This window comes from Microcebus murinus, chromosome 2 (assembly GCF_040939455.1).
Source record: "Microcebus murinus isolate Inina chromosome 2, M.murinus_Inina_mat1.0, whole genome shotgun sequence".
Taxonomy (NCBI): Eukaryota; Metazoa; Chordata; class Mammalia; order Primates; family Cheirogaleidae; genus Microcebus; species Microcebus murinus.
Genome location: NC_134105.1, coordinates 46,457,208 through 46,601,386, shown reverse-complemented (window position 1 = coordinate 46,601,386; position 144,179 = coordinate 46,457,208). Strand labels below are relative to the sequence as shown.

At 39.5% G+C, this 144,179-nt stretch overlaps 1 protein-coding gene across 1 annotated transcript; it reads left to right on the top strand.

Annotated features, from left to right (window-relative positions):
* Nucleotides 1–38,143: 38,143 nt before the first annotated feature.
* C2H1orf87 (chromosome 2 C1orf87 homolog) lies at nt 38,144–110,047 on the top strand. The gene is made up of 12 exons (XM_012785150.2): nt 38,144–38,251; nt 39,242–39,374; nt 53,481–53,700; nt 64,526–64,654; nt 65,327–65,590; nt 67,575–67,696; nt 72,009–72,174; nt 78,870–78,967; nt 92,398–92,462; nt 99,219–99,298; nt 102,667–102,874; nt 109,641–110,047. Exons 2-12 carry the CDS (start codon nt 39,268–39,270, stop codon nt 109,799–109,801), a joined length of 1,620 nt encoding a protein of 539 aa, XP_012640604.2. The 5' UTR covers nt 38,144–38,251; nt 39,242–39,267; the 3' UTR covers nt 109,802–110,047.
* The last annotated feature ends 34,132 nt before the right edge of the window (nt 110,048–144,179 follow it).

Below are 144,179 nucleotides of genomic sequence, written 5' to 3'. Positions count from 1 at the left end.
GCTTTCTCAGAGGAAAAAATTTCCACATATTTCATTTTCTACATGATCCTCAAAGACATGTCAGTGGCCTTCTACATAAACATTTTATTATGAGGTTGAGCAAGCCACATTTTAAAGCCAGGGTTATTTTTTGTGTGCTCTGTTATTAATGCTCCCTCTTCCAGTTCCTCAAATATGAATTGCAACCAAATTCTTGCTTAAACAATGCAAACTCCATGCAAAGACAGGAATATTTGCTTCATTCATCATGACACTCTCAGAGCATAGTGCCTGGCACGTAATAGGCAATAAACATTTTTGAGATAATAAATGAATAACTGAGTACAACGTGCAGAATGGAATATCAGGGAATGATCTGGAGGAGATGAATTATAAGGATAAACTAAGAAAGCAAATACAGGAAATGTTTCATAACACACATCTACAACGGTTAAATATCTTGTGAGGGAGTGAGTTCTTCATGATTAGAGGTATTATGCTAAAGTAGAAACTGGTAAGCACTTATCAGGAGTTCTACAAAGAAGAATCTTGCATTGAATCAAATGTAGAAGTTGGTTACCTTTTATTTCAGTTCCAATGCTGAGAATATATGATTTCATAAATTCATCCTGCCTGTTAAGTAGTGGCTTGTGGCAGTGCGGGAACCTAATTGACCTTGGAGCCGATTCCAGTTCCACTACACTAGCTTTGGTACCTATACCACATTAACTTCTCTGAGCTGCAGCTTCTACATCTGTACAGTGAGCATAATCCTGATTTTACAGCATTATTGTGGATTAAATGAGATAATAAATTCAAGAGCCTTCAAGCACTGCTCTAAGTATTTATTAACTGTTCAACAAATATTAAATTTCTTCTCTAGCCCCACACCTCAAATTCACACTCCTATGGACAAAGCTAGAATATTTGAGAAATTCCCAAGAGTGGAATGTAAGAAAGAGGCTGGGACTGTAATTGGGAAGACCTGGCCTCTCAGTCTATCACTGGCCCTAACCACCTTGGTGACTTTTCAGCAAGTTGTATGCCATCTTTAGTCTCCTATTATTCAGCTATAATACAAAAGCCCTAGATTAAAAACTTCCTTAGATTTCCCCAGGTCTTGAAGATTTGATATTTCTTCAGAAGGCTCAATTCACTTACATTTTGGCACTCCTTAAATACTCCGAGTAGCATTAGATAGGAAAACCTGCATGTCCCTGTTGGGTTTTCTGACCACTCTAGGCAGGATCCTAGCATGTGGCTGAATCCGACTGGGTCTCATGAGTATATTATCGTGTGCCTTGGGCTCTGTGAAATGCAATAAGCTGCATGTAATTCATTAGCCATAATCAAGCTATCTTTGTAGATACCCTCTCAGAGGGAGATCTCTTCCACAATAACTTCATTTTTTCCTTGAATGAGACTAAAGAATTAACACACAGCAGCTATTAGGAAGATATTCAAATTTTTCAAAAGGGAATATTCTTACCATGGGCCTGGTATCCCTCCTGCTGCTACACAATGGGTCCCTCTACCCCCTTCCCTGAGCCCTCCCTCAAAAGCTCAGAAAACTCATTCTCTGCTAAACATGTACTTTCTTAACCATAGGGGAAAATAGGTCATTTCAGCCTCCTGCCCAGAAACCCTCCAGCTCATTGGTGTGTCTTCCTAAAATCTGATTCATTCTTCAAATAAAGAGCCTAATACCTTATCATTGTATTTCCTCCCCCTGGGAATAATTTTCAGTACTAATACTAATATGAATAATAAAGCATAACATTGAAATGGGGGTGAGCTATTCAGTGCAGATGAAGAACAAGGGTCAAGAAAAGACTCTTTTGCCTCTAACTGGGAAATTAAACTGCCCTCTCTGTTTTGGTTATGAAGGGAAGAAAAAGATTTCACTCAACTGTGAAGGCAAAAGATTTGATTGATAGAGCTGTTATCCTTGGTTAGCTTTATAATGACTTCATTTGGGTGGGTCGATCTTAAGAAAAATTGATTTCGAAAATATGCCTCTGCCTCCATGTCTGTATTTAAGCTGCAGCTTCCCTCCCTTCACCCCCATAGCACTTTTGCATCGTACTTTCATCACTAATGAGTAGTGTTCAGGTTCCGGATGGTTTCAGGCCTCAATCCACATATACACTGACAGATCCTGGTTGCATTAAGCTTTAAAATGTTCTTACCCAGAGGTTCCAATGAGAAACACATGTTTCTGCCACTTGCTTTAACTCTAGTAACTCAGAGGGTCTGCTCCACTGAGACTTTTCAGGAACTCTCTGCACACTCAAATGACCCCAGCCCTAAAGATCCCTTTGGATGCCACTGTAGCTTCAATCCGAAAGGCTCAGGGATACTGTGAACTAAAAGAAAGGACAGAGAAAGGACCAAAACAGGGACAGTACCCTTCACAATGGGCTCCTGAAAAACAGCCCCACACCAGAAATTAGAGTACTTGAGTTTTGGAATCAACAAACGCTGACTAAGCACCCACAGTAAGCTGGACCTGCTTCATCTTATTTCAAATCAAATCTATGTTTTAGGGAGGTCATTATTAACTCCATTTTACAATGAGGGGACTGACTCTTAGAAAGCTTACACGACTTTCTTAAGGTCCCAAAACTGTTTCCGAGTTGAAATTTGAATTATATCACCTGACTCAGGTTTCTGTCCTTTTTACCATATTATCGTGTTTCCCCAATAAGGCCAGAATCCTGGGTCTGGCACTCAGCAGCTGTGTGTCCTTGGTAAAGTCATTTACTCTCTCTCAGCCTTTTTCATAAAACAATGAGGGTAGACCAGAGAACCGCTCTAGTCTCACAATGCACCTAACAGGATGAACCCCCTGCCCATCTGGCATGAAAAGAATTGTTATTAATTGCCTCTCAGATGTAAAGAAACAGCATTAAAACTGCTCTTTGATCAAGACCAAAACCACTAATCATTAAGTGAAAAGTGCCTTGTGATCACTAAGATCCAATTTTTCCAATGATCATGGCTACCTATAGCTTTCAGGATAAAATTCAAACTTCTTACTTTAGCCCACAAGATCCTTCATCACTTACTTTCTTCCTACTTCTCTGCCTTCCCTTCTCCTTAATCCCCAGGAGTGTGTCTCTACGGCACTGAACCCCACCCCAGCCAATAACTGCCATTTCCAAGCACACCTACAGCTCGCCTGCCTAAAGGGCTGTCTCCCCTTTGTTCAGTCGGTTAATTCAAATGTGTCTGTAAAACTCAGCTCCATGGTCTCCTCTTATGGGAAGCCCACCTTGATTCCAGCTTAATCCTGATGCCTCTTCTTTGGGTCCCCACAAGCATCCTGGAGACCTTGCTCACAGCAATGCTTCATAATGGCTAATTGACTGACTTTGCCCTTTCACCAGATTCAGAACTCCCTAAGGACAGGACTACGTTGAATTTATCTTGTATCTTCAGCATCTATCATAGTAACCGTTACCACACCAACGGAGGGGTTTGTTAGCTTGGCAGACATCAAGTCAAGGGACACAGTCTAGTCCGTTACAGTAAGGGGCTTTTCATTACTTGGCACAAGTAAGGAACACACTGGGGATAGTTTCCAAAGAAACATATCCCTAAACAAACAAACAAAAAAGTGTGTGCCTGAACAAGGCAGTTGGGCTGGTTTTATAGTCAGAAGGTAATGATGCATTTTCTGATAGGATCTTGCAATGGGGTAATGCCAGGAAATGTACGCTGACTGGATGCTGCCAAGGGGTGACAGGTGTCAGGGCTCAATCTGGTTGGATACTGGATCTTGCCAGGGGACATCAGCTTCTTAATTCAGTCCCTGCTCCTCTATCAGAGCACTTAGGTTCTGCCCATGGTTGCATACTCGGTTCACCTGGGCGTGTTCAGGTGATGTGACCTTCAACCTGGGGGGTCCATGGCAACTGAAAAACAATTCACAACTTTGTTATGTAAAAGTTGAGCCAGAGTCAGACTGGGAATGGTGGCTCCTTGCTGTAATCCCAGCACTTTGGGAGGCCAAGGGAGAAAAATCACTTTAGGCCATAAGTTCAGGACCAGCCTGTGTAACATAGTGAGACCCCTTGTCTCTACTAAAAATAAAAACTACAAAAATTTTCTGGGCATGGTGGCATGTTCCTATAGTCCCAGCTACTTGGAAGTCTGAAGCAGGATCTAGGCATTGGAGGTTGCAGTGAGCTATGGCGCCACTGCACCTCAGCCTGAGAGACAGAGCAAGTCCTTGTCTCAAAAAAAAAAAAAAAAAAAAAAAGTTAAACTAGATTGGTCTGGTGCAGTTACATAATTGAAGCATAAAAAGAGATTAATCAATGATTCTGAGTGAGTAAATGATTAAGACAAGATCAAACAGGAAATGATCAGAACAAATGGGAAACAATTTCTATTTCTGAGAAGCCAAATTTTTTCAGCCACAGTAGGGTTTTACCCACGTGTACAATCTTGCATATTGCTTCCTGCTGCCCTTTCTCCCTCCTCTCATCTTATAATGGAAGGAATATTATCTAAATGCACTCCATGATTATTTTTGATACGTTAACGTTTAGCATTATGTTCCTAACTTTCACTGACAAATGCTATGAAAAATTACCCTAAAAACTCACTACTGTTTCTTATGAATTCCCACACTAGGAATTTCTTGTAGAGTTTAGCCCTAGGAAAGCTTTAATTCCTCCTAATAAATTGGTATCCTTTCTCCTCTTTGACAATGTAAGCTACATAACTGAGTATAATTCCATTTTCACTTTAGCTTCTAGGAGCTCCAGAGTCAATTTTCTTGTGTAACCATACAATTATATAAATGCTGTGATTTGCATATTTTAATTTTCTGGCCTACCCAATTCAGCCAACATTTATTGAGACCTTATTTTGCGTACAGAACACTTCTAGAGACTTGATGTACATCAATTAACAAAGCAGAATAAAATTCTACTCTCGTGGAACATAGTTTGGAGGTATCATTTTTATGTACATTGTACAAATCAATTTCAGAATTAATGCAGTACATATGATCTAAACTTGATGCTTATAGTCATTAAATACCTGGTTTCTTCTTTTATAATGCATTCATTATAAATATATATCTCATATAAATTATATAAATGCTGACTTTCACAGATTTGAAACTGATAAGAAAAACATAAAATGTTCGTGGAATTAGAATCAACTCATTTCTGACTTTCTTAAATAATGGTAATAGAAAGTTTATAGGCAGCTTCAGTAATCCCTAATCAGCATTTTGTAACACATTAGCAGTTGGTGTCTGGTGTTTGACATTCACTGTGAATGAGTGCCTGACAGCTTTTGTTGTGAGTTTGGGCTGCTTTTGCTTAGTAATCTGTTCCCTGCTGTCTGGGGGGAGGGAACTTTACTTTCTAAGATGCCCTACACAGTGTTGATGTCAATCTCCCAACCTGTCCCAGAGCCCACCCATTGGTAATCACCCTGAAGGTTTCCTAGTTTTCCTAGCCATAGGTCAGCTACGACATGCTGTGACTGTGACAGCTTCTCTTGAGATGTACTTTTCATTCTTCAAAAAGTTCTAGATTTATTTATTTATTTTTTTTTTTTTGAGACAGAGTCTCGCTTTGTTGTCCAGGCTAGAGTGAGTGCCGTGGCGTCAGCCTAGCTCACAGCAACCTCAAACTCCTGGGCTTGAGTGATCCTTCTGCCTCAGCCTCCCGAGTAGCTGGGACTACAGGCATGTGCCACCATGCCCGGCTAATTTTTTTATATATATATCAGTTGGCCAATTAATTTCTTTCTATTTATAGTAGAAACGGGGTCTTGCTCTTGCTCAGGCTGGTTTTGAACTCCTGACCTTGAGCAATCCGCCCGCCTCGGCCTCCCAAGAGCTAGGATTACAGGCGTGAGCCACAGCGCCCGGCCTAGATTTATTTTTTTACTCAGGATCTTATAAAGATAACAAAAGGGTAAGTTGACAGCTGAACTTGTCTCATGGCCCAACAGTTTGTGATATGGCTAACAAAAGCATAATATATATTCATTTGTATGTACCATACAATGGGAACCTGATATTCTTGTCCTTGTCAACTTCCCCAAAGGGTTAGCGGAAACCTTGAGAATGGAATGGCGAAGTGAATGAAATCAATTCTGTCTGTCCTCTTCTCTGTCATGGTCTAAATTCTTCTCTGTTCATCCAGGCCTTACCCTGCTCTTATCCCACACAGCCTGTTCTGTCAGAATATCTGATCAAGGGATGCCTGAACCAAAAACTGTCCCTTGCTGTGGAGAAAAGTGGAAATCCAATTCATTAAATCCCACACTACCTACCCCATCTCTGTTTAACCATCTCACTTTCATTACCATATAGGCTACACACACAACAATACCATCTAATCCAGCCTAATTTACTGAGCAAGAATTTAATGAATTACTACTGAGTTTGCAAAATAGATACAAAGCGAAGACACAGTATGGGCAGAAATAATGGCAAAGACTTGGATCTGGTACTAGGTCACCCCTGATTGTGTGATTGAAGGTCACATTTTAAACCAAAGAGCTCAGTTTGTTTTTGTTTTGTTTCTTACATATTGACGGGGAAAAATGTGGTTTTTACACTATAGCAAAGTAAGTAGTTGCCTCCCCACTTCATCCCTTACGTCTGGTTCCATTTTCTTTTGATAAATACACCACATTCCCAACAGCTTATTTTCTTTTCCTTTCAGGCAGCTGGTGGGAAAATGTGTTCCCAAGCTATCGATAAAAGATACAGCATCAACAAATCGCAAATGCATTTACAAGGTGAAAAGAAGCCAGTCTCAAAAGACTGTATACTGTGTGAATCCATATATAGAATATTTAGGAAAAGGCAAAACTGTAAGGATTGAGAACAAATCAATGGTTGCCAGGGTTGGAGAGGAGGAGTAGGCTTGTCTAAAAGGAACAGCATGAAGGAATTTTGGCAGGGGAAGGGATTATCATTCAGTATCATCATTTTAGGAGCGTTTGCATAGATCCATGTATTCATATTTATAAAAACCCACTGACTTGTACACAACCAGGAATGAATTTTATTTTATGTAAAATAACAAAAAATAAATATTAAAGCCTTGTGATTTGTTTGCATGGTATGATGAGAAAAACTTTGGTTAGGTATCTAATAATGATGGATTTGCTACACTACTTAAGACACCATTTTTAGTTATTAGCCTTTGGATTTACCAAAGGCTAGTGTTAAAGGCAATACTAGAATTTTGCTAAGATAGATTCAAGTATTTAAATAACATTCAGTTATAGAATCTAAGAGTTAAAAGAGATATTGAGAGTAATTTATCATATTAACATTAATAAGAAAAATCATATAAGGATATCAATAGATTCAGAAAAATTTTATATTTGAAATATCTAACATCTAACCTTGATTTTTAAAAAACTAGGTATAAAAGAGAATGTCCTTAGGTTCATGAAAGGCATCTACAAAAATCCTAAAGCTAATATCATATGTAATGGTAAAAGATTAAATGCTTACCTTTAAAATGCAGAACAAGGATGTCTATTTCTCACTACTTCTATTCAAATTCCTGCTGGAAGTTCTAGCCAGAGACACAGGGAAATTTTTAGGAGTGACAGATATTTCATTATCTAGATTCTTATGACTTTTTTAATGGGTGTGTACATACATCCAGACAGATCAGATTATACACTTCAATATGTGTAGTTTATTTATGTCAGTTATACATCAATAAAACTTTAAAAATATGCCATTTAAGCACCTCCACCTACTAGTAAGCAAAGCCTAACCAAGTTCTTGGGCTCTCCACAGTCTGATAATTCTTTTTCTTGGAAATAGCCAGGAAGTCATTGGGTAGAGATAGGCCTGGTGTTTGAGAGGCAGCTACACATTCCCTTCTGACAAATAGAGTGAAACAAATCAGACTTCCAGAAGGCCTGTTTACTGGGAGCAGAGACAAAATATGGGTTCCCACCTTACTGAAAAGTAGGAAAATATAACACAAAAGTCAAAGGTTTTAAAATCATACAAATGTGTCTTGTTTATGTAACTTAAATACATATATTACACTTTCTGAGATTCAGTTCCTGTCTGTCAAATGAGGGCAATAATACCTTTTTTTTCTAAAGGGTGCTATGAGGAACTAGTACTTACCTTATATATATTAAGCATCCAATAAATATTAGGCAAGTTCCCCTTCCCTTCTCCTAAGTCTTTTATGATTTCATTTTGTTTCCTAAAAGCCTTGCAAATAATTATTTATCCAATTACTTATCAAGTGTGTTGTCTATATCAACCCCAGGGTCAGGCAGTGGGTATTATAATAATAGAAGAATCAGGTATGCCTCTTATCTAGGAATAGCTTATCTAGTAGTGAAAAGCGAAACATAAACAAAAGCTCTATCACCATTCTGCGGTCAAAGTCTGTGCTAGAGAGAGTAGTAGAACCATACAGGTAGAGTGACTAATTTTGCTTAGCTGATTCAGGCAAGGCTTTTCAGGGAAGAAGCAAAAAGCAGGTCTTGAAAGATGGTTGAGAGTTAACTAGGTTTATGTGGCTTTGATTATGGGGAGGGACATTCCAAACTGAATAAACTAAAGCTATACATTGCATTCATAGCTATTCCTAACAAAGTACTTTTTATAGCTCATACTTCATGATGTAATTCTGAATGCACATTCATTGACACCAACTTCAGGGACTCCTAGAGCAAGAGTTTAACTCCATAGCAACATGTCCAGGAACTTTCTGGCCCATTCAAAGAGGGCTGATCATTCTAAATGGCATTTACAACACTTGATCTTGCCTAGGCTTTTGGAAAGGATGTAGAAGAGGCCCAGTCCCTCAATGATCTAACCCTAGAAAAGGATAGTCTCCTGTAAAAACAAGTTCCACACTGAGCTTGTGTTTATCACAACATTAACATCATTTAAAGGCATCATTAGAGAAGTTACAGGCTCTTTGGACATGTCAGATACGGAGATAAATTCTAAATCTTATCTTTTCCAAACAATTTTCAGAGTGAAAGAAATAAATCATCTGCCTCTAGGGAAATTGCTGAGCACCTTAGAGAAAGTGACCACATAATTATATCACAACCAGCAAATCTGAAACATATGGCACCAGATATTTTTGGAATATACATCCAAAGCTATATATTGAATTGATCAAGGGAGTATCCTTCTCCTAAGCTAAACAAGTGAATGTGATTTAGTGCCATAGACGTAAAACTGTTTCATTTCCATTCCTATCTCGTGCATCTTTTTCTTGAAGAATATTGTATTATAATATGCTGGTTTGATTTGAAGCTTCCTGGATGTGAGATGCATCTATAAAGTCCTACGAGTACCAGATTCTTCGTTTCAAGATTGTACTGTTTCATTGCAACACGCTGCTTCTGAGAGGATGAGGATGCCATTTTCCCCAACCCCACCATACCTTTTAGCAGGACCCAGAGTACACAGAAACCAGGATTGCCAAATTTTGATGGGAGAAGGGGAAAGTTTTAGAGATTAGGAGCATGAGTTCAATGATCAAACTTTCTACAAAGATGATATCTAATAATTCAGAGCTTTAAAAGAAGTAAAAGAAAAAGGGGATTTAATTATATGTTTGGTACTGTGCTAATTACTTAATCAAAGCTAGTGACAACTATTAATATCTCCATTATAAAGATAAAGAAACTGAAGCTTAAAATAGCGAAAGGTCTACTCAAAGGATACTATTAATATTAACAAGGGGCAGAGTAGAGATTGGAATTAAAATCAATCTGACTCCAAAGCAAATGCTCTTAACCACTCTTCTATACTGAATAAAAGCAGGAAACCAAATTGATCAGTATACAGTATACTTTATAGTATGAAATATGTGCTATACTCTATACAGAGACCAACCAGCCCACAGCTAAGAACAAGCTCCTGGACAGAGACCACCTTCCCTACAAAGTGATAAAATCACTCAAACCTGCTCCTCCAACCACCTGGGCAACCTGTTAAGTGTGGAGTGTAGGAGGCATTTTGAACATTTGGGCATTTAAACCAGTTGTGGTTGTGTAATGTGCTAGGCTCCATGCTGGCAGCAACTGATACATAGCAATGAGCCAGATTAAAGTGGAGTTTTCCTGCTAAGCCATCAGGGTGGTCCCTCCTTGGGAAGATCAGATCAATTACTTAAAACGTAGTAACTACATTTTCTTTTGTATCTGAATGTAGTGTGAGGACACAACTCCTCATTAAACATGACTGGCACTGGGATAGATCCAGTGAAGTTAACACACAGGGAAGCACACAGTCTCTTATGGAGAAACCCTAGCTAATTTGTGGGCTCAGGTGAGGCTGAGGAGGTGATGTATGAGCTGAAACCAAAAGGAGTAAGGGATAACTCAGGAACTGAGTTAGGGAGCACTTAGGCACCAGGCAAAATAGCAGCCCCTGTGCAACAGCCAGCAGAGGTAGGAAGAAGCAACAGGAAACCTGAGCAAGACCTTGTCACCATTTATAGCTACCTATCATAGCCAAAAGTGCTCTAAAGAAATTGGCTGAATAAAACTAAAATAAAATTGTCTCTGGACTTTTAATCAGCCAATTGGTTAAAAGCTCTCTGTCCAATTTTCTCTATATTCAGTCCTACAGAGTGACCTGACTTCAAGTCCCAACACTAACTCGTTATCCAGCAAAATCCGCTTAGCCGAATTTCCATCTAACCTTCATTCTGGTTATTTTTATGTTCCAACATAGCTAGGAGTTGCAAAGTTTCATTTGAGCTCTGTCTGTATGTCCTCCATTACTGCCGACATAAAAGGGCCATTTGGTAGGGCAACTACATGCTAAAAAGGCCATTGTGATACAGGAGCATAAGGCCATGGTGCTATAGGAGCTTATTACTAAGACATGTGACAAATTACTATTAATATCTTTAACCTGTTCATTCTTGCTTTTTGAGTTGCAGTCTTGTATCCTCTTTATTTATCTATTTTTCTTTTCTTTTTAGCATATTATGGGGGTACAAGTGTTAAGGTTACTTATATTGCCCCTCTCCCCTCGAGTAAGAGCTTCAAGCGTGTCCATCCCCCAAACGTTGCACATCTTACTCGTTGTGGTTGTATATACCCATCCCTTCGTTACTCCTATATGTCCACTTAGGTGTTGATCCGTTAATACCAATTTGCTGGTGAGTACATGCGGTGGTTGTTTTTCCATTCCTGGGATACTTCACTTAGTAGAATGGGTTCCAGCTCTATCCAGGAATATACAAGAGGTGCTATATCACCATTGTTTCTTAAAGCTGAGTAGTACTCCATGCTATACATATACCACATTTTATTAATCCACTCATGAATTGATGGGCACTTGGGTTGTTTCCACAGCTGTGCAATTGTGAATTGTGCTGCTATAAACATTCGAGTGCAGGTGTCTTTTTCATAAAGTGACTTTTGATCTTTTGGGTAGATGCCCAGTACTGGAATTGCTGGATCAAATGGTAGATCTACTTGTATCACTTTGAGGTATCTCCATATTGCTTTCCACAGAAGTTGAACTAGTTTGCAGTCCCACCAGCAATGTAGGAGTGTTCCTCTCTCTCCACATCCACACCAGAATTTGTTGTTTGGGGACTTTTTGATAAAGGCCATTCTCACTGGAGTTAAGTGATATCTCATTGTGGTTTTGATTTGCATTTCCCTGATGCTTGTATCCCCTGTAAAAGAAGGGCTTAAAGTCAAGTATGGTAGTGCATGCCTGTAGTCCCAGCTACACAAGAGGCTGAGGCAGGGGCATTGTTTGAGCTCATAAGTTTAAGCCCAGCCTGAGCAACATACACCCCATCTATTTAAAAAAAAGAAAAAGAAGAAGAAGGCTTATCACAAAGCAGAAGACTTTCTTATCACAAAGAAGAAGACTATCACAAAGCCATCAGCCTTTTTCAATTACAATTAACCTTATCTAAATCGCATCTGGTAATATACAATATGTTGCTAAATTCATTCTTTTGTTTGCTCCTCCCACTTTTAACTGTGTGAAAAGAATAGAACATATACTATTCTTAATTCTATTTCATACATGCTCATACTGGGGCTCAGAACTTTAAGTATTTTGTTTGATTTATTGCTAAAAATACTATCTCAAAACTTAGTCACTTAAAACAAAATCCATGTATTATATCTCATGACTTTGCAGTTCAGTATTTGAGCAGGGCTCAGCTGAATGATTCTTCAGTTCCATTTGTAGAATTATGATCTTCCAGTGGTATTCACCTGGCAGATGGGTTGGTTTGGACGATCGAGGATGGCTTCAGTCATACGTCTGGTGCCTTGGATGGGATAGCTAGAAGGCTGGACTCAGCTGAGACTTTTGACCAGAGCACTTTTGACCACCACATGGCCTCTTCAGAATGGTGGTGCCAGGTTAATTCCAAAAGTTAATGTTCTGGTGAACTGGACAGTGTTCCAGTTCATTCCAAAAGATAGTGTCCCAGCATGGCATTTATGATCTAATCTTGAAAGTCACATAGTAATTCTTCCATATTCTATTAGTCAAAGCAGTCACAAACTCACACAAATTCAAGGGGAGAAATAAAAAATTCCATCTTTAGATGGGTGGAAATGTCAAACAACCTGTGATTATGTTTTAAGATTGTCTTAGGTGCATAGGAAATGTTGAGACTGTGATTTAAACCCAGGACTTTGACTCCAAATTTTATTCCCTTAATCCACTATCTGAGAAGTCACCAATAGCCCATATGCCTGCAGGCCACACAGGGACATGAAGAGGCTGGCAGGGGACTATGGCAAACCAGAAAGCAAAGACTCAAGAATTGACCAAGAATCTATGATCAGTTGTGTCAACAACTTACCATGAAAATCTAGAAATCCAGATTTGTATGTTAAATCCCCCAATTTTTAATTATTTATTATAATTATTTAATTAAATAATTAATATTTAAATATTTTAAGTATTTAATTGGTAAATTATTTTAAAATTTAATACACAGTTTACAATCTCTACCCTATGTCACATAATTTGAACTTTTCTGTTTTGTTTTTGTGTCTGGAGGAAAATGAGACGATTACTTGTTCACTTTAAAGCATGAAGGATAGATTACAAGTTCAGGTTGAGAGTCAGGCAGCTCCAGATTCCAATCCTGGTTTTGCCACTTGCTAACTCTGTGCCTGATGCTAAGTCACTAATGCTCTCTGAACCTGCGTACTCACCTGTAAAATGGAGATAATAATAATAACCTTATAGGACTGCTGTGAAAACAAAATGAGGCAACATATGCAAGAAACCTAGCATAGTTTGTGGCACACAGTAGGTGCTCAGTTAGTGGTACTTATTATTATGAAGAGAAAAATATTCTACCATGCTATGACATGAAACAGTGTGAAGAATTTTCACCAGGAATCAAAACACCTGAGTTTTATTCTGGACCCCATCTCTGAATGACATTCTGATTTTATCATTTCAGAGTCTAATTATCTCATTTATAAAACTGGTATGGTAATATTGGCCCTAGTTGCCCCAACATGCTGGGGATCAACAAACTATATGTGTGGAAGAGCATCATAAATTGCTACCAATATTTAAGTCACAACTGAAATACCACCATGGGTCATTAGACATTCTGATCCCTAATCAGATGTCAGAATAGGAGAAGCAAAGAGCACACGGTTCAGGAATGAGTCTAGACTATGAATCAGCAATCAGGGAGGCTGGAAGCTAGCTTACAGTTCTAGAGGCTGAGATGTCCAAGTTTAAGACACTGCCATCTGGTGAGGACTGTCTTGCTGTGTCATTATATAACAGAAGGTAGAAGGGCAAATAGAGTGAGAGGGGACCAAACTCACCCCTTTATAAAAGCACCAATCCCACCCGTGAGTGGGATTAGTCCTCATAGCCTAATCACCTCTGAAAGGTCCCACCTCTTAATACTATTGAAATGGCAATTAAATTTCAGCATGAGTTGTGGAGGAGACATTCAAACCATAGCAATAACATACCTGAAACAGAAGTTATGATCTATACAGAAGCTGAAGAATCAGGTGAACAGCATGGTAAGTACTGGATTTGGAGTAGGTCATTGCTTGAATGACCTTGAGACTATCATTTAATATCTCTGAATCTTGCTTAATTCTTCATGGATAATATTAATAATGAAATCTCATCTTGAAAGGGTTAATGTGCAGATCAACTGATCAAGCTCATGTGAATTAGCAGACAATGTCTCTACATTCCTTAAATGAATGTTTATTGAATCTGACTCTGAGCCATTCTTAAGTCAGGCAGAAGACTGAATATTTTTCCCCTTCGAAATTCAAGAGAACACACACATATGCTCACACAAATGAATGCAGCAAAACTAATAGAACATGAATAAGCTTTGTGGATTATACCAATGGGAAAACTAGATGAAAGATATACAAGGGTCCTCTCTGTACTTTGTGTGTGTGTATGTGTGTGTGTGTGTGTGTGTGTGTGTGTGAGAGAGAGAGAGAGAGAGAGAGAGAGAGAGACTTCCTATGAAACTGTAATTCTTTCAAAATACAAAGGTTTTAAAAGTAAAGTAAACAGTGGAATGTGAACCAGAGAAAGAGAGAAATCAGCAAGACATTAATATCAGAGAACAATGCAAAGAAGAGAATCAAACAATCAGGAAGGTGGTGGGGGAAGAGGAAATTCACAGATATCAAAATAAAAAAAAAAAAAAAGAAAAAAGAGCTTGATAAAGCCTGCAGGGAGACGAATAGCTGTGGAGCACTAATCCTAAGGCCTCAAACCTAAGGCCATCTTCCTTTACAGCCTAAAAACTTCTTGTCTGATTACTGCTCTGTCACAAATAAATAAATAAATAATCTAAGGCCCAATCAGACCAATAGCTGCAGACAGAAATAGAGAAATGGGAACACACGACTAGAAAGAGAGGGTGCACTACTGAATGGGGGAGGAGAACAGTAGAGAATAGAGATTACCAGAAAAACTACCAAAAGTGGATCCTTCTTCACACCGTGTGTGGTTTGTTATGTGAGTCCTGGAGCTTGCTCGGAGGCATAGTCTTGAATGGTGCATTTGGCTTTCTTGCAGATTGGTGACCAGATCATTTTCTTGTTTATTCAATCCACAGAAAGGTTAATTATGCTAGTGACTGTGGTTAGAAAACAATTCTTGGAAAATGCTTTGGTAACAACAGGTTGACAGTGTATGGAAACCATCTGCTTCCTACAAATGTTAAGGTAAACTTTCAAATTTGTGGGGTTAGCAATTACAGATTGTATAATAGTTTAGTGGAGTGAAAATACATTCTGTGTTGATGTAGACTTTCTGGATCTTCTTGACACCCAGCCTAAAAGGAACACCACAATGTAAGAAAGATGGTCTTTGGGCATATCAAAACTTTGAGTAAGTCATCTTTGTTTGCATGTGTTAAGGCTCACAGAACAAGAACATCACACAAGGGAATATAGTATTTATACTGAATGTCTCCTAAGTAAATTAAGCCTCTCTGGTTTGCTCTTGCCTTGACCCACTAATGGGAACAGGATCATAGATGGAAGATTTCTTTCTTGTAAAAATATTCAGTTTATTCTACAAAGGAACATAAAATGCTGCTCCCCTGACCCTGTGGTGTGAGCTGCTCTCAAGGGCTGTGATTGTGGTGGTTCCAGCTGCTTTGTCATAGAGCTGCCCGTTCCCTGCTTCTCCTGACTGCAAAACTCCTTGGCTCCCCTCCTCCACTCTGGAGGAGAGAAATGGAAATGGCTAATATGCTCCCAGCTTAGCACACGCTGTCGGGGCTGCTAATCCATCACTCTAAGGGTACCTCTCAAAGAAACAGATTCTTGTTAAAATCATTCAGCTGAAGCTGAGAGGGAACATTTTAAGTAGAGTGGAATTCAAAATTATGAATGGCAGCGGGGAGTGGACACAAATCATATTTGCTAATGGAAGTGGAAAATCTAATTGGTCCTGTGTGGTTTCAGCTTGCACAGCAACACCTTATAATGCCTAGGCCCTAGGTGGCTTATGTCCATTACTTATTGAGGAATAGCCATAAAGATATATGAATTGAAGTTGTAGGCACCCTTAACTCTATAGGTGATTAACGCTCTCCCCACAGCATTCTCAGCCTGAATGACTATTCGTGTTGCCTCTGTTAAGGTCTATAAAGGCAGGGGAAAGAATGAATTGTCTACCTTAATTTGTATGTGTGAGCATCTTATAGATTTAAAAAAGGAAACTTACATCACAGTCAGAAGACTATAGGGAAAAAGTAAGAGCTCAAAATTCGGAATCAGAGAATATTTGTTTGAATGTTAATTCTGCCATTACATATTTAACCTTGTGCTGAGTATTCAAACTCTCCAAATCATCAAATCTTCATAATTAAAAGTAGATGGGGAACCATAATATGTCTCACAAAGGATAGCTGTATATGTGACAGACAGCTATCTCCCTTTGTGACAGATAGCTATTATTCCCTTCTTCTTTGTTAAGCAAGACCCAATTTTGCTTAGATATTCATATTTTCCCTGGCTATGCACTCAGAGAAAGGACCCCTCCTCAGACCAAAGTGGATTATTTTGACCAATCTAAGCCAAACATAGTCATTCCATTTCCCCTGACAGAATCTGGTTCAGGCATTGGTATGTGACAAAATCCCAGACAAAGAGACAGAGGAGAGGAAGGCTTTGGGGGAAGGAGGCCTCTAGATTATTCACTCTTCCGTGATGCCCTCATAAAGATAAACTTTACTTTCCTACCTCAGCATACTGTTAGATACATGTAACACCTTATAGCAGCCATATAAGGGCCATGAGAACGAAGCTAAGAAAATTTCAGAGAAGTCCAGTGACTCAGTGACAGGATGAGTCTATGAATTAACAGCCAAAGAACCACCCTATCTCTGAATGATAAATTTATTATGTTTAAGCTGCTTTTTGTTTTACTTGCAACAAAGGAATGCTATCTGATATGCTTTAAGAATCAAATGAATAATGCTCCTGGAGGGCTATACTCTATATATATTAAAGGAACCAGAGCAAACAGAATTTTATAACAGTTGCAACCCAGATTCAAGTCACCTCAGTCCTTGACTGTATTAAAGTGATCTGTCCTCTACTTATTATCTGAGGATATAGTAAACTCACTCTGGAGGAAAATTGCATCATTTAGAGATTCTATGGATTCCCATACACAATGTCTGGCATTCAATTAAACATACCAGACATATCAACAAGGAAGACTAAGATAATAAAAAAACAGATAATAGAAAAAGAACCAGAGATGACCTGGGTCAACAGACATGATTTTAAAATAACTGTGAGTAATATATTTTAAACAAGGAAATGACAATACAGATAATAATAATCAGAGAACAGGAACCTATAAAAATTAAATAAAAATTTTACAACTAAGAAATATAATAAAATGAATTAAGAATTCAATATGGACATAACAGTGATCTAGGAATTAGGTTAATAGAAACTATTCAAGCTAAAGAAAGTAAAGTAAAAAAGATGGAAAACTTAGAAAATATCATGAAAGGCAAAGAAATTATTAAATGGTCTTATACACACACACACACACACACACACACACACACACACACACACACTTGGAATCGCATAAAGGGAGGAGAGAGAGAAAGGGCCAAATGCAATACTTGAAAGTTAACAGCTGAAAATTGTTAAAAAATGACAAAAAAATTTCAAGCCAAAGATTATAGCAGGATATATACACCTAGGCATATGATAGTAAAACTACTAAAATCCAAACCAAAACATTTTAAAAGCAGCAAGAGGAAAGAACTCATCTACTATCAAAGGATTTATAAGACTAATGGCTGGCTTTTCAATAGAAACTACAAAAGCTATAGAACTATAGAAAAGCTGTCCTTAAAGTACTGAAAGGATATAGCTACCAATCCGCAAATCTAAATCCAATAAAAAATATTTGTGAATGATGAAAACTATCCTTGGTACCCAACAGAAATTATTACTTATATCCTACCCAAAAAAATGTACAAGATTTTTCATCACAGCTTTAATCTTAATAGCCAAAAATTGAAAAACAACCCATGTCTATCAATAATATCATGAATGTATAAATTATGGTATATTCATACAATGGGATACCTTATAGCAATAAAGAAAAATAAACTACTGCTACTCATAAAATATGGATAAATACAACAGATCTAATGTTGACTGAAAGAAGTCAGAAACAGAAGTACATATATTATATTCTTCCATTTATATGAATTCCAAGAACAGGCAAAAGTGACCCACGGTTGGAAACCACAGAGTACTAGCTACTTCTGTGGGAAGAATATTATCTGGTAGGAAGTATAGGGGAGCTTTTTGAGGTTCTGTGTATGTTCAAAACCTTGACCCAGGTAGTATACATGTAAAAATTCATCAAGGTGAATACTTAAGATTTGTGCTCTTGAAAGTAAAGTTATTTCTCAATATTACCTATATAAAGAAGAAAAAAATAAAACAAAAAGGAGAATAAATAAAAATATTTTTATACAAACAAACTTAGAAAATATGTTGTCAAAAGAACCACATTAAGAAATGCTAAAGGTAGTTCTGTAGACAACAGGAAAATCACCCCATACATTGAAATGAAAATGTAGGAAATAATTAACAACAATGGAAAAAGATACATAAGTAGATAAGCCTAAGTGAATATTGTCTGTTCAAAACAATGTTTTGTGTAATAATGTTCTGTGAAATCTCAAATGTATGTATTATATTGTTTCAGATTGATAAAAAAAATATAAGGAAGAGAGCAAACAGGCTATAAATGTGCTAAATGCTAACAATGTCTGGGAAATGGTAAAAGAGCTAATTTATATTAGATTGTAATTAGTTAAAGATGCTTGTAATTTTTTAGGATATCCACTAAAAATATGGTAAATAATGTATAACTAATTAGTTAATAGAGGCAAAATGATAGACATAGTAAACAGAACACACAAGATATACCAGTAAATATATTAAGTATAAGTGGACTAAATACTTTAATTAAAAACAAAGATTATCAGACTGGATAAAACAAAACACAACGTGCTCCTTGTAAGAGACACTCTTTAAGTATAAAGACAGAGATAGACAACAGGTCAAAGAATGGCTTCCTAGGCTGGATTTCCAGAGAAACAGACAATAACACAAGATTTTGACTGCAAATAATAAACTATTAGGTGATGCTAAGATCACATGAAGGAGAGTGGTAAAACATTAATAAGACAGGGAAAGGAAGGAATACAGGATGCATTAACGAACAGGTTAATTCTTGGGGCAACTGTAACTGAATCTTGCAATGGACCTCTGAGAGGTGGTATAAAATATATATCACAGTTATCTCAACTGAGGGGTGAGGAAGCTGGGGTATTTATCCCTAAACTCCCATGCTGCAGTGGTAGAAGGCTGCACCTGGAGGACTACTAACTCACCCACACTTCCTGCCTGCTCCACAAGTCAATAAAGTAAAACTACGAAAGGTGCCTTCATAGGAACTCAGTAGGATGCTCTGGTACTTCCTGAAAAAGTGAGTACAGAGTAGCTTCTGCCACAGTTAAAAATGTATATACTATTCAAACACTAATTAAAAAAAGAAAAAAATAATAATGTAGGTATGCTAATATCAGACAATGTAGGCTTTAAGGCAAGATAGACACATTGATAGAAATTTTAAAAAGCATGCTTTATAGGATAAAAGAAATATTTTGCACTTACCAATAAATACGAATACAATTACATTAGTTTCAAAATATATGAAATATAAATTGATATAAGAAAAATGGAGAAATCTGCAATCATAGTTGGAAATACTAACATACCTTTCTCAATAATTAATATGTTGACTGACAAAAATATCAAGAAGAAAAGAGAAGATTTGAATAATACAAATCACATACTGGAACTGACTGACAAATATAGAACACCCCAAGTAAAAGCAATAGTAACAGAACACACATTTTCTTCAAGTGTACATAGAACATATATCAAAACTGGCCATACAACAAATCTCAACAACTCACAAATGTTGAAATTCATATAGAACATGTATTCCGGCATCACTGGTTTACAGCTAGAAATCAGAAACAAAAAGACTACATAGGAAAATCTCTACAACTAGAGATTTGGCAAAATCTTTCTAATTGGCTCTTGAGTAAAAGAATAAATCACAATTGAAATCAGAAGATATTTTGCATTAAATTATAATAAAAACATAACATGCAAAACTTGCAGGCTACTGCCAAAGTAGGCTTAGAGGAAAATGTATAACCTTAAATGCATGTATTAGAAATTTTGAAAAGGCCCAAACTCAATATTCTAAGTAATAAACTCAAAAAGTAGAAGGAAGATTAAAAACTAGAGCAGAAAATAATGAAATAGAAAAAAACGATACAAAAAATAAAGCAAAAGTTATTATTAGATAACAAAATGGATAAACACCTAGCAAGATTGATTGGGGGAGTGAAGGCAGGATAATCAAGTATAAAAAAGAGCATATAACAACATATCCTACAGATTTTTAAAAAGAAAGATAATGAGAAGATATTATGAATAACTGTAAGCAAATAAATCAAAAAATTTAAATGAAATTGCCAAATTTCTAAAAAAAATAATTCTAAACTGACAAAAGAGTAGGTAGAAAATCTGAATGATCTATATCTATTTAAAAATTAAATTTCTAATTTAAAACATTCCACCAAAGAAGTCTCCAGGCTCAGGCAGCCTCACTGGTTAATTCTTTCACATATGTAAGGAAGAAACATCATTAATCTTCCACAAATTTTTCCAGATATCAAAAAGAGGAGCTAATATGATGAGGCCAAGTAGGGTTTATTCCAGTTCAATCCACCTGATTCATCACATCAACAAAATAAAGAATAAAATCATATGCTAATCTCAATAGATGAAAGCATTTGACAAAATTCAACACCTTTTATTATAAAATCTACCTACTTTCATGGACTTTACAATCTAGAGTGAAAGATAACCAATTAAATTAGCAACGTGATAAAGTCTATTATGACAGAGGAAATTATAAGCCAGGTCAAGTAGGAAAGTACAATCACGATTAGAGTTGTTTTTAAAAAGGCATGAAAGTGTAAAATACATTTTAGATTTACAAGATAATATTACAATAAGCATGGAAGTCTTATATGAATGTGCCTTGGTAACTTGAAAAATATTTGGTAAGAGATTATTCCAAATGATTGATGACTTACCTTCGTTTTACAGTGAAATCAAAGCTCATTAGCATGAGCTTTTAGGACTGATTGCACCTTCTGTATCTAGCAGGGTATTTTGTAAAAAGCAAGGTCTTTGGAGGCACAAACACTGAGTATGAATAAATATATCAAGTGTGTCCCTAGCTTTTCTAGTTATTTTATTTCTATTAGTAAAAACATTGATAAGAATATCGGGCACAAGATTATAAGAACTGAGGAACATCACATATACAACCATCCTTTGTCACATACTATATCAATCAGAAACTTTTGCTTGCAAGTACCAAAAACCTAACTCAAATTAGCTTTAAGAATGCTATTTACTGACTCCAATAACTGAGAAGTGTGGGGCAGATCCCACCTCACAAGTTGCTGGGGATTACAGGATGCAGTCTGAACGCTCTCCAGCTCTTGCCTTTGGTACTTTGCTGGCTTCTTTCTTTCCCACTGTAAACAGTCTTCTTGACAGTCTTGCTGTATCAGAGAGCAAGTCTCTCTCCACTTCTGTGTGTATATATATATCCCACAGATTCTGATTGGACAGGCTTCCATCATATACACACTCCTGAATCAATTAATGGGATTAGAATGAGAGAATTAATGAGACTGGCTAGGCCCGGTCACATTCCTACCCTGTGGGCACATGAAAGATACACGCAATCAGCAGCCCTATCAGAATACTGTGATGTATGCACTGGCAGAAGGGTGGTTTTCAAAAGAAGAGGGGATAGAGGAAAGCATTGTGGAGAGTCAACTTCATGACTACACAATCCTCTACACTCAATGTACATAAAGTTAAGAATTGTGGATTTCAACAGACGCCTCACTAAACTCTAGCTGTGTGGTTTGGCCTGGATATTTCACTGCTCTGAGCTTCATTTTCCTCATCTATGACATAAACCATTTCATAGAACCATTATAAGCATTAAATGATATAATAAACCAAAGATACTTTGTACCTTGGACGTAGATTTACTCTGCAAGTAGCCATTATTAATAATATCAATCTGGATCTCAAAGACGTGGGAACAAAGGCCCAGAGAGGTTGTAACTTGCTCTTGGCCACATCCACGAACTCCCCGGTGGAGAGATCATAACAAACGAAAGCGCCTGGAGCCCTGCAGTCATCCTTTACACTCTGGGAATTGCACAAATGATTTATCGATGGTGACGTTGGGTCCTGAGAGAGACAGAGGCTCACATTTAGCTGTGCTTAAGGACAATCGTATAATAATCATAATATCTTGTGCTGCATGGTGCTTTTATTTTTCTAAGTGTTTCCCATCAATTACATCATTTTACTCTTAAATACCCCTATGAGTCAGGGAAGACATTATCGCCATTAGTTGTTGTTCTTATTATTGATTTTTTTTAATGCTCTGCTTGTTACAGAGCAAATACAGCCATTCCCTTTTTTAAAACTGTTCCTAATATATTTTTTCAATGTATTCTGGGGCTTACCTTACTCTGACTTGAGTTGTTGTCTCCAAATCGAAAATGGCAAATTTCCTTGACAAATACGCTGCAAAATGGCTTAGGAAGAGAATTACTAAGGAGTGTGAGAGCAGGAAAATGCATTTTTATATGCAAACAAATGAATTACAAAATCTGTATTTCCCAACCCTGCACTTCTGCAGCAGCTCAAGTCAGGAGGACCCAAGGTTCTGTGAACTAGAGGACACCACAAGTTAGCAGCTGTTCACAGGGATCCCTGGCAGTTACCGAATAAATGTGTCTCTCAGTGTAAACAGAACCAATGGAAAGTCTGGGTCTCATGAAATCTTGAAATCTTTCAAATTACTCCATCTGCATGAAAATGAGTTCTGACCTTCTTTTCTCATTAGATAGAGTAGAAAGTATGCTACAGAAAGGGAAACCCCCACCTAGGTAAAAGCCAGAATTCCCAGACTCAACCTCTCAGCTCTGCCACTGCCCCACCCGAGCCTCATTCACTTCTCGAGAGCGGAAACACCATGAACTCCTGAGGAAGACAGGTCTGGGTGTGAATCCATCTTTTGTACATTCTCATTGCATGACAAGTTATTTAATTTCCTGAGCTCTAGTTATATCATTTGACCTGCTTATATTTGAAGATTAAATAACACCAATCTTTAAAAACACCTAATACATTGCCTGGCATATAGCAGGGGATCAAGAATTATTAGTAGAGCAAAATAAGCAACAGCGTCTACATATACTTGATAGGTACATATATGATATATAATAATACGTACATATATATAATTGCAGTGATATTTCTTAAAAATAAAAGCATTCAGTTATTTTAAATGGTTATCAACATATTATATAATGTAGAATATACAGTAAGCATTTTATATTCCGTATTATTTAGAATTCTTGAATAAATATTCACTCTTCGAAAAGAGTAGCATTGTGGGCCAGGCGCAGTAGCTCATGCCTATAATCCTAGCACTCTGGGAGGCCAAGGCGGGCCGATTACTTGAGGTCAGGAGTTCGAAACCAGCCTGAGCAAGAGTGAGATCCTGTCTCTACTATAAATAGAAAGAAATTAATTGGCCAACTAATATATATGCATGGTGGTGCATACCTGTAGTCCCAGCTACTCGGGAGGCTGAGGCAGCAGGATCACTTGAGCCCAGGAGTTTGAGGTTGCTGTGAGCTAAGCTAACGCCACCACACTCACTCTAGCCTGGGCAACAAAGAGAGACTCTGTCTCAAAAAAAAAAAAAAAAAAAAAGAGTAGCATTGTGTAAAAGGGAGAGGTAGAATCACTCTTTCATACAATAATTATTTAAGGAGCTGCTATGTGCCAGTTGCTTTTGTGCACACACTACTAACAAAGCAGATGTGGTCTCTGCCTTGTATGTAAAGGACATTCAGCCAATTATAAACAAAAGTCTGTTCCTCCCTGGGGGAAATACCTGGGGAGAGTATTTGGGGAACACATAAAAAGGCCACCAAACTCAGCCTCAGCAGAATTTATCCAGGTGAAAACAGAGGGCAGAGGACTCTGTTTTCTTGCTCTGAAGCAAGAGGCACAAATGTACCAGCTTCGAGCAAGAAGATGAAGGACATTTCCTAAGAAAGAAAAAATCCATGGGAACTGCTCAGCAAGAGATAAGATCTTTATCTAATAATATAAGAAGCCACCACATGATGAAGTCCAATCTTTTCAAGGAGGTTTGATCTAAAAGGATCAGCGTGCACATTTACATAGACAAAGCAGAGAGGAGCTTAAATGCTCAACATGCTTTGGTAGCGAAACATTCTTGAATGGGTCCCTAAAGGTAACCAATTCCACAATCCTGTGCCTTATGGAAAATCTGGTTACACAGTCGGTCTAGGCCTCTCACCAGTCATATGTTTTTGGGAAAGTCACTGAACACATAGGCCTCAGTTTCCTCATTGTTAAATATTGATGACCATTCACGCCTGTAATCCTAGAACTCCAGGAGGCCTAGAAAGGTGGATTGTTCAAGGTCAGGAGTTCGAGACCAGCCTGAGCAAGAGCGAGACCTCATCTCTATTAAAAATAGAAAGAAATTAGTGGGATAACTAAAAGTGTATATATCTATATCTATCTATCTATCTATCTATCTATCTATCTATCTATCTATCTATATATATATATATATAATTAGCCGGGCATGGTGGCACATGCCTGTAGTCCCAGCAACTTGGGAGGCTGAGGCAGGAGGATCCCTTGAGCCCAGGAGTTTGAGGTTGCTGTGAGCTAGGCTGGCATCACGGCACTCTAGCCAGGGCAACAGAGCAAGACTCTGTCTCCAAAAAAATATATATATATATAATGATGACCATAAGCCACTGCAGTCTTTTTTTCAACCAACCACATGAAACCAACATTTTGATAAAAGGTATGTTTTGATGTCCTCTCCTACTCTCAGATTTTATGCATTTATCATAAAGTCTGATTTTATCATTAGCCTATAAAAAAAATGGAAACTCTTGTGGGAATAGTAAGGGAATTGGAACCTACAAAAATCAAGTAGCAAAATGATTTAGCTGTTAGTTAACTCCAGCCTGAGCCATGCTTTGCATGAGAAATGAGCTCAGCTTTGCATGCAGCCGCTTCTGCTTGTTTGGGTAGTCCTTCTAATCGAGGCATACACGTATATTTTCCCTCAATCACAGGAAAACAAATTGGCAGTGGCATATTGCTTTGATATTTCAACCATTTGCTGGATTTCCATTCCTCCAAAATGCCTTAAACAGAAGCATGAAGCATGAATAGGCCAAACGAGGGAAACCAGTATTTATGAGCCTATTCGAACCTTGTAAAGATTTGATCAGCAAATATGCCAATTGATATACCATAATGTTTTATAACTGCAGTTGTCTTGGTCTATAAAACTTATTATAATTCTGAAGGGATTTCTGCTTTCTTTGCAGACATTTCTGTTTTACTGCCACCGAGTGGTCTAGATTAAAATTGGCGGTTTTGTTACCGGAGTTTCAAGAGGCAGAAGAAAGAAGGATGTTTTTATTCGTAAGTACAAGATGCAAATAAATGATCCTGAAAAAGGCATATTCCTCTCTTGCCTGATTCATGCTGCCTTCACCATCAAAAGACCTCCTCCAGTCCACACATGCACGCACAGACACACAGGCACAAACACACACACACACACAGTATTCCAGCCAACATCTGCAAGACCCTAGTACGAATTATGGCCTATAATATCAATGGGCCATTCTACCTGTGAGATCGTGAGTAATTCTTTCTTCTTTTCTGGGCTTCAGTTTTTTCATAGAAGGGATTTGCTGAAACACTGTAAGGATCCTTTTAACTCTGATGATTCTTCCCCATCAACTCCCTACGTGATATTTCTGATGTTTTAACATCATACCATTTGCCATGGGCTGAATAGTGCCCTACAAAAATTTATATATTGAAACCTTAATCCCTAGTACCTTAAACTGTGACTGTATTTGGAGAAATGGCCTTAAGAGAGATGATTAAGTTAACATGAGGCCATTAGGATGGGCCTGAATCCAATCTGGCAGGTTTCCCTACAAGAAGAGAAAAGTTGGACACGCAAACACACCAGAGATGCGAGCACACAAGAGAGATCATGTGAGGTTGCATGCAGCAAGATGGCAGCCATCTGTAAGACAAAGAAAGAGGCCTCAGGAGAAACCAAACCTGCTGACACCTTGATCTTGGACTTCTACCCTCCAGAACTATGAGAAAATAAATTTCTGTTGTTTAAACCACCCGGTCTGTAGTAAATTGTTATGGCAGCCCTAGAAAACTAATACACCATCTGAAGCAAAGTTATCAAAGAATACATAATGTATGTGCTTTGAAGCAAGCACGTGGTGTCTTATTAAAGCATCTACGGCATGAAACTGCCTGAATCCCAAATCTTAAGAGGCCTCAACTGAAGATGATTGAAAACTAGAAGTTCCATATGTGTAACTATATATACATACATAGACATGTATATTCATATATGTAAATATATTTACATATATAGATATATATTTATGTATGTGTATATATGTACATACACATGTATATAAGCTATATATACACACACACAGCTTTGAAAGTGAAGCAAACTTAGGTTCAAAGCAAGGCTCTATCACTTATTGGCTGAGTGACCTAGTCAAGATACTTATATTAATATTCTATGACTGTTTTATATTGATAAAATGGGAAAATAATAAGGTGGAATGGAATAATGAAGTAATACATAAAGTATTAAAGGGAATTATTCTTTTTCTCTTTAATCCATACTTTATACATCAGACCGTGGAAAAAATAATTTCCACTACTCTCTACCCCTTACTCAGCCCCCGCCCCAGGGGAGGTGCAGCTGATGCTAATCATGAAAGCTAACAGCCATCCAACAAGCCCCTGGCTGAGTATAGCTACTCAGAGTCTTCTCTGCAGATTCAACTGCATCCACAGGCAGGACCTGATGTTAATTTGGGGGAAGCATGATCTTTAATATCCACGGGATTATAAATAAAAATGACATTCTGACTCCCAGTTTGTCTTCTTGTTCTAAAACCTTTACTAGTTGGAATCAAATGAATAGAAGCTTCCAGTCTGCTGACAACAGGGACCAAGAAGTTGGTGGTATTGAGGTGCAAAGATTGATTTCTCTGGAGAATACTGAGTTGACCTTGGCAGAGACTCGTTGTTGACCTTGGACAAGCACACTGGGATGCCAAGTGGAGCTGCTTTCTAAGAGATTCCAAGAGCACTAAGCAAAGGAAACAGGAGGAAGCCCCAGTCACATTGTACTGAGCATATAGAGGAGGAAGAGTCCCATCTACAGAGGCTCTATCTGTTCCTATAGAAATACTACTGGTCCCAAGGCAAACAGCAATGTTGAATCCCATTAGAGCAATGATTTTCAACCCAAGAGAGTAGCATCCTCACAATGAATATTTGTGATGAGGGGATGTGTATCACCATTTGAGCACCATAGTTTGAATCAGTCAGTATCAATTTGATGGCGAGTAGATGTGGAGCCTGTTTTCTTGATCTTGTGTCACCTCACTTTGGATAACGGGTTTAAGCTTAATGCAGGATAGCATAAATGGTGCTAGCTCACTGTCATTTCTTAGAATTGAATAGTATGGCGAGCATAGTGGGGGCGGGGGGAGGGAATACCTCTAACCCTTCCAAGGGAAAGGCAAAAATATACAATGTAACCCAAAGGTCAAAAAAAAGGAAAAAAAAAAAAAAACAACAAACTTTTATCGGGTGTTGGGCAAATGGGAGCGGGGAGGAGGAGAAGAATTTATACTTATAAAATAGGTGTGATGCCCACCACCTGGGGGTAGGACACACTTGATGTTTTGGTAAGGCGGGGGTGGGGTGGGGTGGGGGAGGAATGGCAGGGGCAATATATATAACCCTAACAATATTTGTACCCCCATAATATGATAAAATAAAATTTAAAAAAATCCTTGCATACTTAAAAAAAAAAAAGAAAAAGAAATGAGGGGATGTGTTTTGATTGCCATGATGAATAGAGTGCACTCCTGGCATATAGCTCACAGGGGCTAGGATTGCTAAATGTCCTGCAATGATCTGGACAATCCTGCAAAATGGAGAACGCCCCATTGAGAATGCCAATACTGCCTCCTGTATTGGAAAAACACAGCCTTAACTTGAGCATTGGGACAATTATCCATTCTTTCTCTCATTCTTTAGCATAGCATTTTCTGAGCTCCTTAATATTAGGGCCTCAGTTAAAATCAATGGATCTGATAATGCAGCATCCCATAAATTTCAAAGCAACCCAGTGCATAGCGCATAGATTCTCACCAACACACCAATGCTGTACGTTTGTAGATTTTGTTCTTCCCTTGAGAATATCAAGGAAGCCGCTTGAGCATAGCGCTGTGAGGGCTTCTCCAGGAGGATATCAATTACTCACCAAGGATGCTGTGGTCCAGAGTGCTCAAAGCATGGAACCCTCAAGACACTACAGCAGAACTGTATTCCTTATGATCTCGTAATGTTGCGTCCTCACTGGGCTTCATGCCAAAGAATGGGAAATACACTTGCTTTCCCTTTTGTGTAACTCTTTGTCACCTGTTCGCCAAACAAGTGCTTCCTGTGTGCCTGTGTCTCCTGAGTCTCCCCACATCATCTCCTTTATCATCTACTGCTAGCTGAGTATAAACTTGGGTACATAAGCAGAATACCTGTATTTCAGAAAAACATTCAAATGCCCATCCTATTTCAGGCTCTGTCCTAGATATCCACATAAAACCACTTTACTCTTGTCTTTCAGCAACCCTTCTCTACCCCTGAAAAAAGCCTTTATACAAATCCACTCACTGAAGGCTTACCTACCAGTTCTGTTTATCAGATACCTCAAACTGAAATACCTCCTTCTTCTACATATGAACTAAATCAACTATACTTTCTTATACATGATGATTGATATAGATTAGATAGATAAGAGAAGGAAGGAAGGAAGGAAGGAAGGAAGGAAGGAAGGAAGGAAGGAAGGAAGGAAGGAAGGAAGGAAGGAAGGAAGGGAGGGAGGGAGGGAGGGAGGGAGGGAGGGAGGGAGGGAGGGAGGGAGGGAGGGAGGGAGGAAGGAAGGAAGGAAGGAAGGAAGGAAGGAAGGAAGGAAGGAAGGAAGGAAGGAAGGAAGGAAGGAAGGAAGGAAAGATGGATACTTGACACACACTAGGCTCTCAAATAATTTTAATTATTATCATTAATACATTTTGCAACAACTCTGTTGTTAACTATGTCGTTTTAAAAATGAAAAAACTGAGGCTCAAAGTCACCAGGCAATTAGATTATGGCTTAGGATTCTAGCTCATCTCATTCTGACTCCAAAGCTTAGGCACTTTTGATTAAACTATAGTAGCTCTACATTCCACCCTATGTAAAAGTGAGACATTTTAAAGTCATTAACAACATATCACATATAGAAGACTGTGCGTATACCCATATGTTAATGTGCTTCATTTTCTAAGCATGGGTTTCTCTCTCATCACAATCTGACAAGGAGGTTAGACTATCATGGCCAGACTGGAGCTTGCAGCTGAAGCCAAATGCAGTGTCAGCTGTGTGTCAGCAAAGCCTACATCACAAGCAATACACACCAATTTATTCTACGCTACAGATAATAACAGGAAGATTACACAAATAAGTAGGTATCTTTCTTTCATTATGTGCCGTGGGAGGATATACCATAAACAACATTTCCTTCATTTGAAAGTGGTAAATGCAACAGATGGGAAAATCTCTGTTAATAATATATTAGCAATCTTACAGATCTATATTTTGTTTGTAAACACAAACTTATTCTGAATCATAGTGGATTTTCTGCAAGTGTGGGTGTGGAAGACATTACTAGGGCTCATTATCCACTTCTCTCTTTCCAGGGACATGGAGACTGTACTTCCCAACCCCCTGTTTTACTAGATAGGGCTGAGTCACTCATTCAGGCCAGTGGGCTGTAAGCAGCAACAGTGTGTGTGTCGCTTCTAGGACAAAGAGCTTAGTTCCAGGTGGGTAATTTCCCGGCACTTTCTTCTCTTGCCACAGACATCATGAAAGCATGTGTTGAGAGGGAGGTGCTGTAGGGTCCACATACACCAGACTGTTGAGCCAACACGTGGAGGATAATTGTCCTGGAGAATTGCCCAAATCCACAGCGGGATTTGTGTGAATGAAAGCTAGACTTTTGTTTTCTTGCACCACTAAGATTTAGGTGTTGTCTGTTAACCCAGCATAACTTGGCCTTTTTTGACTAACACTGTGGGTGAATTAATTTCATTCATAGTGTAAAACATTAATAACACACACATCTCTCTGTCTTATTCAAAAATAATATATGCATTTCAATCTGATACTCAAAGTATTCTACAATCTGGCCCAAGCATACCTTCCCAATTTCATTTCCCAACATTCTCCAAAGGAAACTTGACCACATCTCACAACACCTTTATTTCTGTGTCTTTACTTAGGTTGTTCTCCTGCTTAGCATATTATCTCCTTTTTCCCCATATCAATTACAACCTATCCTTTAAAGAACTAGTGCACGTGCCAACTCTTCCATAAAATATTCCCTAATTCCACTATTCTGAAGTAATTTCCCTTTCTTTGCTTTGAATGTTCATATTTATTTTTTGTTACTCCTCCTTACTTTATATCCTGTACAGGGATTATTTATGAGCAGGTTTTATCTTTCCTGTGGGTAATCTTGAGAGGGGCATTTAAATCTGATTCATCATCGTATCCTCAACAACTCACCAAGCTGCCTTAAAATTATGCTCAATAAACATTTGACAGGTATAGATAGACCAGTGATATGAATTTAGTACGTTTATCATAAAATCCATTTAGGCCACTTGGATGCTATCAAGAAGCATTCCTTTTCTCAATCACTTTTTTACTTCCCCTGAAAAAAGGGGAGTATTATCCTAACCAGGCTATCTTTATTAGTGGATAGGGATGTTAACCATTAAAAAGTCCTGCATATACACAAGGCTCATCCTTTAGGCTGTGAAGCAGTATCAGGAAATAGAGCAGGCTTTTCTCTTGCCCCCCAAGTAACAGGGAAGTTTACGGCTCAATTGGAACCAAGAGGAGAGTAGCAGCAGCAGCATTAATATGTACTGGGAATGTAGGATGTGCCAGCACCTGTGCTCTATGTATGTTATGTCACTTGCTCTTCCCAAGAACAGCAGGGAGATGCTATCACGTGGTGGGTAACACATAGGCTCTGTAGCCAGGCCTCTTTGTTTAAATCTCAACCCTGTCACTAACTGCCATCCTGGACAAGGTATTTAATTTCTCTCTGCCTCAGTTTCCTTAAGTGAAAATAGTATTTCCTATTATGATAATGAAGTTCAAAAATACAAAACATTTAGAAAGTGCCTTTACATGATAAGTAAATAATAAATATTGCTTTTTCTAAAAACAACAACAACAACAAAAAAAAGAATGATACAGATGTTATTATCCTCCCTTTACAGATTAAGATACTAATGTATAAATGCTAAGCCCTTTGCCCAAGGACATGAATGTAATAAATGGTGGAGTTCAGATTTGAATCCAAACCTGCTGGCCTCAGAATTAGTGCTCTTAATTCCTCTACCATACAGCCCAACTCAGGATTTCAGAATCGCTGTGCCAGAATGTTACAAAAAATATCCATGTTCTACCTGCCTGGGAGGAGGAATGGTCAGACCAGATAACCTGTGAGGCTCCTTTTGAGCTTGAGGTTCTGTATGTCTTAGTTCACTCAGGCTATTATGAAAAAAAATACCATAGTTTGGGTGGTTTATAAATAACAGAAATTTATTTCTCACACTTATAGAGACTGGGAAGTCCAAGATTAAGGTACTAGCAGATTCAGTGTCCCGTGAGGGTCTGTTTGCTGGTTCGTAGACATCTAGTTGTGTTTTCACTGGATGGAAGGGGAGATTGAGCCTTCTGGAATATCTTTTACAAGGACACTAACCCCTTTTGTGAGGGATCAGCTGCTCTTATGACTTAACATCCTTCCAAAGGCCCTGCCTGACTCCTAATACCATCACCTTGGGGGTTAGGATTTCAACAAATGAATTTGGAGGGGGGTACATTCAGTGTACAGCACTGTGATTCTATTTATAGATGTTAAAACTTAAAAGCAGGTAAGGATCTTAACAATCCAGGGCATAGTAAGCTAAAGCAGAGGTGGTCAGCTGGTCCTTCTGCTCTGCAGTCATTCTCTCTCTATAACTTTTTATTACAACTACATTTTTCTAGCATCTATTATTGTGCTACAGAGTTTAAAAACATAATACTCCAAGGAGAAAATACAATGCTTTAGAGTCATACAAATGTAAATTTGAATCATCACTCTACCACTTCTTTGCTGCAAGACCTTGGGCAAGTTGTTCAGCCTCCTATCAGGTTAACTTCTAACAGGTTCCTGCACCTAATGACCTCTTGGGGGATGTCTTTTCCCACAGCTAAGGAGTCCTACTAACAACTCTGTGCACAATTATGCCACCACGCCACTTCTGCCAGTGCAACAACTGATTGGCTCAGATGTCTCCTGACCCAAGCTGAGCCAACCATAATTTCTTCCCTAGCAAATGCTACTAAAAAATTCTAGATTTTGCTGGTTCTTTGAGTAGAAATGAAACTCATGAACTGTGGTTGGTGACTTTCTGTCTCGTGGTCTGGGGGATCAGAAAATACCAATGTGTACCAGAGGGAAGAAGAAATGAGGCTAAAGCACAAAGGAGCAGAGACCAGAGTCAGAAAAAGAAAGTTCTGCTCATAGTCTCTGACTATTCCAGAAGTCTGAGTTAATTTTTACACTTGGGTTTCATGCAAAAATCCCTTTCACTATCATACTATTCCAAATCACCCATCATATGTATATTTTCTTTCATGTATGTAATATACATTTGTGATCACATACTATGGCCAGCACTGTGCTGAGGATGGGCAATGTGGTGAATAAGACATAGTATTTGCCATCAACAAAAGCAATTGAGAAGAGGAGAAAGTTATTCAACCAGTAATTACAATCAAAATAGCAAATTCAGTAAACAGCTGGTTTACTGATGATTTACTGAAAAGAGTGGACCATCAGACTGGGCACATTGAGAACAGATAGCTTCAGAGAGTTGCTAACATCGAGCTGATCTTAAAAGTTAGAAACTGAGCCACAAGGAAGACTTTCTAGTCAAGAAACAACAACCAAAAGACAGTGTGGAGGCATATCGGGATGAAATTCCCTGGAAGGTGTGAGGAACTGCAGGCGATAGTGGGTAACTGCAGCTGCAGTTAATTAGATGGGGTTAGAAAGAGTGGCGGGTGAGGTTGGAGCAGTGAGCAAGAGCCAGACCAGAGAGGCCATAATAAAGGATGTGTATTCTAGTGTCCTTAGCACTGTAGGCTGACTATAGTTAATAATTTATTCTGTATTTTCAAATAACTGGAAGAGAGGATTTTGAATGTTCCCAACACAAAGAAACAATAAATGTTTGAGGTGATGGATATGCTGATCACCCTGATTTCAGCATTATACATTGTAAACAAATATTGAGATATCACACCAAATCCCATAAATATGTACAATTATGTGTCAATTAAAAATAAAAAATTTTAAATCCACTCATTTTGTGGTACTTTGTTATGGCATCCCTAGAAAACTACCACAGGGCCCAAAGTCGGTCCATCTAATCAGTATGCTACACAGTCTTGTTTCTCCAGAGCCAGGAGAGCATTTTAAGGAGCAAAGAAACTTGATCACATTTGCATTCTGGTCTATAATAAAATCAGCCTGCTCTTGCCTGTCTGTTCACCGAAACGCCCCCATTAGTCATAAAGATCGGTGGCTTGGGTCTTATCTGTCTCTTGGAGAAAAAAACAAGTGTAATACCCCCATATTCTTTGTAATACAACTCCATTTGACATCAGTATTTGCCTCTTATCTATTGGGACAGGAACTTTCCTGCAAAATGCCTCATTTTTATAGATCTATGATTAAACTGTTCAAAAGAGCAGTTCTTTATTGCTTCCTGTTTATAAACTCATTCTACTTTGACTTATATCAGCAAAAACAAAACATTGGTGACCATTTTCTTTCTCCTCCTTACTCTGCTTGACAGTAAATGTAAAATCATGAAGTTTTAGGAGGGGGCATTCTTTGGTCCCCTTATTACAGCTATTCATCTTTCTTTGGGAGGAAAAGAGAGAGCACCGACTATTGGATGGAGATGTTTCTGTGGGATCTTTCTCTGGTGACTCATAATCTAAAGCTGTTGAATCTAAGGAAGGCAGCTTTAACCACAGTATTTAATCTTACAGAGGCATTTATTGCATAGCTTTTTGTTTTGCCTTGTTTAATATAAACCACTGGGGAGATGTTTCCTGGTTATGTCATTTCATAAAGCAGAGTGTGAAGTAAAAAAATCCCAGATAAGAAAAGGCCACATCTCCTTAAGAATTCTGTCACAGAATCTGCATTGTGTAAGGGACCTAGAGCCTCCAAACAACAGCAATGAAAACATTAACTTTAATAATAATTGTAATAACCATGGCTAACAGCCACAGAGGAAGTGTGTAGGACGGGCTATAGAGGCTAATTCTGGAGTCAGACACACCTGGAATTTTTTATTGCAGTTCTGACTCTTCCTAGCTACATTCCCTTGAGCAAGTTGTTTATCTTCTATAAGCCTCAAGTTCCTCATCTCTAATATGGGGATATTAATCGTCCTTATTTCATAAGGTTGTTATGAAGATTAAATGGGATGGTGAATGAAAAGCTTTTAGCTTAGCATCTTGCACATAATAAATATTCACTAAATGTTATCTGCTATTGTTATAAATAAGAATATAATTTATTGTGTGCCTATTACATATCAGGGGCCTCCAGGTACATTATCTCTAATCCTGATAACAATCTTACAGGGTAATTATTGCTGTCTCCACCTTACAACTAAAAGAGATAAATTACTTGTTCAAGGTCACTTGACTAGGAAGTAGCAAAGCAGAGGTTCCCCTGGATCTGAAAAAATATATCAAATTTCATCTGAATCTCATCAAACTCATGGAAGAGCTGCCCAACAGAAAGCCTCCCTCCAACGCCATTATATTTCAAGGTGGCTTTTGTAAGACCTATAAAGTCATGATAAGGTCAAAGTATAATCTTTAGTAGAATAACTGATTCAATCAAAATCCACTTACTCCTTCAAGTTTTACCACAAAATTTACAGGGAAACTCAAAATGCCATCTAATCAATTAACTGTTACCCATAAATAAACTTTAACATCCTTAAGTTTAAGAGCCTCTGTATTAGTCAGGATTCCTTGAGTAAAGATTAATGAAGCCCATCTCAAAACATCTTAAGCAAAAGGGAAATTTATTACTCCTGTGTTTGAGAATTCTGAAATCTAATTTCAGGCATAGCTGCATCCAGGTTCTTTGCTTTCCTCTCCTTCCCTACACTGGCTCTATTGTCAGCTCTGCTTTCCTGTCTTGGCTGGCTTCCCCCTCTTCCCTGAAAAATTGCAGTATATGTTGATATAGACATTTGCCAAAAGTCTCAACGCTTTGCCTTCATAGTCTAGTGACCCCAACAGAAAGAAGAACTTTTATTCCTCCAACATCTATATACAGTTGATCTTGGAACATTATGGGTTTGAAATGTGTGGGGCCACTTACATTCAGATTTTCTTCTACCTCTTCCACCCTTGGGACAGCAAGACCAACCCCTGCTTCTCCTCCTCCTCCTTCTCCTCCTCCTCCTCCTCTTCAGCCCACTCATCTTGAGGATAGACACCTTCATGGTGATCCTATGGCTGCTGTAATAAATTACCACACATTTGATGGCTTATAACAAACATAAAGTTATTATCTTATAGGTTTAAAACCAAAATGACCAAAATCAGTCTCACTGGGCTAAAATCAAGGGGTCAGCAGGGCCAGTTCTTTCGGAGGCTGGAGAGAAGAATTAGTTTCCTTGCCTTTTCTAACTTCTTCCTGGACTCATGGCCCCTTCCTCAAATCACTGAACCCTGTTGCTTCCTTTGTAACATCTTCCTCTTCTGCAGTCAAATCTCCCTCTGCTTCCCTCTTTTAAGGACACTTGTGATTACATTTAGGGCCCACATGAATAATCCGGATAATCTCTCCCTCTCAAGATCTCAAGATCCTTAATCACATCTACAATGTTCCTTTTGCTATGGAAGGTGGCAAGTACAGATTATGGGGATTAGAACACAGATATCTTGGTGGGGAATTATTCAGCCTTCCACAAGCCTAGTCCAGGAGGGCATGACAGACAACCAAAGCAAACAAACAGCCATACTCTCAGGCAAAGAAAGGCATATTTTCCAAAAGATAAACCACAAGTTATACATACGATGAAGAAAATACTTACAGCTTCTGAGATCTAGTTTGGCTTCTTGACAAATAATGGCAAACATTTATATTGCTTATCATATATCAGATATTGCTCTGAATATCTTTCTTATATAACTCACTTATCTTCACAAAAAGTCATCTTCATTGTATAGAAGAAGAAATTAAGGCACAGAGGTATTAAGTGACTTGCCCAAGACCACATTGAACTAGCAGGGCTAGGGTTTGCACCCAAGGTGTCTTGATTCTTGACCATTCGAGATGGAACTTCAAGAATGGATAAGCAGGCAAACCCAGTGAGAAATGGAAGAGTATCATAGACAGAGGAACAGAATGAACAAATGCACAGAGACAAAGAAATGAAAGACAGATTCAGGCCAGTGAGTAGACTGGGTTGGGTAAAGCATAGCAAGCCTAGAAGTAGTAGGAGATCAACCTAGAGATCTAGCTCAAGGTAAGAGCAAGGAAGACCTTGAAACCACGGACATCTCCCATAGCTGATGAGATCTTTCAGACAGTTGAGTACAGGGAGCTTGTAAGAGCTGGGCCTTAGGAAGACCAATCTGGCAGCAATGTGAAGGCCAGGCTGTAAGAGTGAGAAGGGAGCTGTCCCTTCTCCTTGGCTCCCTTGGCACTTTGTACATCATAGAATGTGTCTCGCCCACCAGAGAGTGAACCTCTGGAGGGCAGCTGAGCCTGTCAGCCACCTCTGGCTGCAGGTGTTAGTAGATGCTACGGTTAACTACAAAACAGTACAGCTTGAGGGCAGGAGGAGGATGCATGAGGGTGCTGTTACTGCTGAAGCAACAGCAAATTACCTTCTTGAAGTCAACTTAAAATGTCTTACCCACATTTGCTTACGTTTGTTAGCATAATACAAAGTGTCTGGAAATCCAGGATATGCAGATCTATAGTCTCATCTTAGCTCTGCCACTTGGCCTTTGTGAGATTTTGGGTAATTTCTCAACACCCCTAAGCCTTGTTTTCTTTCTCTTTAATAGAAATAAAATTACTTCATTGGCCATTGTTAACTTGTAATAGTTATTCAGCTCAAATAAGGGATCTAACATATGAATGGCACTCAAAATTATTGTTATGATTATATTATATTCATACTTAATTCCGTCACCAACTCATGGTTACGTCTGTGTAACTATTTTGCCCCATTTTACAGACCAGAAAACAGAATCTCAGGGAGAAGAAAGGATTTATCCAAAGCCATACAGTAAAGAAGTCTGGATTTGAACCTACTGTGTTGGAATCCCAACTACGTACGAATCTCACGAAGGGAAATGAAGCCTAAGGGAAAGGGGAGGACAAGTATGACCACACAGGTGGCGAGATGGGCTTCTAGAAAGACGCCCCGCAGATCTTTGAGGAAGAGGGAGGGCAGAGATTTGGAAATCAGCCAGTGTCTTCACGGTCGCCAGCCACACCCTGGGCCCCGAGGAGGAGGGCGCACCGCCTCCGGAGCTGCTTGAAAACTTGGTCCCGCCCGGCAACAGCCTTCTGCGTCCTTAGCGACCAGGGCGGGAGCAGCCTCAGACTGAGAGCCTGGCCCTGCCACTGCCAGATTCCTGAGCCCCGATCCCCACGACCCCCGTCCCCGCCCCCTGGTCTCCGCGCGGCGGCTTCCCGGGAAGACACGCACGGAGCGCGCACCTCTGGGCTGCCAGGGTGGGAAACTCCCCCCCAGCGGTAAGGCCGTCCCCTCTGTTCTTTCCTGGGAGAGGTCTCAGGGCTAAGGTGCAGCTGCTGGACAGGGAGGAGACTGGACAGTCACAAATTCTGGGCCTTGAACTTTCCAGACAGGTTCAAAGAGATTGCAGGTCCCCGTTGGATGGGTGGCTGCCCACTTTAGCGCTGTCCACACACTAAGTGAAGCTGGGGTCTTGGGAAGAATCCTGGTCTAGCTATCAGTCTGGCGGACTGGAAACAGCTCTGCCCCTCATTCTCTCTCTGACCATGGTCAAATAACACAGCCTCCCTGGGCCTGGGTTTTCCAGTCTGGAAAGGAGCACATTTACCTGTGGCCAGGTTTACTGAACTTCTGAGCTTCCTTTGGCATGAGACCGGTTTAAACACCCAGTGCTTATCTCATGCAAGATCTCAATTTCAGATTCATTGGATTGTTGCAGAGACAGATCAGTCAGGGATAGCAAAAAGCCGTCTTTCCTGTGTATAGTCTTTCTTCGGCCACATTTTCTCATGGGATCCACTGCAAGTCCCTGAGAGCAGGACTGGAATTATGCCGATTTCATAAGTGGAGACGCTGAGCATGAAAGCTGAGTATGGATTCTTCCAATATCCCACTAAAGCCCTGGTTTCCTCTCTGATGTCATAAGAATCCCATCTGATGTCTGGTAGTACAGGAAGGTAGAGTCACCTAATATCTCAGTAGATCTGCTTTGCAGACCTCTTTGAGTGAGATCCCCAACTCTGCTCATTACTGGCTAAGTGATGTTGAGTAAGTTACCTAGCTACATGATGTCGTTCCCTCAACTGTAAATCAAGAATGATAATAGTAATTAAAAGTATCTCACTTATGCCTTTATTAGGAGTATTAAGTAAGGCAATATAGGTAAAGCACTTCTTCCTGGTATTATTATCGCTGTTGTTATTGACAAGGATGCTGCAGTTCCCTAGCGGAAAATCAAGAGGAATGATTTATTTATTTTTGCCCCCAAGGGTTTGAAGGGATTTTAAGAAGGATCATGTCTGCAGTTTGGAAGACTCCCCATGGCTCAGATGCCATGCCTGAGATCATGGTGAAAATCGTTGGAAGTAAACACTTTCGGTACCTTGTGGAAAAGCCAAAGACGTAAGACTTCTTTTTGAAAAATATCTGTGTTGCTTGGATAATAATGAAGTTTTATTGTTTTTTTTTTAAACCCAGGAATTTAAATTTAAAAATGCCATCCATGGAAAATTAAGTCATTAAGATGTAACAGTGGAAGTACAATAGTGTTGATAACTCCCATGCACACTGTTTTCCTGATATTTTTCATCTTTATAATTCTCCATAATCCTTAATTACTCAGGCTGATTTTCCACATAGATGGGAAATATGAGCATTGCAACATTTATAAACATTAATAGAGTATTGCTGTTTTTCCTCATCGGGTTGGTAATCTACCACATGTAGTAATTTTTTTTCAGGTGGGGGTCGTTGGAGAGGTTTGTTAGTCAATTTATTGTGAATTAAAGGAGTGGGATTAATAACAAATCATAAATTATACGATCTTCACTTACTCTTGTTTGCATTTGATACTCTTCTAATCAGGGGCTTCTCAGAGCATAGCTGAGATGTCTTTCTTCCCTTCCAAGCTCATCACAGTCACATTTGAGAGAAGACACTCATATATCTTGAAAATTCACTAGCTGTTTGATACAGAAGGGTATGACTAGCTCTTTTTTACAGAGTAAGTGGCTCAGAAAATAAAAGAAGGTACTAGACCTGCCTTTCTTATAATAGGCATTCTGTAAATAGTATCCTTTCTCTTCTAAGATTATTTCCTTAGCTTGCTCTTCTATTTCAGAAACTCACAGACTGAACAAATAAGCAAACAAAAAAGACATGGCATCATTGAATATAGGTGCAAAAAGTGATGCCATCATCAGAATCACCTGGAGAGTCCTTAAAAATAAAGATTCAGGATCCAGCTGAAGACCTATTGAGTCAGAATCTCTGAATGCAGGTCACCAGCACCACTGTTACGAAGTACAGGCTTTATAAACGCTTTAGAAAGGCAAATTGATTTTTTTCTTCCCACCTTCATTATTGTTAGTTCCAGAGAGATTCCAAAGTGAGTGCTATAATCAGTTAGTGATGTCTGCCATGGAGCAGGAAGTAAGCTTTGCAGCACATTATTAATACGTCTGGGAGTGAGTTTGAAGCCTACCTCTGTTTCTCCCTTGCCTTTTAACATTGAGAAAGTGAATTAACATCTCTGGCCTCAGATTCTACATCTATAGAGTGAAAATAAAACAACACCTGTTTATTAGTAGAGTTGTGAGGATTAAATGAGAATAAGTATGAAAAGCACCTTTTCAAATTACTTTCGAAGCATGTGTTTCATAGATAGAAAACATTTAAGGGAAAATCAAACTCATTTCTATGAAATGCTTGCCATCTCTTTTATATGCTATGCCTAGGAGGCAGGTTAACATGCTTTACTAAAATATTATTGTATGGCTCAAAAATAAATAATTCTCAAAAGGCTTCTTGTTACTCAGGTAAGAAAAGCCCTACCACTATCATGTCATCTATAGCCTAGAATCTGTGTTCCCTAAAGTTTTTACACCCATAAGCCAAGCCTCAAGAGGGTGTTTCCTTTGAGTTGAATCAGTCGAACCTATTAGTAAGGATCCACATAAGAAGTACAAATAAATATCGGGAAAAAAAGTCATCTCCAAAAGGAAAATATGAATTAAAAGAAAATCATGAATTAATAATCGATGGAAAATCAGAAATCTTCTATTATAACCCCATTTAGTTCAGATATCCTATAGAACATGTGTTGAAAATGTCATAGTGTATCAACCCTGAAAGTGACTTTTAACATATAGACTTGCTAGGGCTGCTGTAATAATCTACCACAACCTGGGTGGCTTAGAACAGAAGTTTATTGCCTCACAGTTTTGGAGGCTAAAGATTCAAGGTCAAGGTGTCCATAGAACTGTGATCTCCCTGAAGGTGCTAGGAAAAAAAATCTATCTGTCTCAGGCTTCTCCCCATGCTTCTGGTATTTCCTTGGTTTGTGGCAGCACAACTCTAAGCTTTACATGGCTTTCTTCATGCACCTGCATCTCTGTCCACATTTCCCCTTTTTATAAGGACACCACTCAGTTGGATTAGGGACCCACCCAACCCCAATATGACCTCATCTTAACTCATTACACCTACAATAACCCTATTTTCAAATAATGTCATCTTCTAAGGTATAGAGATTAGGACTTCTACATAGGAATCTCAGCAGGGATGCAATTCAACCCATAACAACCAGCCTCCATCTATGAGATTGAGATAATTAAGGCCTTGGTGATCTTAAAGCAAGCTCTTGAAGTTCTAGGGCCAGTTATCAAGAACTAAGACTGAAATGGGGCTCCACTTCCCTCGTTCCTTAATTTAACCTGGACAATTGTTCATAGATGAAAGGGAAATACTCAACACATATTTAGTATCATAGTTTTCATAAAGAAGATCAATCTACAGGCTTCAAAGAATGAAACAAATGTCACCTAGTTTGTGCTATCATCATTTTCCTCCTAGACCACTATGACAGCCTTCTAATCCAGCTCCCTGTTTCTACCCTTCTAGTTCTCTTACCTGCTTTCTAAAGCATTGTGCCTCAATGTGTAGTCCCTAGACCACCAGCATCAACCTCACCTTGGACTTTGTTCAAAATAGAAGCTCAGCCCCTTCTCTGAAGTACTGAGTCAGAGTCTGGCTTTAAGGCAGATTCCCAGATGACCCCTATGCACATTCCAGTTTGGGAAGCCCCATTCTCAAGTATGCCCAGCATGATCTCTCTAAAGTGTAAATCTGATCCCATGCTGCCACCACCAGCCCCAGATTTGCCTGCCCCACTTAGGGGTTCCTTTTACACACTTACGAATTATTACACGCTGACTGCCTGTGCATTTCTGTCTTCCCCACTTCAGTATAAAGTGTATGTGCACAACTGTATCTTCAGCACAGAGGATAAAGTCTTGTACGTGGTGAAAGCCTATTAAATATATTAGAGCAACGTGGTTACCAAGAAAAATAAAGATCTAGAAAGACAATACTTAGTTGCTTCAAATAAATCCAAGTCTAAAGGCCCATGCTTTTAAAATAGCATGCAGATATTTCTATGGAACCCTGATGAGTAATGTGCCAGGTGACAGGAGACAAATATTCTCATTTTCAAAAAGGAGATAAGAGTGGGCAATAAAACACAGAGCCCGAGACCTGTAGACAATCGCTGGCAAAATTGTTGTTCAAATAACTAAATATATTAGTTATGAAAACAAAACACGGAAGTGATGATCACCAAGGGTTGGTATGTGTCAACTAAAAACAGCTTATGCCAAACTGATCCCATTCCTTTTATCAACAACATCACTGTAGCCCAAATGAAGGCAATATAAAGACACAGTATTTGTTGATTTCAGTGTGTCATTAGATGCATGTTTCTCACAAAGTCCTGAAATAAGGCAGAGAATTCTAGACTTAAATTCTAGGTGATGTACCTAGGTGAAGACAGATGATATACCACCATGGTGATGACTGAATAATTAATATAAATGCAACCTGCTGGAGGTGTAGAGGATTTGTGTGTGACCTTGTTCTTATGCAACATTTTCTAATCCACAATCAAAGGAAGATAGACAAATCATTTCAGTAAACATGTAGGTTGCAGAATGCTGGAAAGGCTTGGCAGGGAAATGGGCTAAAACTAACAAGATCAAATCAGCAGAAAAATATGCAAAGTCTATCTTTAGATAAGTGTACATATAAATGGTTATGCGGAATAAATGTTTGGGTTTTGTCTGTGCTTGAGCTTAGCAGGAGGCAAGGGTATTGAGACAGAGGGATGTGGAGGCCCCCTGGACGCAGTGCTCAGTGCAGTACTGTACTTCATTCTAGAGGCCACATTTTAGGAGAGACCTGCACACTAAAGGTGGGGGCAGCAAAGGACATTAAGGGAGATGCACGGCATGAAATGTGTCCTAGGGGAATATTCAGAGAATCTGGGGATTGAATTGTTAAATAGATGAGGCATTGGGTCCATTTCAAGAAACTCCTGTGAGTAGAAAGGCTTCCCATGAATAAAGTTGACCATGATAGTTTCTTCCAACGTCAAGAGTCAGTGACCCAAAGCACTTCCTCATCCCACAGATACGACACTGTGAGTATAGCATTGTTAGGCACAGGGGAAGCTGACTGCAAGTTTTTATGAGTAAGGGTAGTAAATATTTGCAATACGGGCATGCCTTGTTTTTTTGTGCTTCATTTCATTGCTCTTCCCAGATAATTGCATTTTTTACAAATTGAAGGGTTGTTTGTAGCAACCTTGCAACAAGCAAGTCTATGTATGTGCACCATTTTTTCAACAGCGTGTGCTCACTTCATATCTCTATGTCACATTTTGATAATTCCCACAACATTTCAAACTTTTTCCTTATTATTATATCTGTTATGGCCATCTGTGATCAGTGATCTTTCATGTTACTATTGTAATTATTTTGGGGTGCCACAAACTGTGCCCATGTAAGATGCTGAATTTAATCAATAAATGTTATGAGTGACCTGACTGCTCCACCAACCATCCATTCCCCCATTTCTTTCCTTCTCTTTGGTCCTCTCTATTCCCTGAGACACAATATTGAAACTAAGCCAATTAATAACCCTACAATGACCTCTAAGTGTTCAAGTGAAAGGGAGAGTTGTGTATCTCTCACTTTAACTCAAATGCTAGAAATGATTAAGCTTATTGAGGAAGGCATGTCAAAAGCTAAGATGGGCTAAAAGGTAAGCCTCTTGTTCTAGACAGTTAGACAAGTTGCTAATGCAAAGGAAAAGTTCTTGAAGGAAATTAAAAGTGCTACTCCAGTGAACACATGAATAGGAAAAAAAAAAAACTAAATAGCCTTACTGTAGATATGGAGAAAGTTTTATCGATAAAACTTTATCGATAAAAGATCTGACCAATCTTTTATCGGTCTGGATAAAAGATCAAACCAGTCACAACATTCCTTTAAGCCAAAGACTAATTCAGAGCAAGACCCTAACTTTTTTAATTCTGTGAAGGCTAAGGGAGGTGAGGAAGCTTCCAAAGAAACATTCGATGCTAGCAGAGGTTGGTTCATAAGATTTAAGGAAATACACCAACTCAACAACATAAACATGCAAGGTGAAGCAGCAGTGCTGATGTAGAAGCTACAGCAAGTTATCCAGAAAATCTAGCTAAAATCAGTACTGAGGTGGCTACACTAAACAACAGATTTTCAATGTAGATGAAACAGCCTTCTATTGGAAGAAGATGCCATGTGGGACTTTCATAGCTAGAGAGGAGAAGTCAATGCCTGGCTTTAAAGCTTCAAAGGATAGTCTGCTTCTCGTGTTAGGGACTAATGCAGCTGGTGACTTTAAGTTGAAGGCAATGGTCACTTACCATTCCAAAAGTCCCGGGGCCCTTAAGAATTATGCTAAATCTGCTCTGCCTGTGCTTTAGAAATGAAACAACAAAGCCTGGATGACAGCACATGTGTTTACAGCATGGTTTACTGACTATTTTAAGCCTACTGTTGAGACCAAATGCTAAAAAAAATTCCTTTAAAAATTTTGCTGCTCATTGACAAGGTACCTATGCAGTCCATGGACCAAGGAGTAATTTAGACTTTCAAGTCTTACTATTTAAGAAATCATTTCATTCTTCTGATGGATCTAGGCAAAGTAAATTGAAAACTTGGAAAAGATTCACCATTCTATATGTCATTAAGAATTTTCATGATTCATGGGAGGAGGTCAAAACAATAATAATAACAGGAGTTTGGAAGAAGTTGATTCCAACCCTCATGCTTGACTTTAAGAGATTTAAGAATTCACTGGAATAAAGAGCTGAAGATGTGGTGGAAATAGCAAGAGAACTAGAATTAGAAGTGGAGCCTGAAGATGGGACTGAATTGCTGCAATCTCATGATAAAACTAGAATGAATGAGGAATTGCTTCTTATGGGTGAGCAAAGAAAGTGGTTTCTTGAGATGTAATACACTTCTGATGAAGATGCCATAAACATTGTTGCAATTGTAACAAATGATTTAGACTATTATATAAACTAAGTTGATAAAGCAATGACAGAGTCTGAGCGGACTGGCTCCAATTTTGAAAGTTCTACTGTGTACAAAATGCTATCAAACAGAATCACATGCTACAGAGACCTTTTTCATGAAAGAAACAGTCAATTGATGCAGCAAACTTCACTGTTGTCTTATGATATTTCTTTTTATTGTGGTGGTCTGGAATCAAACCCACAGTATGTCTAAGGTATGCCTATGATTTACACTGATATTTATAGCCAAGAAATGCAAAGCTCTGTTGTTTTCCCATGTGACTCTCTTGGAGCCCATATTCTGTCATTTGTGAATCCTCCAAAGCCCTTCATAATAATACATTCTTCGTGATTTGTCTTAATTATTTTAAGTGTTAATAGTAACAGTTTTAGAAATTAATGTATATGTGGAATTACAGCAATATACTTTTCAGAAATATTAATTGAGCCAAACCTTGGTTATATGTCAGGGTATCTAGTGACAGAATATACACAACAGACAGGTAAACAATGACCATTCAAGAGGGGACAGTGCAATGAAGAAAATAGAAGACCATAAGGGTATATCAAGTCATAAAGAGTGTTCCCAGAAGTTCTCTCTGGGCAAGTGACATTGGAACTGAGACAGGCAGCCAGAATTATCCAAAAAGAATTATCCCAGTTCAGCTAGTAGCGAGCTGGTGAAGACAGGCCCAGCCTTCATCCCAGTGAGCATGACTCTACCAGATTCCAACTATCCATAAACCTAATAGCTTCTTCTTCCCTCCCCTGCCCCAGAAGAAGAGTGTGCAACTTTCCACAGGGCCCAAGTTCTCCAGATATTGGATATCTGGCTTTCCCAGAAACTGTTACAAACAGATGGCACCTAGGTTGAATACCTAAAGCTCAAGCACACTTATTTTTTATACATGGTTGCCTTACACTTGCCTCATAGAAAGTAGAACAGCCTCCCTTACTGGGAGTACAGTGTACAGCATCAGGAAACCCAGGTAGCTGCCACTTTATTGCCCCTGAAGTCCAGCCTGACCCAAGGTACACCAGAGCTGTTCACCTCCATCCTCATGACTCCACAGATATACAGAGAAAGCAAATCATGCAAATATCTGAAAGAGCATTCTGGGCAGATGGAATCCCCAAAATAAGGCCTCTTATTGTATTTAAGGGAGAGCAGGAAAGCCAATGTTTGTGGAGCATAGTGTAGAAAGGGGAGAGAGGCAGGAAATGAGGTCAGAGAGGCCAGGAGGGTTCAGATCATAGCTTGTGTGGGTCATGGTAGAACTCTGAGCTTTATTCTATGTAGCATGGGAAACCATTGGAAAATTGAGAGCAGTGGAGCACATATTGTATTTATATTTTCCAAAGGATGGTTCTGGCTGCTGAGTGGTAGATAAACTGGAAGAGACACAAGTGCAAAGAGAGACCATTTAGGGTGTCATTATGGTAATCCAGGCAAGAGATGGTAACAGTGACCAATTATAGTTCCTACATAAACCCTGGATAAATTGTGTGATTTAAAAATTCAAAGTACTCTACATAATTTTTATAAACAACTGATTTAAAAAACCATATTTTTGTTTATTGCTTTTTCTACTATATGATCTATGTAAATAACTTAATATCCATGAATTCACTCTCTCCTTAAAAGTGAGCAATAATATCACAGAAGACACTATTTCTCCATTTTCACAAGTTCAAAATGAAGTAATATATTAAAATCGTACTTCTCTTAAGCCCTTTCCACTGCATGAAATTGCTTCTTTATTAATCTCTTACAATGGTTTTTGTTTGCTTGCTTTTTGTTTATTTTTTATTTTTCTTTTTGTTTACGTATTTATTCTAGGCACTGTGAGAAGTATAAAGAAGCATGGTGTACTGTTGTTCTGGACATATTCCTATAGCATAAGACATAGGCATGACTGTTTAAGTAAGAAAGAGTACATGGCATTATGAGACTGAATGTCAAATAAATGTTTTGGAAAATAGGTGCCCATTGATCCCAAATATTCAAACTTTGATGTAATGGTTATTATTTTACCACTTGAAATTCTATATTTCAAAAAATATAATAAAAAGCCACAGGCAAAAACAAAACACTATTTATAACAAATATGACAGCAAAAAGTTTAACCCTCTTACTGTATAAAAAGCTCTTACAAATCAACAGGAAAAAGATGAGCAGCCTAATCTCAATGATTGGCAATAGACATAGACAAGCAATTCAAAACGAAGAAATCAAAATGAACAATACATATGTGAGGAAAAAATTCAACCCACATGATAATGATAATAAAAGAAATTTAAACAGCAATGAGATATTATTTACAAACCAAATTAGAAATGTTTTTATAACGGTAATCCTCAGGGTTGACAAGGGTTTAGAGAAAAACAATACTGACGTGCTATTGGTTTATTTAAAGTATAGTCATCAAAGGCCCTAAAAATGTGTATACTTTGGCGTAAAATCTGTCTCCATGTATCAATTCTATAAAAACAATTATGGGTGGGCATAATGGTTTAGTTTCAAGATTTACATAAGAAAGTATAAGTCTGGGTCCCAGTAGGAAACAGATTACACACTCAAATTAGGATGATTCAAAGAAGATTTAGCTACAAAGGGACTAATTACAAAGACGCAGACTGAGATGAAGAGAACTGCATGGTATAGTGCAGGCCTCCTGGGCTAGCAGCTGTGAGGTTGGTACAAGCACTAGCTCTGAAGGGAAGAGGAGAAGAGAATATTACTAAAACTTAATGCAGGAAGCATTGAGCTTCCTGTAGCTCAGGCCATCTTGAGAAAAGTACTGTCCTTTGGTCAAGAGATACAAGTAGCCTAAATCAAACTTGCAGGGAGGCAACCACTTCTGCTGAAGCTGCACATTGGACAAAACCAACCAGAACCGGGGGACATGGGAGCTGTAGATAGAGTCCACCCAGGCCAGCTTCCTGGGGTGGAGAAGGATAGTGAGAATCAATGGGCAAAAAGAACATCTCTAGCAAAGCAGCAATATTTAGACTGATAAAAATATGGAAGCCAAGGTAACATTCGACAACACAGGACAAGTTAAATTAACTCTTGTATATCCATATAACAAATACTATTTAGATGTTTAAATGTTGTTGCAGAGTCACAAGTGTTAACCAGTAAATACATCCACATTACATTGTTAACTGGAAAATTTTGTTAAAGATTACAAAGCTCTATAATCTGCCTTTGGTTTCAAAGAAAAAACAAAAGTTCATGTGTATGTATATGGAAACTTTATGTAAAGAGATAATATACTACCTGGCCAAATTTAGTGTAACTAGTTAAAATTTTGAGACAACACAGATTTATATATGTATAGTGCACTTTCTAAAACCCATGATCTCTTTATATATCCCTGATTTAGCTCAACCCAATTAAACAACATGACATAGCAATAATTATTGCCCCCCGTTCTCATAGACTGTGTGGATGCATCCAGGAGGATGGTAAAGAGAGAGACTGTTTATGCTGCATCCTCTCAGAGTACAGATAGAAGACCTGGCTCAGAAACTGTGCCCTACAGCACAGAGATAATTGGTGAAGAGGCCAGACCATTACACAATCATTTTGCTTAGACTTGCAAAAGCAAAACAGGAAAGAATGCAAGTGCAAAAGACATTAAATTTCATGCCGATAAAGGCTGGCTCCAAGATTTAGAAGCTGCACAGTCTGTAAAGCCCCTGGGAATAATCCACCTGAGGACATCATGATGCAACAGTGTTTGAGGGTTTTTTTTCCCTAAAATTAAGGAATGTGATTGAGAAGAATCCTGCTTTATCAGAACGGATTTTTAATACTAATTAATATTTGTTTTTTTTAAGTAGGTGTTTCTAGAACTTGTATTTACTGTGATTGGTAAATAGATGATTTTAATTATCTCTCTTTTTATCTATTTAAATAGATTTCCCTGGGTTCCTACATCCTACAAAACCTTGACCTTTTGAACTCTAGTTTTGCCTATCAATAAAGAAAATTTTGGAGTCCAGAGGAAAGAGCATACTTTTGCACCGGGGTGATGAGGGAGTTTATAAAGGAGCTAACATCTTAATTTATGACTAACATAAAATTATCATTCGTCGAGGACTGATTGAGTACCAGGCTCAGTGCTCAATATTTTATGCATCCCATCTCGATAAGGATTATTTTTCTCATCTCACAAATGAGAACTTGAAAATCAGAGATGTGAAGTACGTTGCCCAAAGTCACACGACATGGAAGAATTTATAATATATGTGTGGTGGCTGATGCAGGCAAGCATTTAGAAAACATATTAACTAATATCATTATAAGATGAAGAAATGACTTAGGCATAGGTTTGGGAGTTGAATGACAGTACTTTTAAGATCTTTTCAAAGATGAAATTTCTATGATAATAACACATGTTATGGCTCCATGGTATAAAAAAAAGAGAAAAAAGATAAAAAAAAAACAAAAACCTTCACACTTCAACACAATAGCATTTGCTACATTAGCACAGGCTTCACATTTCAGCTTCCCTGTGGAGTCTGGTGAGATTTTCAACTGTACTCCCCTCCCCTTTACTATTTTATTTTTTATTGTCTTTTTAAAAAGAGAAAAGTCTGCTTGTGTTGATTATCTCTTATGACTCCCAAATAAGAACACGCTTTCATTTACTGAAATTAGATCCCCATTCACTGCGTTGGCACACTCTGGGCTGTCTTCTCCAGAGGGTTTAGGGCCTGTTCGATGGTGCACAGTTGGAAATTGGTGGCATTGAGCCGCTGCCAAGGCTGGCAGACCTTTAAAATGGCATCTGGTGACCTTTTGCTGAGCCCCCTGGGTCCTCCATTTGAGATTTTATGTTCTCAGCAGGGGTGTAATCCAAATCAAATGTGAGATCTGGTGAGCCAAAGTTACATGGAGGTGGGGCCGATGGGGATCCCTACATTGCTTTGGGCAGAGGATGCTACCAGACACCCTTGCAGTGTTTCTTTATAACCCTGAGACACTGAGCTCTAGCGGAGGCTGTTTCTAAAGGGCTGGTTTGCAGGAAGTGCCCACTGTGAGAGAGGGAACAATTGGACCCTTTTCTCCTCATTTATTTATCGCCCAGCAACACAGTAATCCTCCTTAATTGCTCTCCTTCCTGGATGACACTAAACTCTTCATGGCACCCCAGGAGCAGCAGCTGAGGTCAGGAGTACATATGCACAAGCTAGCTGTGCCTTGCTTCCAAGACAGTATTGATGGCTTTTTTTTTTCTTCCTTTGAAATGGCAAATTTCTATTTTCAGTAATATAGGTAGATAGCAGACAAGCCTAGAAGAAAGAACTGTGAGTTTGTGAACAACATAACGACCAATGTGTGTTGACGAGTAATTGTTTGTGCTAACCATAGACACTTACTGTTTCTCAGCTGCAGAGTCGTTTTCGTGATAATTTTTAAAGTGCTATGTGTTTTTTTGGGAAAAAAAAAAAACAGCTTTTACTTGAAACAGATTTAACAGTTATTTTTGGTTTTACATCTACTGTGGCTGTTTTAGAAGACAGGCAGATACATTTCACATTTCTTAAGTAATTCTGTCCTGAGACTGCCCGGGAAAGGATTTCGAAGGTGATTAAAGTAAAGATAATGTATCACCCATGCCTTCATCCAGAAGAATTATCTCTGACCCCTGACCATTTTTTGCCTTCACAACCTGCATTTCCTACGTTGGTTGCCTGCTCCTCTACTTTCTCTTCTTCACATAATCCGAAACGTCCATGGACCCTCCCTTAACTCTACTGGCAATAGGATCTGAGTTTGTGCAATCAGGTAGACTTAGGTTTAAATCCTGGCTCCAATACTGAAAAGCCATGTAGAATTGGGCAAATCTTATAAACTTTCCAAACCTTACTTTCTTCATCCTAAAATGATAATAAGATGAGCATCTGTTTATAGGGTTGATTTGAGGAATAAATAAACTAACATATGTAAATAACTACTGTGTGGCTGTCATGTAGTTAAATGTTCAGCAATACTATTATTATTTTTGTAACCACTGCAGACCATAGTTACTTCTCTTTCTTATAAACTCCAAATAGTACTGATTCTTGGTGACATTCATTTGGCTTTTTTTTATATACTAAGTATGTTTCCTAGTATTTATATAAATTTTATACCAATTAAACACTTATAGAAATATTATATATTTATATTTACATAGAAGTGCCCATGTCATAAGTCTATCACTCACTGAATTTTCACAAACATGAAATACCCATGCACCAAACACCTAGGTCAAGAAACAGAGGGCCCAGTATCCTAGAAGCCCCTTCATGCTTTCTTCTGTACTATAGAGCTCCCTGCAAAGGTAAGAACTATCCTGACTTCTAGAATCAAGTTTTACCTGTTGCTAACTTTGTTATTTATTATTTTTGGACAACCAAATGAAATAAGTTTCTTAAAGTCAGGGAAGATATAGTATATCTCTTCTTTCATTGCAAAAACTATTTGTCAAACATAAAATCTCCTTCTAATATTTCCACCTTGCACTATTATCATTTGACTACATTTGTCTGGCAAAGCCCCAGTCCTGGTGCCCCCCTGTCTGCCTTCTTTGCATGTGCATGAGGATGACGGGGTGCAGTGCCATCCACCCCCTCAGACTTATGCCACACAAATCCATGGTCTCCAAACCTAAGCGGCAACTCAGTTGGCCCAGCCAACCTGTCGTGTTTTTCTGATCAACTGTCTCTAAATGTAGGTGTCCATCAGAGTTCTCTCCTAGGCCTTATTTTCTTTTTGTGCTACCACTACTACCAAGAGGATGACTATAAGAAATAAGATTTGTCCTATTAAAGTCAACAAGTATTAGAATAATTATTTTATGCTCAGACAACATGATATACTTTAAAATAGATCCTTTCTCCTGTATCAATAATAATAGCTAGAATTTATATAATAGGTGACTTATAGGTGCAAAGCATAGCTACTTTGAAATTTATTTCTTATTATAAAATAACATTTTCTCATGTAGAAAATTTAGAATAATAATACTATAAGAGAAAATATGATATAATCTATTAGAGTGTCATGTAATACCCTGAGTTCTATAAGAGAGAATATGATATAATCTATTAGAGTGTCATGTAATACCCTGAGTTCTACCATCCAGAGATACTTACTGTGAACTTCTAGCATATTTTTCTAGATTTAACACACACACATTTTATATATATATATATATATATGCATTTTATATATTTGAGATAGTCATACTCTCCAGTTATTTTTATAACTAGACATTTACTTATGTCATTAAAATTATTCACAACTATCTTAATGGCTTCATACATTCCATCATATGAACACAGAATGAAATATTCAATATATCCAACCTACCATTAAATATTTAGAGATTTCAAATTTTTTCTTTTGCATTTTTTAATACACAGTCTTCAAAATTGATATATGTCCAAATGTTTCAACTTCCTGACTTCTAATATGTTTTCTCAGGTACCCCACTATGAGAATTATATCTGTTTTCTATGTTTAAAAATGATGCCTTGTTAGTCTTTGATTAGTAAGTCTTTAGATATTAAACAAGACTGAACAATTTAAAAAATTATTTTATTTGCACTTCTTTGAATTATTCCTACAGTTTTTTTTTTCTTTCTTTTCTCTTTTTGTTATTAAACTTCACTGGAAGACTGAGAGAAAAAGAAGTCTCAAGGTGGGGCAACTGAAGAGAAACAACAGAATTGGAGCTGGCAAACTGCTTTGACTTTCTTCCATTTCTGATGCTGAAAATACCTGTTAGATTTATAAGTAAGAAATGTGATAACCTCTAGGGTTCATTTTTCACATTGTTCATTATTTACAGTAAGGGTTTTGGAGCAGATGGATAGATTATCTTTATGAGTATGAGGAAGAGGGCAAGGGAAAAGACAAAGCCTGAGAAGCCAATAACATGGTCTTTCTACGGTAAATGATCCACAGACAAATAACCAATGTTTTCTTCTACATTCCACTGTTATTGAGTTACCATTGTTCATGCCACCAAACTAACACCTTCCATTCTTATGCCAGCCTAGCATGAGGAGACTGCTTGTGAGTAACAAAGTGCAAAATTGTTTCTTCACAGCAAGGAGAATGAGAACATGAAAACAGAAACTCAAAGAGTGCTCCAGAAACCCGTGATTGGTAATGCAAGCCTCCCCGCTCCTACTAACCTCACTGATGAGCAAACCAATTGTCATCCAGATGGTGGGGAAGAGAGCAAGCACCCAGAGAACATTCAGAAACCAGAGAACAACCAGAAACTTCTAACAGGCGCAAACAATAGCAGATTCCTGGATGGCAAAGTGAGTATCGAAAAAATACCCAAGTTTTCTTGGCAATGTATTAGGAAAACACAGATTAAAAACACAGGTTCATACAAACATACACTAGTGCAAAAGGTATTAATATATTTTGCATGAGATAGAAAATAGAACCATTTTTTTTTCAATATGAAAATGAATTTCAAGGTCATTTTGTACATTGCATCTTTGTTCACCCTCAGTTGAGCTGGTCATCCTACTCTGCCTGAGGCTAACTCAGTGATACTCAGTAATACAGTGATAAGTGTCACTATATATGCAAAGTTAGGGTGTGTTGGAGGGGAAGGGTCTGTCTGCTTTCATATTACAGGAAGAGATAATTTATTTTTAAAATCCAATGCAACCATGTCTAGATATCAAAAAATTATAGGCCCCAAACTGTCTTGATAGAAATATATATCACTGCATTCTGTTCACAATCAACCAAACAATCCATAACAAACTAACTTGATAATGATGAATCTGAATGATTAGTAATTTGTAATTAAAAAGCAAGTATAGCAGCAATTGAAAACTGGATCTAAACCAAGACAAAACTAATGATTCATTGATAACAAAGTACTATTTCCAAAATTGCTGAAATTGCAATTAAATGGATACACAGAGTAGGAGTTTTGCAATGCTGCCAAGCATTAAGCAACAGCCAGATATTTTAATAGAATACTGAATTAGAGCCTGCAATAAACTCTAACATAACTATTTTTAGTTTGTAATTTTAATAGCCTTTTCTAAATCACTGAGATGCTAGCTAGTCTGTAGTCATATGAGAAAATGAATGCCTATGGATTTATGATCTTTTGCTAAGAACCATACAAAGGATTATAATTTTGAAGTGGTTAGCAGACCATATACGGACTCCAGGCTGCACTCTGCAAGGTCTAATCGAACACTGAAGTCCAGAAACAAAAATGATTTGCCCAAAAGGTTAGTGGCACAGTCTGAGCTGGAACTCAGGCCTCCTAGTCCCCAGTTGATGTGTTCTTTTGCCTTTCCCATGGTGAATCCTTGAATTTAGGGCTTTGTTAGAGCAGGAGATAATACATCTGTAGAGGCGAAATAATCTAGTATGAATTTAAAGACCACTGAGTTTTTACCCTAATTTTGACTCTGGCATTAATATATTTGTTGTTATTTTGCTCCCCAAGAATGACCTTGGCAATAATATTATAATTATAAAATAGTTTATTGTTGACTGGTTGCTTTCGGGCAAATTTTATTATTTGCTCATTGCAATTAATGCTGTGAGGTAGATGTCACTGTTATTTCTGTCACTGTAACATAGACGATAAAACTGAGACTCGGAAAGTTAAAGTGACTCAAGTGTGCTGATACAATGTTTGCCCAGGTTTTCTTTCTTTTTCCCCCTTTACTTACATTTTTATTGGTCTTTCTAAATATAAAATATTACACAATCAGGTAGATATTTTGGGAAAATAGGAGAATATAAATAAGAAGAAAATAAAACTCAACTAAAGAAAACTAGTGGCTTTCTTTCCCTTTCGTCCCTTTCTTTCTTCCATGCACAGATACATAATGAGAATCATTATGTCCATACTCTCTGTTATCCCACTTGATTCACTTCACATCAAGAATTCTCCTCTTGGCATGAAAAAAAATTCATCCTACACATCCTCTTTAATGGCTGTGTGTGAGCCACACTCAGAACTAACACTTAGATAGCATTTACTATGTGCCAGGCGCTATTCTGAGCACCTTGCTTCTATTAACTAATTTACTATTCCCAAGCACCCTAAAGGGTAGGAACTTTTATTATCTTCAGTTCATGGATGAGGAAACTGAGAAACAGAGAGGTCAAGTGCCCTTCCAAAGTCATAAAGCCGAGAAGTCGCAGAGCCATAATTCAAGCCTGGGTTCTAGGTCCTTAATTACCAAACTGTATCCGTTCCTTTATACAGGCATAACATGGTTCATTTAACAAATCCCTTATGGGCATTTAAGCCATTTCCAGTTTTTCTCTTATGCATGGAAGTCTGTTTCTTGACAGTCCTCCTAACACATCAAGCTGCCCATTCCTGCCATGGACTCTGCATTTGCCATTGTCATGGGTAGAATGTTCATTGGGTAAACTGTTCTTGAACTTCCATGAACTGGGTTATTTGCCAGCTCTGTGGTCCCTGAGGGAGATGATTTTCCCCTCCCCTCCCAGGACTCAGTAGGGTTTCTGGGGGGAGGCTCAGCGGGGCTAACACACAGCCACCAAACACAGGCAGGCCTTGTGGGAGGTGCGGGGACCGACTAATTGGTTCTGTCTGCTGGGCGGGCATGTGGTGCTGGCCTGCCAGATGGCAGACACAGTTTCCTGGTACAGAGACCCTCATTACCACCTTGACTAAGTGGTAAGTGGAATCCTGCCGCAATTACAGAAGCACACCAATCAGAACTCCTTCTAGATCCTTATCACTCACACATAGATGAAAATAAGCTTTCCTGCCTGGGATGTAACAAGCAATCTGGACTGGCTGAACTGGCTCCAAAAGAGAAGTTGCTGATACAGACTGAGCTAACATGGGTGAGGATGGGCAAGTATGAAACTCTTTCCCAAATTACAGAGTAAGTTTGAAGAGTATTGTTGGTAGGAGGGAAGGAAAGCTGAAAATGTTAAGAGAATCCATGATTTTATGTCTATGAGAATAGGAAGATACCTTAGAAATCAACAAATACAATCCTTCCTTTCACAAAGAGAGGCTCAGAGAACTGAAATGGTTTGTCCAAGGTCTTACAAGAAAACAGCCTGGCTCTTCTGATACCTAGCCCAAAGATCTTTTTGCCTCCAAATTCCACTCCTTATGGGTAAGTTTTTGGAAAAAATATATATTGTTTATATTGTTTCTCAGAAGCATTAGTTCTGCCTTCTCTCAGAAGAATAAAAAAGAATGTGTGACTAGCAACAAACTAGCAACAGTAGCATAGTTTCAAAAATAAAATTAGAGTGTTTCTTTTCTTCTTTTTTTTTTCCATCTGGCAGCATGAAAATGAAAGTGTTAGTGCTTTCATTTTAAAATAATCATCACAGTTGATTGGGAGGGTAGTCTTTTCAAATCTCTTTCACAGGTTTTGTCTTGTTCTTTCTTCACAATAGCCCTGTGAGATAGTTAAGAGGCACATGATGTTATCCTCATAATTTTATAGATGAATAGACAGATATCAAGGACATTTCCACTTGGCTGTGCATTTGTAGCTCTGATTCAGTATGTCCAAGGCAGAACCTTTGCTCCTGCTCTTCTTCTTGTAGTCTATGCTTCACTGAATGGTCTCACCACTCTCCCAAGTGCACCAGCAAGAAACCTGGGCATACTTTCCTCCTCTCCCTCCCTGACGTTGATATCCAACCAAACACTTCCTTCATGTCTCTCAAAATTCCCTCTTCCTTTTGTTTCCTCTGTCATCACTCTAGTCAGACCACCATTCTGTCTCACCAGGGAGATTTTAATTGTCTTCCAACTGACTTTCCTGTCTTTCAACTTCCTTTTTTGTATTGGTCAGCTATTGTAATAAATACTTCTGTATAATCAATCACCCCACTACTCAGTGGTTTATAACAATAATCATTTATGGGTACATCTATAGATGTGAGCTAAGGCAGCTTTTATTTTTCTCAGTTGGGCTTGTCTGGGCTTGGCTCCAAACTGTGGATTTGGTTCAGGTATGCTCTGTGTTTTTCTTTTTGTTCTGAATCCAGTGAGCTCCTCAACGCATGTTCTTCTCATGGTGATAGAAACTATTCAAGAGGACAAACTCAACCACAAAAGTACATTTTAAGTCTTTGCTCGTGTCACATCCACCATCATCCCATTAGTCAAAGCAAACCACGTAGCAAAGCGTAACACCACTAAAAGAGCAGAGATATGTATGCTACCTCTGTTAGGAGAAACTTAAAGACCACTAAACAAGTGGTGGCTCTCCTTAAAGCACATAAAAATTATTGCTAAATCCCCATTGCCCTAGTATAAAATTCAAACTCTTTGACTTACCATTCTACCCCCCAACTCTGTCTGTTCTCTATTTCTCTCTCATCCCCACCTTTCACTAAACTGAAATTATCATCTATAAATAGAGTTCTGTTCCCCTTTACCTCCCATCCTTTGCCCATGCTATTCCTTTTGGGTAAAATTCTCTTTCCTTCATCTTTATTTGATTAACTCCAAATAATATGAAGATCTCAACTGAGATATAAGCTCTGCTAAGAAGCATTACTGTCTGATTTTTAAGACTGAGGTAAATTCCTTTCCTAATGTATTTCTAAATGAATCTGTGCGTACTCCAATAGTGGATGTTGTCCTCCTATTAAAATAGGCTGTTTCCTTATCTGTCTCCTTCAACAAGTCTGTAAGTCCCCTGAGAACAAGAATGAGGCTTGTTCATTTTTGTTTTCAAAATACCTATCTCTGGATACTAACCTGAAGCCAACATTTAATTTAATGGGCAAATACTAGAGGCTTTCTCATTACAGTATGGAAGAAGTCAAGAATACCCACTATCTCCATTGGTTTTTAATGTTATGCTGGAGGTATATGCCAATGCAATTAAACAGAAGAAAGAAATTAGAGGCATAATACTTAGAAAAGATGATAAGATTATATATCTTAAATCTTGAAACAGCTAATGAGAAAACTATGAAAACAATAAACAGAATTTGGCAAACCAGAAAATTATAATATCAATAACACAAATTAATGGCATATATGTATATAACTAGATAGAAGATAAAATGGAAGAAAATGCATAATTTACAATAACAACTAAATGCACAACTAAATTAACTAAATAAATAAATCAAATGCCAGGGCATAAACTTAACAAAAAATGTCCAGACCTTTATGACAAAAAATACAAAGCACTCCTGAAAGACACTGTCCAAGGGTAGATTTGGACAAATGGAAAGGCATGCTATGTTCTTGTACAAAAAAAGATAATATCATCAAGATGTCAATCCTCCCTGAGGTAATTTATAAATCTGATGAGATTCCAACAAAAATAGTATTATATTTTTGTTTCGTTTTGTTTTGCAATGAGCCAAATTGATTATAAAGTTAATTTGGAATAACAAACAAGCATGAATAATCAGGAAAACTCTGAAAAGAAGAGCAATATGGGTAATGGGTAAGATACCATTACCAGATGTTAAAACATAAAAGTTTCCATATTTAAAATAGTGTGGTTTTGGCATATGAATAGATGAAAGACCAATGGAATTGAAAGGAAAAATCTGGAAATAGACATAATGGCATATTGTAATTTTGTTTATGAAAAAGGTGATGTTGCAAATTAGTAAACAAAAGATGGATTTTTTTAATCAGATACTGGGATTATTGGATAGCCACAAGGAGGTTTTAAATTGTGTTTATTCCTCATATACCATACATATATAGGATACATTACAAATGGATCAGAGATTTAAGCATAAAAAAATAAAACTATACAAGTTGTACAAATAAAACTTGATGATTTCCTCTATTATCCGTGATAAGAGGAAACTTTCTTAACTATGATTCAAACAGCAGATACAATAAGAAACAGAGTGATAATTGTCACCATACACACATGGCCAGAATCACTGTAAACAAAGTATGTAAACACCTGACAAACTGGAGAAAAAAATCTGCAACTTGTATCACAGACAAATATATCCCTCATCTATAAAAGCTTCTTTCTAAAAATGGAGAAGAAAAAAGACAGTAAACTATCAGAAAAATGGGCAAAATATATTAATAGGCAGTTCGTAGAAAAATAAATATAGATGGGCCTTAAACATATCAAAAGATGTAGCCTCACTCTTAGTGAGAGGAATGTAAATTCATTCTACCCTGAGATACAATCTCTCATTGGCAAAATCCAGGAAATTAACAACATACTTTGTTGGAAAGCTACAGATACTCCGCTACACTGATGGAGGAAGTTTCAAATGGAACAACCACTTTGAAAGGAAATTTCACAAAACTTATCAGAACTACATTTGCTTTATTTTTTGACATGAAAATCTCACTTTCAGAAATCTTTCACAAAGACACACTCAAAAAATATTAAAATATTGTTACAGAAAGTATCCATTATAACACTACTTGTTATACCAAAAAACTATAAACAACCTAAATGCCCATCAATAAGTGACTGGTTGAATAAACTAAGGTGTATGTACATCCATACATGGAGTACTTTGAAACTATAAAATGAAGAGTATGTATCATTGTATGCAGTAATCTAACTAGATAAATTATTAATTTAATAAAAATGAGGTAGAGAAAAGTATGTAGATTACTCTACCAGGTGTCTATCTCTTTATCACTCTATAATCATCTGCCTATCCCTTTTTTTTTAAATGATGGAATTAATTAAGAACTTTTTAAAAAATGGTTATCTATTGGAGATAGATGAAACATGATAGAGGAATCAAAAATAGAAACTTCTCTGAATAAATCTTATTTTGTAGATTTGGCTTTGCAACAGCATAAATATTTTACATAATTATAAAACAAAATTAAATGTTAAGAAAACCAATTCCTAAAAATCAAAAACAACATAAAATACATCTGGTTTAGTTAACTATTACAAATCGCCCCCAAACTTAGCAGCTTAAATCAATAAACATGTATTATCTCACGATGTTTCTTTCTTAGGGACAAGAATGCAGGAGTGGCTTAAATGAGTGGCTTTCTCATGTAAGCCACTCCTCAAGGTCTCTCATGAAATTTCATTCCAGATGTCATTCAGGGAGGTTTGTCCAGGGCTAGAGGAACCACTTCCAAACTCAAACTCACTCACATAGCTATTGCCAGAGGTCTATGTTACATACTGGCTGTTGCCAAAGGTCTCAGTTTTTTCCATTTGGGCCCCCTCTAGGGCTGCTCATGGCATGGTAGCTAGCTTCCCAAAAAGTGAGTGATCCAAGAGAGAAAAAGAGAGAGAGAGTGCACACCAAATAGGAAGCTGCAATATGTTTTATAGTCTCATCTCAGAAGAGACATACCATCACTTTACAGTATGGTGTTGGTCACATAGACTAATCCTAATTAAATGTTGGGGGATAGGAGACATAAAATGGGAAGCAGGGATCACTGGAGCCACCTTGGAGACTGGTTACCACATGAACCTAACTATGCTTTAATTGACAATAAAACCAAACAGAGTGGAACTACTGTAAATTACTTTAAAACATAATATCTTCTCTTGTATGTCCCTGGTGAGATATTTACTGTATGGAAAATATTTTGTGAAAACATATCTTCCAATATTTTCAATAACTTTTATGTTGATATTGTTATTCTGTAGTGTGATACAGCATGTGAATAATTACCTTGGTGGTTTTCACATTGCTGGTGAAAGCTTGGTGATGAGTACATGGAGCTTCATGTTATCATTCTCTCTACATGTGCCTGTGTTTGAAGTTTCCATCACTAAAGGTTACAATGTAAATAAAACACAAATTTGTACAAATATAAACAAAATAATCAAATGATTCACTTATTGTACTAATTTGTTCAAAGCATATATTAAAATCATATATTACATACACTATCAGTTTGAAAATATTCCTTTTTTTCAATTTTACATTTCTTAAAAAATCTTATCAAACCTTTTACTTGCATCTTTCTCATGGTTGTCTCCCTTATCACTAACACCCTATTTTGAGCTATTTAACAGGTTTCTAGAACACATCCAGACCTTGGCCTAAGTTGTTTAAGAAATAGAACTTTTCAAATCTGCATTTGATGCTATCTCTGGAAATATTTCCTCAAGCCCCAGCTACCCACTGCACAATATTAAGACAATTTGTCATGTTCACTTGTTTTGGAGGAGAGTGTTCATGACTTCCACAACATAACCACTTACAATTAGTTTTACTTATAAGCATCTTAAAAACGTATTACACTTCCAACTCTTGCAAGTTCCCACACCCCAAGAGGAGGTACTAAATCTGTGTTAGATTTCCATGCTTCATTTGTACCAATTCTTTTAGGCAAATATCACAAAAATAGCATTGAGCTGAGTTACTTCAGGCTGTTGTGTCATTCCTCAAGCAGTATTCTGTGACCCTATGTAAACCAAATGAAAGAAACCTATATGTAGTATCTGAGATTTTTCAGGTGCTCTGGCAAATCCTAAGGTCACAAACATGGTGAATCTTGACCAAAATTTCCCATTTTATCTTTTTTAGCACTTGGAGACAGTCTTGACTTCTGAGAAACCAATATCCCAGGGTGATTGACATCTGGAGCCCAGCATGCAATTGGCCTGAACCAATGTACCAAGAGCTCCTTACCATTTTCCAACACAGTTCCTCTAGGCATTCAACAGATTCAGTATTGTTTTTGATGCTAGGCATCAGCAGAGTACAAGACTCCTGGTCCACATGGAGATCATATTATAAGAGAGAAATACACAAACAACAAAAACATAGTTTTAGAATTTGCAAAATATTGAAAATACATGACATCCATTCTTCACAGCATTCCTAGGCATACAATATATTATCCTCTTTCCATAGGTGAGACCATAAAATTTTGCCTGTAATGTCTAGGCCAAAAGACTATGAGGATAGGGGCCATATCTGTCTTTTTTCACCTGTATCTATAGTGCTGGTGATAAGGGCACTCCATACATTTTGGTGTTTAAGTGAGAGCAAAGGAGCATAAAGGACACCTTGACACCATAGCAATAATGAAGGGTTGATAATGTTTCTTTCTTTAGAACACCATCAGATAGAAGCATATCAATTCTCAGAGACAAAAAATGTGTGGCTGTAAGTGGAAATATTTTATGTTGCAAATATATATAATGTCCTGAAATCAACATGTCTGAAAAGCTTAACCAAATATTTTGAAGAGTGAAATTGCTCTGTGGGCTGAATGTTGAATCTCTCTCATCATAGGGTAGTAGTGCAAAGCAGGGTTCAAATCTTGTCTGCACAGTTTACTAGAGAATAAGTTTTAGACAAGTCTGGTCTAATCATTGCTGTATTAAAAACATTTCAATGGCTCCCCATTGCCCTCAGAATAAAACATAGGATGCTAACAAGACTGAAAGTTATTCACTGTCTTTCTCCTCCCTGTCTGTCCAGATTTATCTTTTGCCTTTCCCAAAAGTTAAACTATGTTCTGAAAGTATCCATCTCTCTCCCTTCACAGGTAGACATGCTCCTTTGAAGTTTTCTATATCTAGTTCTCTTTTCCTGTAACTTTTTTTCTTCTCTTCTTCTCCTCTCCACTTAATTAGCCTATGCAAATCCAAATCTGATTTGCTTTGCTAGCTTAGACTTATAAGCCATTGCTGTCAAACCTGGACCACCAAGTCTAGGTCAGGTGGACCCATGGATTGTTCTAAGAGTGGCGCTTACCACCCCTTACTGTACTGCCACGGTGGTTTGCCATGCCTCCCATTATCTGGATGCTCTGTGAGAGCAGGGGCCCAATCTGTCTTGTTCACTGTGCGACCTATCACGGTGCCTAGCCCTGACTAGGTAAGCCATAAATATTTCCTAAATGAAGCCATAAAGTTATTACATCTTAAATAAAGCAATAAAGTTATTACTTCCTATCTCATATTAAGAGTTAAATTGAATGACTTGAGCAAGGCACCCATGTGGAGTCCTGTAAAAAGTATGTGCCAAATAAATAACTTTTGTGATTTTTATGCCTATTCTGGAACTCTCTGTCATTCCCGCCTACTCTGCCCACTCTAAAGAGCCTCTTGGTCTTTCCTTAAAATGCTCATGACCACAAAGCATCTGCAGGCTGCTATCCATACTGATAGGCTATTCAAGGTGACTATAACTGAGTACAGACACTCAGATTCCAGGCAGTCCTTCTGATCATGCCACCTTTCGATTACTTGATATTAAGAATAACCATATGCCTCGATTTGTGGCCAGAAATTTGTTTTAATCAGATATGTTAAGGTGACAGACATGGAGATAACTGCCTTTGAGAGAAGAGTTGATTACATGTTTCCCGATAGAAGAGGCCATGCCACCCCCTGCAGGGTCACATGGGAAAGCACCAAGTCTGGTCTGAAGGCAGGAGAGGATTGAGAAAGGGAAAGCGCAGGCCATGACCCTATTATTGTGGAGTTTCCATGGGAAAGGCAAGGCAGGGTAGGGTAAGCAGCTTGGGATGGCTAGTTTGAATAATTCCACCAGGCTTTGGGGCATAGAGGCTGTTCCTAGTTGTTTGGAACCTGGTCCAGGGTTGATTTAGGGCAGGGGAGAATTGGCTTGGTGTGTGTATTATATAAAGAAGATGGGTGGGGTCACTGCCCTTTCTGAACCTCCTAATTAGAACAGCCTAAGAATCTGGTAATCATAAGATAAGAATCTCTATTAAGAACCCCACATTTGCCTACAAACACCTTATGTTCTACCTATTATTTTGTCTTCTTGCCCACAAAAGACAGTATCTAACTGCAAATATATTTTTCAATCATGTGTTAAATGCATAATGCTGAAATTGGCTTTGAGGCAAGCTTTCTTCATTGGGGATTAGGTGACTCAATGACTACATGGGCTGAAGTTCATTTAGAACTGGGAATATCTTTACAGGAATTGGTTGGCTCACTCCTATTCTCCCTTCTTTCCTCTTTTTCTTCCCTTTCCCCTCTCCTGCTCCACGCTTCCATTTGTCTTTTGTTTCTTTTTTAAATATTTTAATTTTTAAATAGTATGGGTACATAGTAATTGTATATTTTTATAGGATACATGTGATGTTTTGATACAGGTATATATTATGAATTAATCAAACCAGGGTAATTGGGGTATCTGTCAACTCAAGCATTTATCATTTCAATTCCCATTCAGGCAAATGGCCATTGCAGCTCTGTACCAACCGGAGACCAGTCCCTATCCTACGTGCATGGCCTCCCCAGGAGAAGGCTTAGAGACTGGTCCTTGGAACAGATGGTAAGCAGTGGCTCCAACCAACCTGAGGTGTGTATACTAAGAGTTGGTGTGTTGTTTTCTATTGAGGATGAAGGGGTATTATTTGTTGACTGTATATTTTGATGTGGTACAAATGATAAGACAGTCCAAGGATGGACTAATGGATACCAGACTGTATGTCCAGTCTGTGTTCCAGAAAGCTTCCCTGGGGAGTTCACAGGCAAACCCTAAACATCTCAACTGAATTTCTAACCTCCTCCACCTACTTTCTTCCTCTTCTATGGCTCCTAAGCTCAGGCAGGGCCCTTGTGCCCCCAGTTAACTCAGATAGGACCTGGGTATTGTCTTTATCAGCACCACTAGCACTTAAACTCTTACAACTAGTGGGCCTCTAAGATTCATTTTCTAAATTCTCATACCATCTCAAAAAAATTACTTTGTAAAATATAGATGATGTACATTAAAGCGCTTTGACCAGAGTATGCACTGTGAAAAAATTTGCTTTCTTTCTTCTTCTGGAGGAAGAGATCTGAGACATTGTAAGCTCATGAATGCACCACCAGACTAAATCCTCACCTTCAGTGCCACCAACTTACCCCATTCTAGGCCAGGCCTGAAAGTGATGCTCTGACACCAGCCCCAGTCCACTTCTGCCTCCCTGCTTGGTCTTTAGCCATCCTGTTGTAGTGCCCTGTTCTTTGTTTTTCCTTGTTGTATTAGGATATTGGCCCAAGGTCAAGTGGGGCAAGAAAAGAAGACACTTTTCTTCTTGCCTTGGTCAGAAGAGAGCTCAAGTCACATCCTTTGAGTCCCAGCTTATTAGATAAGCTTCTAAAAGAGCTGAAGATCCTGGACCCCATCTCTTCGGGATGTCTTCTCCAGTCTCAGCTGAGCCGCCTCTTCTTGAGGCATGGAGTCCCTCTCCAGCTGCCAACGGTCAAGATCCTTTGCCAGAGATTTTCTAGGAGGGGCTCTCCTGAAATGGTATAGCCATCTTGCCATGTTAAGTGTGGGTTCTTCTTATTTCTATTACTTATACCTGCGAGGGTAATAGAATTAAGAGGTTGCTCCTTTCTTGAAAATGACCTTTACTATTGACTCCCAGGATAAAAAGCTTATTTATATTCAAATGTGGTAATTACTAATTAGAATAGACTAGAATAGAAAATAGATTTATTTAGGTCTGCCACAGCACTCCCTCGGGCAACAGAGTAAGATTCTATCTCAAAAACAAACAAACAAACAAACAAACAAAAATAAATAAATAAAACACAGAAAAAGAGATTTATTAGGTCTCTTAGCTCTGTTGAATTTCTCTTTAAAGGACTTCTCTGTCTGAATTGTCATTGTCCTCTCTTAACACACATTAGGTAGTTACAGAATTGAGATTATAGGCCCACTTGGGTCTATCTAGGAGCTGGTTCAGTCTGTGGCCCCGAGGTAAGAATGGAGAACTGAACTAAGATCTCCTACATGTCATCACAGTTTTCTGGAGAGTTAGAAGTGAGAGGTGTCTCTGAAATACAATTCACTACCACCATTTCACTGATAAAGAAACTGAGGCCCAGAGATTGTCAAGGAACTTGCTCAGGGTACCCAGGGAATTAATGGCAGATCCGAGGCTAAGACATAAGTTCCCCAATAACAAGACTGGGCTCTTTGGGCACTGTATATCCCAACCTCAAACCTGTGGCTGAATACAAAGTGTGGTCCAAGTGTAACCAAATTTAGGGAGCCAGAGGAAAATACCCTAAAACAGGAAGAAGTAATAGCAAAGGGAAAATCATTAATGAGCAGGTTTCAATAGCAAGGCAATAGACAGAGTACATAAACCTCAGAAAAGAAGGCCTGGGCTTTAATCCTAATTCCACCAGCATTAGCTCTTTGATGTGGGGCATACTCCACTTGATTTCTCTGATGCCTCAGGGATCTCACTTGGAAAACCAGGCCAAAACAAAACTCACAGACATAGTCTCGGGATTTAGTAATCTGATAAATGGAAACTAGTTGAATTAGTTGCATATTTATAAGAAGTATTTAGCAATACAACGTCAACTTATTAGTGCAACCTATATGAATCTTCAGTTTGACCAAATTTTCTGGCCTGAGACCTAGTTTCTACCAGGGACCCTCTGTAGCCTCCAGTCCCTCTTCTCCCCTTCCATTACCCTGGACCTATCTGCCCACCAGAGACCCTACAATTTTCGTCCAGCCCAGCCATGGAAATGGATGGCATTCCTTCAGTCCTTTCCAAGGTAGAAAAAGGGTCTTGGAATTTTTCACCTAGCCGAATAAATTCTTGTCTTCATATTATCTGAATATATTGGCTGAATACATCTACATATATCTGAATATATATCTGCTGAATACACCTAATATAAAATAATATAAGCAATGTGAAAAAGAATGAGAAAGAGAGAGGGGGAGAGAGAGACAGGCTAGAGGTTGAGTTATGCTGTAGTTAGCAACCCCAAAATTTTAGTGGCTTAAAACAACAAAAATTTATTTTTCATTTATATTATATTTCCATAGAGTCAGCCACAGGCCCTTCTCAGCACTGTAGTTCTCTTAGTTCCGGGACCCAGGCTGATGAAACTGCCACTCTAGGATATTTTTGGACATGATGGCAGAGAGGAAAAGAGAGAGCTCTGAAGGGTCTTATGTCGGCAGTTTATCCTTAACCCAGAAGTGGCGCGCATCACTTCTGCTCACAAATCACTGGGCAGAACTGGTCACATGACCATACCCAACCACAGGACAACCAGGAAATCCAATTTTATCCTCTGTCTACAAGGGAGAATAATAGGAATATTTGGTATAAAGCACTAGTGATTGTGAGCCTGTATTTTTAAAGTGGTTTTAAAAAGGTTTAATGGTAAAAATTTTCCAAATACACTTTTATTTCAATGGGCCTGTTTTGCTAACATGTAAATTAATGAAGATATTTTATTTTCTATTTAATTTTCAGGTGAATTATGGAAATCTACTCTTATTTTTAAAAGGTGCAGCTTCAGATAATCCACAGCAAAACAAAACAGTTGTGGACAGCAATCTGAAGAAAACTGAGAGTCGCAGAAATCACAGCCAAAGGTGTTTTTCTCCCTTTTGTGGGCACATTGTTTCTAGATGTTTTAGTCAGTTTGGATTGCTATAAAAAAGTACCATAGACAGGGGTGGCTTATAAAGAACAGAAATTTATATCTCACAGTTCTGGAGGCTGAAAGTCCGAGCTCAGAGTGCCAGAATGCTGATGAGGGATCTCTTCTGGGTTGCAGACTGCTGACTTCTTGCTATGTCCTCCTGTGGCAGAAAGAGAGCAAGCTAGCTCTCTGGCCTTTCCTTATTAGGGCACTGCTGCGGTTTGAATGTGTCCCCCAAAGTCCATGTGTTAGAAACTTAATCCCCAATGCAACAGTGTTGGGAGATAGAACCTAATAAGAGGTGCTTAGCTCATAGGGCACTGCCTTTATGAATAGATTGTTATTACCAAGAAAGTGGGTTTGTTATAAAAACAGGTTCAGTTCTAGCTCTTGCCCTCTCTTGCTCTTCCACTTTCCACCATGGAATGAAGCATCAAAAAGGCCCTCATCAGATGTGAGCCTCTCACCTTGGACTTCCCATCCTCCAGAACTGCAAGAAATAAATCTCTATTCTTTATAAATTACCCATTCTTGGGTATTCTGTTATAGCAGCACAAAATAGACTGACACAGGCATTAATCTCACTCATGAGGGATCTACCCTCATGATTAATCACCCCCTAAACCAACACTCTGCCTTCTAATACCATCACATTGGGATTAGGATTTCAACGTATGAACTTCAATGGAAAGGGAGACAAACATTTAGTCTATAGCACTAGATTTCTAGAGTTGGCAGGGATCTGGGAGGCATTCACTTTAAAACCTCACCCAATGCAGAATCACTTTGCTCTTCACCAACACTTGGCTTATGCTTAGATTTCTCTCTCTCTCTCTCTCTCTCTCTCTCTCTCTCTCTCTCTCATACATGGGCCAGCATAGAAAGTTATTTGCAGCAATTGCATATGTTTCTTAACATCAAGCATGTGTCTTTTTATGAAGTTGCTATGTGAAAATGAAAGAAACCTCATTACGAAATAAGAAATGATTATATATGGGTGTAGAGCTCATCTATAAAGTGTGATTCCAGAAATATGTTCAGTCGGTGAACTCCTGGGTTACAGGCACTAAGAAAGAAAGGTTTGCGGTACAAGAATCAATAATTCCTTCATAAAATCACAAGGGAAAGAAATGACTCAGAATAAAAATAGCATGTAAGGAATATCATTAGAGATGAAGCACAGTGATATATGACATTCTCCATGTTCACCAGGAAAAGTGACACATTGCAATGGTTAGTAGCATAGACTCTGTTGCAGAACCCTGGGCTTAACTCTCATCTCTGCCACTTAGTGGCTAAATGAGTTTGGCACTTCACTTAACCTCTCTGTGCTTCCATTCTCCAACTATAAAATGGGGATAATGGGCTTCACTTCACTTCATTGATCTGTAAGAGTAACTGAGTTAATAAATGCAAAGTTCTTAAAAACAGTGCCTGGTACCTAGTAAGTGCTGTATAAGTGCTATTATTATTTTTAAACTATCCTTCCAAAAAACCCTCTTTTCAGTTACAAATAATGTGATATAGTGTTGAGAGCTATGGCATTAGAATTATGTGCCTCACTCTAGGAAAAAGGTATCATTTCTTGGAAAAATATCCTTGGGCCAAGTGCTTGAATTGATTCCCTTCTACAATGGTGCCCCTTTAGACTTTGATACTTCATTCAACAAATATTCATTGAATATAAGCTGCTTGCCAGGCTCACTTTGCTGGACACAATGAATTCCGTGGTTAGTAAAGCCCAGTCTCTCTTTTTAGATCTCATAGTCCAAAGAAAATGATACTGACATGTGAGGGCTCCAGTCAAATGTCACTCTGGGAGCCACTGTCCTACTGAGAGCCATAAGCTCTAAAAATTTTTACTCGTCAGCCACCACTCTTCACATAATAGATAATGAAGTGTTGGCCCTGAGAGGTGAACACAGAGCCACTCAGTGGCAGGTATGGTCTTATGAGTCCTACGCAGGAAGCCTTTGCTGATCCCTAGATGAGGGCATAGCTCTTTGTTATCTGGCCCCTCCACAACAGTCACTGTATTTGTAATTATTTATTTACTATTTGGGGTTGGGAATGGTGTCTGTTCTGGCCAGCTCTGGGTCTAACATAGTTCCTGGCATATGAGGGATGCTCAATAAATATTTTGAAATGGAATTGGCACCCCAATTATCTAAAGAGCTCACATCACTTCACTTGCAGGGATACCTAGATATCTGCTCTGTAGAAAAGGTGCATAAAGAGATCATTTTGAGCTCATCATAGAATGTCCTACTTTATAGAAACCAGACAGTATATTTGTAAATGCAGGACCAATGGCCTGTAATAAAGCAAGACTCTTTGTTAGTTAATGTGCTGCTCAGGAAAATCCCCTTCCCATGTTCTGTCAGGTAGAGCTAAATAGGGTAGCTCTGTGATGTTTTAAAAGGTTCCAACATCGCCAGTGGCAGCAAGGGTGGCAACAGATCTCATCTAAGTTAGGCCAGATAAAATGAACTCCTGCAACAGACTTTCCAAGAAACCCCGCCAGCTGCAGTAAATGGGTTCCATACAACACCTTCCCATACGGTACTCAGTGTACTGAACCAGGGCCCAAAGCCTCATGAGTTTCTGCCCCCCAGGAGCTGGCATTGCAAGAAAAGAGGAAGGAAAACTTCTGATTCAAATCTGGGACAGAGACATCTGATTGGCAGGGTCTGGGTCATGTGCCCTAGCAGCAAAGAGATGCTGGTAAAGAAATAGCTGGCATTCTACTACAGTGACAAGTGGACTCTGTCTCATGAGCTGAAGAACTATTTGGAAATGGGAAGGGAGTGTGGAAGCTGAGGATCAAAGTAAAGACACATATCCATTACCCCTTCCCTCTACCAAACTTTTGGAAAATATTATATATTATTAAGTAGTTCAGAATAGTATAATTTGGGGCCAAATCCTGTGTAAGAGTCACAGAGCCAGAAAAAAAAGAAGAAGAAGAAGAAAGAAAGAGAAGAATGTGACCTTAAAAAAAAGTTATATATATCTGAAACTAATCAGTTCCAGGTACTGTACAAGATCTCTAGGGAATAGTAAGGGACAAAACAGACTTGGCCTCGTAGAGCACTCTACCAGGGAAGGCAGACTTTAAACAATAACTAAGTAGACAGGGATGCGATTACAATCATGGGGAGACCTACTAAGAAAGAGAACAGGGTACTATGGAAGAATATATCAAGCAAGGGTGTGTTAGAACCATACATGAGGGCCAATTATGCATACCTCTTCCCAACTCCTTACAGAGATGTCACATTTGAAATCAGCCGTGGTGGGAGTATTTACACCATGGAAATGGGCAATACAACAAATTAGGGCTTTGTCTTGGAGAGCTGGTTGTTAAAGATTTACTAGCACACCACTGAAAGGAAACCAATTTAGATGGGTAGAGGTTTGGGGAAGTCATAGACTGGACCTCTGGGGAATTCGACATTTAGGTTGAGGCAGTGGAAAATAAAAAAATCTCCAAAGAGGAAACAATAGTTCAGCTGGATATGCAGGGACAATAAATTTGACTGTTAAATGAGTAAACATCTCAAATTAGTTTCATAAAATAAATGATTATAACATTTTTTCACTGTTGTTTTTTACCTATTATTTAAAGTAACAAGCCAGTTAGATAAATCATTTTAATAATTACATACATTTCCATGCTAGACTATAAGTAAATAATTACTCCCAAACATTGCTGGGTTTTCAGATATGAAAAGCAGAGTCAAGGTTAATGCAGAAAATTCACCTGATTTACGATTTCTTCCTATATAAGTTCCCTGGTTACAGGGTTCTGGCAAGATCTGCTTTGTTTGCTTTGCTTTGCTTTGCTTTGCTTTGCTTGTGGCAAAGGACAGTTTGAAAATTTGATTTTCCATTGGTAATTGTTGAGTTTATTAAAAGTAAGATCAAGCATGTAAAAGTAAACTACTATAATTATTTTTTTTTTCTCTCAACCTGGAAAAAAAAGCTAGAACGATAAAGACTTTCGGTCTATGTTGTAGTCAAACTGGTTATTGCCTCCTTGGGAAGAAACTGTAGAGCTCACTCAGATGGAACAGATTTGAACTAATCTGTGAAATTTCCACATGTAGTCCCATGGCCAGGTTACCAAGACTAAGGAGGTCTTAGTGAGTGGGTTCTCTGGTTCTACGGTGTATAGCAGAGTTGAGAAACATAGCATGAAAACATTCAGCTGCTTTTAGTGGATCATCTTCTCATAGCCTCTCCCCTGCCCCTGCAATCAGTACTGCACCTCAAGACTCCAGATCCCAGTCAGAAGTGAGAGAGAGCCTCTTAGAGATTTTGAAGATGGCACTAAAGACAACAAATGGCAAACTCAACATAGAAAACCTCAATCTGAGTTTTCGAAAAGAAGACCACTCATTCTCTGGCTGCCTCCCTCCACCCAAGGTAATAATAATTACATTTCAGATTTGTTCCTCTCTAAAAGGCTACTTCAGGGCATTGGGTCTATAGTAATAAGGCACAGTGATGATCTATATTCTGCCTGTGTGTTGTATTACACAATTGTTTGTTTTCTGTGCCTGAGAGGAGGAAAAAAATAGAAAAGGAATTGTGAAATGTGCAGGAATTGTGAAACTGGTCCAGGAATTACTTATATTGGGCAATGTTTTATGTTAGAAACAAAGATTATGGGAATAATCAAATAATATTTTGCAATAGAAAACAAGTATTTTTCCAAGGCCAAATGTTCGTTTCCAATACGCTCTCCCAGGTTCCAATGAGATCAGTATGTGATATCCCATTCCTCAGGAACACCAAATCCTAAGGACTGATATAATTTATTGCTCATAGAGGTTAACATGCTGTTTTGGAGCATTCATTAATAGTGCAGATGTGTTCCATGGAAGAGGGTCAAGAACCAGATTAATTTATGGATTTTCTGTAGCCAAACAAACCCAATCATAAGGCTACCTTGGATACAGGTAAAATAAAAATTACCACTATTACTATAACTCCATTAATAATACCTCATCGCCACCACAATTTATTGAGTTCTTACCAAGTGCCAAGTACTGTGCTAATTTTGTATAATCAGCTGTGGAAAGGCAAGACTTACATGTGTATGTGCATGTGTGTGTGTGTGTGTGTGTGAGTATTGTACATGCAAGCATGTTTCACAAGAAAGAGAACTGAGATAGAATCTACATGTCAAAAATGGTCTTTACTATGTTCATGAGAAGATCTATGAAAATAGACTAAGAAGCAGCAATTCTTTGTTAGATTACAAAACTGTGAAGGTTGAATGTTCTCAGGTGATCCAGAATGGAACATATACAACTTGAAAATAAAATATATTTACTAGACCTCCTTGCAGCTTAGATTTCCAACTGGAAGAACTTAGTTCTAAAGATCTACCTCCTGGGCCTATTGTGAGGATTAAGTGAGATAAATATATGAAAGCACTTAGCATTTATATCTGATTTATAAGGACTGATTTATAAGGACTCACTAAATATTAGTTTCCTATCATTCTTATAAAAAAATCAGTGCTGGTGAAGTTCTCACGTCAAAACAGCCTAAGGGAGGAGAATCTTTTCCATGGTCTAGCAATGGCCACCTAGAGCGCTGGCTATCAGGGCAGACCTTGAAGGTTCTTCTCCCCACAGATGGTCCTAAAAGCCTAACTTTGTGGTTTGGATCCAAGTATATGGGGCACATTTTCCTTGAAGCTGGTCTGCATTTTGTGAGCCATCTGGCATCTCTTAAGACAGCTGGAACTCACTCAAAGTATATTACAGTTCTGGGAGGCATGTAAAATAGAATTTTGTTTCCACAGAACATGAGGCAAATCGAGGCCCAAGGGATATTGGATACAGGAAGCAGGAATAGTCATACCCCACCTACCTTGCCTCTGGACACAGGACTTCAGTGTGGACTGGGAAAGGCAATGTCTGAGTCAGAAGGGATTTTTTAATTTTTGGTTTTTGTTTTGGGGATTTTTTTAAGACCAAGAGCTCTTAATCTCCTTGGGGTTCAAGAAAGACAATCACAGAACTTCTTGAGTTTCCCATGAAAGTTATGCACTCTCTCTCCATAAAAACAAAAAAATAAAAAAATTAAGCACATATACATAGCCACCATTTCAGAGGGTTTACGGATAGATCATCTATAGTTTCCAAGATAAATGCATTCTTAAAGGATAATCTATGGGTCTTGTCACTCAAATCAATGGAATTTTGGCCATTCACAAAGAACAGTATAGAAACATATCAAATATCTGTCATCTTCATTCTGTGTCTCAGTCATCCTGTTCCTCTAGCATGTCTTTGATGCAATGATAGCCTCTGACATAAATTTATTTATTAACTACCCTGACCATTACCAAGTCAAGTATAGACTCAATAGAGCTGTAGAACCTAAGCAATTCCTAGGCATGCAGGCTCAGTTTAACCCCTTCATACATAATCTATGTTCTTCACCTCTTGAACTCATCCTTTTTCTGTTTCACTTCATAAACCCCTCCCAAACTGCTTCCAGATCTGCCTCCCAAAAAGAGCTAGCTAGAACACATGTTGCTCCACCTGTAATTACGCTTCTTTGTTTTCATGCAGCTTCCTAATTATCACTTGGAGGGAGTTTCATTGCTGAGATAACTGGGGTTTGTGAATGTGAAGTTCATTCTTGTGGAAAGACTCTAGCTACACTAGTTAAGTGAACCAGAACTATAAAACCTCTGTAAGACCTAATTCTGCAGTTTGTCAGGCTTCCTTTTCATATTTAGTTGTCTCCATACCTGTCCACTCTGCCCTAAAACTACAAAAAATGATTTCTGCTAACTTTGAATCATTCCCTTCCTCCAGTGTAATAGCTATCTATCTGATTGATATGACACATTTAATCTATTCTTACATTTGACATAATAATGACTCAACATGTTCTGGGCATGTGATAGGCACAATGGACTTTTATGATTTCAGTTCCTAATTTCTCAAGGAGCTCAGGGGAGATGTGTTGTTTTAAACATGGCATCACAATTCTGGGCGACAATTCAGTGAAGGAACGCAGAGAAGGAACACCAATGTAGCCTATCTTGAAAGCTCTCCAGAGAAGATGAGGCAAACACTGAATCTTAGAGGACAGGCAAGTTTGGCAAAGAAATGGAGGTGGGTGTGTGGGAACTGGGGAAGAGATGGAAAAAGCGTTCTAGGTAAAAGGAACAATGTGAAATTGCACTCACGTGCAAGCATGGCTAATTCAGGAAACTGTAAGTCCCTGTTCAAATTGACTTTAGAATGAAAAGTAGGAGCCAGTTTATAAAGGATCTTTCCAAGGAGTGTAAATTTTATCCTGAAGGTCCAAAGTAATCATTGAAAGATATTAAACAAGTGAATGATATGCTCAAATTTAAAATTTGAAGAGAAAGCATTCTAATAGAATTTGGAGAATTGGTTAGAGGTAGGCAAAACTAAAGGCAGATAGACCCTTTAGAAGGCTGTTTCAATAATCTAGGCAAGTAATTGTGGGGGTTTAGACCAAGGCAGTGACAGGAGGGATGGAGACATTCAGGGCGTAGGAAAGGTCTTGAGGACTAATTGGATGTGGGCCCTGAATTAGGAGAAATCAAAAATAGCTCCCAAGTTTCTGGCTCTGGCAACTTGGCAGAGTGTGGTGCCATTCTCTGAGATGGGAAACAGAAAGGGAGTAATGGGGGCGGAGGGTAGAGGAATGGATGATGAGTGCAATTTTGAACATATTGATCTGGGTAGAGAGGTTAAAGCTGAAGAATGATTTAAGGCTCCTCAAATACAAAGTGGAAGTCATGGGAGTCATGAAGATTACCCAAGGACATAATGGAAAGTGAGAAGGGAAGAGCTTAGGGAGAGCACTCATTGTTAAGGACAAAGTGGATGAAGATAACTCAACAAAGGAGATTTGAAATAACCAAAGGAGACTCGGGAGTGGTCAAGAAAGCCAAAAGGAAAGAGAGTTCAGAGAAGGGTGGTGTGGTCATTTGCATTCCATGCTGCAAAAATCAGTCCTATACCTAGGATTGAAGAATATTCATTAAATTTAAAACCACTAAGGTTTCTAGTAACTTGGTAAAGAAAATTTAAGCAAAGGCATGGGGTAAAATGCAAATGGAGCTATACCTGGGAAAAGAGGGCCTAAGATAGTATGCACCACTCTTTCATAGAGCATTTTAGGGAAATGAATATTTGTTTCATATATCACTTTTAATAACATAGACATTTTCTTTACTTCTGATTAAAAAATATTTCCTTATTAAACAGAACAAACTGCACATAAATATTTCTTCCTAAGGGTCATCATTATGAATATTCATGCTTTAAAAGAATTTTAATAATAATCTTCAATAAGATGAAATTGCTGTGGTTTTCTAGTAGGTGTTTCTGTTGCTCCTCTACAACTGTCAGCAGTCAGTTCTCAGCAGCTATCAATCAGCCAGCCTCTAGGAACCCTGATGTACTATTCCTAATCTGCTGTTCATTTTAGCCTAGAGCAAAACTCAATGTTGCCAGAAGTGACTGATCTGTTTTTAGACTAACCTCTTGATATTGATGTTTAAAAATACATCAATATGCTCTAATCATGAGGATAATTCAGTTCTTATTTATGGAATGAAATGGTATAATGTGACCAATTTCTACCTCTGTAACTTTCTTTTTTACTAACTTCTATTCATGCACACTCCACTCTTTAGCGACTTCAACTCATTCATTCACTCCCTCATTCATCCATGCATTCATTCAGTCAACACTTATTGCCCATCCTAGGCAATGGTGATAAGAAAATGAACGTGGCCCAATTCCAGCCCTGAGTAAGCCACTGCCTTGTAGAGATACTCACCAAGTAACAGATTATTACTGCCCAGCCTGAAAAGGGGTATAAAGGGACAGCAAAGTGAATACTGTCAGAACACATGTCATTTCTAAAAAGCAACATGCTCTTTCTCACCCATTATTTACATACACTTTTCCTCTGCCTGGAATTCTCCCCAACTCCTTATTCTTTTGGAAAATTCTATTCATTTTTTTTTCATGTTTCAAATCAATCTTTTCCTACTTCTCTATACCTTGTAATATGTAAGTTTCAAAGACAGATTTGTTGTCTTTCCTTCCACAAAGACAAATGAAGATGAGCCTTTCTTGCCATCTTAAAATGTAGGTTTAATGAGTATTCAAGTATGATGAGACAAACAGATCAGAAGACAATTGCCATTGAAAAGATAGTTTGTTTCTCACAGTTGCTGAGAGAAGGGGGCATGCCACACCACACAGGAAAGAATCAGGGTCAGCCAGGAGGCAGAGGGGGTGGGCACGGGCCTTTATTATGGGTTTCTCAGGAAGAAATGGACAAGCAGGGTAAGCAGGTTTTGATTGGCTAGTTTGAATACCTTCAGCAGCTCTGTACCTGGCCCTGGGGTGATTAGGGCAGGGGAATAGCAGCAGCCTTATCAGAGCCCCAATAAAGGAGATGGTTGGGGTAATGGCTTTGCATAAGTTGGTTTGTATATGAAAGGCACACTTTCAGGAAAGGTTGGCTATGGGCCCAACAAAGCCCTTAGGATGTTAAAGCGTGGCTACTAAAAGCTATGCTTAATACCATCACTGTACTGAACTTCCTCTCAAAATAGTAACAGTAGCCACTAACACAGTTTTAATATCCCTTATCTGAAATGCTTGGAACTAGAAGTGTTTTGGATTTCAAATTTTGTCAGATTTTGGAATATTTGCATATACATAGTGAGATATCTTAGAGATAGGACTCAAGTCTAAACATGAAATTCATTTATGCTTCATATATACTTTATACACATAGCGTGAAGGTAATTTTATGTGCTATTTTTAATAATTTAGTGCATGAAACAAAGTTTGTGGTAAGTACTTATGTGCAGAATTTTCTACTTGTCATTTCACATTGGTGATCAAAATGTTTTGGATTTTGGATTTTCAGATTAGGGATGTTCAACCTGTAGTTAGGTTGGCCCTAAATAGCTATTGAGTAGCTACTGTTTTATTAAGTATTTATTTATTTATGTAGCTATTATTAGAAATGTCTAATTTAGTGTTTAGACTAAATTAGATATTTCTTTTTTCCCTCCTGCTTACCTTTCTCTCTCCCTCTATTCCCTCTCCCTTCTTCTATACCTTTCTTTTATTCTCTGTCTCCCGCTCCTTTCTTTTTTCTCCTCTACCCTTTCATCTCTCTCCCTTCTTCCCTCCTCTCCCTTCCTCTCTCCCTTCTCTCTCTCTTTTTTCTCTCCCCTCCCTTCCATCTTTTCTTCATTTCAACAAATATTAACCAAATGCCTACTAAGAGCGAAGCACCATTCTAAGTGCTTATTTTATCCGTAATCTTCATAGAATCCTGGGAAATAGGAAGTACTAGTCTTCCTTAGAAGATAAAGTAACTGGGCATAGAAAGGTTAAGTAACTTCTCAAGCTCACACGGATCACAGGCAACAGATCTGGTGCTCAAAATGTCTGCTTGAGTCCAAAATTTACATTTCTAACCATTATTCCAAATATACAATACAAGCTAGCACCCCTCTAAAATTTTTAAATATTTGAATCTAAGTATTATCTACCCACCAGCCTGAGAAATAAACTGCTTTGTAAGCACTTGGGAAACTGCAATGACATTTCATCCATTCACGTAACAGATGTGTATCTGAGCATCTGGCTTCTAGATAAGTTCTATTATTCAACATTAAGGAAGTACTTAATCTCTCTAAGTCTTGGTTTCCTCATATTTAAAATGTAAATGTTAATATTAACCCTGCTGTTACAACAAGCTTCTTTTGTAAATCAACATGGCTGATCCAAAAATATGTTGCAATTTACCTATATAATGAAGCGTATATAATTCCTAGGCCTTGACCCATGGCTGACAAACATACAAGGTCAACATTCCAAAGCCCAGCATTTCCGAGTAATAAACTAAAAATTTGCTATTGATAAGCAATCAGTTAGACATTCTTGTCCTAAATGATATGCCAATGGTAGAATGCACTCCTGGGTATTAATTCTTTGTCAAAATCATATAGGTTATAATTATGGAAAGGAAATTCAAATATTAATTTTATCTTAGTAAAACTTCAAATATTTTTTAATTTGCAGGTCAGGGCTATATGTGGGAAGCATGGATTACATCTGACTTTGAGTCTGCTGGAAACATTGCTAAACCATCAAGAGTTGGGTTACCAAGACGAAATAAAGTAAGTTGAGTTTTATTATGGACTAAATGTTTGTACCCCCCTCCAAATTGACACGGTAAAGCGTAACTCCCAATGTGATGGTGTTAGAGGGTGGGGCCTTTTGGAGGTAACTATGTTTAGATAAGGTCATGAGGGTAGAACTCCCCTGATGGGATTAGTGCCTTTATAAGAAGAAGAAGAGACCACAGAGTTTCCTCTCTCTGCCATGTGAGGATATAAAAGTAGGCAGCCCGTGAGTAGGGTAGTCTGTGAGTCAGGAAGAGGGCCCTCACCAAGATTGGAATCTGCTAGCACCTTAATCTCAGACTTCCCAGACTCCAGAACTTTGAGAAATAATTGACTGTTGTTTAAGCCACCCAATCTATAATATTTGTGATAGCAACCCAAACTGACTAAGACAAATTTTTATTCACATGTTCATCTGTTAGGCTACCAAACACACAGATCTGTCTTTAGACTAGAAGTTGTATGTGTAAAGCAATCAATTTTATTGCTTGACTGAGTTAAGTAATATTTGCTTTTATTAAGACCAAAGGGTCTTCTTGGCCATAAAAAGACAAAGCAGGAAACTTCCACTTTCAGCTACTACAGACTGTCAAGGACTATATTTACCATTTCACCTTAAACATCTGAAAACTAGAACAAAATATATGAAGCAATGGTTTTCAGACATTGGTCATCAAGCAGCACAGAACAGTGATTTCTGAGAGAAGAAACATAGATGAGGTGAGCACTGGTTATTGCATAGGAAGAAAGGATTCAAAGAGAGCCCAGAATTCTCCCTGAGTTGAACAAACAGACTTGGAGTACAGGAAGGTCAAGGAAATTGAAATGCATAGTACAAAGAAGCAGAGGGGAGAGAAATACCCAAGAGTTCTCTCTGTATATTTCCAAGGGTTGCCCTTGAGTCTTCATGTGAGTGGTGGCTAACACACCTATTTGAGGAAACCACCCAAGCCTAGGGAAACACCAAAAAGAAAGAGGTAGAAACACTCTAAGATCTCATAGAGGGTTGGGAATAGTTCATGTTTCCACCAGCCAGTAAGGAACATGTCCCTAACAGATGTGGCATTGAGTAGAGTCCTTAGAAAGGTATGGTATTGTAGTGGGGACAAATTACCCTAGACAAACTCAACAAATCTTAAAAGCTCTAACAAAACTTAAAAATGATCAAAATGTTTCAGAGCAACTTAACTACCTCCAAGAACAAAACCCCTCAATTTCTAAGTTATAAAAAATCTTGAATAATCAACAATATAAATTCACAATTTCTGGAAAAATTGCCAAGCAAGAAAAAAAGCAGGATAAGTATGGTCTATTATTAGGAGAAAAATCAATCAATAGAAGCAGATTCATAAACAGCACAGTTAACATATTTAATGAACAAAGATGTTAAAAGAGTAATTATAAATACACTTCACATGTTCAAGAAGGTATAGGAAAGCATGAACAGAATGAGAGATATAGATGATGTTAAAAAGGCCCAAATAGGCCGGGCACGGTGGCTCACGCCTGTAATCCTAGCTCTCTGGGAGGCCGAGATGGGCGGATTGCTCAAGGTCAGGAGTTCGAAACCAGCCTGAGCAAGAGCGAGACCTTGTCTCTACTATAAATAGAAAGAAATTAATTGGCCAACTAATATATATAGAAAAAATTAGCCGGGCATGGTGGCGCATGCCTGTAGTCCCAGCTACTCGGGAGGCTGAGGCAGGAGGATCACTGGAGCCCAGGAGTTTGAGGTTGCTGTGAGTAGGCTGACGCCACGGCACTCTAGCCTGGGCAACAAGTGAGACTCTGTCTCAAAAAAAAAAAAAAAAAAAAAAAAGGCCCAAATAAAACTACTAGGGATGAGAAATATAATATTTTCTCCTCTAACACAAATAAACCCACTCTAATAATGAGGAAAAAAATAGACAAATAATAATGAGGGATATTCTACAAAATGCCTGACCAGTGATCCTCAAAACTGTAAAATCCATCAATATATTAATATCAATATTGGTCCATTAATGGCAACTGTACCATACTAATGTAAGATGCTGATAAAGTGGGAGACTGGATGTGAGGTATAAGAAAATTCTCTGTATTATCTTTAAATTTTTTATGTAAATCTAAAACTATTCTAAAAAATAAAGTTTATTTTCAAAATACAGTGTCTGAAAGAGAAATATTCATGATGGCAGCAACAGAAGATTAAACATAGAGTAAAACAAAACTAAACTTGAAGACATAAAAATCGACACTATCAGGGCCCAGAACAGTGGCTCACATCTGTAATCCCAGTGCTATGGGAGGCCAAAGAGGGAGGATCACTTGAGCCTAGGAGTTTGAGGCTATAGTGACCTATGATGACACCTCTGACCTCCAGCCTGGGTGACAAAGTGAGACCCTATCTGTAGAAAACAAAAGAGAAAATATACATCCCACCATCTAAAATAAAATTCAGTGTGAGAAAAATGAAGGAAAAATTAACAAAGCATCATTGATCTTTGAAACATCAGCAGCAGGCTAATACACAGGAAGTTGAAGTCTCAGAAGGGGAAGAGAGAAATGGGGAAAAAAGAATGTTGAACAAATAATAGCTGCCATTTTTTCAAATTTGTAGAAAATAATAAAGACATCGATTCAAGAAGCTCAATGAACTTTGAACATAAGAAATTTGAAATAAACCATACAAAACTTCATTATAATCTAATTGCTTAAACCAGTGATAAAGAAAAACCTTAAAAACACAGAGATAAGGACAAATTACAGTACCCCCCTTATCCAAGATTTTGCTTTCCACAATTTGTTACCCACAGTCTGAAAATGTTAAATGAAAAACTCTAGAAATAAGCAGTTCATAAATTTTAAATTGTGTGCCATTCTGAGTAGCATGATAAAATCTCACATTGCCCTGCTTGGTCCAGCCGGGAACATGAATTATCCCTTTGTCCAGCACATGTATTCTGTACATGCTACCCACTCCTTAGCCACTTAGTAGCTGTCTTGGTTATCAGATTGACTGTGCTATCATAGTATGCCATCAATTAACCTTTAATTTACTTAATAATGGCCTCAAAGCTCAAGAATAGTATTGTTGGCAATTTGAATATGCCAAAGAGAAGCCATAAAGTGTTTTCTTTAAGTAAAAAGTTGAAAGTTCTTAACAAGGAAAGAAAGAAAATCATATACTGAGGTTGCTAAGATCTACAGTAAGAACAATTCTTCTATCCATAAAATTGTAAAGAAGGAAAAAGAAATTATTGAATAGTATATATAGGATTTGGTACTACTAATGGCTTCAGGCATCCACTGGGGTCTTGGAATATATGCCCCAGAATAAGCAGGGATGACTGTAATTTCTTTCTTAAATTTTTGGTAAAATTCAGCAGTTGAATCCTTCAGGAACCCACGGTTCCTGTTTTGGAATGTTATTAATTATCAATTCAATTTCTTTAATCAGTAAATTAACTCTCTCTTCAGAATATCCCCAGAATCTGGTCACTTCTCATCCCAAGTCTATTGTTACTTAACCACAGTCCATCCAAGCAAGCATCATCTTTCTTCTGGATTTCTATAACAGCCTCTTAACTAAACTTTGCTCCTACTCTTGTCCTTAGTTTATGCTTCATTCAGCAGCTATAGTGATCTGTTTAAAAACCTAAGACAGTTCCTATCATTGCTCTTCTCAAAATACTGTGAGAGCACCTTATTTCACTCAGAGAGAGAGAAAAAAAAAAATCAAAGTCCTTACACAGAGTTCTACATGATCTATTCCCCTATCCTTTGACTCCACCTAAAACTGTTCCAGTTACACCATGCTCCTTGTCCTCCTCAAATACACCATGCAAACTCCCTCCTTAGCACCACCGATCCTTTAATGCTTCCTCTACCCAGAATGCTCTTTCCCCAGGTATGCTCGTGCTAACTCCCTCACCTTCTTTATTTCTGCTCAAACGTGTCCTTGTCAATGAAGCCTACACTAACCACCCTTTTTAAAGTTGTAGTCCCCATCTTTTCTCCCCCTTAACAGTACTCTCCTTTTGTTTTCTTCTATATGCTTATCAGCTTCTAATGAATTAGGTAATTTGCTGATTCATCATGATTATAGTTACTATTTATCTATCTCTGTTAGACAATAGACTTTGGTGCCTTGAGGCAGGCAGGATCTTTGTTTCATTCACTGATATATCCCAACTGTCTAGAGCAATGCCTGGCCCAGAGTAGGTACTCAATAAATATTTTTGGACTTAAACTGAATTAGGGGTGGAATAGAGTCTCAAAATACTCCTGGGGATGCTGACATATGAATTCTCCCCAGTCCCTAGCTCATGGGAAAATTGAAGGAGACCTTCCCCAACCACCTCATCAAAATCAGATTACTTGTGCTCTACTCTCTCATAGCACCCAGTCATTTCATTTTCTAACACTTATTACTACTTGTATGTATTTGTCCACTTAATTTCTACATAGTGATCTCCATGCTAGCAAGGAGCATGACTGTTTGCCTCACACCATATTCCCAACATCTAGCCCAGTACTTGGCACATGGTAGGTATACAGTAAATATTTGATGCATTCATTTATTCATTCATTTAGCAAACATTTATTGAGTGCCTATTATATACCAAGCACTACTTTAGACACTGGAAATATAGATATGAATAAAAACAAAGCCCCTTCTCTCATGAAGCTTATATTCTAATGAAGAAGAGAAATAATAAATAAGTTAGACTATATGGCATATCATAGGTGATAAGAGCAATACAGAAAAATAAAGAAGGATAAAAGTTATGGAGAACATCAGTCCATGAATAAATGAATGATGGGGTTAGGACGTTGAGCTTAGTGAATTTCCACTGTATCAGCTCTGGGCGTGGAAGTCTCCCTTCTCAAAAACCTTGGGGATGGCTGAGTGAGGATGAGGGGGAAATTTAAGGTGTAAAAACAGAAAAGTAAGCTAAGAGCTGAGTAGAAAACCAAAAGTTGAAATTGAGAGTCCTAAAAGGTACCAATAAAAAGAAGACAAAAGCAAGTATCAAAGTTTATGTTATACCTGGTTCATAATAATCTATAGATATTTGTTGATTAAAAATCAAGGTCCAGAACCAAGATTCCAAGAATTGAGAAAATGAGACCAAGAGAAAACAGGGAGTAAATGAGGTTAGGCTACTTACTATTCTATCAATATTCTCAATTCCTCACTGTTTTCGTGCAGATCAGAGAAGCACACAGACTTCTTTATTTACCTGCCTTTGACCTTTAAATGTTCAAGGACATCAAAACCATGAGAATCAAAGAAGAATTGCATTTACAAGAGATAAACCTGTTTCATCCTTAAGCAGTCATTGGCTAAAGCTTCTTCTGTTGAATTAAATCCATTCCGTTAAGGGCTTTGTATGCAAACCTATATCCTTAAGAGATTAAAGATGCAATTTAGACACACATTTTAGGAGCTGAATGCACGAATCATTATTTTAGTACATATTGTCCATTAATCTGCTGTTCAATTGGGAACCCATTTGGAATGTGGCTGCTTGCTAATTAGCAGGATTCTAGTGCTGAGCTGCTTCCTGATTAAATGTCCTTTAGAATCAATAAAACATCAGGAGGGATTATGGTGATGTGGGATTAGCCCCATCTAACCAAATAAAATGAGTTGTGTTCCCTTCTTAAACTGTCATGTTGTAAGAGCTGACGAGAGGAGCAATTTTGCAAACCCTGTTACAAAGTTGTTGTTGTTGTTTTTTTAACATTGAGATTTGTTTTTTTGCCATTTGCTTACCAATTAGCAGAGACATCAGTGAATGACTGCCAGGGTAAGGCGATTTTGAGAAAGACTTGATTACGATTTCAAATCTCTACTCTGAATCACCCTTTTGTAAAATGAGTTCAGGTTGCGTTGGATGGAAATTATTATCCATGTTCTTGGCCGGGAACATGTAAGTCAGAATTAGCATTTAATGTTTCTATGTGACTTTGCAATAAATGGTAATTAAGGAGGGCAGAGAGAGAACAGGAGGCAAACTAATACTCTAAAATTGTATTGGCAAAATTAAATGTTTCAAACCAGTTTAAAACACATGCACACATGCCAAATTGTGCTGGGGGGGGGGTAAATAATGAAGCCGCTGTGGAAGCTTCATGAATAGGGTAGAGCAATTGACATAGCCACAAGTAGGACTTATCATACACATCTGGCCCATTATTGAGAGTGCAATTAAGTTGAAAAGGACTGGTTTTGCTAATCCCAGGAACAAGCAGAGGATTTTAGGAGATAAAGGAAACATGAGGTGTCTGATTCAACAATTACTTTTAAAAGGAAATAGGAAAGTGTTAGGTAGTAAGCTATTAGAGATATGGTTATGGATCTTCCTACTGGCTGAACCTTAGAAATCAGACCTGCTTTTTGTCTTCCAAATAATAATAATAATAATGATATAGTTTTTATTAATGGCCAACATTTATATTGAACTTACTATATCCTAAGTAATGTTCTAAGTGCTTTATAAATATTAACTCTCTTAATTCTTGAAATTTTCTCATGAAGTAGGTACTATTATTTTTCAAAAGAAGAAACAGAGGCACAGAGATGCTAAAACTAATAAATAACTGGTAAATGGATTCATCAATAAGAATAAGTCAAATGCAGGCTCGCTAGCTTCAGAGTCTTGGCTCTTAATCACTGCTCCATACCAACTCTCCTACAAGTCCTACGAAACTCAGCAGGGTATAAAAGAGTGGCTAGGCACAGGGACTTTGGGCAAACAGCCTGACTTCCAGAGCTGGCTTCACCTTTGAGCTTGGTGCTGAACACAGCTCTGGATTTGAGTTTAGTATCACTCACCCTCTCCTCCAGGAGCCAGGAGAAGTATACAAAAGGGGAAGGCTTTAAGCTCCAGGGGCAGGTATGATTCAAAGGAGTCCAGGTACTCCTCCTGACCAGGTTAGCCATCCCACCACCCCTCAGCCCCCATCCATGGCAAAAGGCGGCATGAGCTCTGGAACTATATAGTCCTAGATGGAAATCCTGCCTCTGAAATACACAAGCTTTGGGAATTTGGCTGAGTAAGGACTTTCTTTTAACCTTAGTTTTCTCATCTATCAAATGGAATAATCCTTTTTGTCTACATTTGAGACTTTGTTGCCTGTATATCAGGGAAGGGCTGTGTTTCTCCCAGTTTACTGGAAAGTTGGAGGAATTCAACTTAGACTACATGAACAAGAAGGTGAGAGCACAGGAAGACAGGGCAGGGGAATGAGCATCCCAGCAACAGAGTTAAATAATATGACCCAAATAGCCTCCTGACTGGAGAGGGTAAGGGATTGATGCATGTACACCTCATATCTTCCAGGCATGGTGCTAGATGCTCTACATGGCTACATGGCATACCCCCAATAGCCCAATGAGTTTGTTTTTCTTATAGACCCACTTCACAGATGAGTAAACTGAGGTTTAGGGACCTTAATTAAATTACTTCTAAAAGTTAGCCTTCTTTGTATTTTCTTTGTCCCCATTAAGGGCTGAAATGTGTCTCCCAAAAATTCATATGTTGAAGCGCTAACCCTCGATACTTCAGAATATAACCGTATTTGGAGATAGGGCCTTTTAAAAAGTGATAATTAAGTTAAGATGAGGCTGTTAAGGTGGGCCCTAATTCAATATGACTCATGTCCTTATAGAAAGAGGAAATTTGGACACCAGGAATACAGGTGCATAGAGGAAAGACCATATACATAGGACACAGCAAGAAGGTGGCCATCTGCAAGCCAAGGGGAGAGGCCTCAGAAGAAACCAAATCTGCCAACACCTTCATCTTGAACTTCTAGCCTCCAGAACTCTGAGAAAATGAATTTCTGTTGTTTAAGCCACAGTCTGTGGTATTGTTATGGTATATGTTATGTGGTATTGTTATACCATAGACTGAGTGACTTATAAACAACAGAAATTTATTTCTTACAGTTCTGGAGGCTGAGAAGTCCAGGGTCAAGTCACCAGCAGATTTATTGAATGGTGAGAATCCACCTTCTCATGATAGCCATCTTCTCACTGTGACCTCCCATGGTGGAAAGGGCAAAGGGTCTTTCTTATTCCTCTTATAAGGACACCAGTCCCATTCCTGAGGGCTCTGCCCTCATGACCAAAGCACTTCCCAAAGACCCTATCTCCTAATACCGTGGCAGTGAGGATTTCAATATATGAATTTTGGGGAGACACAAATATCCGGACCATAACACAGTCACAGCCAACTGATACAGTCCCTAATGGCTAAAAGCCTCACTGGTAGTCTCCTTCCTATCCGTCTCCTACTTCTAGCATATTCTGTTCCTCTTGGCTGGAGTAGAGGATTACAGGATTCTGAAGGGAATGGCTATAATGATTAAATTCTTTCAGTGATGGGACTTAATTTTTTATTCTGGCAATCTTAGCAGGGCTGACTCTTTAGCACTGTTGCATACTTCATCTCAGCCGAGCTTGGTGGGATTTGTAGGAACTACCCGGGTGAGAGATGGGAAAGAGCACTTTAGAGAGAAAAAGCAGTAAGTGCCAAGACAGAAAGGCAAGCGAAAACATAGCAAGTTTGGAGAACTGCAAACTGCTCGTCATGACTAGAGCACACATTTCAGGAGGCAAAGAAAAGTGATGAACTTGGGAGGTGAGCACCAGCACACCTTTTGACTTAAGCCTGTATGAACCTCATAGAGGAGCATGCCACCTGTGACTGCCTCCATCAAGATTATAATGATGTTTCAATAAAATAGACCATATTTTGTGTGTTTAGTATGTTTACGTTTGTTTTGTTTTTACGTATAAGGCTTTTTGTGTAAAACAGCATCTGCTTAACAGCCCTGAATAAAATTCCTACGAACAAAGAAAGAGGCAAAAAACACATAAGTAGCAAAAACTAGTAGGCACTCTAGTGTCAGAGAATGTAGAGGGAAGGTCGGGCGTGGTGGCTCATGCCTGTAATCCTAGCACTCTGGGAGGCTGAGTGGGAGGATTGCTTGAGCTCAGGAGTTCGAGACCAGCCTGAGCAAGAACGACACCCTATCTCTACTAAAAATAGAAAGAAATTAGCCAGGTGCCCTGGTGCATGCCTAGAGTCTTAGCTACTCAGGAGGCTGAGACAGGAGGATGCTCTGTGCGGGAGCATCACTTGACACCAGGAGTCTGAGGTTGCAGTGAGCTATGATGATGCCACTGCACTCTACCCTGGCAACAGAGTGAGAGCCTGTCTCCAGAAAACAGGAATTCCCACTACCTATAAATAAATGGAATGTGGGGAAATCAAGGAGTTGCCTGCCCCGTGTTTTGCCCTGCCCACCTATAGGCATGGAAGACAGAACATGCTCATCCTCTCACCACAGCCTTCACTTTGATTTGGAGACCCCAAATTTTAACCGACCAGAAAATCACACAGGTGCTGCTTCCTTGTGCAACCTAATCACTGCTGATGCTTTCCACCTCTCCTTTCCCTCGCTCTCCCACTCAAGGATATGTATAACTGCCCACACACCACTTTTCTGTACCTATTTAGAGAGCCCAACTCTCAGGAATGACAGAGCAGAAAGTTGGGGTGAATGAGGTGGAAAGGGGAAAATCTGATTATGGTGTTTGCATCTGGTAAAGTGTAATTCCTGAAAATAAAGTCATAAGAGTTAGAAGAGAGAAAGGAAGAACCCTAATAGTTGTATATGCTATGGAGCATATAGATTGTGACATACTATAGCCATTTGGGGTGCCTAATATCTAACAGGTGTGGTGAGAAGATCCTACCAAGGTACACCAGGCAAATGCCTGAGAGGCACCAGGAATGGATGGGAGTTGCCATCTGCCCTTGACCGCAGGTCTAGTCTACGAGAGCAGTGAGCAAGGCCAAAGGCAATCAATGCAACTCATCTGCTGGGTTGAACCAAATGTGAACAGATCTTCATCTGATGCTGAATAAAGAGAAAACGGCAACATGCAATGTCTAATTTGTTTTTAAAAATACTGTAGAACATGGAAAAGGAATCACAATCCCACAGATTCCAAATCTCAACAAATCTTTGGAAATGATCTAGTATAGAAACCAGGAAAATTTTAGAAAACCATTGTGGTTCTCTATAGGATATAAGAAGCCATGTCCCCCATGGAAATGAATTGCAAGGTAATAAACATAAGTAGATAAAAAGGCTGTAAAAATGAAATTTAAAAAGCACAAAAAGCGAACAGAAGAAAGTAGAAAGAACTTGGGGAAATATGGATGGTTTCAAGGAAACTAAAATTAGGAGAATTTATAGGTAACCTATAGCAGAATAGGTTATATATTCTATAGCAGAATTAAGAGGTAACCAGGAATCAATAAACAAAAAAAGCAAAATTAACACTAGAGAAATTCTAATACATAATATCAAATTTAAGAGGCTTCCACAAAGTTTATAGAAAAAGAATAAAGAAAAAAAATGAGGATAGTAGATATAGAAGAATAAGATTAGAGATTCGACCTAAGAGGCCTTGGTATTATGGAAAAGGAAACTAGAAAAATAGGAAAAAGAAACAAAAACAAGAGTTCCAACTAAAGAAGCTTCTCAGAGCTGCAGAAAAAGAAAGAGCGGTCTGTACACAGATTGAAAGGACTCTCTATGATCTAAGCTAAATTAAGAAAAAATCTATACATGTCTAACCCAACAAAACTTGTATTATGAAGACAAAATGATTCAAGGATCCAGGCCAAAAACAAAATAAAGCTAAACCAAAGCAAACAAAGGGGAAAATTAATTATAAATGAACAAAAATCAGATTGACATCAGACATATATAATAATAAATGTCAGAAGACACTAGAGCTGTGCCCATGGAATTTCAAAGGACAAAAAAATGCAACCTATGCCAAGTCACATTACATTCATGTAGAGCTGGAGTCAGGCAGCCAGGGTGTAAGTCCTGGTTGTCCCACTGATCCATGTGCCCTGAGGCAAGTCACTTACAAGCCTCATGATGAGCGACTGACTCAATCAAATGAGACAATGCACAAAAAGTACTCAGAATATTCACTAAATGCCATTTTAACTTGGTAAATCCAGTTAAATTCGGAATTTGAACTCAGTTCTGCCTATCTAGAATCAGGCTCACAGAATTTGTCCTCCAGTCCCGACCTTTCTGGCTTGACACTGGAGGTTTGGGTATCTACTCGTGTTATTAGAATTATATAGTGCCTCTTACAGCATCTAGAACCCATTCCCACAGTTAAGTTGTGAATGGTACTTTGAAGGTCTTAGGGTAGTGTAAAGAAAATGGGAGAAAGGAAATATTTTACTGGGAGGATCTTAAGAATTTTACTGGTCATAGAAGGCCTACACAGCATTCAAATCAGGCAATATCCAAGTTCAATGCTTAGAAAATTTGCCCACAATCTCCTTCCCCTACTACCAGCATATAATCAAGAAGAGGCATGAGAGTTTCTGGTGCCATTTCTTACAGAGGCCTTATCGCATATTTGATATCTAAAAGAACACTACCTGATAACTCCTAATAGCTATGAAAAACAACTGTTGCACAATATGTAAATATTAATGAATCTTGTTTCACTTTTTTAAAATTGAAGTAGAGAGGTTTTTTGCACCAAATTTAAGGACTACAACCTGGGAGACATAGACGCAAGTTACCTTGAATATATGCTCCCTGATCTAGGGCTTTTGCTTTTGTGTTTTGTTTTGTTTTGTTTTGTTTTGTTTTGTTTTGTTTAATCAGAGGGTCAGAAGATGTTGTAGGCATAAACCTGGACTTCCTAAGAGGGTCTGGAAAGAAATTGCAGGAAGTGTCGAAGACAAGAAATGATTCTATTGCAGTTTAATTCCAGATCTGTGCTCATATCAGATCTTTATATAATTATTAATATTTCTCAAGAGTGCTACTTCTTCTCCAAACTTTCTCTTACCTTCCTAGACCTGCAGCATCTTATACAGTTATCAGCTTATCTGACTTGCAGTCCTCCATATCCATACCTCATCATTCACATACCCAAAATGGCATGAGGCCCCCGAGAACACATTTTCAAAACCCAGTATCAGGATTCATATCCTGACCAAAGAACTTTTCTAATTTGTGATATCATGTATAGGAAAAGTTTTATAAGGTATAGGCAAAAGAAACTATTACATATTTAACCCATCATTTTTATTTAAAGAGAATAAAATCATATGACATTAGAACTCTTCTAGAAAATCCAGGACATATGTTTCACAATTTGTTCTTTATTTTTGTGTGACTTCTTCTGATGGGCAAGACCAAGATAAAAAAAAAATCTATTAAGTGCAGTTTGGTTGCTAGCAACAGAACCTGCCCTTTGCTGACACAAGCAAACAGAAATATTTTGAAAGAATATGTTAGTAACTAATGAAATTTGTAGAAAATAAAACTTCAGAAAGTACCAGAACCAAAAATTAAGACAGAGCTAGAGACAGAAGAGTAGAAGAAGAAAGGGAGGAAGGGAGGGGAAAGAAAGATGGAGAGACAGATGGATTGAGCTTAATTAGCCAAGGTCGGCCACTACATTGGCTAGGGCAGCGTAAGGGACTTTTAGGTACAATGTGAATGTACTTTTAGGTACAGCCTCATTCCCACTGTATCTGAAAGGAAACTGGTAGCAATTACCCCAGAGAAGATCATATTTATATATAAATGAAGGATGGATGCTGGGCAAGCAGATATAAGTGATTTTCACTACCAAAGCTTTGCTAAAATACTTTTAAGCTTTAAATGACTACCTGCGTGTCACTTGCAGACATATTGCTCAAGACAATTTCTGCCTGGGCAATTCACTAAACTCACTAGCACTCAGCACCCATACCTGTTGCCTTCTATGTTCTTTTCAGTGTTGCAATACTTCCCACACTTGTGATGGCTAAAAAGAACATTTCTGAAACCCTCTTGACACTATGTTCTAGAACTGATTTAAACCCTATCAGAAAGATGCCATTGCATGAGATTTGAAAGGCAGAAGCAGGGGTGAGAGACTACTGGTACAGAGACAGTTTATGTGTTTATCTATTTTCCTACAGCAGTAGCAACTTCAGAAACTGGGAAGTCTTTCCCATGGTCAGAAAGCACCTTGTACTGACTTGACACAACTTCGTGAGTAGGGGCAACGAGTCATCAGCCAGATTTTCCTATCATTCCCTGATCTCCGGACTACATCTGTTGAAGCCTGACCCTGAGCATAGCAGCACAGCCCCACCTCCATTTCAATAGCTTTGCAATAATTTTATGGGCACCTAATTCCCTATATCTAAGCCCTTTCTAATAAAGATATATAAAGTAGTTTTCATTTTCTGCATTGAACCCTAAATGATATAGGTATCAAAAAGCTTCTTTAATAATACTACCAATAAACTTACAGCTTCACTGCACATTCTTTCAGGGCAATGATATTGATCACTAACATTATGTTTCCTTTTCTTACACAGATGGCAGAATTTTGTTGAGATGCTGAGTAGAGCCTCTTCTGATTTGTTGGCTGATTTGCCTACAGGTAAATTCCATTATTTTGTTGCTCCTTAGAGACTCCCATTTCCCAGAGCTATTGTTGACTGTGCGGCTTAGCTTGAGTGATTTGCTTGTTGGGTTTCATCTCATTCCTTCCAGAAATATAAATGGCTCCCCATGGAAGGAATAATAGAAGTCAGGATTGCCTTCATGGCTCTTCTTTCAGGCCAAGAGAATCAAAGAAGGCATAATTCCCCAAGTTTTCTTTTATCATGAGGCATTCTCTAATGACAACCCTTTAAGATAAATGCAGCACACCTATAGAATAAATTTGTATTACTTATTAGAATTTCAGTTGCACAGTTCCTTAGATCTAGTAATCACTCAGCTAGGTATTTATTCTACTAACATTTCAATAACAAAAAACCTCCATGAGGTGTATATATATATATATATACACACACACATATATATATATATATGTTTAGTACAGTATTTTTTGGAAATATTTTTAAATGGAAATAACAAAAAGATCTTTTATGGTCCATTTAATTAAATTAGAATACAACCAATTGATAAGACTGTGCATCTATAAAATAATATAGCTGGGCTACCACAGGAAGATTTCTAAAACATTATTAAATCAAATTTTACTAATAAAGATGAATTGGGAAAAATTTGGCTATTAAGTTTTAAATACAACAGGTGAAAATATGCATTAATATTAATCTGCTGTTATAGTTTTTCTATTTACTATATCCATCAACCATTTATTGATCACTCCTCGGTTCAAAGCACAAGGTACTGAGTGTGTGTGTGTGTCTGTTGGGGAATTGATATATCAGTCCATATCCAAGTAAAAAAGCAGAAACCTTACTCAGCATTTCAAATAGAAGGAATTTACTATAGGGGATTGGTTATACAAGTATCAGAAGGCTGAAAGATCAAAGAGGGAATGGGAAGTGTTTTTTTTCCCAAGGCCACCATAACAAATTATCACAAGCTTGGTGGCTTAAAACTGCAGAAATTTATTCTCTCACAGTTCTGCAGGCTAGAAATATGAAATCAAGGTGTCAACGGGGCTATTGTCCCTCTGAGTCTCTAGAAAAGAGTCCTGCCTTGCTTTTTCCAATTTCTAGTAGCCCCAGGCCTCCCTTGGCCTGGTATTGTATAACTACAATCTCTGCCTCCCTGTCACAAGGCCTTCCTTCTGTGTTTCCTTTGTGTCACTGTATCCAAATATCCGTCTCCCTTCTCTTATAAAGATACCCATCATTGGATTTAGAGCTCACACTAATCTAGAATGACCTCGTCTTAACTTGATTACATCTGAAAACACCTTGTTCTCAATAATGTCAGATTCACAGGTTATGGTGATTAAGAGCATATGCTTTGAGGGGACACTATCCAATCCACTACGGCGAAATAATGCAGACATTAGTGACTTGTAGGGAGAAGCTGCCATCCTTAAGGCTGAGGGAATGTAGAGAAAAGGGTCCTATCATAGAATTTAGTCAGAGATAGAGCTACTACAGAGCTGGTTCTAGGATCTCCAAGAAAATGCCAAGCAGCTGGAGAAAGGATTTCTGAGGGGACACCACACAGCTGGGTCTTGGAGCACAGCATGGTTTGGGGCTCAGACCTCTAAGAAGGTGGCTGTGCTTGAACCTCTTACAGAGCACCGTGTGGTCAATGCTGAGACCACTGAAGGAATGTCATGTGGCTGTTCATCTGACCTTTGACGTTTCACACATGGCCAGTGCTGAGAATGTTGAGAAACATTATACAAGTAGCTCCTTTCTGATTCTATGAAGATACTTGCTGTCTCCTTAACGTGGTCTTTCCTTTGTGTGTGCATCCCTGGTGCTCTGTGGGTCCATATTTTTTCTTCTTATAAACGCACCAGTTAGACTGGAGTAGAGCCTACCCTAACGGCCTCATTTTAACTTATTCACTTCTTTAAAGGCCCCATCTTCAAATATGGTCACTTTTTTAGGTACTAGGGGTTAGAGCTTAAACATACAAATTTGGGGGGAACAGAATTCAGAATTCACATGGCATAGCAGAAAAATATGTAAAAATAGAGGTTGAAGTCTCCCTTTTGCAACTAAATAACCACTAAATAGCCATTAAGTGGTTATTTATAATGGTTATATTCAGACACTTATATTTTTATCATCTCTAAAATGGAAAAAAAAAAAAGAAAAGAAAGAAAAACCTGCCCTATTTATCTCATAGGGTGATTGTGAGTCTGACAAACAAAACAGGCAATGTATCACTAAGTTTTAGACAATAAGTTACTCTCCAGAACAACAGGGTGTTGTGGTGGAATTGCTGTTGCCACATTCTTGTTGTGACAGCCTACCGCTTACTGAGAAAGTTAATGTCTTGGTCTCTTCCCATTTCTGTACTTCTGGATCTTTGGTGATAAAAATTCCCTTATGCACTGAGTGAGTGCATTTTCTTTGCCTGTTCTTTAGCCCCACAGGTAAATGTTGTGAAAGGGAAGGGGGAACATTATACAGAAACTAAAGAAAGCTACTCCTTATCAGTATGTAGAATTGTGAATTTTCCCTTCCTGGGACCCCTTTGCACTCAGAGACACTATGACAAGCTGATGAAAATGATTCATTGCATATATACTCTTTTATAATAAACTTTATTTCTTTTTAAATTATAAAAATCCTGTGAACTTGCTTTTTAACGCACATATGATTTTCACATAAATACTTAGTATCTGTGACTTACACTAATGACAAGAATAGACTAGTTTCCAGCTGACCAAACTTCCTGGCAAGAACAACTAGAAGACTTAAAAAAAGAGAGACTTAAAAATACAAAAGCTAAATTTTAAAAACTCAACAGAAAGGTTTAACAGAAGCTTAGACCAAGCTGAAGAGAGGACTAGTGAACTGTAATATAGTTCAGTAGAAAACATCAAGATTGAAGCATGGATGAGAAAATCAAGACGTAACACATTAAGAAGTGTACAAGAGACATATGGGGAAAGGTGACAACATCCAACATACATGTAACTAAAGCCACAGAAGAATAGGAGAAATTGAATATTATTTGAAGCAATTGTGACTGAGAGATTTCAAAAAGTGATGAAAGACATCTTGCCACAGAACCAAGAAAAACTGTGAACTCCCACTAAGATAAGTACAAAAGATCGTAGGCCCCTCCAAACATGATAGGATCTAAAGCAGTATTTCATAAAAGGGAAGCATGACCCCAGATTTGAATTTTTCATCCTGGAGCCTGTGGATGAGGGGGAGGAAGAAGCAGCAGAAAGTAAAGTGTGATCATGATGGGGAGAATCACCAAAGAAGGAATGAATGCTAGGAAGCAAAAAAAAAAAAAAAAGAAAGAAAGAAAAACAAAACAATCAACGTCAGTCACATGACATGGTTCATGAGATGAGGCCTTCGGCTCTGTGAACATGCAACCCACTTCTCTTTCCTTTCCATTCTGCCGTAGCAAGGCTCTCCTCTTAGCAGGAATGCACCAGACACTCCTACCTCATGGCCTTTGCCTTTGCTGTAACATTTTTCTTGAATGCCTTTTCCCCATATATTTTCATGACTTGCTCCCTTGTTTCTCCTCCACACTTTATTCTATTTTAATGTCACTTCCTCAAAGAGACCTTTGGTGAATTGCCTATCCATAATGGGTTTTAGCTGTGCTTAAGCTTATCAGTACCTGACATTATTTTATGCACCTGTTTGCTCTCACCACTAGAATGCACACTCCGTGAGGAAAAAGATTCTGTCTCGTTCATTGTTGTATCATAATGCCGAGGACAGTGCCTAGCATATAGTTTGCACCTCAAAAATACGTGTTCAATGAATGAAAGAGTTAGAATCACAGACCTAACCCTACCTCTATTATCTCAAGCACATAACTAAGACTTTCATTGCCTCAGTTGCCCCATATGTCAAATCAGGAAAACTTCTACCTCACGGAGTTATTCTTTAGATTATGTGGAAACATTTTCCATTTATAGATACTTTGACATATATTATTAATAATTTCCTTCTCACAAAAGCTTCATTTGGTAGGCCTTCAGTGAGGCCAGGAGCTTTTATTTAAATCTGTTGTTCTCTACCCAGTTTCACTTTAGAATCACCTAGGTAATTTTTTTAAAGGTCTGAGCTGGATTCTCCCCCTGAGATTCTGATTTAATTGGTCTAGTGTGACACCTGAGCATTGGTCATTTTTTAAAGCTGCACAGGTGGGTCTAATGTGCAGCCAGTGATTTCAAGACCACTGATTTCAAGTCATTAGTGGGAGCAGACAGGAGGGCTGGCTGTGTAACTCTCAGAATCCACTGGAAGCCCTGTAAAACCTGGCCCTTCCCACACCTGGAAATCTCTAGAAGCCAGCTTGGCTTATTTCCTCCAGTACAAATCTTCAACTGGCAGACTAGACAGATGGTTATTATTCATCCTTCTTGCTGTGTTAGAAAGAAAAAAAATGAGCTCTGCTTCAGATTTTTCAAACAATTTCTACATGTGCAAACCATTACCTTTTTATATACTATTAAGTATTAGGAAGGAGAAAGGGAAGCTTAAAAGAGACCTAGCGGACTAGCATATATTTTCTTCTAATGGAACTTTTAGAAGTGCAGACAGTAGAAAGTAACTGGATGAGGACAAAGTCTAGGTTCTAGATCTTATTCTTATCCTTAAAAGGATAATACATTGAGCACTGCCCAGAAATAAAAATGCCTAGCACATGCTAATTAACGTTAGGTCCTCTTCTCTAGGGAACTAGATTTGCTTAAGGTAATATAATAATAACACAACAACAAATAATAGTATCTTGTATTGAACATCTTCTATGTGTTAAGCATTTTATGTAGGTAATTTTTAACTCCACAATATTACTGAAAATTGCTGTAATTTGACAAATGAAAGAATTAGGATCCAAAAACTTGTAGCTGATAAAGGGAGGAATCAGGGTTAGCCTTCAGGACTGTCTGATACCAAATTTCACCTTCCTCCCTTTATTCCATGTACTTCTAGAATCCCTTCAACTGGAGAATTCTATTATTGAGAGTAATTTGAACCTTTTCCCTTGCAATAAGCAGAAAGCTTTTCTTTGCAAACCGAGTGAAATAAGCAAGGGCCAATGCTACTAGGTGATGATGAGTTTTTAAGACAGCTTAAATATTAAGCTGATCAAATAAGATCCGCCCTAAAGAGGCTGCCCTTACTGGCTGCCATCATGATCCTCATTAAGCATTTATTAAGGTTTACACTATATAGCATCTGGGGTAAGTTTGAGAGGATAAAGAAATGCATAGAAAAATCTTTTCTCTCCAAGGATTGGAAAAGGAATTGGAAAAATGGAACTATGTATTCAGTGACTTTATTTTTTAAACTCCAAATTAGGGCACATGATCATTCATTCAACAAGCATGCTTTGAGCACTCATCCTAAAGCTGAGTTCCAGGGCTTCAGAAAAGATTAGGAAATCACATTGTCTTCTCTATCAGGAAACTGAGGGAGAGGATGCATAATAATTCGTAGGTGCAATGTTAACAGTCTGTCCAATAAAATGTGCTTAAATCTGATATGTGACTTTATTTTTAAAAATCCCTACCTAGATAATACTGTTAGTTAACATTTATTGAGCACTTTCTATGTTCCAGGTACTTGCTTTACACTTTCTAATCCATTTAATTCTCATAATGGCTTATGGGTTTTATTATCCCCATTTTTCAGAAGAGGAAACTGAGACAGAGAGGACAAATAAATTGCCCAAAGTCATGCAGCTACTAAAAGAGCCAGGATTCCAATCCAAGGCATCTGGTTTCAGAGCCTATATTCTCAACCACTCTGTTACTGAGCCTCCCTTTATCTTTTTTTTTAATTATTGATTGAATAATTTTTATTAAAAATAGTGAGACCCAACTTAGAAATAATGTATATTTGTTAATGGCGTATTTGAATTATGCACTGAATATTGAAGCTGAGGCTCCCAGAAACCTGGGCTATGTGCTTGTCACACAGACTTGCAAAATAAATAAATAAGTCACTAAAGCATACTAAGGATTATACCAGACTTAGAGGACTTCAGCAGGTCATCATTGTCTTTTTCCTTCATCCTAAGAAAATCTCCTCTATTCACGATGGCAGCAACCTGCAGCAAGTAGTACCTGGACAGTAGAATCCCTTGGGCTAGGGATGATGCTGTTTAAACCTCTTCCCATACAGGAAAAGAGCAAGGAAGGGGGAATAGAAAGGTTGCACCTGATCCTTCAGGCATACACCTGCATGGAGGGAGGGGCAGAAATTCTTAAGAAGCAGGGACATGGGAAGAGGTCTCTTTCCATTCTCTTAGCTATAAAAAGCTTACTGATTCAGGGTCTTCCTGCAGGCTGTTGTCTCTGCTTATCTACAATTCTCTGCTCCATGAGCATGACCAATATCATCTTTGCCTTAATAAATCCTATTCATTCTTCAGGTGCCCAAGAAGCTGTTCCTATATCCCACCACTCCCACCTCTGCCCCCAAATAAGTTTAAATACTTTCCTATCTCCCCACATTTTTCTTTTGTAGTATTTATGGTAGCTTGTCATTAAATAATAGTTTTGAGTAGTTATCATCATCTATCTCCCCAATCTAAGGTCCACCAGGGCGGGAACCAGGTGTTTCTTATTTATCAGTGTGTCCCCATTACTGAACACAGTGCCAACCACACAGCAGAGCCTCAGTGTTTTCTTCGCCTGGTGTATATGTATGTGTTAAACAGAGAAACCAAACTAAACCCTTCCATTTTTTACTTTCTCATTCAGGGAAGGATGAAAAGGAAGCCCCTGCCACTCTAGTGGAGCCTAAAGTCCCTGAGACGTCTCAAAGCAAAACTGAACATATGGTATGCACCTGAGGTATATAGAGTTTGGGGAAGGTTTTCACGGAGCCTTGGCCTTCTCGTCTCTGATGCTGGGTGGGGTGGGGCCCTCCCCTGTGGGTTTTTGATTTCCACCCAACCCCTTGATGTCAGACTGTCTTTAACTTTGAGACTCTCCTCAGGCAGAGGAGGAAGGCCAAAGAACTCCTAGAGCGTGGGCTGGTTCTTGTCCTACCTGGTATGCAGACACCTCTTGCCATTGCCTGATGGTGGGCTTGCCAACTGCCCCAAGAAATTGGACTCGTAGCATGCGTATGGGTGTCCTTCCAAAGCTTGTGACCTATCTACCAACTGCCATCAAAATAAAGGGTGGTGATGAGACCTATTTTAACATCTTAATTCCAGCTTCCAGAAACTGAAAATGACCTTTTCCTCAGACATCACATTTTAAAATGTAATAGGCTCTCCGATTAGAAAAAAAGAAAAGAAAAGAAAAAGAAAAAAAAAAAAAAAGGAAAATCTGGCAAGCAGTTAAAATCCGTTTTAATATTCCCAGCATTTAGCCAGGAGAAGTTATAGACAGAATTGAAAAACAGCCTGAGTTTTTGTGTTGTTGTTGTTTTTTAAATGCCCAGATTAGAACAAAATTCATCTTAAAATGATGGGAGGCCTCTTCATGCACTTCACACGTTGAAATATTTTAGAAAATAGTATCCATTTTGGCAAGCCTCTTGCCATGCAAGAAACAACAGCAAATGCTTTTCTCCTTGAGTGTTAAGTCTGTTGTGAATAAGATTATAAAAAATATACTTGCTCTTTTATTTTGCCTCTTGTTTAAGGATTTTATTGCAACTCTGAGATAAGTGATTCTTCTCACATCCCTGTATAAACAGAATTCATTGTCCCACTTTTTAGAAGGAGAAATTGAAGCAGAAGGTTGGGAAAGCAAAATTTTCTATTGTCTCAGAGAAAATCATTGATTCACTCATTCATTTGTTCAACCACGAAGCATGTCTTGGGAACCTACTGTGTGCCAACCACTGACCAGACTCCAGGTACACAGAAATAACCATCTCACAGGCTCAGCCTCCAAGGAGATACGCAGACAAACCCAACATCCAGTCACAAATGCTGTGATGGGTAAAGAGACTACAAAGAATCACTTCTCACCCAGTCCAGGGCTCTCAGGGGAGGCTTCCCACAAGGAGACTATGAACAGGGGCTTGAAGAATGAGTAGGAGGCTAAACAATCAAGGTGTAGGCGGCAAGAAGGGCTTTTTTAATAGAGGTAACAGCATTATAAAGGCATAAAGCAGCTTCACTTTTTCAGGTTGTATGTGCATGGAGAAAAATATGTAGGATTAAAAGAAGATAATCTGGAGAGAGAAGCAAGAACAAGTCCATAAATATTTTTGCGTGCCAAGCAAGAAATTTGAACTTCATCCTGACACAGTGGGACCAAAACAGTACAGGGTGTATTAGTTTTACTTTGTTAGTTACTTTAGCCTAATTCAGGTCCATACAAATGTCCCCTTTCCCTTATATTTAATGCTCAAAGAGAGTGTTGAACTATCTGAAGATATATAAAAATTATTTATTAATAAAATTAATTTCTCAGATGCAAGGGCAACTTTGATTTCTCTAAAATTATTCACCAAAATGTATGCAAATGTGCATTAGCCTGGGCAGATTTTCTAAAGCTTTAATCAGACTTCTAAAGTGGCCCAAAGCTCTAAAAATATATATATAACAATCACTATTCTAATTTGCTATTTGGAAACTTTCTACTTTTCCCCAAATTGATTTTATCACAATAGAATTCTTTTTATCGGAATCCCTTAAAACTCACCGGTTATTTGATATCCATGTGGCTACAATTTCATATAACATTTTATTATTTCAAACAAAAGAATTCTTTAAATTCCCCAGAAGCAGCTTAATCCATTTGTTAACCAACTCAGAACTTGGCTTCTTATTGCACTTACTATTCTTTAGGGCTCTGGGATTTTCACAGCTTATATGTGAGAAGTTTGAGACAAAGGTACAAAATTGGAAAAATACAGACATTTGAAAGTTGGAGGAGCACAGATGGTATACAAAAGTTAGAGGCATAATTTTATGGTGAATTAGTTAGGAATATTTAGATTGCAATGAATAGAACCAACTCTCCTAGCTTAATTTACGGGAAGAATAGAGAAGCATAGTATGCTACCTAAGGACAGACATGCAACAATGAACTAAAACCAGAGACTCTTTAACACCTAAATCTTTTCTCTCTGTTGTCAGCTTCATTCTCTCTCTCTCTCTCTCTCTCTCTCTCTCTCTCTCTCTCTCTCTCTCTCTCTCTCTATTCTATCCCCCTCCCCAGACCAGCTTTTCCTCATTTCCAATACACAGACTAGAAAGCTTGCTCGAGTTCCAACCTCTCACACAGAATCATCTCCATTTCTCTCTCATAAATAGTTCCAAAATTCCTGGACAATAGGTTCATTGGCCTATTTTGCATTAGATGCCCAGTCCTGAACTATGCAGATAGAACATGGTGGTTCTCTCCATAACCACATATATGGGCAGGAGAGCAATCGCTGGAAAATCAGGGCTGGGCAGATCAAACAGCAGATGCTCACTCTCTCCACATGGTACGGGACAGGATGCCTTACATGGCACTGCTGGGACTCATTTGTATATTTTATTCTAAAAATATCTCCATTTTATACTGGGTTTTATACTGGGCATGAGGTTAGCATGCCAACATGAGCTAGATATAACATCTTATGTACTTCTTCTAGTCTTGTGTCTACCATAAGTTCTGCGTGATCTTAGTGAATCACTCACATTTGGGGGGTGGGGTGGCTCCGCTTCCTCTGTTAAATCCACAGGACAGGCAGACTAGAAGTGCTCTAACAGCCTTTAAGATGGGCCCACAAGACTAAAATAATATCACTACTGTTTCAATCACTCTTTTGTCAAAAACCTCACACTCATGATCCAGAGGTTTTCCAACCAAGAAGTGACGAGCATTGGAGGAAGCCCATTCTCCACAGATCACGCTAGTATTAACACAAAACAGAGTAGAATTTCATGAAAAGTCCCAGGCAGTTACAAAGTCTTTCGCTTTGTGCAAGTCAGAAATGAAAACTGAATAAAAGTCATGATGTCACCCTTCTCTTAACAACAATAGCAACAAAAAAATCTTAACATGTTTCTATCCAGCAAGATTTGGCAGATATGGTCCTATGGCGCTGAGGATTTGAAACTCATCCTCTTAGCTTTCCAAAGCCATACCTTGCAATAAATCTTGCTCATTGTGTGGCCTCATCTTTGGCCAAGAGACTGGAGAAGCTCTGGGTGGTGAAGGTGTTGCCAGTGAAATGTTTGTGTTGTTTTGGTAGAAAACTCCAGAAGACGAGCTGCAGCCAGAAAATCCCCCTGCTGAAACTTTAGCCCCAAAAGATCCTCTGAGCTCCTTGCAGATCAGGCCTGTCTCCCAGCCTTTTATCCATCCGGCCATGAAGAATGAGTATGAAGAAAGTGAGATGTGGATAGACAGGTTCAGGAAGCTGGAAAATGCCCTCTACTTGTGTGATCTGAGTAACACAGGTGAAGTATGGAGGTTAAAGCTGACATACCTTTCTATTTCTGTTCAAGTCTAAAAGTGGGCACCTCGTTTTCTTTCACTTCTTGAAATAATAATACAATTTGTATATAAACCATGTGCCTGGCACTGTGCAAAGCACAATCAGGAAGTACAAAGATAAATCAGACACAATTCCTTACCAGCTTGCTTATAATCTCCTTGGGTCCCCAATTCTTCCTCTACTCCATTACCAAAGTCTAACCTACAATCCACTCTTATAATTCCTCAGATTAAAATACTTAGGGGGCTCCTGACTGCTAACAGGATAAAGTCCAAACTCCTTAGCAAGGTAAAAATCTTGTTCTTTCCACCTGACCAATGTCTTTTCCTACCACTGCTATTCTCTCTGCATGTCCCACCCACTCATAATGAATAACTTCCTTTCCTCAAACACACCTTGCTTTCTCATGCACCTTTGCCTTTTCTAACCCCAAAGCCTTTCATCTGAGCTGTCTGCCGTCTGCCTCTCCTCTTCCTACCCCACCTCCTGCCAATTCCCCATCTTGTCCACCTGTCTAATTAATGCCTAAACATCTTTTACATTCGAATTCAAACACTACTCCTCTGAAACTCTCCAAACAGATCTAGGCCAACTTTCTTCTGGCCTCTCTGATTCTTTAACATTCATTGTCATATTTAATATATTGCTTATTTTTATTTGGGGGCTTATTACTATCTCACCAGTAGACTGTATTCCTTTTTTATCCCTGGTATCTTGCATAATTCTGTTCAATATTTTTTGAGGGAACAAATAAATGAACCAATGTACATAAATATCTATATCCAAGACAGAAGGCAATAATAATAAATGCAGTTAGACTGTGCTGCTATGAAGGCATTCAGGGAAAGGAGAATTTCTTCCTGGGGAGGTGACCAGAGAAGGGTATGTTAATGTTAAATTGATCACTAAACATCAAGTGCAGTTTGGACTCAAAGGAATGAAATAGCGTTTTTTGGCAAAAGTACAAATACTATGTGTGAAGCTCAATGCAAGGAGTTTGGTTTAGATAAGATAGACTATTCAAAAGAATATGAAATGATAAAGATAGAAATATAGAATGGGGGCAGATACTGAAAGGTTTTAAATGCCAGCCCAAGGAATTTGGATTTAATTCAAACATAGTGAGTGGCACTAAGTATTTGTAACCAGAAGAGTGGTGTGATGAAGTTGTACTTCGGAAAGATCTTTGGTGACTGTGCAGAATGAAGGAGAAAGTGAAATAAGAGAAAGCAGAGAGGAGCCAGAATGACATCTAGACCCAGATCAGAGACACGGAGAATGGAAAAAAGGGAGAGATACAAAAGCGTGGACTGAAACTGTCCTGAATCAACACAGAGTGGCTTGTGAAGAGTTAGTACACACATTGGTCCTCTCTAGAAGTAATCATGTAGCAGCAGCAATATCTGTCTTTTCATTATCTTTGTGTGCCTTTGTTATTCTTTTTGTTTTCTTTTGTTTTGAATTTCCAAAGCAACTTAATTCTAGACCACATGAAGTATAACTACCATAAAAAAATCCAAAAAACCTGAAAACATTAAATGAATGATTCCCCTGGCTGAATTATAGTTATTTAAATTAAAATCTTTTATCAGCCTGGCACTGTGTTAGAGGCTGGACCAATAGGAAAACCAGAAAGGATGCAACAGGGCCTCTCTGGCCTCACGGAACTTACTTGTAGGTAAGACATAGAGACTGGTAAAATGCCAGTTTAAAACGAAAATTAAAAGACAGTGGTAGTAAAGTATTATCATCGAAGGCACAAATGAGAGTTAAAGAGTCAAAAGGAAAGAGAGAAGAGGTGAAAGGAAGCTCACCTTCTAATATGAGCTGCAGTACCCAGAGTGGGCTCCATGGGAGAGAGGGGGCTTAAACTGAGACTGGAGGCCAGGTAGACTTTGGATAGTTTGAAACCATCTTCTGCAAAGGTTAGAAGGTGAGAATAAGTCTGATACAAGAGAGAGAGAGCTGGACAGGCCTGGAGATTTTCAAGCTGGGCACGTGGTAAAGTTGGACCCTGCTGTGAATCCTGGGGGCTAGAATGAGGCTTCATTCTCTGCCCAGTATTCACCAAAGTTCCATCCAGAAGACAACATAGCAAAAAAAGCAAAACCTGAGATGGATTATTTAAGGAGGATACCGGGGAAAGGGCAATCAACAGGTTATTGAAATAACCCTGGGTCGAGGTGTTTATACCAGGATGGTGAGAGTGATGGTGGGGTGACAAACAAAAACAAGGCAAAAATCTAAAAAACCAAAAAAAAACAAGAAAAGACATTTCTAAAGAAACATACTGAGTTTCAATGATAGATGATGGATCATAAACTTAGTTGCTAAGAGAGTCCCCAAAGACTGGGACCTTTCTCATACTTCTGAACTGTTCTGAGTCAAAACAGAGTTTGTTGACTTTGGAGGCAGATTCTGACGGATCCGAAATGCCTTTCTCATGGCCTCTTCACTATTTATGTCTGTTTTCTCTGTTTCTATGAAATTCATTCGTTCCTCAACAGCCAAGGAATGTGTCAGCCAGATCTGGAAACATCTACAACTGTCTTTAATGAGGAAAGAGGACTAACTGAGGTCACTTGGTTGGTTTATTAACCACGGTATTTATCCGACCACCACGGCCCCATTCTAGATGCTGAGCAGATGATACCTACTTTGCCCACGGATGAATCACTGTTCTTTATTATGTGCGAGGAAATATGTAGGCCAGGGTGTTCTTCATCCGGGATGAGGGCAGACCATCCATCATCAAATCAGCATTTCTGGGAACCTACTGTACTTATTCTCTAATGGGGGTTGTCAAGAAAATAGCCTTGAGGAGAAGGGAGAAGGAATGACCATGAATAACTGGTCATGTTTTCTAAAGAAAAAAGTGTGGTTGAGATAAATGTCTGGGCAAATGATGCATTTGGAATTTTCCCAGTGAACTAAAAGCTAAATAGAAAATATTTTAGAGTTCAAGGAGGCAGACTGCAATGAGAGCCTTAAAGGACATTCTCTGTACAGGCCTCGACTCTACGTACACTGCATCCCTAAATTGTCACGTCAACCTTGTGCAAAAGGGATTAGTGTCCTTATTTACAGAAAGGAAAAGCCAAGCTCGAAGTGATAATATGATAGCCAGAAGGAAGTTAAGCCACAATTCAAACCCAGCTCTATTTGACTTCCCACCACTCCAAGTCTTATGACATACTAGAAAGAGCACGTGTTTTGCTTGTTTTGTTTTTTTAATTAGAAGATATAGATTCAAGTCCAGACTCCACTAATTACTGATCCTTAAAAGCCAGTCACTTACATTCTCTGAGCCTATTTCTTCATTTATAAAATGAGACTGATAGTAATAAAGCATACCTCCCAGATGGGAAAAAGGATCACATGAGGTAAGAGATTTGAAAATTCTTTGTAAACCTTTAAAATGACATGGATGTTAAATGGGTTCTTATTATTTCATTCATTTTGGTTCTGGTTGGAAAAGACAGGCTTTCCAATGCTCAGATGGACTGTAAGACTTATTTTATGCAGCTGTTCTGGGCACCCCCTAATGACAGAGTAAATGGGACAGCTACAAATTTCAGTCAGTGGACTTTTGTTTGACTCTAGGAATCCTCTATCAATGGTAAAGCTTAAAAGAGAAAATACCACTGTGATTCCTAGATGTATTGTTTAACATTATTTTTAATTTTTAATTATACACTAATTGGTATATATTTCAATAATTTCTAATTTTATTAAACTATGTTCTTATATAATATTTAAACAATGTTGATGATATAATTGTTATAATTATCCTATATTAATATTTGGCATTCATGAGTGCTTACTAGTACTGGATACTGTGTGCACTGAATATTTTATTGATTTTCACACAATTTAATCATTTCTATTTTACATATTTATATAGAGACAGGGTCTCACTATGTTGCCCAGGCTGGAGTGCAGTGGCTTTTCACAGGCACAATCATGGTGCACTGCAGCCTTGAACTGCTGGGCCCAGACGATTCTCCTGCCTCAGCTTCTTGAGGTTCTGGGACTACAGATGACTGCCACCATGCCCAGCTAATGATCCCTATTTTAAGGTTGAGGAAACTGAGTCTCAAAAGTTAAAGTAACCTCCCTAAGGTCTCAGAGTCAGAAACTTGCTCCAAAGTCCATGACACATGTTTCCAGAAGCAGGATTGGGGAAATGTCCAGAGGAAACAAGCCTAGGCAAAACTGAAAGCAGCCACCCAATCCAGAGACCTTCAAAGATGCAACTGGCCAACTGGAAGCGTGAAGTTTATAGGGAAGAAAAGAGCAATATTCTAGTAAGTAAGATAGACAATAAATAGGCAATAAGCAAACAGGAATAGCCTAGAAAACAAACTGGAATGGAATGGAATGGAATGGAATGGAATAGAATAGAATAGAATAGAATAGAATAGAATAGAATAGAATAGAATAGAATAGAATAGAATAGAATAGATCACATTAAGCCCCTACCTGTTAAGAATACACATTAGAGAGCAGTTCAGAGGGGAGCCTGGTGCTCAGAAGCTGTTGCACATCCAAATAAGAGCAGTACTTACTGGCTTGAACTGAGATGACAAGTATCCACCACTGCCCAACTCTAATGGACTAGGAGTGACTTTCCACAAAATGACCAAGGCACTGCCTCTGGATTCTTCGAGGAAGAATTTCACTGTCACTCTTACAGTCTGCACAGATAAAGAAGAGTAAAAGAGCAACATGTAAGAGATGTATCTTTTGTCCATTAAAAAATATTTAAAAAGCTTTCCATGGTTACCTGTAGCTTAGATCTTCACAATTCAAGGAACATAGGTAGGAAATAATATGATCCCTACCTGAAGCAATCTCTTCCCCTTTGTTCCATAATGTAATGTAGTGGTAAATCTTAAGCAACCAAGAGACTTACCAACTCTAGCCTCAGTTTCTCCCTCTGTGAAATGGGTTGTTGTGAGGATTAAATGAGTTAATATTGGGAAATGCTTGGAGCAGTGCCTGGGACATAGTACATTATATATATAAATGTCAGTCATAATAGTTATTCTTGTACTCTGGTTAATTTTCTGCATAACTTAACTGCCTTAACTTGGTCTGGGAGCTTCTGAAGGTAACAGATCAATTCTCTAAATTATCTATATTCCCAAGCACAATATATGACACAGATAGAGACTTATGAATCAGATCAGAGGCTTATGAATGAGTCATTAATCTCTGATGATGCCATGATTTATACGGAAACTCCCCTCAGCAACTATCAAAATCTACTCAATCTTATTGCAGAAAGCTATCAATATTGGTATTGGTGTATATATACCATGTGGGTACCAGAGCATATCCTATAGTCATATGCACCGCCATCTCTATTACACAAGTTTGGATCTGAGCCATGAGAAGTTAAATGATTTACCTGTGATGACACAGCAAGCTGGAGAGAGTCACAGTACAGTCTGCCCTCTGTATTTACGCATTCCGCATCTGCAGATTCAACCAACTACAGGTCAAAAATACTTAAAAAAAATGAAAATTAAAAATAACAATACAACAATGAAAATACAAATAAAAATCCAGTATAACAACTATTTACATAGCATTTACATTGGATTAGGTATGTAATTATCTTAGAGATGATTTAAAACTATGGTCCCCAATCCCGGGACCATGGATTGGTACCAGTTCATGGCCTGTTAGGAACCAGGCTGCACAGCAGGAGGTGAGCAGAGGGCAAGCCAGCCAAGCATCATCTGTATTTACAGCCACTCCTCATCACTCGCATCACCGCATAAGCTCCACCTCCTGTCGGATCTGTGGCGGCATTAGATTCTTATAGGAGCGCAAATCGTACTGTAAACTGCACATGCGAGGGATCTAAGTTACACACTCCTTATGAGAATCTAATGCCTGATGATCTGAGGTGGAGCTGAGGTGGTGATACTAGCACTGGGGAGTGGCTGCAAGTACAGAGTATCCTTAGCAGAGAGCGTTGACTGCACATAAAAATGTAATGCGCTTGAATCATCCCCAAACCATCCACTGACCCACCTCCCACCCCCCACCCCCATTGGTCCCTAGAAAAATTGTCTTCCATGAAACTGGTCCCTGGTGCCAAAAAGATTGGGGACTGCTAATTTAAAGTATATGGGAGGATATGCATAGATTATATGCAAATACTGTGCCATTTTATATTAGAGACTTGAGCATCTGTAGATTTTCATATCTATGGGGTCTTGGACCCAATCCCGTGGATATCAAGGAAGGTCTACAAATACATTTCCAGAAATGCATTAAAAAGTAAGCTGTTTAAATGCTGCATGTTTAGGAACCTGTTTGGATACTTCAGCAAGATAAAAAGAAACTAGAACAATTAGGAATTAATTTTAGCAGGCACCCTAGCTGCTTCAAAAATTGGCCTTAAAAGTTTTATAGCTACAAAGGACAAGCTTAAATTGCTTTAGAGTGTATCTATGGATTTGACTGCACTCCATCTCCCCATCTCATTCTCTCCCTCTCTAATCAACTTCAAATTACTCCTGAAATCTATGACCCATATCCAGGACTGTAAATACTTTTTTAAGGTGTCACCTGATTTTTAAGAAGGTTGAAATTGCAAAATATTATATCGTGGAATTTAGTTTTTACCTAGAGGGCATTCAAGCTAACATAGGTTTCTCTGTTTATCCCTTCCTCTTTAAAAAAAACCTTCCACTCACCCCATCCAATCACAGGAGTCCTGGAGAAGGAACGAGCTAGACGCCTCATTCACAACTACAATCTCATTTACAACCTGTCCCTGAGCCCTCGGAAAATCGACCAGGCCTTGCGGAGATTTCGTTCAGGAGAAAATATGCTCCTGGAGCCAGCGCTGCAGTACTTAAAGGAGCTATGATAACAAGCCCATATTGTGAGAACAGATGTTTCCCTTATCTCCCTTTTTACCCAGACACGAGTTTCTCCCCAGCCGGAGTGTAGCGGCGGAGGCATTATCAGAGGCGAGGCCGCTGCAACTATTGTCGATGCGTTTGATTTGGACTTGGTTTCTGGCTGTAATGCTTGCTCATAAGTAGCTCAAAACAATCAGGGAAAACCAGGTTTTCTGTTCTGATGTGGCAAAAATCCAGTTACTTAAAATCTGCCTTTCTTCTAATAAAGCTTATTATTAATGTTACATGTTTGATTCTTTTTCTAGTTTGTTAATCAAACTACGTTTTTGCAAACTCCGCAATTTCCATGTAGTAAAAAACATGCTAAAAGTTTTCAACTCCCCAAAGTGCCTGGACCATAGTAGACCTAAATACATCATTTTTGCAAGATTTCATCCTTCCCATAGTCATTATTCTAGGAAGGATTTCCACATCATAAGAGAAATAAAGGTATTAACAATATGTTATATTAATAGTAAGCAGTAGGAGAACAATTTCAAGGGAGGTTTTCTGAATAAGTTCAATATTTTCTGCAATACAAAACTATACAATGTTCCATTGTCTCTAAGGATATTTCCTAACAGTTCTGAATAGACGTTTTAAGAAAGAACTCCTAGGACTGAGAATTTGGGGAATAGATAATGTCCTCTGCTCTCTGTGGACAGGAAAACCAGGTAAACCTTTACACTAGTTCATATAGCTCTTCTGTCCTTAACATGCCCCCGACTTTACACCTCCCACACAACACACAGTTACACACACATCACAGCACACAGGTAGCATGACTCACTGAAGAAGCACTGGCCTGGGGCCTCAGAGACAAAGTGTCCCCAGTACCATCACTAAGCAGGATACTGGCTGGTGACCAGAACACTAATTGTCATATCGTCATGGGAAACAGATTAAGCCAGTTAGGGCAAGGGGAAAATCAAACAGAAAGGCTGCTGAGCACCCCTTTTTACCCATTTTATATAGTGGGGTATCTCATGAAGTCTTAGGAACAAAACATCTAGAGCAAAGCCATTTGGATCCACTAAATACTCTCTGAGAGTCTTCTAGTCTGACATGCTTTAGTGTTTATAGTTCCTGAGTTGCACAGGAAAAATGATTTGAGACTGACCAACTCCGTATCTTTCTAGAACCCTGCTAGCTGCCTTTTTAAGTCAGAGCAGTAAGCAAGGAGACAAGGCTTTCTTATTCCACCAAAATGCCAAATAAGGAAAATTTGAATATTAGGTCAGACAATTTAACATGCGTGGGGCAACTACTGTGTTCCAGGAAGTTGACATATTTTGTTGCATCCAACTCTGATTCAGTAAGACACATTTTACAGCTCCATTTGACAGATAAGGAAACAGAGGCTCAGAGAAGAGAAGAGTAAGAAACTATTAACTGGTTGCGCCAGTTAATAATTTGCCAGAGCGACGGCACTTCCTGGGAGGCACTGGTGAAACGAGACTTAGAAGGTCCCATCAGACCCTTCATCTCCGTGGGAAGTGGGCTGGAGGGGCAGTTTGGGTAAAGCAAGGCCCTAAGCCTAAAGCCAGGGTTATTAGATTAAATCAGAAGATTCTGCATAGCAATGATTTTACCTTGCCCAATTCTTAATATCCCACGTCTAGTTCCTGACACGTAGCTTCAGTGCCACCAAGTTAACAAATGGAGGGGACTCCATTTACATAGAATGCAGCCTGAAAAGTGCCCTAGAGTTGTGTGGCTGCAGGTCAGGCAGAACCTGCACTCCTATAATATCAGCTGAATGAATGATTCTGTAAGTGGGGTAACCTTGGCCAGATCTGGGTCCACGGTCATACCAGCACCATCCCACCCATATTTCCACAGAGAGTGGAAAGACAATAACCCTTAAAAACAGCCCATACCCCTGCACTTTGTAGGGGGTAGTCTTGGCAAATTGCTCAATCTTAATCTCCCTAGGCTTCAGTTTCTTCATCTATAAAATGGAAGTTATTGTGCCTGTTTGCAGGAGTGTTATCAACACTGAAAGCAATGCCATTTGGACAGTTTCTTCCACGTAGTAAAGATGTACCTTTTCTATGGCCCTTCCCTTAGCTAATGAACATTCAGGAAGTCTAAAAAAAGACTTTGGACAATGGTCTGTGTGAAATGGCATTGGGAGGTCAGGCTACTATTATAGCATGAAAAAATTTTGAGGTGTATCTTCCTTCTAGAACCACGTGACAATTGCTCTTGAATGATCTGCTGTCAGGAATTTTCCGACTGCTTTAGCCCAAGAGAAGTGTGTGTGTGTGTGTGTGTGTGTGTGTGTGTGTGTGTGTGTGTGTGTGTGTGTGTTTTAAAGAAAAAAAATATTCTGATTCTTGTTAAAATGGCAAGGCAGACTTTATTCAGAACTATCACAATAGGTATAGTGGCTACTACAATGCAGTTCTGCAACAGGTGAGAGAGATTGGATATGGGGCTCAACTCTAAATACAACAAAGAAAAGTGGGAATTTACAGTCAAGGGGCAGTGGGGAGGGGTGCTGGTGGATGGAAAAGTACTAAGAAGCAGCACCAGAGGAAAGGAGGTGTTCTGGATAAATGGACCTAATAAGATTCCTGCTGAAGGCAGCGGGTGCTCAGACATCACCTGGGGAGGATGGGATTTGATCAGATATCAAGGGTAGGAGATTCCAGCTAAAGCAACTTAGCAGGATTCTTGCTAAAATTGGGCTCTTGAAGATATGCCCAGAAATGGAGCCTCATTGAAAAAAAGAGCTCAGAGGAGCCGGATTAGTGTTTGGTCCAGGAGAGAATCTTTGTGTGTATGTGTGTGTGTGTGTGTGTGTTCATTTGCAAGACTAGAACATTGCTGAAGTAAATATATAATATTAATACACATTAGTTTTTCTCTAAGTAAACACTAAAAGAACCAAAATTCAACTTAAGTCATAGAGAAAAGCTTAGCTATCATGATAGCAGAGGTTAAAAGAGGCCTGGCCATGAGACACAAACAGGATAATGCCAGGAAGTCATTGTGTTTCAGAATATTGCTATGATCTCTATGCTGGAACTTCATGATTTGCTTGTAGAAAATCTGTTACTCGTCTCTCTTTTTTTCTCAGATCTGTGGCATTTTGTATAAGCCCCATGGCTGTGTCATTGTGAAATTCTAATAAATGCCATATAGGGAAGATCTGGTCACCTGTGGCCCTCAAGGCCCCATGTGGCCCTCCAGATCCCCAAGCAGGGACTCTGGACCAAATCCAAACTCCACAGAACAAATCCCTTTATTAAAAGAATTTGCTCTGTAAAATTTGGATTCAGCCAAGGGCTGCACTCAAGGATCCAGAAGACCACATGTGTTCCCAAGGCCAGAGGTTCCCACCCCTGGCTCTGGTGTCTATGGTCTTGAGCAGTTTCCTCCTGCAGAACCTTTCTAAATGGAAGTGTCCAGGCAGTGGACTAGTTGGCCCACAGTATGCTCTGGAGAGACTCGGTGCCAGCCCCAAGTCTCCAAGAGCCTCAGCCCTTAAAGATGGAAAGAATGGCAGAGGCAGGACCTTCCCAGCTCGGCAGACCTTTCCAGCTACGTACCCTGAACAATACACTGCCTACCAGAGAGCGTCATTCATATTAAATGAGGTAAGTGTGCAAATTGCTTGGCACTCTGCCTGGCACATAGATAAGCTCCACAAGGGGAAACTGGCTTATTTTAGTCTGATAAGGATTTCTTTTTATCCCATTCAATGGGCCAAATTGTTGAGTGCCCTTTTTCACGTACAGACATCTTCTAGGCTCATTGACTGTGTGGTTCTGGAGGGCAGAGAGAAAGTTGTCCCCATTCCTGTTACTGATTCTCTGGCCTGCACTTACTCCTCACAGTAAACCAACTAGCTTGGCATTATTCTGCCTATTATACAGATGGGAAACTGAGGCTCAGTATAGTGTAAGTACTTACCTAAGGACTTTCAGCTAGTGTGTGTCTGAGCCAGAATTAGAACCCAGTTGTGCATAACTCCAAGTTCAACAATGCTGTGTAGGTCACAGTTAGAGCAAATAACCCATAGAATTCTCTTTACTACGTGTGGCCTGTCTCCCCAGCAGGTCTGGAGGTAACTGCAGGCTGGAGCCAAGATCGTCCTGTCTGTGTGTCCAGCACAGAGCCCAGCTGCACCTGGCAAATGTCTGCTGAATGGAGTTCCCATGTGACCATTTTGAAAACCCAGCAGCTTTCTGCCCTCTTCTCACTCTCCAGCTTCCTCGCTGCCTTTTGGGGACTGGAATAAAGGGGGTTTTCAGGCCCTTTGGCATGGTACAGTCACACTTCCAGAAGCACAACCGTGGAGATGGTGCAAAGAGTTTGCTAAGTGCTCGCTGACTCTTCAGAGGAATTTCCCAAGATCATTAAGCGAAACAATAACGGGGGGTGGGGGTGATATTCTAATTGGGATCAGAAATTGGACAGCTTTGGAGCTGGCCAGAGAACTATGAAGCTCTGAAAGCCAATGCTCTCCTTTCTTCTCTCCCTCTTCTCGCTCCCCGCTCTTGTGAGAGCCTTTCAGCTACAGTTCCAACGCTCCTTAGCAACAAAGGCGGGGTTCCCAGAGCCAAGTGCGCCTCGGGAATGCCAGATGCCCCCTCGTTAGCATTCAGGGGCCCTCATCTGCCTGCACAGTTGGCCACGGGACTGCGCAAAAGGCAAAGTGGCATGAGGGAGCCCAGCCTTCAGCGTGGTTTGTTGGGAAACGGGAAGCCTCCACAAAGAGTTTCCAAACAAAAGGCATCAATATTATTTGTGGAGCCATCAGACTGCCTGGGGTGCAAGATGGCTCTGGCTCAGCCACATGCTGTCTCTGTAGGTTCTGTGTGTAGGCTTGGTGGGGCCTCCCCAGACACTTCCTGGCCAAGAATCCTAGCACATTGTACCCTCCTCCTGCCTATCTCCTGCCCTGACTCTCCTCAGATTCAGTTTATCCAGGTTGGACAATGGGTGGATTCTAAAGGGCAGTGGTGGTGCCCAAAGGTAAGATAACCATAAGATAACGGAGAACAGGGTGGTGCTTCTGGGAATGGATTCCAAAAAAATTCCCAAGCAGATTGAGCTCTGGAAAAGGCTGATGGAGACTTACCTGGTGAAGAGCAGTTGGTGCTTTGAACCAAGCCCTTGCTCAAAGCACATACCTCACTCTCCCACACTATCTTCTACAGATACAGGAGGGAGGCAACTACCCAGATTCTGTCTCCCTGAAACTCCAAAAGGCTGATCAGTAGACCTATCCCTGCAAGATTACAACCAGCAAAGCTGTCTCTCAACCGTCTCATAGAACCAACCCATAGAACCAACCCTTCAGGGAGGCTGAAGGAAACCTGCAGGGATGTGGGTCTCACCACTTGTCATCTTTTCCTCTCTGGAAAGCTCCAACTTGTTCTTCTAAAATCAGTCACTCTTTTAATCCCTTTTCTGCTGTCCCTTGTGGCCAAAGAGAATATAAAATTTGATCAATAATTGTAAAAACAACTGCACTAACCCTGTGCCTGGCCTTTCTGGGCATCAGAGATAATTAAAAAGAAAGGAAAACCCTCTTTCTCTCATCCAGAACTGACTCAAGTCAGGGAGGGGGCTGGGAAGAGGGAAAGTTGGGGGGAATAGATGTGTAAGCAAGTGTATTGGTTTGCTAGGGCCATTGTAACCGAGTACTACAAAGTGGGCGGCTTAAACAACATAAATTTATTGCCTTACAGCTCTAGAGTCTAGAAGTTGACAATCAAGGTATCAGCAGAAGGACTGGTTCCTTCTGAATGCTGTGAGGGAGAACCTATTCTATGGCTCTTGCCTAAACTTCATGTGGTTTGCTGGCAATTTTGGTATTCCTTTGCTTGTAGATGAGTGGTCTTGATCTTCATCTTCACATGACGTTCTTTTTGAGTGTGTGCCTGTCTCTATGTCCAAATTTCCCCTTTTTATAAGAACACCAGTCATATTGACTTAGAGCCCACCACAATGACCTCATTTTAACTTGGTCACCTGTGTAAAGACTAATTCCAAATAATGTTCCAAGAGAACATTCATGCAGGGATGCAATTCAACCTACAACAGCAAGCAGATAAATCATTGTATGTGTATGATAAGCACTTTCTTAGATTTACCCTGGGACTAACAAGTGTGCAAGAAAAGGAATAAATGTCTCCACCTGGGGGAATCAGTGGGAGCTTCCTGGGGGAAAAGACACTTGTGCTCACTTGTGGAATGTTGAATTGGATTTTTCCAGGTGAGTGAAGGGAGATGACCTTTCCAGGAAAGGGAAGAGCAAATGCAAGCCACATATAATCTCTCTTCTACCTGACAATTTTTCAAGACTTGCTGTTAACCCTCCCACCAACACACACAAACACCCTAGGCTGGATACGTCCTCCCCTCCCTCTCCAAAAGCCAGGATTTGATATCCTTTCCTCATCATGGGGACTGTTCTCCAGAGAGTATTGAAGACGGGACTCCCTGGTGCTAAGAGCAGCCCCAGGTGAGAGGGACTGGACCTCTCACGTTCACGAGACTGGAAATATAAATCCTCTATTTCGTGATGAGAAACTGCCAACAACTGAAGGTCTGACAGTTGCCTGAAAGTGATGGGCATCTCCTTGGGTCCTTCCAGTGCCCTAACCCCAAAAGGTGAGATCCCTGGGTCCCCTGTATGTTATACTGTGTTATTTTTCAAAATAATTACTATGCAAATTTTGTTTCCTCTCCCTAGGGGATGATACCTTCCCACCTCACTGATGTAAGGCGTGGCCTGTGACTGTGACTTCCCTCCCAGCGAGAAAATTAACTCCACCTTGTTGAACCCAGTCACTTACTTTTGTCAATAAAGTTGGATAGAAGTAACATGTCACTCCTAAATAATAGCTGTAAGGGACATTGTGTGGTTCTCCCATATTCCCTTTCTCTTCTACCACAAGCCAGCAATCTCTCTATCGCAGCCTAGGACCCAAAGTAAAGACAACACAGAGCAAAGTTGATGTCAACATCATGGATACCATCATGAATATACATAAAAAAACAAATCCTTGGACATGAATAAAGAGAGTACACTACAAAACTGGGATTGTTTGTTACCATGGCAAAACATAGCTACGCTTACTGATATACCCTGGCAAGTAAGAGGAAAAGGGACATAATTCCCAGCAAGAGCCCTTTAAACTCTGCAGTCTGAAATTGCACATCCAGAATCTTCTGGTTTTCTCTCTCCCATGCACTCATGGGGTCTTTATTTCTTCAACAAAATTGGCAGAGATAGCTAGCTATCCACCAAAATTTGTGCTACCTCTTTTATCATGGTTATTTGAGGGTAAAAAGTAGCTGTCCAGCAGGGACTTCATTTTCCAGCCACCCTTGCCAGTAGGCAAGGCTTTGGGGCTAATTTTCACCAGTGGAATGTGAACTGAAGTAATGTGTGATCCTTGGGGGCCAGATATTTTAAGAAGCAGCTGGGCCTTCTCCACTATCTCTTTGTCCTTCCACCATGCTCTTAATGACAAACCCACTCTGTTCTTTACTAAGTTTCAGATATCTATATGTATATTTTTCAGAGTGTGTTTCCTGGACTGCTAAGACCAGGTGATGCTCTTCCAAACAGGTGTTCCATGTTCTAATAAGTTTGGGAAACACCATAGGCGACATCCCTCACCCCTTGGTGAGTCTGAGTGTCAAAAGCATAATGCTATTAAAATTAATAGCATTAATATTAATTAAAATATTAAAATAGAAAACCTTCTTACCCTTGTTTAATTCAAATTTATTTGAACAAATTATCTTTTCCTTTCAAATAACATTTATCATCCCTCAGAACTAGTGTTCTATGCAAGGCACTGTGGGAAATGCTGTCCCAAATGAAGTTCCAATATCTTAAGTCTTCCAAGCCACCTACCACACTTAGTGAGTCAACAAGTACCCATTAAGCATACATTATGTCCCAGGCCCTGTACTGCCAAAATTCAGGGCCCTGAGTAGGACCTGGTTTATAGGGAATATCAAATAAGTATTGTTGAATAAATTTTTAAATGCCCCTAAACTATGTAATAACTATTAATATATGAGTGCCATTACCCACCAAGTAAGACCAACTGTAGTTGGCTAACATCTTACTAGAAATAAACATTTAGTTGCATTCCTTTGTTTCACAATTGCCCATCCCTCCTGCCTCATTTGCCACTGTTTCCCCATCTTTATTTCAGCCACATGGACAACTCATTGCTTCCTAAAGAAATTATGCATATTCATGATTTTTTTTTTTACCTTTGCACATGCAATTTTCTCTTCTTACAATACTCTTTTCTCTCACTTTTAACTGTTGGATTCCTTTTTATCCTGCAAAATCTAAATCAAATGTACCTTACTGTATAAAACTTTCCAGAGCACCAACCAATGCAATGTATTATTACCGCTCTCTTTCATGCAAATTTATACCTTTAATAAAAGCAACACAATATTATGCATAATATATTCCTGGGGACTATATCAACCTGTTGAGCAATGAAATATACTGCTTTTTCATAGTGATCCATGATAGAAAAAGCTTCAGAGAAAACTCAAATCTTCTAATATATTGACAACTTAACAAAATGACCTTTATATTAAAAATGTTTCTGTTCCATTCTTCTCTACTTCATTTTTAAAATGTTGATTTCCATCCAGTGTCATGAAATCAATCAATATACTATGTTAATGATGGTGTTTTATTTTTTAAAAAAATAGAATAAAATATTATGGAATGGGAAAAAAAAAACCTTTCATATCCCTAACCCTGACCTACACCTTCCATTTTTAATTCCATATTTGTGTACAGCTGAAAAAAACAGACCATCCCAATTAAGCCATGTCAACTATTCCCCCCAGGGCTGACCTTGGTTAACAATACTTCTTACTCCTTACTCAGCTGTGGCACCACCTGGCCTTTTATTTAGCATGTGGGAAAGAGAGTGAATGAACAGAAAGGCAGGTAGAAGAGGTATTCTGCTCTTTTAGTAGCCAGGAGTAGGGGGAGAAATAGGAGAAGTTATAGAGAGATGGATTTTGGTTCAACCTGGGAAAGGACATACTCACAATCAGAACTAATGAACAGTGAAGTGAGCTGCTTTATGAGGTTGACAGCTTCCTGTCCTTAGAAACACTCAAGATAGATGAAGATATGTCCTTGATGGGAAAGACTGGTGATCCCTTTAAAGTATTAAATACTATGAATGGCAGAATATTTTGGTTATAAAGGATCTGAGAAGTTGTCTGGTCTTGGCCTCATTAACTCAACGGCAGAAAAGAAGAGACAAGGTACCACTACCCCCAAACTGGGTTCAATTTCTCCACTCTTTTATAATTATCATCACACGTGTAATCACATCAACATTTTTCCCAACTGACTTGAAGTCTAGAAGGCCCTACCTAACTAGACCCCTGCTATTTCACAGCCATACCTAGAATAAAGTCCAGTGTACCATGGGAGCTTCCAGGGCCTGAGATCCAACCTACATTCTGCCTCTGGAAGGAGCATTTGGGGTTCATTATTCTTCCTACCCCCTAGATGGGTTGATTTCTGGCCAGGTCAACTGTGAAGGCCTATGCACCACAATTATTCCTTATTGTCTGGGGAATGTCTCCAAGTCTGCCCTCTATCCTAGAACAGCCCACAGGAATGGCCAAGGGTGGGGTGGAATGCAAGAAGAATAGTGATCATTTGCAGATGACGATGCTGTGACTCAAGGAAGTTCTGTGACTTTGTGAAAGGTACACAAGGAGCTGGGGACAAAGACAAGGCCATGCCTTCCTTCTGCACAGTTCTTGGTGGCCATTCCTTGCTAGACCTGCCAGGCCTATTGCATCTGTCTCATTATCCTGCTTCCAGCAGCAGGTCAGCCCCATTCCAAGAGTCAGGCTGGCAAGGGTGCAGGAAACTTTGTTCCCAAACTGTGAAGCCTGGGATTTATTTCCCACTGCCTCATGCCAAGGTTCACTGAGCCTAAGGGAAGGAGAAGGGAATTCTCAATATTGAACACCTGCTGTGGGCCATGTTCTGTGATCTAACCTAATACCTGTGACAGCCCTCTGAGGTGGGAATTATTTCTGCTTTACGAATAAAGAGGCTCAGCAAAAGAACGATATAGCCATGACTTAAACACAGATCTTCCCAGCTCCAAAAAGTACCTACTTTGCAGCATCATCATAAGGGTTGGATACAAGATATGGTCCCATGTCTGTGAGGACTTCCCACCGCCAACTCCAGGCTGCCTGGAGGGACCGGTAATGGCCTGGGCACAGCTTCCTTCTGGAGCTTCCACTTACCCTGGACATCTTATATCCAGGGAGGGAAAGGAAGAGTTCAACCCTGTATATTGCACTCTGTTTTATTCAAACCAATATTTTCTGAGCACCTACTATGTGTCAGGCCTCAGTGAATAATTTGAATGTATTTTCAAGAATATGTCCAGACTTCCTTGGTAATACTCTTACCCAAATACCACTTAGACTTCCTTCCAATATTGACCCTCATCTACAGTTGGTCTGTTGGTAGCTTCTGGTACTTAGAAGGTCAAAAAACGTATGCCCACTGGCGTCTACCTCCTGGTTCAGTCTCTCTCACTGGAAATGCCACTCAGCCAACACCATGGATTCCGTCAGCCCCTCTGGGATCCCAATGAGGAGGCATTTGTCACCCTCATCCATCCAGTTGTCAGTTCAACAAACACAAACACCTTGCCGTGCTTGGTGCTGTGCTGGGTACCAGGCATTCAGAGGTGAGTAAGAAGGCAAAGCTCACAATCTGTTAGTGAAGGCGGACACAAAAGTTGTGGCTACACCCTGTGCAAGTACTATGTGTGAGGAAAACCAGCAAAAGCAGGAGTGTTTGGCCACACCAGAGGGACACATGGCTCAGCCTGGTAATCAGAAGGTGGCTAGTGTCAAAGAAGACTTCCTAGAGTATTTATGACTGAGCCAAGAGTGTGGGCAGGGCGTCAGTATTTGGGTCACAGGGATACATTTTCTAGGTAGGGCGAGCAAGACGAAAATGCCCCAGAGACAGGAATCCACCCTCTGCTCTGGGAATTGTAAACTATGGGTACACATATGCATGATTTTCCAAGTAAAAGTGAAGGAAGCAAAGCTAAAGAAAGTAGGATCAGATCTTACAGCCCTTGATGCCCTTCTGAGACTCCATCCAGAGGACAAAAGAATGTGACATGATAAGATGAATGTTTTGATTACTCAGGGGCCATCTGGGGAAACAGGTCAAGGACTTAAACATGAAGGTAGGAAAATCTGTTACATCCTACTTAAGTGACTGGGGTAAGTCACTTAATATCATTGAATTTCAGTTTCTTCCTCTGTAAAGTCACTTTAAAGTACCTACTTTGCAGGATGATCATAAGGGTTGGATATAAGATATGGAAAGCATCACAATGTCTAACGCTAAACAGGTCCTGAAAACGTTAGCTATGTATTTTATAATGTTTATGTTCTGTAATAACCTGGTCATAAAGACAAAGGAACTTGCAATGAGAACAGCCTTTCTTAGGAAAGGCATGAGGGATAATGCCATCAGCAGAACAGCTTCAAGGGAGTCATTGACACACATGGGTAAATAATTTATGTGTTTGGACCATTTTTTAAAAGCCCCATTATTATTCCTACTCCCTGCCTCACAATGACTCTTGTAGTCGCAGTGCATTAGTTAATTTCATGGCCCTGTTGTGAATCTTATAATATTTCATCCTCCTAATTCAAAATGTTCATTCCAAGTGGTTCCAACTTCACAAATAAATAATTCCTGTTGGAAAATGGAGTTTTTCCATCTGCCCGGCCCATTTTCCATCTGTTCCTACGAGCTCATGGCAGGACAGAGATGGGTCATGAGGCCCCGTTGATTAGTTCTGATTTAAGAAGAAATGGCTTTCTCCCAGATGGATTATGCATTAGTGATAAAGATTAGTTTCCACTGTTATTAGTTACTATGTTACAAGACAGTTTTAAAGATCTGAAAGTGGATCAGAAAGTACATGATAGACAGAAGGAAGAAGATAACAGTCACGATGACTTAGCTGTCGCCATGAGCTCGACATCCCTCTAGGCACGACACACACCATGCATGCATCATTTCAAAACTGAAACAACCCATCAGGTGTACATGATTACGCCCATCTGACAGATGAGGGAAGTAGAGATCAGAGGGGCTTAAAAACTTGTTTAAGGTCACATAATTTGTAAAGAGGGTAGCTAGGACTGATTCCAAACCCCAGGCCCTCTGCACACCACCAGAGATTCAGAAAAGCACTGTGTTTTTTGAATGGAAAGTACATCCAAAGAATTGTGATTTCTGTTTCTTTCCATAATCTTGTAATATTGTAATAGGTAATCCCATGACATATGGGTAATCCATTTTCATTTCCTTCTGACGACATGGAGCTAGACAGAGGAAGAGAACCACTCCTGATATCAGAATACACACTGAGTCCTCTCTTAGAAAGAGCACTAGACTATAAATTGGGAGACTTGGATGCATGTTCTAAAATCCCCAGCGTATTTCTTAATGGCAAGGACAAATCACTTGACTGTCTGGGCCTTGGTTTCCTCAACTGGAAAGTCATAATTCAAATTATGTTGCCTCTCCTCTGTAAACCTCACAAGGTCTGGAAAGGCCCACCGATAAAGACCGTGTGAGAATACAGAGTGGAGTACAATTCATAAGTGACAACGTCCTGTACAAATACTAGATGGCATTTTTATTTCTGTGCATTCCTGAAGCAAGATAAGGAGCTTGTACCAGAGTATAAATCTAAGCAATGCTTCCTTCATTGAGAAAGTCTGGCAACCACAACAACAAAACACAAATTAGCTGAACTAAATGTTGTGCTTAGTGATGTAACTGATCTAATTCATCATGGGCTGAGCAAATAGTCCATGGACCAATGCCAGCCTGTGACGCACACGTTGAGTCTTGCTGTCTAGACCACCTTGAGGAAAGCAGACAGTGTGAGAATTGAAGCTAGAATGCCTAGCAGCACAGTCTCAGCTCACTGCTTAAGAGCTTTGTGTGACCTTGATCAAGTTACTACATCTCAGTTTCCTCTTCTATAAAATAGGATTAACAGTGCCAAATTGATAAGGTGATTTTGAAGATGAAATGAGAATTCATGTGAATGTTTACAACAGAGCCTTAGGCTGAATAGCCAGTAAGAAATGTTATTTATTATTATTATCACCACCACCATCAGCATCATCAACCTAGAGCATCTGTCCTCCTGGTCAACCACAGCATGTGCATTCCCACCATGAGAGAGGTATCTCAGTTGTCACAATTCAAGGAGGTCATGCCACTGACATCCAGTAAGTAGAGGCCAGAGATGCTTCTAAACATCCCACAATACACAGGATAGCCCCCCCCACAACATGGAATTATCCAATTTAAAACAACACTAGTGCCCATGTTGAAAACTTTGATTAGAGTCATTCCTTTGGGTTGAGTAAGGTCCCCAGCTACCAGATCAAGATTTAATAACAGATACCAGGCTTACTGAAACTTGTGGTTTCATGGAATATCAGCCCTAAAAGAGACCTTTGATATCATATGGTCCAAATATCTGTTTTACTGCAAGTAAGCCTCAGAGGGGTGGGGACTTGCCTTCTTCTCCCTCTCCCATTTAATGGTGAAAATGATCTTTCTGTTTTTTCTGTCTTTCAGTCTTGCCTCCTAAAAGCACACTTCCTCAGGCTGATTTGAGAGACTCAAGGTCAATGTCATCATGCTACAAGGTGAGAGAGCTACAATTGCACCCCATGTTTCTGGGTCCAGTGGCTGAGACTCAAGAAGAGAGGAGGCCAGTGAAGCCCAGGGCACCTATAGTGCGGAAACCAAGAGTCCACACTACTTGACCACAGTCTGGCACAGCGGAGGAGGGTATGCAGGAAATAATACAGTAGTAAAAAGCACTGGACTTGATGTCAAAAGACTTGAAACTGTGTCCTCCTCTCTCTGACACTTTCTCTGTGTTATTGGACAATCATAAAGCATAGACTCCTAGAACGTTAGCCCTGAAGTCTTTAAGACACTTCAGGCTCAAAGTGAGCAATGTTCATTCTCTCTCAATCTCAAACTCTCTCTCTTTGTATCTTTGTCTCCACTAATAAAATAATGATAATAAAATGTATTTTACCTCATAGAACTATTTGCAAGAGCGAATGGCACCAACAGTGAAAATGCAAGTTGTTATTTATCATTAAAGTACAGACTTTGGAACCCAACAGCCTGGGTTGAAATCCTGGCTCTGCCAATTACTAGCTGTGTGACTTTCAGAAAGTCACTTAACCTCACTGTGCCTGTTTCCTCATCTTTAAAACAGGCCTAGTAATATCATCACCTACCTTATACTGCTATTGTGAGAATTTAATGAGTTAATACACATAAAGTACATAAGAACAATGCCTGGCTCACAGCAAGTTTTGTGGAGTGTTAGCTCTCATAGCAACTAACCTTCATTTTCCCTTCTAGTTCTTCCTAGTAAAGTCAAGGAGCTAACCAAATGCATTTTTCCTAAGTAAACTGTAGACCTCTACAACAGCTAACAAAAAGAAGCCAATTTTTTTTCTTCCACGCTCTGTGACAGACACCTTCCCGCAAAAATCTTTATTTTAGGACTAGGAGGCAACAGCTCCCCCTGCTGCCCAGAACTGAAACAGCACTATCACCCCCTCTGACGTCTTCATTAATATTCTGTCCTTTCTGCCCTGCCAATCTTGCCTCCTGAAAATGTGTTTCCCAGAATGATGAAATTGCTTCTATGTACTAATATCATCTGCAAGGCATTTTCCTAAGCAGCTGACTCATACCTTTTTTTTTTTCAGTCAAAAGGACCATGCTTCTAGGTTCTAGTTAGAATTTGAGTATCTGCCCACTCTCCAGGTCCCATCAGGTTCCAGAGCCCAGGTAACTGCAAAGGGCGTTCTCCCCACCTGGAAAGAGCAGCGGAATCAGAGCATGACAACCAATTGTTCCCATCCACCAATCACTTTGTAAAGTGGCCATTTTCAAGGTAAATCCATTCATCTTGTTGAACAGATGGCAAAAACAAAAACAAAAAGTTCTGTCTTTGCATTTCTCACTCCCTTCAGAAAACTCTATCCCAGATTCAAAAGTGGGCAAAGAGGCCTTTTTACCAAGACGGGCCTGAGTAAAATGGACTGTGCCTGTTTGCCCAGAAAGAAGGCCAGCATTCACTGAAAACCTACTGTGCCAGACATTTTATAAGTATTATATCATTCCATCCTCACAAGAGCCTTGTGAGCTAAAATTTACCATGCCCAGTTATAGCTGAAGGGACTGGGGCTCTGAGAGGTTCAAGAATGTGGGCCCCAGGCTACACGACTGGAAAATGCCAGAGCCAAGGATTTCAGTTCAAGCCTTGCTGAGTCCAAAGCCCTAACTCTCTCTGCTACACCACACTGCCCCTCAGAGACTCATATCACTCTGGGAGAACTGTGGCCTGCAGAAAGGAGAGATAACAGGAGAAGTGAGCCCTTCATGTGTGGTTTGGAGAAAAGGGAATACTCTATTCTCCTATTCACAGGGAGCTTCTAAGATGGGACACTCCCAAGCCTTGCCCAAGAAGCACCCTCAGTCATCGGGGAGGACTCTGAGTCATTCGGGACTGATGGGGTCCACTGGCAATTCTACCAACATTTAAGGAAGAAATAATTCCAATGCTACACAAACTCTTTCAAAATACAAAAGAGGCAGGAGCACAACCCAATTCATATTTTACCCACATAGCAAAACAAAAGACATTACAAATAAAAAAATCCACACGCCAACATCCCTTGTGATAATATAGACTCAAAAATCCTTAACAAAATACTAGCAACCCAAATCCATTGATACATAAAAAGCATAATACCAAGTGAGGTCTATCCTGGGAAGGCGAGGCTGATTCAGCATTCAAAAACGATTCAAGTGGGAGATGCGCAACGTTTGGGGGATGGTCAAGCTTGAAGCTCTGACTCAAAGGGGGAGGTGGGGCAAGGGCAATAGATGTAACCTTAACATTTGTACCCCTATAATATGCTGAAATAAAAAAGTAAATAAATAAAAATAAAGTAAAAAAAATAAACTAGATGGTGAAAAAAAAAACTATTCAAGGCAATTCACCATATCAACATATTCTTTCTAAAGAAGAAAAATCACCTGAATAGACAGAATTTCAACCTAGGTATTCTCCAGCTGAGAAGCCTGAAGCCCAGAATAGAGAAGAGACATCCCTAATGTCACAAATTACTGCCATATCTGTACTTGGAGTCTAGCTTTCCAGACCACAGAGCTATGTGAGGCTGTCACCCATGCTGGGAGCCAGCGACGTCCTTAAGCATAAAGGAGCAATGACCCAGGGGCTTCCTCCACGGCTGGCTCATGCTAGCACTGCAGTGAGGGGTGGGAGCCAGTTGACTGCAGCCCACACTGCGCTGGGAAATATCTGAGGTTCGCTGACATAAACGTAGCATCAAGGGAGTCTTAGGTTGGCGGGAAGGGATTATATGTCGCCTGGAACATTCCAAAAGAGGTGCAAATGGTAACTGTTGAAAATGTGATATAAGAAATCCATGTCATAATTTAAGAAATATGAGCCACCAGTTACATTTCCTTTGAAAGAGAGCTTTTAAAAATCACAGAATTTCTATCAAGATAGGGGGAGACAGGCTACAGACAGGTATAAATTAAATGATTGGGATCCCTCAATCTCACCATCTCCAGCCAGCTGAGGTTCAGCTCCTGGAACTTCACAAATGTGCGCTATTCTCAACACCCTACAGTGAGCCATTGGGTCCCCATCTTCTTACCCTTTCTTAGTAATTGATATCATGGTCACAGTCACAAACTTTCTTTACTCCTAGTTGCAACCACTGGAGAATAGTATCAAAACCAAACACACACACACACACATACTTTTCTCCCTTCTCTGCCTCTTCCTTTTCTTGGTCCAGAACTCCTGGGTGGGGAGTTCTGTCACACCACTTGTGTCTCCAGGGCAATAATCACCGGCACACTAGCTTCTGTTCCAGCACCTTCAAAGCGAAGTAGAAATTAGACATGCCTCTTCTCTGTGCATTTCCTCTTACACTAGTCCTCTTAAGTTGGCTCAAAATGTTTTTGAGCTTCATTGTTTAAAAGGTATTCAAATATCCCATGCTCCCAATTATCTCATATCCCCAGTTTCCAGACAAGGAAACCAGAGCACAGCAGGGTGGTAACTTTTCTCCACTCACCCAGTGGTATGTGACAGAAGCCAGGAACTTGGACCATGCTGCAGGGTAGACAGAGGTATTGTGGCACCCACCCCGAGGAGGGCAGTCTTACTGGTGGGATCAAATCAGGAAAAATATGTAAATAGTGACCTAATCATGGCAACTATTCAATGCACTCTCACTGTGTTCCACGCACTGAGCTACATATTGTCTCTTCAGTATCTCAGTTAATCCACACAGCCACCCCGTGGAGTAGATGTGATTATCCCCATTCCACAATAGCTGGGAGGGGTCACTTAATGTGGCCAATGTGACACATAACCAGTAAGTGGCAGACTCAGGACATAAACGTGGGCCTGAGGCCAAAGCCCGAGCCCGTAACCACTGTGCTTGGCTGCATCTTGGAAAGCCAAGTGTCCTGAAAGAGCTGCAGACAGCAAGTTGTGGGACTGTGTGCGTGGTGGGCGCGGAGGGGTTAAGGAAACAGTACAAGACTGAGAAACGATCCCTGTGCTTGGGGGCAGGCGAGTTGGAGATGATTGCGTGGCAGCTGAGGGGCATCTCGATCCACGGACAGGATTGGAAGAGGTAGAGCCCAATGAGAGGAGGCGGTCAGGTTTCTAGAAGGAGGCAATGCCAAACAAACAGAGGCTCAGGGGTAGGAAAGTGCGCTTTGTGTGCGGACAGTACTAATCCCGTCTGGAGGGAGGGCTTGAGCAGTTGGTGTCAGAACCAGTTGTGAGGTGCTTTGTGAGACACGTGATACTATGGTAAAGAATGGGAGTCTGATGTCATGCAATTTTCCATATAAATTAAAGTCGAGATTATTCTTATAAATATCATGGTTCTGCATTCAAGAAACTCACATTTTACTGGGAAGGTAAACAACTAAATAATTACAGTAAGTGCTGTGAATGGGCGGGCACAGAGTGCTCCTGCCAACTCGGATGTAACAAAGGTATGCTGGGGAGAGATGTCCCCGACCAGCACTGAGGGACTCGTGGGAGGTGCCCGCACAGAGAAGCACGGGGTACCAGGTGGAGGGAAAGCTTGCGGAAAGGCCCGGACGGGAGACAGACTGCACGTAGCGTGTTTGGGAGGCTGCAGGTGTTAAGCACAGCGGAAGAGGAGAGAGCAGGTGGAATTGATAACACGCGAGGCCAGGGGGGCTACAAGCGGTCAGCGGTGATGAGAATGCGTGCTGTGTTAAAGAGAGTGTGGGGTAAGGTGCCCCGGCCCAGCGCGGGCACGGGCTGGCTTCCCATTGCAGTCAGCAAATCAATTACGCCCTCCACCGACTTTCGCCTTGTGTATTTAGGATGCATGGAGCTAGGCTGCCAAACATCTGCTCTCGCTATTAAGCATGCCATGGTAACCATTGCACTCCCGCGCGTCAGCGCCACCAGGATTGGTAATAATCACAAGTGTCAAAAACGAGGAAGAATGGAGAAGGAAAGCTGTGCAAAATCCAGCGGCAAGATGATTGGGCTGGCAGCTCCACTCCGGGGCCCCTGCCAGCTGCACCTTCTGCTGCCCCTGTTGGGGGCGGGGGGCCGACGCGGCGCTGGCCTCCTCTCGCCCCTTCTCCCTGTATTATTCATCCACCGCCTCGACCGACATTGGAGAGCGCGCGCGCCTCTGCCAGAACAGCATATGCGCCCCTGCGTCATTGTGTGTGACAGATAAACCCGCCAGCAGCTCGCCAGACCCGGGCCCCTCTGGGTGAAGACCCCGCGTCGACGCAGGCGGGCGGCCGGTGTCCTGGCAGGGGTGCAGCTCCGAAGGCAGACACACCTGGCCGGGGATTTCAGCAGCGCGACTTCACAGCCGCCACTCCTTGGGCAAATCTCTTACCCTCTCTCAGCCCTACTTGCCTCTATTTGTAAAATACAAGGGGTCCCAAAAGTCTCCATACAGAGGAAAAATTTTGTAGAATTTTTGTAACGGATATTTTGTAAATAAAGGCATATTTAGCCACAATTTCCCATTTTCCCTATGTATGGTGACTTTGGGGACACCCTGTAAGGGCAGGAACGCTTCCCTCATAGGGCGTTTGGCGGCTTAGAGATAATGGATGGGAGGTGGCACAACGCCTTTCACGGAGTAAGAGTTCAAGGTCAGCTACTACACTTTCTCTCAAAAATAAAATTAAAAGTGCTAGGCACTATGCTGAGCACTTCGTTCAAATTATTGAATGTCCACAACAACCCTGTGGCGCAGACAACATTATCCCCATTTCACAGAGAAGAAGACTGAGGCTAAGGGAGGTGAAGTGACTTGTCAGAGTCGTGGAGGCAGTAATGGCCCGCCAGCCCTGCCCTCCTCGGGGCTTGCTCCGCAGCCGCCTCTCACCGCCAACCAGGCTGCCTGCCACACCTGCGAAGTCCCTCCCTGCTGAGCCGCAGTCTCTGTGCTGGCAGACATTGTCTACAGGTGCCAGCGCCGCTGCTAGAGCCACATCAAACGCGGCTATTTCCTCTTTCAAACCAAAGCCCTTTGCAGAAAAGCAGGGGCAGCTCCCGGAGCCCTCAGCCCTCGAATCTTCTCTTCTCGGGGCTAAACGGTCCCTAGTCCCTGGGCGGGTCGCCCTACGGCCGGGTCCTCCCGCAGCCGCCGCCCGCAGCCACCCGCTCGCCGGTCAGCGCCGCCCTCGGGCGGGGCCTGCGTGGGGCGTGCGCCTTCCCCGCCCCGCGAGTCACCGCGCGGGCGCAGAGCACCCCCGCCTGGAGCCGGCCGGCTCGGCCCTCGTCCGGGAACACCTGGTCGCTTTCTCGCCTCCGCCCGTCCCGGCTGCCGGCCGCGGAAGCGCGGACTCCGGCGCCCTCTCGCGGCGCGGGGCCAAATCTGCGGGGAGCGAGCGCGGCGTCGGGTGGCCGGGGAGGGAGGGCGAAGAGGCTGGATCTGCTTAAAAAATATATATATATTTTTTATGTATAAAATATATATAAATATATAAAATATATATATTTAATATAAATATATATTTATATAAATATATAAAATATTTATATTTTATATATAAAATATATATATATAATATATTATATATATATAACATATATATGCCCGCGCAACCCACCCCCACAGCTGCAGTGTGTTTGTGCCTCTGGTTTGACTGTCAGTCTCGCCAGGTGGGTGTGACATGAGTGTGTGTACAGGGGTCCGCAGGTCAGCCTGACTCCCCTGGGGACTGCTGTTTCTGACACCAGCCAGGGAGGACAGAGGCAAAGGTGTCTTCGCACCTCTTGGTAAAATCTCACTTAACTACCCCTCCCCCCAGCCGTGTTGCAGCTATGCCAAGGGTATAAGGAGATATCCGCACATGTCTACATACCTGGGCCCGGGCATCTGAAGTAGAGAGGTGCTGCCTCCCACCACCGCCCTGAAGTCAGGGAGCTGCTGTCAGTGACAGAGACCGAGCGAGGAAGGCACACCTGAGGCGGTGGTGGGGCATTACTAAGAGCAACCTGAGGTCAGATAGCAACGCGGGTAGTCGCTCAGGGTTGCTGAAATACCTACCATTAGTCCCATCCTCCTGCTTTATGCAAATGTCATCTACCCCAAACTCACTGGCATCATTGGGCAAATCCTTTCTCATCCTCTGGGCAAGGTGGTATCAGAGGCCCCTCCCTTCAGTTCTGATTTTCAATGAGTTCTGACATCCAGTTGTCACCAGATCAATTTAAGCCACCTAGCAGACTCCTAAGAGACTGGGCCCCAGGACTTTCACAGCGAACTAGAAAGTACAGAACAAGAACTATCATCAAATATTTTCTGAGCACCTACAGTGCTCAACAGACGCACTGTTGACAGACACCATGGTGTCCTTCCCCGATGGTAACAGGTCAGTCTTCAACAGCTGAGTATGAACAAAAACATGGAGTTTTTATTATTTTTTTATTTAGTGTCATTACAACCAAGAGAGCTTATGTGCAAGAATCACACTCAGAAATTACAGTTGCCTTCTCCCTCATACACAGAGTTATATAATAACAGCTTTCCCGGATTAAAACTCTTCAGTGATTTTGAAGCTTTGTGAAGATAATCTATAACTACTAAGTTACAACCTTGGTTGCAGCGGCTGGGAGAGGTACATGCCACAAAGATGGCACAGAATTCTGTCGCGGTAACCTGTGAGCTCCAGTCTGTCCCCTGGTTGGGCCCCTCGTGCCTGCCTACCATTCCCACAGCTCCGCCCTCTGGCTGGGGTTGTCGCTGTCCATGGAGCTACAAGAGCTGCTGGTGCTGGGGGCAGCCAGTGGTGATACACTGAGCAGGGACACTCTGTGGCTCTGTGGGGACTCCCTGGGGAGACACCCTCCAGAGTGAGAGTCAGCAATCAGCCACCCTGTTCAGGCTGTCCCCCCCTCCTTCTCTCCTCCCCCGACAGCCAGCCTCAGCTAGGAGGGTCCAGTTACTTATATTTGGAGGAAAACTGGGCCCAAGAGGAGAAAGGAGTGCAGTGGGGATGGCAAGACAGACTGCAGACAAGAGATTGAGGGGAGGGACAAGGGAGAAGAGAAAGGGAATAATATGGAAAACATGGTGTTGTAAAATAATTCCAAAGATTTTCATCTGATGCCACTCAAATAATCCCATCTCTTGTTTGGTAGCTTTGAAAAATTTTTTTTAAACAAACTTTTCTGGGGGAAGAAAGAGGGCCAGGTACCACAAACTTTTTCTTGAGAGCTTTAGTATTTATTTCAGTGAGCCATCTCTGATTCATCTGTTTCCTTTAATGTTATCATCTACAGATGGAGATCCCCGTGTAGAATTACATGAATCCCTTTCAGCTCACATTCCACTTGTTGGGGAGGACAGAGAATTATTATTCTTGCAATAGAAGCCTTGTGATGCCACAAGCTAGGGGCTTACTGGAAATGCGAGACACGCAGACCTGGCCAGGCTGACAGACTGTCCGGCAGTCTGTCTGTTTACATACATGGAAAACGTTGCGTCTTTGATCTTGATCCCAGGACCCAAATGATTCAGATTTCAAATTTATAGAAATAGGAATGAAACGATTTTCCAGTTTTATTAAAAAGGCCAATATTTCAGTACTTAAAAATAGCATATTACAGCATAATCCACCATGCGCACACGCAATGCAGCCCATGTCTTCTCACGAGATGGGAACACGGAATGAACTCTGTCCCATGACTAAGACACAGGAGGCGGAGGCTTTGCTCAGTGTGTTCTCCATCTCATTCAAAATTGGAGCCCGGAAATCCCAGGCTTGCTCACAGATAGGTGCTCAGAGGGACGCACACACAAAGGCAAGTCTTGTCTGCAGGAGGCAGATAACAAGGCAGGTGCAGGCAAGCAGAGGCTCCCGCGGCCCGGAAAGGCAGCGCAGCCCAGAGAGCGCCGTGATAACAGAATCCCCATCCCTGCTGCCTGTGGCAGGCCAGGTTCATGCAGCTTAAGGGTTATTTTCTCCTTTAAAGAATAGGTCGAGTTTTAAAACCCCATCTTCTTCCAGCGGACAGGCTCATGCTTTTCCAAGCTCTGTTAAACACTGACTCATTGGAAAGGAACAGCCCTTTCCAAAGAGGAAATTGGATGTATGTTTGTGTAAACCTCCTTTAAGAGGTTTGCATAAACCCCTTGTGATTACATGGCCTGGAGATTTGTTCCTGGCTTTGTGGCTCCTCCAGCAAGAGCTTTCTTTAGTGGTTATCTCAGCTCATTCTTAAAACTCGTGTAAGCTTTTGTATCTGGAGTTCTCAGCCTAAGCCATAAAACTGCATCTGCTTAAAGGCTGGCTGGTTTGGAGATGGAGGCCAAGGTCATATTTCAAGGGGAGAAAAAGGGGGGAAGTTGGATATACATTGTAAATGCAAAGTTATTGGTTTGGGAAGTAGTTTTGCCTGAAGAGCTTGGATTCTCTTCTTTTAAATAACTTATGCCTTTCAACCACCCACCACCACCACTATCTGGGACAGAAAGGCCATGACTTCATGCCAAATAAACAACCACCCAGAAAGCAAAAAAATCAATCAAAGGGGTTTGGTTTGGTGATATGGATGAAAATGTACGGCACCTACCTTTTTCCCTCCAAAGTGAGTTCAGCCAAGTTAGTTGGTGTGTGAAGACAGTCACAGACAGCTTTCATCTCCCTCCATTGGCACTTAAGGTTTTGCAAAGCTGTTTCCACTAAAGAAAACTAGGTTGTCTTTTTTTTTCCTGGTGCTTTTATTCAGCCCACCTGAATTTTTCCTAGTAAAACCACTTAGTCCTTACCAGCAACCACCCAGCAGTTTTTGTTACATGTTTAAGCTTAATACCTTGCACATGCGGCCATGGGCAAAAGCGGTGTGACAAAGCAGAAGGAACACCAGCTTTGGAGTCAGGCCTATGTGGGGTTCCCAGTTCTGTCGTTCACCAGCTGCGTGATCTACCTGCTCTTCAGTTTCCTCATCTGTAAACGGGGAGTGGCAGGAATAAACAATGTCTACATGTTAGGGTTGCTGTGCTGATTTCATTAAATGAAACAATAAATATTTTTAAGGTGCCCAGGGCACAGCAAGCCTTTCATGAAGGGAAAAAGTAAAGAATGCCCAGGAAGGCCTTTGAAAAGAGGGACAGTTGAGAAAGGAGAGGAATGCTATAATGAAAGGTTGAGTCAACATATGAGAAGACTGGACTGAGCTTATGTTATCACCAGACTGAGCCTCAAACTTAATATTCCTTCCCTCTGCCACCATCTCACCCCTGGACCAACCAATGACAAGTCAAGTAAGGATCCATGGAATATGTCAGGTGGTGGCATCACACCTTGAACATTACAATGCTTCCAAATTAAATTAACCTCGCCACACCCTAAAGACATGAGCGCTTATGCACAATTTCACAATTTGCCCAACTAACACAAAATCACGATGCCTCATGCTCATCAGAAATTCCTTACATGCCAGTAACACCACAATGCCAAGTTCACCCCAGGTCATGGCCATCATTCCACTGAGGTGCAGATCCTGCGATAGCTACAGTGCAAACATAGGAATGGGGTATTTGGGAAATGAGACTGAAGCTGGGCCCTCTGACAGTGCGTGACCATTCACTGTATCTCTTATGTTCTGTGTCTTTTCTTGCAAACATAATAAATCTCTTCTTGTGTTAGTGGCCTGGAGTTGGAGCAGCCAAGGGCTCAGCCCTCTGCACTCTGTTCTTCTCTATCTACACCCACTCTCCACTTGATTTCATCTAACCTATGGCTTTATATGCCACCTATACTCAATGTTTTCTAACTTAAATTTCCAACCTGGCCCTCTCCTCTGGATTGTAGGCATCCGATTCCCTATTTGACATCTTCATTTTGGATGTCTAAGAGGTACAGCGAACTTACAGTTCCAAACATGAACTCCTAACTCCCTATGACCATGACCCTGCTGCTTTCAGAAACTGGAAATTCAGTTGATCCAAAACCTTAGAATCACTCTTTACCCCTTTATTTTTTCATATACTCTATTTTCATGGTATTGGCAAATCTTATCAACTCTCATTTCAAAATATATCTTCAATTTGACCTATTCTTGTGATCTTCCAAATACCATTTTGGTCTAAGTTTCCATCATCTCTCACCTAGATTATCACAATAGATTCTTATTGTCCGTGGCCCCATATGTCCATACCTGCCACCTCCCAATATAAATCTCTTCATGTAGAGGTATTCTTTAAGAGAGTAAGCCAGATTATGTCATTTCTTTCCTTAAAACCTTCTGTTGGCTTCCCATGTTATTCAGAATGACAACATTTACAATCACTCAAATTTTGTTGAATAAATCAAACTGTAAACTTTTTAAAGCAAATTCATAGTATGGAATATTCATCTACATTTTCCAAAGGAAAGAAATCAGGACTGTAGTGGACATTTGTCCAATTGGTGGCCAAATATGAACTTAGAAGAAATTTTCTCTATTTGGGGAACTCCTTATATTATGCATGCCACCTCCATAAAGTAGAAGCTGGGACTCAATTTTTCATTCTATTTTGCAACTGGGATATATATAGATAGGCAACCTAGGCTCTGCCCATTAGTTGCACCCTTGGAAGACTTTCATTCACAACATAAAATGTGAAGAAGCAGATGCTGGCTGAGTCCATTCCTGGAGTGGGTAAGTAGCAAACAGTGGTGATGGTGAGCTTCTATGGACATTGGTGGCTGACACCCCAGTACTCACATGGTTGGTCTCCATGCTGCCAGTGCCTGGTAGAGGTGAGACTGCAGCTAAAGGCAATTCAGAAAGGAGATTGGGGGCTGTTCTGGCTGTGTAACCTCCAGGACCTATTCTCTATCCAATGTGGAGGTTCTTTGACCTATCTAATATCTTTTCGTAAGTTTTGCTTAAACTAGCAAATGAGTTTTGCCTTTTGCCATCACATGTCAAACCTCTCAGCATATTTAAAAAATTAAGAGGATGATTTTATGCTTTCAAAAAGAAAAACATTAATGGCCCAAATAGACATAAACTGTCATTAATAGTCTCATGTCATTTTTTCAGGTATGGAAACAGCATAAATTATTGTCATTATAACTTTGAATTTATAAAATATATTTGTATTAACAGAATGCAACAGATAAGTTTATTTTTCATATGAAAGCTTATGGTTTCTAAATGTCTAAAAGTGATCCGATAAAACTTTTTAAAGCTGTCTTCTTTACAGATGAGGAAACTGAACCCAGAAAGAAAGCTCAGGACCTCATAGTTATTCATAGACTTACCCAGGGCTACACTTGAGGCCACCTGACTCCTAATTCCATATATATTATGTTGCATGCTGGTGTCTCAGTTGAAAGCAGGGATTCAATTATTCAGCCATAAAAGGGAATGAAGTTCTGATACATACTATAACATGGATGAACCTTGAAAATATTATGCTAAGTGAAATAAGCTGAATACAAAGTGACAAATGTTGTATGAGTCTCTTCTTATGAAACATCTAAAATAGGGAATATTTTTAAGAGGTTAGAAGTTACCAGAGGTTTGGGAAGGAAAGGTGGATGAGTTATCATTTAATGGGTACAGAGTTTCTGTTTGGGGTGATGAAAAAGTTTTAGAATAGGTAGTATTACACAACATAGTAAGTATAATTAATGCCACTGAATTGTACACTTAAATATGGTTAAAATGACAAATTTATGTTATATATATTTTGCCACAACTTAAAAAAATTAATAATGTAATATCAAAAATCATTGAATTATACACTTTAAATGGGTGAATTTATAGGTATGGAAATCATATCCCAATGCAGTTGTTTGCAAACAAAATGTTCTAGCTAAAACACAACAATTTGCTTTCTTTTTCTTTATTTCCTTGGATATAGGTTCTCGCTCTGTTGCCCAGGCTGGAGTGCAGTGGCTATTCATATGTGCATGCAGAGTACACTACAGCTTCAAACTCCTGGGCTCAAGCAATCCTCCTACCTCAACCTCTTGAGTAGCTGGGACTAATACAGCACACCCAGTTCTAAGATGGGACAATTCTTACAAGTATTAAAACATAAAAAAATATGGTGTCACATCAGTTTTCACTCACTGAAGCCATTTTTCAGTTCATTGATAAGAATAAAAGAGTATTCAGAAAGCGAATGGTAGCAAAGAGTTGGGATGGACTTTTCTCAAGGATTCATGGAATAATTGGTTTGTTTAAATACCATACAGTGGAGCCAAATGTCATGTGAAATACAGTAGTAATGTAGTGTTGTAGTATATGTTGAGTTCAGATTTACCCAGGTTTCTATCCCAACTCTGCCATTTCCTTGGTGTGTTGCATTGTCTCTTGTCAATGCAATATTACCAGTTGTATCACTATTCAATTATAACTTTATGGCCATCTAAATGTTACTGCTGAACCTAGAAGTTTACTCAGATTATGTTTCCATTCTTACTGGGTGTTCTGTCCTTCCTGGATTAGCACTGGGCTCTTTTTCTGTTTGTTTAGTTTTCAATATCACCAGCTCTAATTCTCCCCCAGCTTTCCAAAAGTCAATTCTAAATAGTATTTTACACAAGATCAAATATGTCGCGCCCGCCTCGCCAGCAAGGAAGACGCGGCAACCGGAGTTCTTCTGACAGCGCTTTATTGGGGAATCTGAAGATGACTAAAGCAGAAGAGCCCGAGGAACTCTCGGAGCGGGCTTATATAGGCACTAAGTACATTAGGCAGAATCTGATTGGCTCACGCAAGAGCCCTCATTAGCATACTTGCTGAGAGACAGAAAAAAGCCCCTACACATGCGCGGTTCACCCTGTTTATCAGTCTTGTGGTATGGGTGTGACCAGGAAGTCGGCGCCATCTTGCAATGGCGTTAACACCGCGCCCCACACAAATATATCATATAATACATATAAGGCCCAGGATCTTTTTTTTCCTGGAGTCATTCTGTCAGAGTTCTTCCCCTCCAGTTCCTGTTTGCAGTGGTTGTTCTCAGGCCTGCTGTGTGACTGTTATCCACGCTTTCCTTTGCTGCTGCTCATGTTTAAGCCCCACTATCATGAATCATGCAGGTTATAGGTTTACATATGTCTAGATTTATCCCATTGACTCAACGCAACATATCTCCTCAGTAAGTTCCTAAGCAGGGGTTCTTGTAAGTTTTTTTGAAACATTCATTTCTAAAACGTCTTCATTCTGCCTTCATTCTTTTTTATAACACTACTTTTTTGATATATAATTCACATACCATAAAATGTACCCATTTAAAGTATATAATTAAATGTTTTTAGTGTACATACAAAGCCATGCAAACAACACTTTAATCTATTTTCAGAGACTTTTGATACTGCAAAAAAGAAATCCCTTACACCATAGCATCACTCCTCACTCTCCACTTCACCCTGCCCCAGTCTCTATGGATTTGCCTATTCTGGAAATTTCATGCAAAAGCAATCATACAATATGTGGCCTTTTGTGCCTGCTTCCTTCAGTGGGCATAATGTTTTTGAGGTTCATCCATTTGGCAGCATGTATCAATACTTCATTTCTTTTTATTTGACAAATACTATTCTATTGTATGGACATGACAAATTTTGTTTACCCATTCATTAGTTGAAAGACATTTGCATTGTTTCCACTCTGGTTACTCTGAATAATGCCTCTATGAACATCCATGTTCAGATTTTTGTGTAGACATGTGTTTTCATTTCTCATGGGTATATACATAGCAATAGAATATCTGGATTATATAGTAACTCTATGTTTAAGATTTTGAGGAACTTCCAGACTGTTTTCCAAAATGGCTTCACATTTTTCACTCCCACCAGCAATGTATAAGGATTTCATTTTGTACACATCCTCACCAATACTTTAAATGTTTGTCTTTATTACACACATTCTAGTAGGTGGGAAGTAATATCTCCTTGTGGTTTTGATTTGTATTTCCCTAATGACTAATGATGTTGAGCATCTTTAATGCCTCTTCGCCACTCGTATATTTTGGGAGAAATGTTTATTTAAATCCTTTGCTCATTTTTAATTGGGTTATCTACCTTTTTATTATTGAGTTATAAGGCTTCTTTTTTTTTTCTTTTATTTTATCATATTACAGGGTACAAATATTGTTAGGGTTACAAATATTGCCCCTGCCATTCCTCCCCCTGCCTCCCACCTTACCAAAACATCAAGCGTGTCCAACCCCCACGTGGTGTGCTTCGCAACTATTTTGTAAGTATAAATTCTTCCCCTCCTCCCCCCTCCCATCTGCCCACCACCCGATACAAGTTTTTTTGTTTTTTTTCTTTCTTTCTTTTTTTTGACCTTTGGGTTACATTGTATATCTTTGCCTTTCCCTACAAAGGGTTAGAGGTATCCCCCCCCCAATGCTCGACACAACCCTAAGATGTGTATCTCCCCCTTCCCCAAACCCTGGTGAGCACTATCACCATTTGAGCACCAGAGTTTTAATCAGTCAGTACCAATTTGATGGAGAGTAGATGTGGAGCCCATTTTCTTGATCTTGTGTCACCTCACTTTGGATAACGGGCTTAAGCTTAATCCAGGATAGCATAAACAGTGCTAGCTCACTGTCATTTCTTAGAATTGAGTAGTATTCCATTGTGAGCATATACCAAATTTTAATTATCCACTCATGAATTGACAGACACTTGGGTTGTTTCTATGATCTTGCAATAGTGAATTGTGCTGCCATAAATATTCGGGTGCAGATGTCTTTATAGTAGAATGTCTTATGCTCTTTTGGGTAGATGCCCAACAATGCTATTGCTGGGTCAAATGGTATTTCTATATCTAGCTGTTTGAGGTATTTCCAAATTCTTTTCCACAGAGGTTGCACTAATTTACAGTCCCACCAGCAGTGTAGGAGTGTTCCTGTCCCTCCACATCCTTGCCAGTATTTGTTGTTTTGGGATTTCTTGATACAAGCCATTCTTGCTGGTGTTAGATGGTATCTCATTGTGGTTTTGATTTGCATTTCTCTGATGATTAGAGATGTTGAGCATTTTTTTATATGTTTGCAGGCCATTATTCTGTCTTCTTTGGAGAAGTTTCTGTTCATTTCCATTATAAGGCTTCTTTATGGGTATGAATTCCTGAACAGGTATATGATTCGCAAATACTTTCTCCCATTCTGTCTTGGTATTTCTTATTGGTGTCATTGAAACACAAAAGTTTTTGATTTGGATGAAGCACAATTTATCTTTATTTTTCTTGTATTTCTTGTGCTGTAGGTATCTCTCAGAAATCATTGCCTAATCCAAGATCATGAAGATGTACTTCCATGTTTTCTTCTAGGAGTTTTATAGTTTTAGCACTTACATCTAGGAATATGATCCACTTTGAATTAACTTTTATGTACAGTATGAGGTAATGGTCATCCTTTTGCATAACAGACATCCAGTGGTACCATTTGTTGAAAAAAAAATGATTCTTTCCTCTTTCCTATGGGTACTTTCGTCAAATCTACCTTTATTCTTCTTCATTGGTAGTTTTGCTGAGTATTCATTCTAAAGATATGTATTAAACCTCTTTTAATTTCCAGGCTTGCTCTAGTCTCTGAGTATATAGTCATCAAAATATTAACAAAGTTCCTGTATGGCACACACAGTCAATGCCTCAGACCTTTCCAGTGGCCCAGAGAACTTTCCACTACATAGCTACATCTGGAAAGTGACATGAAATTAACACCTTCCTATAGCCTCCCCCAAGCAATGCCTGAGAAAAGCTGATTGGTATGATGACCCCAGCTCTCTCTTCTCTTGGGTGGGGTAATATTCTACGGCATCTGTTTTATTTCATTTCCTAGAGTTTCTCCATGAGAATTAGCCCCAGTCATCCACTGTGATAGCTAGCCAAATGGTGCACCCTGTATTGGCTGTTTTCCCTTCTCTACATCACTTTCCCACCTCCTTGCCATTGTTCTTTACACTTTCCAAATAAACTACTTGCACTCAAATCCTAATCTTGGGGTTTGCCTTTGTTTCTTGCCTCATGCCTCACCACATCTTTTTGGTACCTGGTCCTCCAATTTTGAGATCTGTCCAAGGTTCTGCAGTGTGAATTGAATTTCCGTTTCCTGCCATTCCTCTTCTGAGGCCTCAGTGTTCAGCTCTCTCTTCTGTTAATATCTCCATCTTCTTTCCCTCCATGAAGTGGTTATCTGTGGTTGTGTTGAATAAACCATCCCAAAGATTAGTGGTTTAAAACAAAACCAATCCTTTTCTTTCTTTTACAGTTTCTGGGGCTCTGGCTGGGGTCTGCCATGCAGTTTCAGTCAATTCATGGTGGGCAGGAAACAAGAGGGGTAGGCCAGGCATCTGTCTCCTATAGTCTTGGGGCTTTTCCACATGGCATCTCTACATGGGTCAATTTTGTGGCCTGAAGGTCATAGGGCCTCTTTCATGCTGGCCGAGGGCTAAAATACAAATGTTCTAAGAGCCAAGCAGAAGCTGCAAGGCTCACACAGCCCAAATTCAGAAAGCACCCAATGCTGCTTCAGTGGTCCTTTCTTGCTCTACCAGTTACCAGATTCAAGCATGGAGGGGCAGGCTGGGGAGTGGATAGAGACTCCAATGCTCAATGGTAGGAGAGTTACATAATTTGCAGCATATTTTAAATTGCTACAATCCTTTTTAAATTATTTTTTGTTTCCGTATTTCTTTTCAAGAAGTTAGAAACATCTGTCATTCAGAGGATGAATATAAGTTGTCAGCCTTTGAAACAGCAGGTAAGGTAAGTTGGAATTAATTAGCATTTAGAAAATCTGTACCCTGTATCACACCAATACAAGGAAATGTCTGCTGTTTCTCGCAAATTACTTCATCTATTAAAATTAGTTTGGATAGAAACACAACATAGTCATAGGTTTAAACATTCAATAAAACAGTCCACTGCTCTTCCTAAAATACTATGTTCACGTGCATAAGCTGGAAGATGAGATGAAATACATGTCTGAGTTTCTTGCATTAAGGAGCACACGAATTTCAAATTCAGATGGGACATCCAATATAAACTCTCTCATGACCTTCTCCACCACCGACCCACACGATGGCTCTACAGAAATTTAGGTTGTCTTTTTTTCTTTTCCTGTTTGCTTTTTATATGAAAATAAGTTCAAACTTACAGAAAAGCTGTAAGAATAAGGATAGTACATAGGACACCCATATACTCTTTACCCATTTTTACCTACTATTAACATTTTTACCTGTTTGCCATTTGTTTTATCATCTGAGTGCTTCTTCTCTGTCTTTTTCTCTCTTTCTTTCTTACTCTTTCTCTCTGCCCATATACATGTATAGACAGGCATATGTATTTAATATATGCATATTTATACATATCTATGTATATGCATATTTTTTCTAAACCACATGATAATAAAGTTGCATGAGGTCCTAATAGATACAACTTTACCCTCAAATGGTTCAGAAAAAATATATATACACACAAGCACACTTGGTGCCCTTTATAGAATTGTTTTTTTCATGTAGCATCTCATTAGTTTCCTTTAAATTGGAACATTTCCTTGGCCTTTCTCTTTCTTTTAAAGCATTGACATTTTGAAGAATATAGCCAACCCCCTTCTCTATTTTTTTTTATAGAACATTTCTCATTTTAAGTTTATCTGATGTTTCCCCATGTGTAAATTAAGATTATGGGTTCCAGCCCAGAATACTACATATGTGCTTTTGTATTGCTGTCATTCTATCAAAATAAGAAGTGTAAGATATGCCCCTCATTGGTGAGGTTCATTTTTATTACCTGGTCCTAGTGTTGCCCAATATGTCCACTGTGAAGTTGCTATTTTTTTCTTTGCAAGTAAGAAACAATGAGCAGGCAGACAGATCATGGAAATACTCTGCTCCTCATCAAAATGTCCCCCAAGATTTAGCATCCATTGATGATTCTTGTCTGAGCCAGTCTCCATTTTGAGGATTTTATTAAATATTGATTTTCCAGGTCCAGCACTCCCTCACATCTCTTGTAAGCAAGAGCCCTTCCTTATCCTTATGTATTAGGTTGGTGCAAAAGTAACTGTGGCTTTAGCATTGTTGAAATTTGCCATTTGATATTGGAATACATTCTTAAATAAATGTGGTTATCTTGTATGTCATTTTAATGCCCATTTCTCATTTTATGGTTTTTTTACTAATAAGTAATTACTTGCTGTTTATTTTACATTTATTTTAGATGTGGAAATGATGTTAGACAAAAAGCAAATTCAAGTGATTTTCTTATTTGAGTTCAAAATGGGTCGTAAAGCAGCGGAGACAACTCGAAACATCAACAACGCATTTGTCCCAGGAACTGCTAACGAACGTACAGTACGGTGGTGGTTCAAGAAGTTTTGCAGGAGACGAGAGCCTTGAAGATGAGGAGCACAGTGACTAGCCATCGGAAGTGAACAACAACCAATTGAGACCAATCATCGGAGCTGATCTTCTTACAACTACACGAGAAGTTGCTGAGAAACTCAATGTCGACCATTCTACAGTTTTTTTGCCATTCGAAGCAAATTGGAAAGGTGAAAGAGCTCGATAAGTGGGTGCCTCATGAGCTGACCGAAAATCAAAAAATTGTCCTTTTGAAGTGTCGTCTTCTCTTCTTATGTGCAATAATGAACCATTTCTCAAACGGATTGTGACGTGGGATGAAAAGTGGACTTTACATGACAATCAGCAATGACCAGCTCAGTGGCTGGACTGAGCAGAAGCTCCAAAGCACTTCCCAAAGCCAAACTTGTACCAAAGAAAGGTCATGGTCACTGTTTGATAGAATGCTGCCGGTCTGATCCACTATGGCTTTCTGGATCCTGATGAAACCGTTACATCTGAGAAGCATGCTCAGCAGCAAATCAATGAGATGCATGGAAAACTGCAATGCTTACAGTCAGCATTGGTTGACAGAAAGGCCCCGATTCTTCTCCATGACAATGCCAGACTACACGTTGTACAACCAACACTTCAAACGTTGAATGAATTGGGCTACCAAGTTTTGCCTCATCCACCATATTCACTTGACCTCTCGCCAACCGACTACCACTTCTTCAGGCACTGCAACAATTTTTGCAGGGAAGATACTTCCTCAAACCAGCAGGAAGGATGCAGAATGCTTTCCAAGAGTTTGTGGCATCCTGAAGCAAAGATTTTTATGCTACAGGAATAAACTAACTGATTTCTCATTGGCAAAAATGTGTTGATTGTAATGGTTCCTATCTTGATTACTAAAGATGTATTTGAGCCTAGTTACAATGATTTAAAATGCATGGTTTGTAACTACAAATACTTTTGCACCAACTTAATATATTTGTGAGTGGATACACACGCACACATATATACACAATATATATTAGAAATTATGAATCCAAACAGATAAATCTAATTGTAAACCAACCCAAAGGGATTCTTTGATGCCTGCCTTCATTCCATATTTTATGTCTCTTTTTTCACAGCGAGATTCTTGGTTCCACAAAATATTGGTATATTTACTCATGGGCTTGATCCTATAACATATTTAAAATATTTCAAGAAAAGCTTTGCCCATATTTCTGCAAAAAAAACAAAACTACTGGCTGGGTACAGTGGATCATACCTATAATCCCAGTACACTGGGAGGCTAAGGTGGGAGGATCACTTGAGGCTAGGAGTTGGAG

What these genes read in the sequence shown, in the direction of transcription:
- C2H1orf87 (XM_012785150.2), top strand. Translation starts at nt 39,268, where the DNA reads ATGTCTGCAGTTTGGAAGACTCCCCATGGCTCAGATGCCATGCCTGAG. An exon ending in GTGGCTCCAACCAACCTGAG is followed by an intron (nt 64,655 to 65,326) that starts GTGTGTATACTA and finishes TTGTTGTATTAG; the next exon opens with GATATTGGCCCAAGGTCAAG. An exon ending in GCTGCCTCCCTCCACCCAAG is followed by an intron (nt 72,175 to 78,869) that starts GTAATAATAATT and finishes TTTAATTTGCAG; the next exon opens with GTCAGGGCTATATGTGGGAA.